Source organism: Manis pentadactyla, chromosome 7 (assembly GCF_030020395.1).
Source record: "Manis pentadactyla isolate mManPen7 chromosome 7, mManPen7.hap1, whole genome shotgun sequence".
NCBI classification, from domain to species: Eukaryota; Metazoa; Chordata; class Mammalia; order Pholidota; family Manidae; genus Manis; species Manis pentadactyla.
In genome coordinates this window covers 94308435-94452613 of record NC_080025.1, presented here as the reverse complement: position 1 = coordinate 94452613, position 144179 = coordinate 94308435, and the positions used below count along the sequence as shown (strand labels likewise).

The following is a 144179-nucleotide window of genomic DNA, read 5'->3' as shown; positions in this document are numbered from 1 at the left end:
ATGGATGGCATTTGTCTAGTTCTTTATTCCCATAATGAGCACAGTGCTAGCGGATGGTGACTGCCCAGTAAGTATTTCTACCATAATTGAATTCATGAATGAGTAACGAAATATAGCTTCAGCATACCATCTGTCTTGGAAAAGGAAGGGCCAGCCAAAGGGTGCCTGTCTCTCCATAGATAGTAAATCTCATCCTACACTATTTCTTTCATGGTGACAATATTGGCTGCCACATATTTCTGTTTTTATCCAACAACTGACTTCTGGAAAAGTCTGAGGATTCTACTGTTCTATGACTTTTCAAGAGTATAAGTAGAATTGCTTGATAAAATACAGGATATCCAGTGACATTTGAGTTTCAGAAAAACAACAAATAAGTACACTAAGAAGTATAATTATGTTCCATTTAAATAAAATAATTTGCTTGTTTTTCTAATACCCAGATTTCACTGAGTGTCCTGTATTTTTATTTGATAAAGCGGGCAACACTAGTGTAAAGCCATTTCCAATATAGGACCAGGAAGTTTTCGTCTTGGAAGGTCATCTCTGAGTTCAGGGTCCTGTTTCTGCTTAGGAGTTCTGCTCCTTCCACACAGGGTCATATGCAGTGCAAAATCATGGAAGAAGATGACTCTCAAAGCCTCCACATTACTTTTCTACACGGCCCTATTCTTATAGGAACCATGCAGAGACATGTATGGCTTTTCCTTCTTGGACATGTCTTACAAATACTGGTTTCATAAAATACTACCTCATAGAGTCATTCCTACTGAGATTTTAATGACTGATATGATTAATGTGCTATTTCCATCAGGGACATTTATACTGTAAATAAGCACCATCAAAATAATAAGAACTAATTTTAAATTGTGGAATTTTAGAATTTCTCTGAGTTGTTATTGGAGGTGATTTTAGAGACAAAAATTGTTTTATTTTCTTGAAATTAAGCATTTGGTGTTTGACTACTACAACCTCAGTTATTTCATGTAAATCTGGGGTTCAGGCTCTAGAATCCTGGGGATTTTTAGGGGAGAGGAATTACTCTAAGTGATTCAAGGTTCTTTATCCCATGACCAGAGAGGAAAAACAGACTGGGTCTAACTTAAAAATAAATGCATTTATGGAAAGCCTTCCCTTTGTTAGTGTTCCTTCTGCTAAGTATTCTCACATGTCATTATTAGAAAAAATCCTTTGAGATGGACCATATTATGTCCAGGTTTTAGATGAAGCAATTCAAATTCAGAGAGGTTAACTGACTTGCCCCAAGTTAGAGAGATGGTAAATGGCAGAGCTGTGATTCAAACTCAGGGTTTTTTGACTTTGAGGCCAGTGATCTTTCTGTCACACCATGGTGGCCACCCACCCTCACTGTCCCCTTTGGGAAGCCCCAGGATCCCCCTGAAGCTGTTCAGAGTATGGGCCTAGGGTGTGGTTGTTGGATAGTAAATGCCCCGTGGTTAAATGACTTTTGCTTGCACAGTTTTGAGAAAAAGCAATAATGCCAGAGATGGGAAAATGATTCAGAGTCATATGCTGTTGGGCAACCAAATTTGGTTGCAAGGTTTTCAAGTAGTTGGATTGCTCTTTACCCATGAGTAAGGCAATGGTAGAGGGTAAACAGATTATGACACCAGCACTGAGATCCATTTCCAAGGCTATGGAGCAGTTAAAGGGGAAGTGAAACAAAATTGTAATATAAGGGAATTTCGTCTTTGGTGCCCTCTCACTGACCCTTTAAGGCAGTTTCTTCTTCCTTAGCTTTGCAGAACCTGGCTAACAGTTTAGAAAGAGTCTGAAAGATTGCTCTACTGCTATGTCAGTTTATGAATGCTAAAAATCGAACCTCTCCTTGGGATATAAGAACTTTAATAGAGGGCATATGGAGAAGGAATAAAGAGTTGAATTTCTAAATGGTGACATCCTAGTAGGTCAATAAGGGAAATCATTTTGGTTGGGAAACTACTGGAACCAAGTGTCCTAGGCAGTATCAGAGAAGAGTGACTGTGAATTAGAATTAGGTATCTTTTATTAAGTGTAGGTTAATATTATATAACTAATAAGTTGAAGGCAGGACCCCATTACTTAAAGGTTATTGAAGTATGGTGAAAATCAGCAAAATTTAAAACATGGACTTAAATGCTATGAAGAGTTAATAGTTATTGGGATTCACATTTAATCTATGGGAAAGAAGAGTAAGACATAATTTCCCATATAAAGTAGGAATTTGGAGATTTGGCTTGATAGCCTTCATCTTTATGAAATAAATGACTAAGAAAAGACAAAAATGAATAGGAGTTGGTGCAGAAAGAATTAATGAGGCATTTTAACATTGAGATTTTTTGATAGAAAATTGTCTGGACAATTTTCTTGCCTGCAATACCTGTGAGGCCTATGAGTCCCCTCGAGATACTGGAATTTGCTGCTGTAGACTTATTACTTAAACTAGGAGGTGATGTGATTTAACAGTACTGGAGTCATTCAGACTTGGCTCTTGTTCCAACCTTCTATCAACTACTTAATCTTTTCAGTCTCAGTTTCATCCTTTGTAAAATGAGAACAGTAATACATAACTGAGTTATTCTAAGAACTAAATGAGATGCTATTTATAAAATACTTAGTAAGTGTGTATATAGGACTTCTCTTATGTTCTTCTACATCTCCTTCCTTTTATTTTAGTAAATGATTTATAAATAATCCTGACTAAATATAATAACTGATTAAAGTTCCTAGATTAAAGTTACGCCTTCTAGCAGTGAAATACAGTTAAAAGGCTTGAAAATTAAGAACAATGTGCACATAGAATTAAAAAGACAGAATTATGCTTCCAGTTGGAAAAGAGTTTTTACATTAATTCGGTCACACTATCCTTTCACATTGAATTAGGAAATGGGCATATCAATAGGCATATTCCTCTTAAATATGTAAGAGGAATAAATTGTGTGGACCTTAAGTCAATAACCAATAGACCAAGCAGTTTATATTCCAAAATTTGAATTCCCTACATAAATTTTAATACCACAAGGTCAGTAAATAGATACAAAATATTATGTTATGTTAATGTTATATGCTAGAGATATTTAATACTTAATATTATATGTTATAATATGTTACTTTAAGCAGGGAGAGGTCAACTATGTCAAATGTTGCTGGTCAGAAGAAATGAGGACTATAGATTATTTGATTTAGCAATGTGGAAATCATTGCTGGCCTTGATGAGTTGTTTCAGTGGAGGGATAGAGACAGTCTCTGCCTTAATCTTTGCAGGCTCCACAACAGTATGATTTGAGGTCCATGCACCATGTATCTATATTTAAAAATTTTCAAATCAAGATAGCAAATAGCAGATGCCTTGTGACAATGAGACAATAAGCATGCGAAAAAGGGTAAGAAAATAGAAACACTGGCCACTCTCAACCAATGCCAAAACCCACTCACACACCCCCAAGTTTGAAAAGAGAAAGATCAGTTCCCATCTTCCCATCATGGCACTGGAAAACATGCTGGGGTCTGGCAATCTCTGAAATATGTGGTGTGGGTCTGCACTTTCCCTTTCCTTAGGGTGCAAGCATTGAGAGCAGCCTTGTCAGTGGGATAATAAAAACAGGCTGTTTACCTTCAGGGTTGCCAGGTGTCACTGGAGTCTTCTGGGAACAGAGCTGCCTTGAGGTCCAGAAGCTGGAGGAAGCCGTGAATCCTATTGGGGGCCAAGCTGGGGTGCATTTCCTCCCACTGAGAGAAAGGGGAGCCCCAGTTTCAGGTATTTTGTTGTCTAGAGTGCTCTCTGAGTCATTTTTGGGCAATCCTGATCTTGTACAATGAGATTTTCTGTTACTTGAAACTCAGTGATTTTTAACTGATTTATAGGTATTCAATAAATATGCATTATTCAATGGTTGAATGAATAAGAAAATATTAGTATGACATAATATACAGCCATTAGTAATAGTGAATCAGAAGTAAAAAATGTTTGATTTTATTTATGTATGCACATTCATATATATATGTATTATGTGTGTCTATATATTTATACATGTCTAGAATATGTGTATAGGTACAAAGAGAAATGTACATATGCACATGTGTCTTTATCCCTTTCCACTCAGGGCAGAACTTTGCTGCTAGCAAATACTTGTAAGCTTATAGAATGATTGAACACTAAAATTCTAGTTCAGAGTCTTAATCTAAAGAGTAATGTAGGTTCTGATCCTTATATCAACTACCAGGTTCACTCAAAATTTGAACTTTTCTAGTCTGTCAAAGACACCTTTCTTTTAAAGCCCCCAAATGTATATTCCAAGGCCTCTTTCCAAATTCCTGCTCAAAGCTCTCATCGTATTTTGCATTCCCCCTACCAGCATTCATTAAGTGCTTCAGGAAGTACTTACTTGTTTCCCAAATCTGCTGGGATTTGTGCTTTCCAGGGACATTTCCAGTGATGGCTCTGCACTCTTTTGCTCTCTGCATTTGGCTGCTTCTTCATAGCTCTCTCATGCTGCTGCAGCTCCCCACTCTCAGACCTTAATTCTCAGTGCCCAGCTGACATTGGGCTGTGGTGTCTTAACATAGTTTTCATTAAGGCTCATGGAGGGAATTACAATGCAGACAAGAATTTTACATTGCCTCAGTAGTCACTGCTCTTGGTGAGGCTTCTTCAGAAAATGCCCTCTACTGGCCATGTTTCTCCCGAGGCACTGCACCCAGCTTCTCTTCCCTAACCCCCTTTAGATTTTCTCTTTCCCTTCCTCTCTGGGCCACATCAGAGCTCTAAAATGTTCTGCCTTTAGTCTAATCCAAAGGAAGGAAAATATTAACACAAATGGCCAAAGAAACAAACTAGAATAAAGAACCCCATAGTTACCTTTGGGCCATTAGGCCTCAGATGAAGAATGACTTTTATATCATGGCACAGATAGGTTTTATCTGAAATATCTCCATTTAGATACTTCTTTGTACTGGGATTTCCTGGGAACAAAGTCTACCTCTGCATTTCTTCTCCTTTGTTCATTGAACAAATATTTATTGAGTGTATACTGCATGCTAGATAATCCACCAAGTAACTGGGATACAGTGGTTAATAACAGATTCATCCCCTGTACTTACAGAATTTATATTCTTACTATTAAAAGGCTCAGCACAGTAATTCCTTCTAGACAGGTTAGTCAGACCCAAGAACCAAGATTAGTTTCTACTCTAAAAGGTAGACACTACTTACCATTATCTTAATAGCAATTTCCTAGCTTCTCTGCTCAGGTCCAGACACCATCACAAGTAATAGAAAATGGTGCCTTGAAGAATTAATAATGAAGAATGCTTGTGGGGTAAATCTCTGAATTGTATCAATAATAAATAATTTAATCTTATGAAGTGTTTTTCCAACCCAAGATCCAAGGAGAGAATGCATCAGAACAACTTGAGAGCTTACAAACACACACACACACACACACACACACACACACACACACACAGAGCACATGCCCAGAACACATGTACCCCCCTACACACACACCACTCACACAAATCATCCCCTCCCACCCCACACACAGAGCCATCCTGCTGAAGTTTCAAAAGGGAGTATTAGACATGGGATGGGGGAGTGGAGGCAGGGAATCTATTATATTCAAAAAAGTGACTAGAAATCCTAATTATCTATCAGATTTGGATGCTAATCCAGTAGAAAGATCAGTTGTTTGGGAATCTTTACAACTTGGTTACAGGGATGGTGACCATGTCCTTTGTATAATCTCTAAGGCATGGAGAACCAGTGTCCCTTTGAGATCCCATCTCTTCATAATTGTACTGTTGTCCGTACCCTGGCCCATAATTCAGATATTACACCATTGCTTTCCCAAGTATAGAACCTTGCCTGAAGTCTCCAGACCATTTATGCACATAGACCATGGTGGAGGTAATGATCTTTTTTCCTTTAAGGTCCCAGAAAATCTTACATACATTGCAGCATAGGAATTCTAGAAGTTGTGATTTTACGTAAGTAGCATATTCTTATATTTACTAGAATGTGAGCTCTTACAGACTTCTCCTTCAAATCTCCAGTTACTATTACTTCCCAGTCTTTGGGAAAGGCCAACTCTGGCCACGGAAGAAAAGTTTCTACTCCCTGATACTTTCTGTCAGGAAAATTCCAGGGCCTGTGGAATTGTCTGGATTCTAATGAGGCTCCCCTTTCCCCAAGCTCTAGTCCCAAAAGCTGGGGAGAGAGTTGGATTCATACCTGTTCTGTCTCCAGAAAGAGCCTAAAAAACACATTGCCCAAACTGGGGCCTTATTTTTTTGATCCACAAACAATATATTAAGAAAGTACAGTTTTATTATATACTTGTCTTGGATCAAATTCTTAGCCTAAAAATAACCCTTGCATGACTGGGTTGTGGAGCATCTGATTCCTTTCTGGGCCTGGCTTAATTCAGGAAATACTTCATTAGCTGTGCATGGATTCATTAGCCATTCTGATGATGGCATCAGGTGTATTTAAATTATTTTTTATTTTTCTAATTAAAATATTTTAATTATAAAACATTTCAGCATATAGAAGATAATATAAAAGATGGTTGTTTTTCCATCATCCAGATTTAATGATTCTTTCATTTTGCCTTTTTGTTGATGAAAAAATTATAAACCTAACAGAACTTCCATCCCTAGCTCTTTCTACTCCATCAGTCCCAGCAAGAACCACTATCTTAAATACATAACACAGTTTATTTTCACTGTTATATATTGATAAACAATATCTAAATTTATTCTGTGTCTTAAAGTTTACATAAGTCATAATAAACAAGGCTAAATTTAATCAGCTATCCATGAATTATGATTAACATTTTTAGAGAATTATATTTAATTAAAAAAAAAATCTCCCCTTACTCAAAAAAGCAGAGGAAGAATGGTCTTTTCTATTACAGAGTGCAAATTTCAGTTAAATGGGACCAGACTATATTAATGATACATATTTTAAAAAATAAATGAAATCACACACAATAACTTAATCATGTTTTTAAAAGCAGTTGAATGTGAAGGCAAAAATTTATCCTCAAAAAACAATAAAGAGAAGAAATTCACTTATATTTTCTATCAAAGAACTGATGACATGGGTAAGACATGATGACAGCTGTAAACAGTTGAGAACGTGCTTCATCAGAAAATGCCTCATGAGTTAGAAAATACAGATTTGAATTTGGAAAATCCAAAATGCATATTTGGAAAAACCCGTCATTGTGGAGCAGTTTACAGTTGCTTCATGATCTTATTAGATTGCAAAACATGAAGCAGAATAGATTACCACATAAACTCTTTCACTTGGCCTCTGGGAAAATTTTTATTACTGTTAGACATATGAACATTTTGGTAATATAAAATGTAGATAAAATAATGCTGTAATAATTTGAAATTACTTTCATGAAAATAAGAAAGATTTGACCAATGGTTTGAGTTCACTGTTTCCTGTTCATTTTTTTATATTTCAAAATCTGTGTGTATTTCTCATACAAAGTATAGAAAACATAGATAATCATGAGGAAAAAACTGCTCAAATTCGTTTATCTTGAAATAACCACCATTAACATTTTTTCAATTGACATTAACATTCACTTATGTAATTGTTCTTCTACAACCTCATTTTCTAATCCAGTTTAAAACTTACAAAATACATGGTTATTATAAAAAATTCAAGCAATATACACACATACATTCATTAGAAAGTCTGTTTTTGACTACCACTTCCCATGCAAATTTTACTCCACTGTTTCAAATACTGTTTGGTATGTATTCTTCCAGATATATTCTATGTAGACATTTTTAAAACAATGTTTATCCTATTATACTCTCCTGCTTTTTAATTTGTTCACTTAATAATTGTAGTAGACTGTCATTACATTGGGTAATGACATGAATTATGCTTCCTGGAATTCACACCCTTGTGTGGTCCTCTTCCACAGTGTGTCTGGCTTGGCCATGTGTCTTGCTTTAGCCAATGGGACATTAGCAAGCTTGATTCAAAAGAGGCTTAATAAGAACTTGCATAGCAGGGCTTATTTTCTTGGATCTCTCCCTCTTGGAACCCAGCTACCGTACTGTAAGGAATCTGGTCTAGACTTCTAGATGAAGAGAAGCTTCATAGAAGGGAGCTGAGATGTTCTAGGTGACAGTCTGCAACAGTGACAGGTGTGAGTGAGGTCTTCTTGGTTGTTCCATCCCCACTTTAGCTGCCAGCTGAAAGTAGCACTGCGAGTGACCCCAGCTGATGCCAGAAGGAACAGAATACCCCTAGTAGATCCACAGCATCTTGCAAAGTAATAATTAATTCCTTCATTTTTGAGTGGTTTGTCATGTAGTGATCAGTAACTGAAACAATAATCTATCAGTTCATTTTCATCCACTTCATTCCTTTTAATTTCCATGTACTGTGTAATTATGTGAATATATGACCATTTTTTAGTTCCTAATTGATAGATATTTTGCTTGTTTTCGCCAGTAATATTGCAGTGGACATATTTAACACTATGGAAAATATCTTCACATACAAATTTTCATGTATGCCTCTGAATATATTTCCTTAGAGTAAATTTCTAGAAACCATTGAATCAAAGACCAGGCCATTTTTAAGGCTGTTGATAGATTTTGCCAAATTGCTCTCAAGAAAAGATGGGAGATCTTTATTTTTCAGAATTGGCACACTGACAGTAAAAAAGGCCACATTTAATCACTGGCAATCAGTTTGGACCCTGGCTTGATTGCCTTAGCTAATTACTTGGGTTGGGAGATGGAAAATAATTGTGGATGAAAGAACAAACTTATTTTAATGTCTGCTGGAATGAGGAGCCACTCAGAATCAAGCATTGTTTGAGTTCAAATTTATGTTTGATGATTTCTGTTAAAAAAGTTGAAAGGAGAAAGGGGTCATAAATTTGTCCAACTTCTTTCAAAAACTATTTTTCAATATCTAGTGTAGTTGAAGATGCACATGCCTTTGATCCATACCCTTATTTCTAAGTGTAGTCTAGAGAAACTCTCATGTGTAACACCAGGTATAAAAACATCTAGAACAGTATTATTTGTAATGGCAAACCAATCCTGTTTGTCAGAAAAGTTGTTACATACTGATACAGTGTAATCAATCATTGAAAATGTAACAGGTCCTCCTATACTAACTTGAGTGAATCTCACAAGCATAGTGATCATCAGAAAAGAGAGAAAGAAAAAGCAAGTTGCCGAAATATTCATACTGTATGAAACCATTTATGTTTAGTTTTGGAAACATGAGAAGTGTATGATATATGTTGTTTAGGAATGCATATAGATGGAGTAAAGGTATAAAAATATAGAAATAAGCATCAAATTCAGAATTGTAGTAATGCTGTGAGAGAGTGAGGGGCACGTGTCTGTCAGGTGTAAGTTCTGAGACTTCCAAAGTTTTGGTAATGTGCTTTTATTTTTAATGAATATTATATTAATATTTGTAATATAGTCTGGCAAATCTAGAGTTGAGATAAATGCAAATCTTTAAAAGGCACTTTTCAGTGTCTTTAGCCTATTTTATGCAAACAGGTATTAAAAATAAAAATTCTAATTTCAGATGAAGAAAATTTCATGACCTGTGTCTTGGGTTTCAGTTTAATCGTTGTGTACTCAGGACCCAGAACGGTATCGATAGTTGTCCCCTAAAGCTGTTAAAGTCACTGTCCAAGGTTAACTGAAATTGCAGTTTATCAGAGCAGCATTGAGGAAATAAGGGGATCTGTTCATGGCTCTTGATAAATGGTCATGTGTGATCAGCACAAGGGAGTTCATTAAGCTATACATCATGTGGGTAATTTAACATAACTGTGTTAAAAAGCTTTCTGCACAGCTCTGAGTTCCAAAGCTGTATTTTTGATGCCACTGAGTTCTATACAGAAGCATCCCTCTTACTTCTTTTGTTGTACATTTTCCATTATGCATACTTATTTTCTTAGATGTGTTAAGCATTTCATATAAATTATTTAACATGTTTTGGGGCAAACAAATTATCTTTGCTTTTTAATGGATTTTCCTCATACTATATATAATAAAACTTATTAGGAAACTCTTCTTTTGAATTTTTATTTCCCCTTATCATATATTTGTCTTAAAATCCAACATGACTAATTTGATATTTCTTAAGTTGGTAGCTGTATGTTGTATTATTTCACATAAATTTTATGTCTTAAATGTTCTATATACACATTTTTTTAAAGACTGTGTTGGGGGTTGTGGTTAATGGGGGAGGCGGTTGGTGTCTCTTCTGTGGTGTAATGTTTCTTCATGCTGAGATGGGGAAAATGAAGGTGATGGCTGGGGAATCCCCCGTCGTATGTACAATCAATTCTTTGGTGTCTGGTCCCTGCTGACTGGTAGAGGAATCCCCAGTATTTTGGAAATATTTAGAATATCAAGAAAGTTTTCCAGTGGATAGGGCCTTTTCTCACATCCTTTAAAGTACTTCCTAATGTCTCTGTATTGTGACAATGCATTTTTGGCTCAGTTGGGAAAACCATCTAAGTTTCATGTCTTTAACTGTTGAAGTATCAATTCTTTACCTTTCTATATAAGGAAATGATAGAAGATGGTGTCTTAAAATCAAATCCTGTCTTCTCCCCCTGCAAGCTGTATCAACTTGGACAAGGGATGCGTTACACAACTTTCCTGATTTGTTGTGAGATAGATACCCTTTGTAAAGTGCCTGACACACAGGGACTCAATCATTTCCTGTTTTTTTTCTTAAGGCATCTATAGTTGCTGCATCATTTTAGTAGTATCAGTAATAATAGAACTGAAGGAGTGTACTAAAAAACCAGATTGAAAGTCATACATTGAAACCAAACCAGACATTCTCAGGGTATTTGTTTTTTCCTGGCTAAATGTTAAAATAGTACGCTGAAACTGTTGATTAGGCTACTCTTTGATCTTACTGTTGAGTGAACTGTTTTCAAAACTAAGGACTTTTCCCTCATATATATAACTGAACAGGAGAGGGTTCTTTATAATAGAACAGATAAGAATGCATGTTTTGATATTTATACCTTCTATTTGCAAATAGGCCTTTATGATGAAGATTTTAATTGGAAAAATTACAGCACTTAAATCCATCAGAGTTTTAGATTTTAAGCAGTCTTTAGAGGCCATCTAAGCCTGTCATTGCTGCTGTTCCTTGGCCCCTCTTCATAGTTTGTCAAGACACCTCATGGGGAGAGGGATCCCTGAGGGGATCGCAAAAAGACTTGATTGATTCATCGCCAACATCCTTTCCCTGACTTCCCTTTCCAGCTGTGGAACCCAGAGAGACTTGATTCTCTAGTCATCACACAGACTGTATGTCCTCTTCCTCATCTTGGTTAAAGCCATCTGAGATGGTTTTAAGGCTTTAGGAAAGAAAAGTTACTCTTCTTTGGGAGGAATTTAGACTCTTCTTATTTAAGCTGCCTCAGCTTATGCATCACAGTTTGGTCACTGTCTCACACTTCACAGCTGCTGTTCTTCTTTGATCCTCATTACAACTTGTTTGATTTTAATTAATTGCCTCTTATAGGAAGACTAGCTAAATAGAATTTTAATAGAATCCAAAGAAGGTTAAGCTACTTTTGTCTTGACAAATTTGAATGGCAGTAAAGTTGAATTAACTTGCTTTTTACATGTGCAGGGAACATATGCCCATAGAACTATTGCAGTACTAAAGCAGACTGAGATAAGGCAAAAGAGAAAGCATGAGAAAAACAAGTCACCAATCAGATAAACCAGCTTTCATTATTGTGATTTTCTTTCCAAAAATTCTGGAAAGTTAGCTCAACCCTATTTAGCTTATAAATAGAGGGGATATATGTTAACATCTCACAGCACACACTTCCTCCATTTCTGTATCCTCTGGTTAGAATATTATTTGTGATCTGTGTTTTCATTCTTCCTTGTTATTCTTTACATTTTATTTGATTAGCTAATGCTATGTGTTCCATTGTGGTACAAGTTCCAGAGAAGGAAACTAATCATCAGATGAAATGAAAGCTAAATGGAAAGAAAGAATAACATAGGTGGCCCATTCAGCAACGTAATGACTGGAAGTTTCACATGTCTAATGCCATCAACAATTGTTTCATTAATATATTTTTCATAAAATTTAAGGAAAGTTCCTTAACCACATTAGTGGAAATATTTGTTAAATTTATCTTGAATAAATGCATCTTTTTCATGGTGTATTCTCCCTACCTCTGATTTTCAGATTAAAAATTTTCGTATAGTACAAGCTGTTCATATTGAAGTATTATAGGCAGATCCTGATTCTTCAGGTCTAGGGATCTAAACTTCAATGAAATATTTTCCTAATAACTTGAGAGAATATTTATGAGTCTGAGTTTCTCTGAAGCTGTTCCTATAGAGTATCCATTACATTAAATGGGAAAAGATGGTTACGGTTTTAGAACTCACGTCAGCTTTTCATAGATATACACTTTCTCCTTAGCTTTCTCTCCAGTAAATAAACATTTCCTAACTTGCAGAGACCAAAATGAGACATGTAACATGTATGAGCAATATGCCTGGTGCATTAAGGAATTCAATAAATGTTAATTTCTGAGAAGTTTACAATTAGATATAGGTTAAAAGTAGGTTGATCTTGAGGGCTTTTATAGGGTTAAAATAACAAGTTTTATGCATGGATTTTTTTTGATACCTGTTTCGTTTCTTTTTTTTAATTGCTTATTTTTTTTCAGTTAGTAAAATGTGTGAAGGACAGGGGATATATTTCTATAGGGAATCATAGCAAAATTTTCAGAGTAGATTTTCCTGAATTATGTAAGCCTTCATGACAATGCTAGATTAGTACTCTGCCCTAGACAAACTCACTGCCATAGTGACTGCCTACTAATGTAAAAAGTGTGTAGTTCAGATGAAGGACCTTGGGATAAAGTAGATATTGTTTCATGTGGTCCAAGGAAAAGGACTAACTCATTGCCAATTAAGGAATGAGTAGAGTTGAAAGTCTAGGAATTAGATTTATGTAATTTTATCTATTGTTTGGAGTCATCACTATCATTTATCTTGGTTATCAAAATTGAAGGTGGGTCTCCTTATCACTGCAAAGCAGTCTCCTGGTTCAGTTTTCAGAGCCTGACTAAATAAATCGCTAGTTGAGCTTGGATCCAGGGCAGCTGCTTTCTCAGTTCCCGGGGGTGCCATTCACACAAACACACCATGAATGTTCCTTTCTAGAGCTGTGTGATATAGGGCTATTATTTAGCCTTTGACACAGTTCACAAAGAAGGACATCATTGGCAATGGGCTTAAAAAAGACCAAAATAGTACAGGTAATATCTGATTTTTAATTAATGTCATCTTGACTTTGCAATCAAACAATTTTATAGGAAAGCACTTCTGAGTGAGCACTCCCTCAGATTTCTTTCTCCCTACCTCTGATTTTCAGATTAAAAATTTTTGTATAGTACAAGCTGTTCATATTAAAGTATTATAGGCAGATCCTGATTCTTCAGGTCTAGGGATCACGTTGAGATGCTACATTTTTAGCGTGTTCCCAGGTAATGTCACTGCCGCTGTCCCAAGGAACCCATGTTAGGTCAACATTTCTCCAGCTTCTCTGACGGTAAGGATCACCGAGGCAGCTAAGGTTTAAAAATGCTCTCAGATCCCCGACCCTTAAAGGTTTTAATTAAGTGGCTCTGGGGGATGACCTAAGCTTTTTTCAGTGAGCAAGGTGAGTTATCATTTGGAAAGTTTGTACATGCTGTTGTAGATCCTATGGTTACCAAGTCTGGCTGTGCCTTACGATTGCAATAGTAAACAACAAAAACAGAGATGCCTAGAACCAGGGATCAGGCTCAGGTATCTGTTAGGGGCCCAAAAAAGTGCTGCCTCCGTGAGGGCAGGGACCAAAGTTGTTTTGTTCGTTGGGATATCTGAAAGGCAGCACAGTGTCTGGCAAAGTGAATGCTCATAAGTGTTTTCCAACTTCCTTCTTCTGGGCTCCCCACATGCTAGCTCTGGATTAGCCAATGCTCTTGTGATTTCAAGTGACAAAAACTCATCTTAAGCAAAACAAGGGAATTTTGGGGTTAACAAAATAGAGCAGTCTAGAGTTGTTCTGATTCCAGGCATAGGGGGCTTCGAATGTTCAGACATTATTATCAGTTATCAAGTTTTCCTCCCTCCTTTTCTCCCTCCCTCTGTCTTCCTTCCTTCCTCCCTCTCATTTTCTTCTTTCTTCCTTCCTTCCTCCTTTGTCGCCCACCATTTCTTTTCCTTATCTATTTCTTCTTTTTTTTCCATTTCAATTCTGTTTCCCTTTGTTTTTTTTTCAGTAAGATTCTCTACATGGGAGATGTCCAGGGGTATATCCAAGTCTATATGGCCCTTAAATCATAAATGTCCATGGAAGAAAGAGTCCCTTTCTCTGATAGTGCCAACAAAATTCTAGAGGGATATCTAACTGGTATATTCCTGTATGTTTATATATGTTTGGGGGTAGGTATATTCTGTTGAAACCTGGGATTAATTCTATCAAAACTATATGGATTGAGGAAGATTAAATAGAAAAGTGTAGAGGGAGCAAGTCATTCAAAGCTGGAAGGTGATGTTGTGCAGACGAATATATGTCTACCATTGACTTAATTCTACATTTCCAGCCTCATTGTTTGGCCTGTTACTCAAGGGAATATGACCCAACCTGAACTAGTTGCAGATCTGTGACCGTCCTGCCTCTTCTCAATTCTGTTCCTCTTTCCAAGGTATTCTCTTAGTTTAAGATTACCTAGAATTGTTGCCCACTCACACAAACTTATTGTAATCATTCATGTTATTGTTCAGTTAAAATGATCTTTTCTTTGAAGACTTCTTTTTTTGAAGTTGTGGTTAAAAGCAATAACATGAAATTTACCATCTTAATCATTTCTAAGTGAACAGTTCAGTAGTGTAAGTATGTTCACATGGCTGTGAAACACCAATCTCCAGAACTTTTTAATTTTGCAAAATTGAAACTCTATACTCATTAAACAAAAACTCCCCTTTTCCCCCTCTTGCCAGCCCCCAGCAACTACCTACTTTCTGTTTCTTTTCATTTGACTACTCTAGATACCTCATGTAAGGTATGGAATCACACGGTGTTTATGTGTTGTGACTGGCTTCTTTGCATAGTGTAATGTCTTCAAGGTTCATCCATGTTGTAGAGTGTGGCAGAATTTCCTTCCTTTTTAAGTAATATTCTGTTGTATTTATAGACCACATTTTCTTTATTCATTCTTCTGTCAATGGACATTTGGATTGTTTCCAACTCTTGACCATTGTGAGTAGTGCTACTCCACTATGGGAACATGTGAAACCTTTAATCCTTTGTTCTCTGTCTTCCAGAGAATTAATTTATCCCATTCTTACAAAAATATTGGTTTCCCATGCCATGATCCCATCCCACATATGCCTCTTTGCATTCCAGAATTCACTGATAGCTTTTCAGATGGGGCATGTATGAGATTTGAATACCATCTGTATTGCTCTTGCCATATTCATTGACAGCTGTTCTCATAGAGGGCTAACTAGGTATAAGATTCCAGAAAAGAACACTGTTGCAACTTTGTAAAAGCCAATCTCTATTTTTTCCAGTTCATTGCAAATTTGGACACCAGAAGATTTCTTTTGAAAATTAGAAATGAACAGTTGAGAACACTGAGGTGAATCATAAAGCCAGATGGTGTTCTAAGGAAGACAAATGTTTAGGACCATCTGCCACAATTACTTCTTCAAGTTATATGTCAAAGAAGAATGTCTGGTGTATGGGACTGTGTGTGCATGTGTGTGTGTATATATAAAGTGTTTGATTAACAAATTTCATATTTTTGTTCAGGTTAACTGCCATAAATGATTTTCTGGAGAAAATCATAGTTTACCCATATCAGTTATAGTTAACAAACTAATTCCTAGAAATATATTGCTAGAGAATTATGAACCCTCTGTAGGGAAAGGCACAGGAGTTAATGGTTTTGTATAATTTTAGTCCTGATTCTGTTTGACAGTTTTGGCAGCTATCTGAAATTGCACATGGTATAAATCCTTAAGATGTAGGAATTGCCTCTCTAGTTGTTCTTGCTTTCAGAAGCTGATTTCAATTTTGATATTTTTCCATAAGTATATATTTTTAAAAATGCAGAAGTAAAAATGCTTCTTGGATTAGAGGTTAGGTTAGGCATTTTTTTTTCATTTATAAAATCTGAATAAATGTAGGAATGCAACCTTCTGTAATAAGTATATACTTATCCATAAGTATGGACTGCAGTAAGTCCTACAAGGTGCAAAATACTTCCTCTAAGATAAAAAAATCTTGAGAAGAGCCCCTTAGTCTGAATATCAGAAGGCATCTCTTTTTTCCTAAAACCTTCATATACCATATGACAATCGAGTTAAGAGGCAAGTTTGTGGAGAATTTTCATATCTCTTGGGAAGATGAAGAATTAAACTACATCAAGTCAAGGAAAATATTTACTTAAACCATATAATTTTCTGTTTTAACATAAAGGTATAAGCTTACATCAAAACTATCATTAAAATTCAGGTAGCCTGTGTTAGCAGCTGACAAGAGAGCATAGGATAAGGCCTTAGTCCTGTCCTTATAAAAAAGGAGTGTCTCTCCACCTAGTGTCTGTCTAGTGTCTGCCTGATAAAAAGATGTTTATAGTTCTTGGTATAAGCAGCTTATCTTGAAGGTGAGCTCCTTGAGGGAAGGGGCTTTTATGAATTCCTCAGTGCTCTATCCCCAGAAACAAGAACAGTATCTGTTTACAAAGTACCTGAACACAAAGAAATACTAAATAAATGAATATATTCATGTATCCTATGTTCTCCATGGATAGATCTTGCTCCCAGGACAACCATGATCTTGTCTTCTGAGCTTTAGTTTCAAAGTGACTCTCAAATCTGTTCACAGCTCCTTATATTGACCACTGCCAACTCCAGCAGCCTCTCTACTTGTTCTCCTTGCCTCCACTCTGTTCCCAGTGTGGTAGAAAGACCCTAAAGATAGTATGTCCTAATCTTTGGAACCTGTGACTATGCTAGGTTATAAGGCAAAGGGGAATTAAGGCTGCAGAATGAATTATTCTAATTAGCAGACTTTGAGATGGGGGAGATTTCTTGGATGATTTGTTTGTTCCAAAGTAATCATAAGGGTCCTTAAATGTGGAAGAAGGCTACAAATGAGTCAGTACCTAAGGGAAAAACTCAACCAGCCATTCCTAACTTTGAAGATGGAAAGCAGTCATGAGCCAAGGAATGTGGGCAGCCTTTTTGGAGGCTTCTGTGCAGGGAAACATTCTATCCAAGGCCTCCAGAAAGGAATGCACTCTGTTGTCAACTTGATTTTAGCTTAGTGTGAGACCCTTTACAAACTTTGGAACGATATAACTTAAAGATAATAAATTTGCATGATTTAAATCACTGAGTTTTTGGTAATTTGTTGTAGCATCCAGAGATAACTAATGTGTCCTCCAAATGAACCTCATCAGCAGTACTTCCTCACTTGGCACTTTCATGTAAACCACTTGAATGATTTTCCTACTCCGTTTAAGATGAAGTTTACATTCCTTAATGTAACCTACAAGGCACTGCTGGGGCTGCCTTTCCCTAAGTGTGTAGTCTCATCTTTTTCCAAACCCAGTCAACACTCCAGTCAGCACCAGCCTTCTTGACTTCTATGGTCCTTCCTAACACCAGGTCTGTTGCCCCTTTCTGCTTCAATTGGCTGGCTCCTACTCTCCTCTCAAACCCTCATAAAAATAATTACTTCTTCAAGTAAGCATCTCTGGCCTCTGTAACCAGGTCAGTTTCCACCATTAAACACTTTAATAAAATTGGAGTCTTTTGTGTGCAGTTATCAAATGTGTGAGTTCACATTTGTTCCTGTGATGCTTTGATAAAAATCTCCAATCTCTGTGGGGTCTTTCCCCATCTCATGTTATTTTTTATGCCTAACATAATGCCTGACAAACAGTAGGTGTTAAATAAGTATTTGTTGAATAAAGGAACAAATGAATGAAGCTGGACTACCAGAAAACTGAGTCCCAGGTTTGTTTGTGGTTAGCCCCTTACAGAATCATTGTCATGGAGAGGCATGTTAGTTTTATTCTCTTACCAAGGGTACTGTAGAAAACAGTCCCATGAAATCTGTTAACTGTTCCCTGTAGGGCTGTTGGTGAGACTTTTTTCCATCATATTACTCTATGTACCAAGTTAAGAAAAATAATTTATTTCTTATCCTGTTTTGGAATAATGTTACTTTCCCAGAGAGAGTAATCTATTTTCTTTCTTTTGTAAGTGAACAGTACAGGTACAGCCCAATTCTGCACCTTCAGGATTTTAGCACACATAATAAAGCTCCTGGGAGAAATGACAGCTGATGAATTGCAGCTAAGACCCTTCCACCCACACTCAACTGCCTGCTGCTGAAGAGAGCCACCAGGCCTGACATCACTCCACTTCCAAGGAACAGCCTACATCCATGACAACCCGATCTCGGGGTAGGGCTGGGGTGAGAAGGGTCAAGGTTTATGCCATCCAGTTGGAACAATTCCGTAGAGCCACCCAGCTTCACTGCTCCCCACAGAGGAGCCTTGTTTGTTTGCTTCACAGCTCAACTCCACTCCCTGCCCACGGACTTCCCTCATGCCCCAACAGGTGCTCATCTCAAGAGCCCTCCCCATTCAACTTTCTGAATACTAATCTTTGCCTACAAGTTTCCTTCCTAGAGAACCTAACCTATTACCTTCTCTTTCTCAAGTGAGAATTGAGTGATTATATGCCCGTTTTACTTCACCTGGAAACTCAGAAACTCAACTAATGAAGCTAAGGTGGCTTATATGATCTACACATTGATAGATTTGGTTTGTCTATTTGCAAGCCTGTCTGTTCTCTTTTTATTCATAGTATGTAATTATATAATAATTTTTTTATTGGGCATACCCTGATTTTAATGTGTCATGACTCCTTTGGTGAACAAGGAAGAATATTAATGAACAAACCAAATAAATAGGAATATAGTCAGTTTGGGAGGCAAACTCTAAGCAGAGAATTTCAAGTTCATCTAGGGCATGTTGAACTTTCTTGCCCTGAGGGGAGATAGATATGCTCAAATACTGGGCATCTGGATTGTTTTCCCTTCAGTGTTCTGCCACTAGTATGGTTATGACTGTTTGAAGTAAAAGTTAGCTGGGAAGAAAAAGAATGTGTGAGTACACTTGTCTTTTCCTTAAAATATACCTCCTGACTAAGAAGCAAGCTGTGGGAAAAGAAAAGCTAGCCATGAAATGGGAAAATCAGGAGACAGATGGTCCATGGTTCAGTCAACCTTGTACATTTTCCTCCCCTTGGGAAGTTGTTCTTAAATAACCATCGTGATGTCTTGATTCCCCACTACTTCAAGCCGTTCATCTCCTGAGAAATGAAGTAGCCTGCCATGGCAAACTGCTCCCATGAAGTGGTCATGGCCTTGCTTCTCAGTTCCTCATTTTTCAAACTTTTAACCAAAGCTACCAGACACTAACATAGCATGGGAATTAAATAACAGAAACACTTATTAATGTAGTCATTCAGTTCACTTACATGGATCTCCTAGGTTCATAACTTTTAGCAAGCAGTAAGCAAAGCTTTTGATACTGTGTTTTGGCTTGGGTAAGTGAGCTAACAGTTCTGATCGACTATTCCTTGTCAAAGACATTTACATTCTCTGATCCTACTTCCCCATGGTAAATTTTTCTAATCCTGTTTCCTCATTTGAAATTTCATCTAAAAAAAATAAATCAGAAACATGAAATTCCTTGCTAATGGTGGAGGGAAATGCTGGGATCTCTTTTTTTCTTCAAATTAAGGTCTTATTTGAGAACACTATATCCCTTGATAAGGGAACCCTTTAATATAAGGAACATTGAATCTAGTACATTTCCCATTAATGGCAAATTACTTCATGTCCCCAGAAGTCCATATATGGTGTTTAATGTAGACCTTGGAGATCATTATAATTTGATTACTTACCTTAGTAATATTTGAGTGTCCCAGCAGAGTAAAGAGATGGGGTGATTCCAAAGGTTCATTAGAATATTTGCTATCTTGTCTGTTTACTACTCTGTATTATGAACACCAAACCACATTTATTTATAAAAATAATAGAAAATGTAGTTGAAAATTTCCTTTAGTTGTCAGGCAGGAGAATTTCTTCTTCAAAATAGAACTGATTTAAAACATTAGCGAAAGAGTGATAAATCATAAGAAAAATCTGCTTATTAAATCTGTTTATTATGATAATCTTAAGGAATGTGGCCTCATCTAGAAGTAAAGCATTAAATAAAAAAAAAACTTAGGGAAATTAAGATGGTTACTTACCAAAGTTAAAATGGCATTCAGGAGCCTGGCTTGGAGAAGTGAATCCTGATATAAGAACTTCACCCTAACCTCTAGGAAGATAAAAGGAAAAAGTGACAGCAAAAGTTGTGACCTCCTTCATCCAATTATACTTCAAAAAACACTATTTCAGTCTTACAGTTCAGCTATGAAATCACTGGGTGAACTCACTATAAAATATGGAAAGCAAAAAAAGAAAAGACTTATAATAACTTAGAAGAATATCATTAGAATGTGATAAAACTTCATTTAAAAAAGGACTGAGTAGATTCTGACAGTAACTAGGCTTGACTTCACAGATTAGGGGTCTAGTCCTCCACATGACTTCTCAGACTCCAGCTGCATGGGGATCTCCAGGGCACCCTAACTTCTGACCAGGCAACTAGAAATTTAGGGTTTCCCACTACCTACTCAGGTGTGATAATTTGCAAGAATGACTCACAGAGCTCAAGAAAGTGTTATACTTAAATGATTATAGTTTTATTATATTAAAGAATACAAATCATATCTGGCTAACTGGGATGCAGAGAGTATGGTCTGGAAGGGTTCCATGCACAGAGCTTCCGTTGTCCTTTACCATGGAGTCTGACATGTTACCCAGGGAAGTTTGCCCCAGCTTTGGTGTCCAGAGTTTTCATTGGGGTTTTATTACATAGGCATGACTGATTGAATTATTGGCCACATGACTGAACTCAATATCCAGTGTCTTTCTCTTCAGAGTTTGAGCTGATATCACCTGACTCAAAGCCCCAACTCTCTAATCACGTGGTTGCTCTTTCTGGCATGGTCAGCACCATGCTGAGTCATCTCATTAGCATAAATGATCAAAAGGCCTACCATGCATCACCTAGTTAGCACAGACTGAAGAGTGGTTCCGAAGACCCACTGTGAATAGCCAAGACACTCCTATCACTATGGAAATTTGAAAGGTTTAGAGTACATCTCCCAGTAACCAAGACAAAGGACAGCCACATTCATTATTAAACAAAAGGGAACAAGACTGTTATAAGAGAGTGGTCTTATAAAGAAGATAAAAATGTATTTGAATTTTTAGATTATTTATGTAATTACAATAAATTATTCTGGGGCACAAATGGTGTTTTTGCTTTATAAGTCCAACTACCAAGTGAAGGTATTGCTAGACATTTATTGCATTGACTGGTAATGAAAATGCATTTTTAAAAGCTCTTTAATTTTTGAGAATTTCAGGTATCCAATGTCCATTTTCATTATACAAACAGTGACTTGAAGAATGAGTACAGAACAAAATACTGAACATGTTAGATGACTTTATGTGATAGAGAATATATGCAATTTTTTTGGTAAAAATTTAAAAAAAATCTTTAATTAAGATTCAAAATCCACATTGTATAAGTTAATCTAATTTTTTGAAAGCAAGTCAAGATTAAAATTTCAGCTTATGTTAGTCAACATATTGCACATGAACTGTGGTCCACTGAAACTTAGACAAAAACTAATATATTCCAAACTATAATTAAGACTTAATGATATTTATTTACTGAGTTTGTACTTAAATGTTTAAAGTTTATGTAACATTAACTAATTTATTTTCTTTCTTCCTAATAACCCATTCTACAATATTTAAGATTTTAAGTGTTTGACTTCATTGGATAAGAAAACAGATGGTATTCACTTGGTTCCAATTAAGAAATATATGCTGCTAGCTTTGCATTTTAGAATTTTTAATTTTCTACCTAATGATTTCTAAAACATTAGATTGTGTTAATCTTATTTCATTTATTGAAAAGATAATGAAAGCTATTCTTGAATAATTTTGTAAAGTCTTAGTTCATTGAGTCTGAAAACAAACTTTGAACTTCAGTCATTTCACACCCAAAAGCTTTATGTTTTCTAAAGGTAATACTTTTCTCAGGCTTTTCTAGTTTTCAGAAAGGTAATTCTATTTGGAGCTCTCACCACCCACCAAATAATTTTTCCTGAAAGAAATTAAGGAAGATGGCTTGTAGAAAGGCATACTGATTAAAGGAAAATAAAGTAAAATAGAGAAATGAGAATTAAATCTGATTCTTTCATTGGAAAAATCAGTTCAATTACTAGCTGTATAAAAATTTCTTCTACTTTTTTCTTCTCTCCCTCTTTCCCTCATTTTTCTTCTTCCTTATTTTCCATCATATGGTGCTTAGTGAGAGAGAAGTTTTGAATTGGCAGATACAGACTTCTTTCTTTATAGTTATTTACAGTTATTTAAAATGCTGTTAATATTCTACCTGAAGTAATCTTCTTGTACTGTTAAATGTTGATACTTTTTGAAAAAGTACTCAATGTCTTAGGATCCTCAAGTAAAAAGTAATGAAACTCTCTTTTGTGTATGTACCATACTTTCAGAAATTTAGTGAAAAGTTTCATAATCCAGCTGTGTAATAATCAAATCCAGAATTTTCTATTATTCATAGCCCAAGCATGCAGCCCTAGGCAATTTAGAAAATGTGTGGGTATTGAGCCAAGCTCCTTGTGAAAGCAATTCTCTCTCTTTTCTTTCCTGTCATCCAGTAGAGTGGAAGCAGTAGCTAGATGGAGACTGGAAAAGGTCCAGGTTGATAAGTGGGAAGGCCACTGGGGATCAGGGCCTTCCCTAATCATCATTACAGAAGAGGGGACAGTCTTTTTTGGTATTTCCCCGGCCAGGATTAATAGCTTTATTCTTGCCCTACCTCTATAGGACTAGAAAAAACCCAGACTTTTCTTTCTCCCGGAATAGTCTCTCCTTTCGTGTTAATGCATTATCTCAATTAAATACCCTTCTCTAAAGAATCTGATTAGTGAATTCATACTAATAAGTTAATAATTGACTAATTAGAACCAAATATATTCTTAATCTCCCAGAAGGATATTGCACCTGAGAGACAATGCTTCAATTCAAAGGAACAAACATTTAGTAATAGAATTTAATAAAGGCAGAAAAAATGATGATAATTTTTGCAGATGATTTGGTTATAACCTAGTCAGCACACAAAAATAATAAAAATAGGTTAGATATAATAAAAGGAACTTAGAAACACAACTTTCTTACATGCAGTTAGCTGAAGGGTAGAATGAGAGGGAGTGGGATATTCTTTATTGAATAGTGAAAAAGAAAGCCTTGTGACCTATCCAGGAATAATCCTCCAAAACATTTTGTGTGGCTTATGAATAAAGCTCCAATAATGGTTTAAGAGGTATAAGAGTTGAATTTGCATTTTAAACTAAAATTATCAAAGGGTCCTGGTGTTCACTAAATCAACATATAACAAAGAGTGAGAAGCAAGAGAAAAGATACAGGGTAGGTTAACATACTTTAGAGGGTTAGAGGGACCACACTTTGAGAATTCTGTATTACACAATATTTCTGTGTCTTAGCTTTCTCTCTGTCTTGTCAGCTATCTCCACTGTCAGTGTGATTATGAAGGACCAGAGTTGGGAGTGAGCAAGGAACACAGTTGATGGAAGGTGTCTAGAGTCAATAAACATGCCTGTAGGAGAGACACAGGAACACGAATGCCTGGCTACAGCTGTAGCTTGCCCGTTAGCTTACTGAGCAGTTGTAGATGCTATGTATATGACCCAGGCAGAGGACATGTGAGCCAGAATGGGTGTCACCAGTGGATGGGGGGAGGCAATTGAAAATATCATGAATATTGAGTATCTCTTAAATATTTGCTAACTTTGCCTCATAAATACTTAGGCCATTAAGTTTTGGTTCTCATGTGCCATGCAAATTTGGTGTCTTTGATTTTTCCATCTCCAACTGTTTATCGCTTATGTTCTTTTGTTATGTTTATGTCTAACATATGTCACAGGTTATTAACTTACTATCTGTTCTGAGCACATTAAGAGTTTCTCCTGTGTCTCACAAGCTACTGTTATACTTACTATCAGTATTTAATATTTTTTACGAGTTTCACTGATTCCATTAATTTTTCTTGTCTTCTATAAAATAATTGAATATTCTCAAATAATACAACAAGTACATCTTAGAAAGGGAAGGTTGTGGAGAGGGACAGAGAAGGAGAGGGTGTTATATGGAGGGAAGATTTACATGTTTGTGGAGATTAGTTCCTTGGTGTTATATGGCTCTACAGGAGCTGGCAAAGGATGAACAAGGTACTCCTCTTCCCTCAGGCTGCTTTCCACGTTTCCTCTCAGCTCAAGTATTCTAGACTGCCTGTACAGGAGTGCCCCCTTATCTGTGGTTTCCCTTTCTGTAGTTTCAGTAACCAATGGCCAACCATAGTCAAGAGCAAGATGATCCTCCTCCTGATGTACTGTCAGAAGGCAGTAGTAACCTAGTGCTGTGTCACAACACCTATGTCATTTACATCATTTTATCTCATCAGGTAGGCATTTTATCATCTCTCATCATCACAAGAAGAAGGATGAATTCAGTACAACAATATACTTTGTGAGAGAGATCACATTCACATAACTTTTATTGTATATTTTTTAAATTGTTCTATTTGTTATTACTGTTAATATATTACCATGTCTAATTTATAAGTTATACTTTATCATAGGTATTTATGTATACAGAAAACATAGTATATTGCAGGGTTTGGTACCATCTGTGGTTTCAGGCATCCATTGGGGTCTTGGCTTCCTGTGGATAAGGGGAGACTATTATACTGGTTTTCATAGATGATTTATAGACAGGCACTGAAGAAGACTCTTCACATAGCTGTAGACTTTAAAAACATTCCTCTTAATAACTGTTTTATGCTGTTTATTCTTCTACCATCACATCTTTATAGGACTAATAACTTACTTAATTCAGGTTGACAAGCCTTAACTAGAAAAACATACCAAAAATCAGTATCAGGGGATAGAAACAAAGGGAATACACAGACTTTCTCAGGCAGATGGCTTCTAAATTATTCAAGGTAGTATTTAAGATTTGCAAACAGAATTTGATTTTGGGTAACACGTAGAACTGGGACTCATCATTATCATAGTGTGTAATTCCTACTGTAGCTGACTTGTTTGTAGTTCAAGTTATTCATTTGATTCTGACCATTGAGTGCTGTAAATTCCAGCTGAACTTTAATTAGTTGAATTCTAATATAAGGGAGAAAAATCCCCACTATCATTTACAGTATAAGACTTTCTTCTTTGTTTTTCATCTTAGATCATGGAAATCACCAAAGTTTTACTGTTGTGTCTTAAGATTCTGATCTGAGCTGGGTAACACTAATCCAATATTTGGCAATTTCTGTTTTCCCAAGGCAGTTAATCTGTACTATGTCTGCCACACTGAGGCAAATAAATTTCAAAAAGGAATATTTAATACTTTGCAGTTCCTTACCCAGGTAATTTAGTAATCATCTAGAGACTGTCGGTAAGGCTAAAACTGAGAATGTCCAAAAGTATAGGTGGCAAAATACTACTGTGAAAACAGGTGCCAGTTTTCATCACAGGAAATCCTGACAGCACCAAAGATTGCACTGTTCAGAGCTCCCATACGGTTTTAATTCTAAAAGCTGGCTTTAAACAAGTTGCTTTTCATTTGTAATTTGAAATGAAAACCAGCTTGCTGTATGTTCAATGAGCTTTCAAATAAAAAATGATGAGAAAATATTCAAAATGATTTTTACCAATTAAGGATTACATTTCACAATTGTTTGATAATGAGATTGGTTGTGTAAAACTGTGCAAAATAGTGCTCAATTGATGCTAATAATGCATTATGTATGACCATACATTATAATATTTGTGTATTGAATAGCACTTTTCCATGAGTGTGTGTGTCTGGTGTAGGGAACTACAAAGGAGTAGAGATTTCAACATAAGCAAGCCTAAGTATACACAGGGTGCTATGTGTAATTTAAATTCATGGATGTCAAATAGGTTTTATTTTTGTATCTCCTATAAAATATAACACAGTGTTTCATGCAAGATACTGCTGAGCATTTATTGAATAAATAAATTAACATTTTATCTTATTTTGTTATCCATGTTTTTGCAAAGGATTTTCAGAAAACCAGGAGGTTGTTTTTGCTGTTCTGCCACACACACACACACACACACACACACAGGCACAAAGGCACAGTCTTCCAGAATTGTAAGGGTGGGAAGAAGATTATCTGTGAGCAAACATTACTGGAATCTCCCCAGAACTAGGACCAGAAATTCCCTGTATTATTGTACTAGGAGAAAATAGCAATTGTGATACTCAAATGTATGCTATCCTGCCTCCCCAGTACTTTTCCCCAGTGACAGTTATCTCTACCCCCAACCCAAGAAATTTATCCCTTTTCTTGACATGGCTTCTTGCTAATAAAAAACATGGATTGGAAGAGCACTTATGTCCAAATTATTGGCCTATGGAGAGAGAACTTAGATAATTGGAGAAAGTTGATGGAGGAGGTGTAATTAAACTAGACCTCAAAGGGAGACAGGGATCCAGATAGGTGAAAGGAAAAGCACATTGCAGGTCAAAAGATGAGCATCAGTCAGGCAGGATGGTGAGGTATCATGGTTCAGGGCTTGTGATTGCACTTCTTGCAAAACATGGTTGAAAAAGTAGAGTGTAGTTATACTATCTTAAAAAGCAGCTGGGTTTGTTCAACATTCAAAAAAAATTAAAAAATGTAAACCACCATATCAACAAGCTAGAAAAAAATAATGATGCACTAAAGACATTTGAGAAAATTCAACGTCTATAATGAAAGAACTCTTGGCAGAAGGGAGTATCCTCAACTTGATAAAAGGCATAAATCTTAGAGTTTATAGCTAATAATTTAATTAATGGTAAAGACTGAATGTCTTCATGCAAGAATTAGAAACAATGCAAAGTGTCTGCTCTCATCATTCCTATTCAACGTTGTACTGGAAGTCCTAGCCAGTGTAATAGGGTAGATAAAGAAATAAAAGTCATACAGTTTGGAAAGGAAGAAATAATATTATATTCATTTACAGGTGACATGAATGTCTAAATAGAAAATCCCCTTAAATCTACAAAAAGCTACTAAGACAAGTGAGTTTAGCAAGATCATAGGATAAAAGGTCACCACATGAAAATCAATTGCACTTCGCTATATTGACAATAGAAAATTAAAAATTGAAATCAATAAAACAGTACCATTAAAGTTGCATTAAAATATAAAATACATAGAGGTAAATCTAACAAAATGTGGATAAATTTTATAGGTTGAAAGCTATAAATCATTAATGAGAGAAATCGAAGAACATCTAAATAAATGGAGAGATATATCTTCAGTTCTCCCCAAATTGATCTGTTTCAATAGAGTCCTAATCAAAACCTCAGCAGGCTTTTTTTATAGAAACTGAAGAAAGTATTGAAAAATGTATATAGAAAAGCCAAGTACCTTGAATAGCCAAAGAAATTCTGAAAAGGAAAAAGAAAGTTGAGAATTTGTACCACATGGTTTCAAGATTTATACTATAAAGCTAGAGTAATAAAGCCAATGCAATATTGGTATAAGAATAGCAAATCAATGGGATAGAACAGAGAATAAAAATAGAACAGTATGCATATAGTCAATTTTTTTAAAGGTGCCAAGTTTATTTAAAGGAGACAGAAAAGTCTTTAAGAGATGATGCTGAAATAATTAACTTTCAAAAAAATGAACTCACAGTATATTTTAAGAAACTCAAAAATGAATTATGTATCTTAAAGTAAAATCTAAATTTATAAAACTTCTAGAAGAAATATAGGAAAAAAATCTTTTGACCTGCTATTAGGCCAAGACTTCTTAGATATGACACTGAAAGCATTAAACACAAAAGCAGAAAGAGACACTGGACTTTATCAAAATGTAAAATTTCTTCTCTTGAAAGATAATGTTAAGATAATGAAAAAAAAATCTGAGGGAAACACTTGAAGCACCTATGTTATAAAGGACATAAACCCAAAATATATAAAGAACTCTTTTAATGCAATAAGAAGACAGATAACCCATTTTCAAAAATAGACTGAAGGTTTGAACAAACATTTTACTGAAGAAAATATATGAATAGTGTGTTATCTATTATTGCATAATGGTTTACTAGATAACTTGGTGGCTTAAAATAATGATAAGCATTTATCTCAGAGTTTTTGTAGGTTAGGAGATTAGGAGCAGTGTAGCTGGGGTTTGGTTTTCATTGAAGTTGTAGCCAAGATGTTGGCCGAGGCTGCAGTCATCTGAAACCTTAACTGGGGCTGGAGTATCTGCTTTTTAAAAGGCTTACTAATGCATGGCTGGCAAGTTGGTGCTGCCTGTTCTCAGAAGGTCTGAGTTCTTTGCTGTGTCGATCTTTCCATGAGGTTTTCGATGTCTTCATTGCAGTTGGCTTACCTCAAAGTAAGTAGGCCAAGAGAGAGATCAAAGAGGATATAGCAATTGGCTTTTATGTCTTAACTTCAGAAGTCACACACCATCATTTCCACAATATCCTGTTTGTTTCACAGCCCTGTTAAATTTAGGAGGAAGCTACATACACATACAGTGTGAATACCAAGATCTAGTAATCACTTGAGGGACCATCTTGGATGCTGGCTACTACAGGAGCACATGAAAAGAAGTTCCACATCATTAGGGAAATACAAATTAAAATCACAAAGATAAAGCAGTATACACCTACTACAATGGCTTTTAAAACTCTGACATTACAAAGTCCTAACAAGGATGCAGAACAACTAAAACACTCATATATTGCAGCTGGGAATGTGAAGTGCAAAGCCATTTTGCCAAACAGTTTAGTAGTTTGTGATAAAGATAACCATACACTTATCATTTGGCCTGACAATTCTACTCCTTGGTATTTCAACAAGAGAAATAACAACACATGTCTTCATGAAAATGCTTACAGAAGTTTTACTCATTATCACCAAAAACTGAAAATAGTCCAGATGTCTGTCAGCTAATGAATGGATCATCAAATTGTGGTACATCTATACAGTGGTATCCTACAATTTAGCAATATGAAGGAATTACTTATACATGACAACATGGTTAAATCTCAAAAGCATTATGCTGGGTGAAAGAAGCCATATGCAAAAGGCTATAGACGGCATAATTCCCTTTGTATGACATTCTGAAAAAAAAGAGACTGTAGGGAGAGAAATTAGATTAGTGATTACCACAGGCTGGATTTTGGGGAAGAGAAATGGCTATAAAGAGCATTGGGAACTTCTGGCATGATAGAAATACTGTTTCTTTTCCAAAATTTTATTTTATTATTATTTTTTTATTAAAGTATTGTTAATATACAATCTTATGTTGCTTTCTAATGTACATCACAGTGGTTCATCAGTCCCCTTGATCAATTTATATTGTGAATGTGAATTGTGCCCTTTTATTCCCCTCCCGCTTCCCTGCTCCTGCACCCTCCCCTCACCGTTTGTGACCACTAGGCATTTCTCAGTGTCTTATGAGTCTAATGCTGTCTTGTTCCTTTTGTTTTGCTTTGTTTATAATTTCCACAAATAAGTGAAATTATATGATATTTGTCTTTCTCCACCTGGCTTATTTCACTGAGTATAATACCCTCTAGGTCCATCCATGTTGTTGCAAATGGCAGAATTTCTTTTCTTTATATGGCTGAATAATATTCCATTGTGTATATTTACCACATCTTTGTCCATTCATCTATGGATGAACACTTAGGTTCCTTCCATATCTTGGCTATTGCAAATAGTGTAGTGCTAAACATAGAGGTGCATACATCTTTTTGAATAACAGATTTTGTTTTCTTTGGGTAAATTCCTAAAGAGTGGAATTACTGGGTCAAATAGTATTTCTATTTGTAGTTTTTTGTGGAACCTCCATACTGCTTTCCATGGCAGTTGCACCAATTTGTATTCCCACCAACAGTGTAGAAGAGTTCCTATTTCTCCACATTCTTGCCAGCATTTGTTGTTTCTTGTCTTTTGGATAGTGGCCATTCTAACAGGCGTGAGGTGATATCGCATTGTGGTTTTAATTTGCATTTGCCTGATGATTAGTGATGTGGAACATTTTTTTATGTGTCTCTTGACTATCTGTATATATTCTTTGGAGAAGTGTCTGTTCAGATCCACCACTCATTTTCTAATTTGGTTATTGTTTTTTCGGTGTTGAGGCATATGAGTTCTTTATATGTTTTGGATGTTAACCCCTTATCATATGAGTAGTTTATGAATATATTCTCCCATACTGTAGGATGTCTTTTTGTTCTGCTGATGGTGTCCTTTGCTGTATGCAAGCTTTTTGGTTTCATGTAGTCCCACTTGCCCATTTTTTATTTTGTTTTCCTTGCCCAAGGAGATGCTTGGATTCCAGGAAAAAATTGCTCATGCTTATATTCAAGAGACTTTTGCCTATGTGTTCTTCTAATAGTTTTATGGTTTTATGACTTACATTCAGGTGTTTGATCCATTTCAAGTTTACTTTTGTATACAGAGTTAGACAGTAATCCAATTTCATTCTCTTACATGTAGCTCTCCAGTTTTGCCAACACCAGTTGTTGAAGAGGCTGTCTTTCTCCATTGTATATTCTTGACTCCTTTATCATATATTAATTGACCATATATGTGTGTGGGTTTATATGTGGGTCTCTATTCTGTTCCGCTGATCTATGGGTCTATTCTTGTGCCAGTACAAATTGTTTTGAATAATGTAACTTTGTAGTAGTGTTTGAAGTCAGGGAGCATAAAGCCATCAGCTCTGTTCTTCTTTCTCAGGATTGCTTTGGTTATTCAGGTTCTTTGTGGTTCTGTATGAATTTTGAAACTATTTGTTCTAAAATTGTTCTAGCTCATTGAAAAATGCTGTTGGTATTTTGATAAGGATTGCACTGGATCTATAAATTGCTTTGGGTAGGATGGCCATTTTGACAATATCAGTTCTTCCTATCCATGAGCATGGGATGTGTTTCCATTTATTGGTGTCTTCTTTAATTTTTCTCATTAGTGTCTTATGGTTTTCAGAGTACAAGTCTTTTACCTCCTTGGTTAGGTTTATTCCTAGGTACTTTGTTCTTTTAGATTTGATTGTAAATGGAGTTGTTTTCCTGATTTTCCTTTCTGCTAGGTCATTGTTAGTATATAGGAATGCAACAGATTTATGTGTATTAATTTTGTATCCTACAACCTTGCTGAATATAGTAATTAGTTATAGTAGCTTTTTGGTGGATTATTTAGGGTTTTCTATGTATAATATCATGTCATCTTCAAATACAGTTTAGCTTCTTCCTTACCAATTTTGATGCCTTTTATCTCTTTGAGTTGTCTAATCACTGTGGCTAAGGGCCTCCAGTACTATGTTGAATAAAAGTGGTGAGAGTGGGCATCCTTGTCTTGTTCCTGATCTTCATGGATAAGCTTTTAGCTTTTTGCTATTAAGTACAATGTTGCCTGTACGTTTGTTGTATATAGCCTTTATTATGTTGAGGTATGTACCCTCTATACTGATTTTGTTGAGAATTTCTATCATGAGTGGATATTGAATTTTGTCAAAGCTTTTTCAGCATCAATTGAGATGATCATGTCATTTTTATCCTTTTTGTTAATGTGGTACATGATACTGATTGGTTTATGCATATTGTACCATCCTTGCATCCTGGAATAAATCCCACTTTGTCATGATGTATAATCTTTTTGAGGTATTTTTGGATTCAGTTTGCTAATATTTTGTTGAGGATTTTTGCATCTATGTTCATCAGGGACATTGGTCTATAATTTTCTTTTTTGTGATGTCTCTGGTTTTGGTATTAAAATGATGCTGGCCTCATAGGATGACTTTGGAAGTATTCCTTCCTCTTCTACTATTTTTAATACCTTAAAAAGGATGGATATTAGCTCTTCTTTAAATGTTTGGTAGAATTCAGCTGTGAAGCCATCTGGATCACAATTGTTTTTGTGGGAGTTTTTAAATTACCAGTTCTATTTCATTGCTGGTAATAGGTCTGCTCAGATTTTCTGTTTTTTCCTGGGTCAGTCTTGGAAGGCTGTATTTTTCTAGGAAGTTTTCCATTTTTTTCTAGTTTGTCCTGTATATTGGCATATAATTTTTCATAGCATTCTTTAATAATGCTTTGTATTTCTGTGTTTTCCATTGTGATTATCCCTTCTTCAATTCTGAGTCTGTGTATGTGTGTACATTCTCTTTTTTTCTTGATAAGTCTGGCTAAGGGTTTATCTATTTTGTTTATTTTCTCAAAGAACAACTCCTGGTTTCATTGCTTTTTTCTATTGTTATTCTTCTCTTTTATTTATTTTTGCTGTGATTTTTATTGTGTCCCTCATTCTTCTGACTTTGGGTTTCATTTGTTCTTTTTCTCATTTCTTTAATTGTGAGTTTAGACTCTTTATTTGGGATTGTTTTTGTTTCTTGAGGTAAGCTTGTATTGCTGTGTACCTTCCACTTAGAACTGCCTTTGCTGCCTTCCACAGATTTTGTGCTGCTGTGATTTGTTTTCACTTATCTCCATGTACTGCTTGATCTCTGTTTTAATTTGTTCATTTATCTATTGATTATTCAGGTGCATGTTGTTTAGCCTCCATGTATTTGTAGGTCTTTTTATTTTCTTTGTGTAATTTATATCTAGTTTCATACCATGTGGTCTGAGAAGCTGCTTGATAAAATTTCAATCTTTTTTAATTTATTGAGGTTCTTCTTGTGGCCTAGTATGTGATTTATTCTGGAGAATATTCCATGTATGCTTGAGAAAAATGTGTATCCTGCTGCTTTTGATTGAGTGTTCTGTAGATCTCTGCTAAGTTCATTGATGTAATGTATTATTCAGTACCTCTGTTCCTTATATTCTGTCTGGTTGATCTGTCTATTGATCTGAGTGGTGTGTTAAAGTCTCTTAAGATGAATGTGTTGCAATCTATTTCCCCCTTTAATTCTGTTAGTATTTGTTTTACATATTAAGGTGCTCCTGTGTCAGGTGCATAGATATTTATAATGGTTATGTCCTCTTGTTGGACTCAGCCCTTTATCATTATGTAGTGTCCTTCTTTGTCCCTTGTTTCTTTCCTTGTTTTGAAATCTATTTTGTCTGATATAAGTGTTAATCCTTCTTTTTTCTCCCTATTTGCATGTAATATCTTTTTCCATTCCTTCACTTTTAGTCTGTGTATGTCTTTGGGTCTGAAATGAGTCTCTTGTAGGCCGCATATAGATGGGCTTGTTTCCCTATCCATTCTGCCACTCTGTGTCTTTTGATTGGTGCATTCAGTCCATTTATGTTTAGGTGATTATTGATAAGTATGTACTTATTGCCATTTTATTAATTATTTTCTGGCTCTTTTTTTTATATCTCCTCTCTGTTCCTTTCTTCCTCTCTTGTTCTCTTCTCTTGTTACTGATAGTTTTCTTTAGTGTTGTAATTGGATTTCTCTTTTTTTTAAAGTATTTATTTATTTATTTTTGTGTATATATTGTAGGCTTTAGTTTTGCAGTAACCACAGGTGCAAGGATAGCTTTCTTACTACATAATAGTTTATCTTAAATTGCTGATTACTCTATTTCATACACAATCTAGAGGTACTTTTTTCCTTTTTCTTCCTCTTCTTCCACATTTTTTGTATTTGATGTCATAAACTGACTTTTTGTGTATCCCTTGAAATGATTTTTTGTAGAGTTGAATTTTCATCTTTTGTTTTGTCTTGATTTAGTCATTGCTTGATAATTAGCTCATTTACTACCTTTCTTGTGGATTTATTCTTACTGGTGAAAGCTATGTAGCCTTATGGTTATTTTCATCTACAGTAGTTCCTTTAACGTATCCTGTAGGGCTGACTTAGTGGTGGCAAATTCCTTCAACTTTTGTTTATCTTGAACTTGTTTAATGCCTGCTTCAAATTTAAGTGACAGTCTTATCTGGTAGAGGATTCTTGGTTTGAGGTCCTTCTGTTTTAGTACCTTAAATATATCATGCCATTCCCTTCCGGCCCGTAAAGTTTCTGCTGAGAAATCTGTTTATAGCCTGATGGGATTTTCTTTATAAGTAATCTTTTATCTCTATCTGGCTGCTTTCAACACTCTCCTTAGCCTTGATTTTTGCCAATTTAAATATTGTATGTCTTGGTGTTGTGTTCCTGGGGTTCCTTTTACTGGGAGCTCTCTGTGATTGCATGATCTGGGTATCAGTTTCTTTCCCCAAATTGAGAAGGTTTCCAACAGTTATTTCCTTTAAGAGACTTTTTATCCCTTTGCCTTTCTCTTCTCCTTCTGGTACCCCTATTATTCAAATATTATTTTGTTTGGATTGGTCACATAGTTCTTTCATTCCTAGAGATCCTTTTTTTCTCTGAGTTCCTCAGCTTCTTTGTTTTCCTGTTCTCTAATTTCCATTTCATTTACTGTCTCTTCTACATGTCCTAATCTACTCTTAAATCATTCCATTGTATGTTTCATTTGAGTACTGTGTTCTTCAGCTCTGAGTGGCTCTTTTTAAGGTTTTTCTCTCTCTTTGTTGAAGTCCTCCATGAGATCTTGAATACTTTAGTGTAAATCCATGAGTATGTTTATAACTTTCATTTTGAAATCTTTATTAAGAAGATTAATGATCTCTGTTTCATTTAGCCCTCTTTCTGAGGTTCAATCCTATAGTTTTGATTGGATCAAATTCCTCTGCCTGCTCATTTTGCTCATGTTTGGTTGGTTGTCTTGTAGCAGCAGGTGCCAGGAGAAGCCTTATGGCTCTGTTGCCAGCAAGGGGTCTGGGGCTTCTGGGGCTCCCTAAAGTTACCAATCTTTTGGGTTAAGGGACGGTTGGGGACGTATGGTCCATTTGCCCTTTATCCTGAGAAGAGTTCTGTCCAATCCTTGTCCCTTTGGTACCCCTCCCTCTGCTGGGAAGTCTTTCAAACTGCCACCTCTACATTGGGTTTCAGGACTGGTGGACTGTGCCTGCCCTCCACTCTAGCTGGAGTCTCACCCTCCCAGAGTGTTCTGCCTGTCCCTGGTATCCAGCCCCCCTACTCAGCAAAACTCAGTGTAATGTGCGCCTGTGATCCTGGGGCAGAAATCCAGGACCTGGTGTGCAGTACTTCTGGGCTCCTCCTCCCTCCCTGTTCCATTCCTCTTTCTCCTTCCAGTATGCTGGGGGAGATAGTGCTTTGGATCCACTCAGTTTCAGCTCTGCCACTTTACCCTTTTTTGTGTGGTCTTCTCTTCCCCAGGTGGAGGTAGTATGTTCTTCAGTCTTCAGTTCTTTTTTGGATTTAGTTATATTTTCTGTATTTTCTTCTTTTATATGTTTTTTGGGGGAGGTTTCTGCCTTGTCTTCCTATTCCTCCATCTTTAATCTCCAGCCCTGTTTCTTGATTATGGTGGTGGTTGTATGCACATGTTTGTGAAGATCCATCAGAAAAGAGTAAACTTTCCTATAGGATAAATTATACTACAGTAAACCTAACTTTAAAGAAAGGAAATGTAATTCATTAAAATATTACGCTAGCTTGCATACTTTATAATATTGATATAAGAAGATTAGGTTTGGGTGAATGTTAGATGAGGTATTAATTCTGAGGGAAATTACAAGTAAGAAAACTGGTTGTGGTAAGACAAATCAGTGATTTCATGGAAGGGAGGTGTATTAGGTTCTCCAGAGGAACCAATAGGGCAAACATATATAAGTTTCAAGTGAACAACAGTGATTCAACATTTGCATACATTGTGAAATGGTCACCACAATAAGTCTAGTTACCAGCTATCACCCTACAAAGTTAATAAATGTTATATAGTCCCCATATCATACATTGCATACCCATGACTTATGTCTGTCTTTATATTTATGTACATATTATATATATATATATTTTGAGAACAGAGCACAAGTTCTTTTAATTATACTCTTAAAAAATGTCATAAGTCAAAATGGAATACAGGGAAGATTCTGTCTCCCTCTGCCCAGTGAGGAGTCTTTGTTTCAGTCTTGTAGAAAGGCACTGGCAGACTTGTATTTCTATGTATTTTGTGTTTCATGGTATTTGGTCAGAGCTTTAAAACAGGCCTACACATGACTCTGAAATTTCAAGAGAGACACTTATTTTAAGGAATTGGCTCAGGTGATACTGGAGGCTTTGGAGGAGGCCAACAGTCTAGAGATTCAGGAAGAAGTTGCAGTTTGAGTCCAAGGACAGTCTGCTGGAGAATTGCTGAAGGGAGGTAAGCCTTTTATTCTCTTCAGTGATATAACAAACTGAGTCAACTTCAGCTAATTGAGTGAGACCCACCCACATTATGGAGGACAATCTGCTTTCCTCAAAGTCTACTGGTTTAACTGTGTCATCCCAAAGCACCCTCATAAAAAATATACAGAATTATACATAGCTTAATATATAGCACCGTGTCCTAGTAAAATTGACACATAATATTAACCATTATAGGAGGGGATTGATTGATTGGAAAGGGGCATAAAGAACCTTCATAGTGACAGAAGCTTTCTATACCTTAATTGTGATGGTGGTTACATAGGTATATATGTTTATCAAAACTCATTAAGTTGTAAACTTAAGATCTGTGTTTTTACTTAAATTATACTTAAGAAAAAACCCAAAGGGGCTCTGGGCAGATATGTTGACTGATATAATCTCTCATACAGAATATATGTATGTGAGGGTGTGTGCGTATGTATGTGGGCTTGTAGGCAGGTAAAGATTTTTCCTGCTGTGACATTTTCTTTCTCATTTGTCTCTCCTTTATTCTTGAACCACCCACACCCATCATAAAGACTCTCTGATGCCTTCTCACCATCATTTTTAAGAATGCATTTACTTTCTCCTTGTAAAATTACTAATTCCTTGGAAGTGTGTGGGTTTTTTCTGTTCTGCTCTTGTTTTCAAATGATTACTGACTAATTAGGCCATTATCTACCCATTACCAGAATAGAAAGTTAAGATATTCTTACAAATGACTAAGGAGTTAGGAAGAAAATTAAATTGCATATTTATCTTTTATTATTAGAGGAAATTTAAAAGGTGACATTTATAGTCACCACTCTAGTCATCCAATTTTGCCTCAAAGAGTTCTATATATTTTTTTTTTACTCAGATTCAGTGTCATCAGAGGACAAGGTAATGAAATCTTAATGCTTAGTAATTGGTCTTTCCACAGCTTATCCAAGGCCAAAGGAAAGCTCCATAGTCATTTAACATGTCGAAAAATATTCTTCATTTCTATTTTTTAATTTTAATTCTAATTAAAGCCTCTGTCACACAAAAGGAAGTTAGAAATTGCCAAGTGAAAAGTAACCAATATTTGCAAAATTAACCTAGATTAAAGTGAATATTTTAATGCAAAATAATCTCATAAATTTTAAATGCACTAAAATGTAAACTTTAAATAACTGAAAAATCTATTGAGGTATAAATACATACAATATTATTTTAGCTTCAAGTGTACAACAGTGCTTTGACACTTGTACAAGATGTGAAATAATAAGTCTAATTACCATCTGTCACCTTACAAAGTTAATAAAATCTTATTGACTGTATTCCCCATATTGTATATTATATTCCCATGACCTATTTATTTATAACTGGAAGTTTGTACTTTTTAATTCCCTTCACCTGTTTTTGCCTTCCCTTACTTAACCCCCTCACCTCTGACAACTACCAGTCTGTTTTTGTGTTTGAATCTGGACTTTATTTTGTTTGTTTGTTTTGTTTTTTAGGTTCCACCAATAAGTGAAATTCTGTGGTATTTGTCTTTCTCGGTCTGACTTATTTCAATTAGTATAATGACCTCAAGATCCATCCATGTGGTCGTAAATGGCAAGACTTCCTTCTTTTTTATGTCTGAGTAGTATTCTGTTCTGTATCTGTGTGTGTGTGTGTGTGTGTGTGTGTATCTCACATCTTTATCCATTCATCCACTGATTGACTCTTAGGTTATTTCCAAATTTTGGCTATTTTAAATAATGCTGCAGTGAAAATAAGGGTGCATGTATCTTTTGAATTAGTGTTTTTGTTATCTTTGGATCAATATCAAGTAGTAGAATTGCTGAATCATATGGTAGCTTTATTTTTAATTTTTTGGAAACTCTCCATACAGTTTTCCATAGTGGCTGCACCAATTTACATTTCTAGTAACAGTTCATGAGAGTTCTCTTTTCAGAACATCCTTGTTAACACTTGTTATTTCTTGTGTTTTTGATAATAGCCATTATGACAGAGGTAAGGTTGTATCTCATTTGTGGTTTTGATTTGCATTTTCCTGATGATTAGTGATGTTAAGTGTCTTTTATTGTGCCAATTAGCCATCTTTTTGTCTTCTTTGGAAAAATTCAGATACTCTGCCCATTTTTTAATTGGATTGTTTCTTTTTTTTTGTTATTGAGTTATATATGTTCTTTGTATATTTGGAATATTAACTCTTATTGGAAATATCCTTTACAAATCTTCTCCCATTCAATATGTTGCCTTTTCATTCTGTTGATGATTTCTTTCTCTGTGCAGAAGCTTTTTAGTTCCATGTAGTCCCACTTGTTTATTTTTGCCTTTTGCTTGCCTAGGGAGACTTATCCAAAAATTGCTAATCCTGTGTTCAAGAGTTTACTACCTATGTATTTTTCTAGGAGTTTTGTATTCTTCAGCTCTGACTTCTATTTGGTATGTTTTCTATCTCTGCTGAAGTTCTCACTGTGTTCATCCATTTTGCTTCTGAGTTTGGTAAGCATCATTCTGCCCATTGATTTACCAGGTAGATTACTTAATCATCACATCATTAAGGTTCTTTTCTGAGGTTTTGTCTTATTCCTTTATTTGGAATATACTTCTCTTGTTTCCTCATTTTTCTTGACTCTTTGTGTCTATTTCTGTGTATTAGGGAAATAGCTACCTCTCTCAGTCTTGAAGGAGTGCCTCCAAGTTGGTGATGATCTTTCTTGTTCAACTTTACCCTAGTTCTTGGTTGTCTCTGGAACCTTTGTGATTGTCTAAACCACTTGATTTTATTCTTGTTATGCCTCCTTGTTGAGGATTTGCAAAAACCTTTTGTTACCCAAGGGGAGGAATCTCATCTAATACCTAGTTTCAGTCTGATCAGAAGCCAGACATTCAGGCAGAAGTTTTTAAAATATTCACATATATACAGTCCTCTGGGGCTACAATCATAATCCCTGCTGGTTTCCAGACCAGATCTGGCATTGTCTCCTGGGTGACAGTTGCAAAAACTGAGGCTCCATATGAGCACATAGCTCCTTTCTGGGAAATCTTCTTGAACTGTAGTGAGGCCAAGGGGGTGTGCAAATTATATCCAAACTATTATTGAGAGGAGTCAGATATTATTGTTTTGATATTTGGAAGGAAGGAAAATTGCACTTACTCATTCTGCTTCAAATTATACTCTAACCTACAGAGTGATAATATACAGTTTCAATTTAGGGTAGACATATCTAATACTTGCCATTCATTCCCTTTTGCTGGGAGGAAATAGGACTTAGGCCATAGCCTTATGTTTTATCAACACTGAGCTTTGACAATGCCTCTTTTTCTGGCATGAGCCAGGCATCAGATTTCTCTGTCTCCCAGATGTATGGAATACATTTCAAATCTAGTGGTTCCCTTGAAGCTCCTCTAGACTGGAGGTTAGAGGGAATATCCCCTACCCTATCCTCAAAGAGAGGTGGAGTGGAGAGTCAAAGCAGGGATCCCTCAAAAATTTTTTTTAACAATCTTGTTCCTCTCTCATCTCTGACCTGTCTTTATATACTCCATGACCCAAGGGATCCACAGTTCCAGAACAGGTTCTCAGTACCAGTTCTTATTCTTTGGATCTGTCTGATGTATATGTTTCCTTTCCCTTTTGCTATTCATTGGCATTATAAGTGTTATTTTCCCTTTCCCAAGCTCACACTAAAGCAGAAATAGTACCAAAAAGCACAAAATTTAGTGGACTAAATTTGAATGCATGCATAAAGAGATGCTTTTTTTTTTTAAAGACAAAATAGAACTGAATCTGGACCAAGGGAGAAATGGGTGACATAGACTTCAGAGAAGAGTAAACAAATGTGATTCCTCAAAGTAAGAGCAGATGGGTTTTCCACCACTGACCAGGGAGAGCAATGGAAGAGATGCTGTGCCCAGCTGTCCTTGGTGTGGCTGCCTTGTATTCCTTGAAGACAACCAACAGATCTGGACACTTGTGTCTCTGAACAGAAGGGCAGAGAGGTTGTATACTTGTGGAGATGAGAGTGTGAATGTGAAGAGATTTAGTCTTCCACAGAGGGAACTCCACGGACCATGTTAGGAATTTCCCTGTTAATTAGGGCAGTGCTAGAGATCCTCCACTGTTTCATTTACACAATGCATTTAGCTTTGGGGAAGAATAGAGAAGGTTTCAGTGACAGAAAAAAATGAGAACTGGTTGTAGATAATAAAAATATTTAATATAGGCCTCTCATACACTGGAGATGTTAATTTTATTATAAAACATAATTGAACTCAACCTTATCTTTTTAAACAACTTGCCATTTTATTACTTTGACTTAACTGTAACAAATGACAAGTTTTGAGCACAGTTTTTGTTCAGTGACATGTCTGAGGGGTCAGAGAAAGAACACCATTGATTGTCTCAACAATTATTTATTGAGTACCTGTACTGAGTATTGAGTATTAGGTACTAGCCAGTATGCATAACCTATAACTAGCTTATGGTCTTCTGATGCTAGTTTTTAGTCTTTATGGAAATACTCCTCAAACTTTGGCAGGCATCAGAATTACTTGGGGAGCTTGTTAAACACTGGTCTCTCGGCCCTTTTCCTAGAGTTTCTGACTCATTTTCATAGGACACTGATGTGCTGCTAGTTTAGGGACTACTCCTTTGAGAACTGTGGATGTATAGATTTCCTGAATTTAATAGGGAAAATATTTAAAAATTGTTGTTAATAGCAAATTAAGATTTTCTTAAGTGTATACAATCACCTCTCATTCCTTTAATGATGGCTGGAATGTATTGTAGTCATTAACAATGGAAAACAGCAGAATATGACAAAGCCCATTAAAGAAAGTGTTTTCTTCTCTCCACTATAGTCAGAGAATTTTTTTAGACCTTGCAGCAATTCACTGGAAGAAGTCTAAACAGCACCAGGCTCTAAGTGCTGAATATTGCACCAGTCCAAATAAGTGCTGAAGTATTGCCCAGTTGAAAGCCCAGATGCCATTTGTTTTTCTCGTGCAGCCTTCTACTGCTTCTGATTATTATCAAAATATGCATATGTAAGTAACTAGATTAAAAGGAGATACTGCCTATCTTGCAGTTAGGCTTATTTTGATAATATTGAAAGCATGATCATTTTATGGTTTACAGCTTTCGTTTTCCCTTCCTAAATATTTTGATGAAGTTAGAATTTAATCTAGAAGTTATGGATTGGCAAGAACCATGTTGTTTAGTAGACCAAGTGGGAGTTTCATCCAATTTGGATAGCAGTACCTACTGACTTTCAGAGTTGCCATTATAATTCCTATAATTACCTTATCACCTGTACCTAGCCAGTCCCCAACTTCCCTCAAGTCATGCATGCAATAGCTCATTTCCTCCTTTTTGTCTAGATCTTTACTTCCTTATAAAAATCATCTAAGCTCATTTCACTGACTCCTCTTTGTCACATTTGAAATGCTCCCTTATCATACCTTACTCCAATCCAAGCCTTCCTAACATAAATATTTCTCTCTACATTGGCATCTTCTCCCCTGCGTTTATTAATACGTATATCTCTCCCATGCAAATATAATTTATTTAACCAATCTCCTCTAGTTGAATTCTGCAGTTGTTACCAATGTTTTATATATTGTGTCATATCCTGCTCATTTTTGCTCAGTGAATCTAGGAGTTATGATTATGGCACATTCAAAGATGGGATAATATCCATCTATTAAAACATTTATTTAAAGATTGACATGGAGAAATGTGTGAAGTGTTTTTAAAGAAAAAAGTGGACTGTTTCTAACATATTTCTTTCTTGGTTATAAGCAAGTATAGGTTTTATATATATATATTTATATATATATGTATATATGTATAGCAACTGTTGGTGGTTTGAGTGGAGTAATATTTTTTAAATGTTAATGTATACATATTTTTGGGTGTTTTACAATAAATATGCATTAACTGCCCAATAAAAGTTATAAAGTATATAGAAAAATAAGTTGAAAATATGCCTACATGTGAAAGTGATTTCTATTAGGAAGTTGGATTTTGAATTTTTTTCCTGCTTTTGTATAGTTCCAGCTATTTTACACTAGTACTAAATGGTATTTAAACTTAGTATAAATAGCATTTAACAGCATAAATTTTTAATAGTATTAAATAACATTTACATTTTATTTAAATTTGGGTATAAATATTATTTTAAGAGGGCATAAAATTAATGTTTAATTAAAATATTATATTTAGCTTATGCAACTATATGCCAAAATATGTATAATTCCAACAATACCACATTTTTGTACAAAAACTTCAGGGCTTGCTTTTTCCTAGTAACTTAAGTTCAAACTTCTTAGCCTGGAAATCCAGTTGTCCATAACATAGGACCTTTACTTTATTGCCTTTCATTATCCAATGCTGCATTTCAACAAGATTTCAATGTCCTTGGGTGGATCCCCACTCTTTCTGCTTTAACATTCCCCTAGCTGTTTCCCTGAGCTTGCCTTTCTGCATGTCCACACTCACCTTTCCTCCAAGGCCTAGGCCAAATGCTATCATTCATGGACTCTTATCTAACGACAGCATCTGAATACACTTAGCATTTTGTTTTTTAAATCCTGTTCTCTTCTTCCTGGGTAGTATTTGTGTACATATATTAGCTTCCCAACTTTATTTTATTGTACATGTTTTCTGAAGCATGGGTAAAATCTATCCTCAGAAAACATGTGATCAGTCATTTATGAGGAGAAAGAGATCCACCTTGGCCACTTAACTGGCTGCATGAGTTTATACAAGGTCCTTAACCTCTCTGTGCCTTTTTTTTCCCTATTTCAAAAACTTAGGCCAATTGTAGTTAGTATTGTTGAGAATTCAGTGAGACAACTACATAAAGAATGTATCATTAGTTCTAGAGTATAGAATGCAGTGATTTAGCTAAAATAATTGTTTTGCTACCAGCGATCAGTTTTGAGGTGAACAGTTGATGGCTGAAGAGGAAACACTGTCAATTTCAGAACAGGGCTTATTTCGCCAAGCTACTCCACTTGTCCCAAACGAGAGACAGAGGACATGAGATCTGGGAGTTGTATGTATTATTTCCTCTCCCATCCCACTGGCCAACATTCAGTCCTATAACCATATTTAGCTGCAAAATAATCTGAATAGTAAAGTCTCAGCTGTACACTCCAGCAAAACTCAGGGGGTGGATCCTATCGCTAGAGTGGGAAGAGAGGACTAGGGTCAAACAACACAGAACAAGATCCTAAGCCTAAAAGACTGCAGCCCAAATCCAACTTGGATGAATTTTCAAAAATAAAGGCCTTGTGAGAACTCCTGATAGCTTCTATCTGATTTTTGCTGTGCAAAACTTCTACTTATAGGTGTACTACACATATTTTTTCCTTCAAAATATTAAAATGCCTTAAGGACAGGGAATTGGTCTACTTGTTAATATGTCCCCTCATCTTCTTTACTCTCTTCCCAAGGTTAAAGAAAGAAAAATCACAACTCAAGTGCATTCCATAAATTTCAGTTGTTTAAATATGTGCAGAGAAATTTGAGAATGTGTTACATTTGTATCTAATAAGTGTTGGTAGAAATTTTTGGCTGGTAGCAAAAGCCTAATTTATCTTTTAGATAGTTTTTCAGCTCTTAATAATTAGGATCTTTCTTATGCTTCCACTGTTGGGCAGCTATGAAAAGAGAAATAGAGCAGTTATCATGACTCCACATCTTTATCATTGACTGTACAATTTTCTAGAATTAGTAGTGTTTTGGAATCCTGTAATGTCCTCTACCAATAACAATGTATGGATGTTATTACATTTCCTCCTGTGACCATGTGCTATCATCTGGCAGCTCTTGGGTCATATGTTATGTAGCACATAATGGCAAATAAAGAAGCATTCTGTGCATTCTTAGATCTTTACATTTTTATTTAAAACATAAAATTTCATACTGATTAACAACTACTTTTAAACAGAATGATGCATTAATTAAATGCCTTGTCATAACTGTTATAAGCTCTGTTAGAAAAATAAACATCTCACAACAAACTACAGTGTCAGATCTTTAATAAATACATAAAACAGAAGTTAGTAGTCAATCAGAATTATATGAACAGGTTCAAAGTATATTATGTGAAATTACCACATTCCCCAATCTCCTGTCACTTAGGGAAATTTAACTTCATGTATAATTCAAAGCCAGAAATAATAAGAAACTTGTTTAATAAAAATTATTTCTTAGAGCTATTTTATATTCAAATATTTTAATTTAAAAATACACTCTGTATTAAATTTTTTTAAATGAAGTCAGAACTTGTTAAATGATACAAATAAGGTTATGTTACTTATAATTTAAAAACACTTCTAAAATTTTTTTTGCAGTGGTTTAAAAAACTTTAATGAGTAACTGGTAAATGGAAAATAGTTTTAAAGTTATGTTAAATATACACAAAATGAACTTCTATATTAATATGTGCAAATTTGTATTTTCTTATAATTTAGAATTAAAATATTTTATACTTCAATATTCTAAATAAAATCTATGTACCATACTTGTCATTGTGGGGATTTCTTATCAAAATCACATTTATCTATGGTACAGTGTAAAGTTAGTAAAGTTTCTTTATACAAATCACACATTTTCCATCTTTTATGACTGCAGTGTTTTTGTTTTTTAATATTGTCAGGTTAGAAAATTTCAACTAAAGTAGGTTGTAGAGGTTAGAAACCTGACTAATAGAGTTAGCTTACAAAGAGAAATTTTATGCAGGAAAGTATTCCAGGTAGATAAAAGAGTAGTGTTATTACTCTCAAGTATTTCATTAACAGCTGCCCAGATAGCTGAACAATTGTTTCATATATTTCAAATAATTTAAATATGCAGTTTTATGACAGTCATTACATAGGGCAAGTTTATCAGAGCCAAAGAAAAAAAATCAAATAAATGAACAGATATGTAAAGACAAACAAAGAAGTAGAAGGACTTGAAAGTTTTTTTCCAAAGCACTGATAGGATGTATCATAGTTTTCTACTGTCATTGACATAAGACATACAAGATGCTGCAAAATCTAATTATAATGGTTTCATGTAATATTTTTCCAGTTAATTTTGTGTAAAAGTGAGATGATCATATGAAGTATTTTTTTAGAAGGGAATAGAAATAATAAAAATTTGTTAGCAAAACTGAGAGAAACCCATCCATTCCTGTCAGTTAAGTTAGATTTGCTGAAACATAGCCACTAGTATAATGTATAAGCAGGAGGTTCAAAGAGGTTTTGTAATCGAAAGGTCTACAGGATCTGAGCTCAGGCTCTATGTTGAGTTGTATGTGATTCAATTATACTGAAAATTAGCCTCGCATGTTGTCATAAATGGGTTTTCAAATACTTCCAAGAAAAGTAATGTCCCTATACCCATAAACATTTAAAGATGAATTAGTGTAATATTTATTCAAGTACAATTTTAAACCCTGTAATCTATGATGCCAACAATTACAAGATACATCACAGTTTCAAAGATTTTAAATTGAAAAAGCAGATATCTTAAAATCAGTGAAATATGAACATATGTAATCAGTTACCCATAATAAATTTGCCATAGAGGAATTAGAAAAGGGCAATGATCTGAAAAAATGCTGGTCTATTTTTCTTTGAAAATATACCTCATTTTGCTTAGCATAAAATGGAGTTCTTAAAGTCTATATAAATAGGCTAGTTATGAATGTCAAAAGTAAATAAAACAGAAAACAGTATATACATGACTGAACCCCCACATAGCTATATTTCACTTGGTACTTTTATTAAAATATATAGATCTAAAATCCTTTCGAACTGAATGAACAGTTGTGAAAATTTTAAATTCTTAGGTTTTAATGGGTCTGTCTTGGTTCAGGTACATAGATCCAAATAAGTTTTAAAAACCATTAAGGACTACATTATGCCATTATATGCAGTTATTTCTCACAATTACTTATTGAGCTTGAGGTTTTATGGCAATATTTAAGGAAAAGTTAGTGGGAAAAATGAGTAAGGAAAGTAAAGAAAAGCTACTGAGTCTAATTTACTATACCAGGCACCTGGAGAAATATAATTCTATGAAGAAATATTTTCATAGTCAATTATAATCATATTTCAGTGTCTCATGGATGCCTGTTGTCATGCATAACAATATTTTCTATGAAGATTAGGTATATATTTAAAAAATTTGTAATTTATTCTTTAGTTAAGTGTTGCATTTAATGCATCCACTGATATGAATTTTGAGTGTTGAAAAATTTGCCTTCAGAGAAATCTATTCTGTTTAGAAAATATTAATCTTTATAAACCAAAGCAAAATTAAACATTTAAGACAGATTTTTAATGAGTCTTGTAGAGAATGTCTGTAACTTCATAAATATTAATAAATTTCCAAAAAAGATAACAAATGCTTAAATCCACGTACACTGCAGTGTAAAGATGTCCCCAGGGAAATAAAATGCGTACAGTTGTAGTGTATGTATGACACACTTCTAAATCATTACATACTGTAGCACACAGAAATGTGGTCGTACCAAAAGTGTTCAAGTTCTTAACTTTGTTAACCATTTAAAATTTCATTACTTGCTTACTACCATTGAATCTCAAAAGGCTCTTGTAGTCATATTAGTTGAAAATAGACTCTATTTACATAAATTAATCTAAGAATACCCTGTTTTCCCTTACCTTTTAATTCTATCTAGTCAAATATTCTTTTCTCATAAGCCATTTTACAGGAAAATTTCAATTATTCAAGTAAAATATAAGCTTTAAAATCTTAAAGAATTAGATCTTTAGTTTAAAAAAATGAAAGCATAAGCCATCACAAGCATAACTACAGTCATCATTTAGTATTGAATTGCCTCTCAGGAAGGTTGTTCCTTCCTGTGTTAACAGCCTTGGTCCAATATAAATCAGTGCAAAACAGTGACAGTTTGAAAATATAAAACCTTGATTTTGAAGGATTTCATTATATTATGTTGTTTTGGATAATTCATTCTGCATGAAATTAGTTTATGAACATCATAATGTTCAGTTTTTAAATTGTCAGCATTTTAATGAATGGATTTTTTGTGTTTTTTTCTCCTTTTGGAGGGCTGTCAGGTTTCCACTTGCTTTTAAAAAAGGCTGTTGTGTGTGACAGGCAGCTGCAAAATACAATGTTTACATTATTCTTAGTAATCAAAGGTATCTTATACAAGTAAGTCACAGTACTGAATTAGGTCAATGTCCCCAGTCTCTCATTTGAGAAAGGAAATACAGTTCAACTTAGCGTCATAATTGCTTGGCTGTAAAGGACGGCTAATGGAGCTGCTGTGTTTGTTGTCTCCAAAACAACTTACTACAGTTGACCCTTGAACGACATGGGTTTGAACTGCAGGGGCCCACTTATACATAGGTTTTTTTCAATAAATATATTGGAAAATTTTTTGAGATTTGCAACAATTTGATAAAACATTTTCTGTAGCTTATTTTATTGGAGAATACAATATATAACACATATAACATATAAAAGATGTGTTAATCAACTGTGTTATCAGTAAGGTCAATAGCAGGCCATTTGTAGTTTTGGGAGGGTCAAAAGTTATAATTTTGACTGCATAGGGGTTAGTGCCTCTAGACTCTGTGTTGTTCAAAGATCAACTGTATATGTTCTTAAATACTCTGTAGAGTAGAATATGGGGTAGTGGCTAGTATTCATTGAAATGCAGATACCTGGCATTTTTATTAAATCAAGTGCTGGAAGACAAAATCTGGGAAGTTAATTTATAAGACATTTTAAATTAATTCCTCTGTTGTCATAGGCAAAACTATGTACTGTATATAGGACCAGTGGTCTTGCAGCCAATAAAATCAGACTGAATAAGTCTGTAGGAATATGGTAATTGTGAAGAAGTTTCCACTGGAGGTGATGAAAGCTCATGGCCTCTGTATCAAGCTCTTGTGCCAAGCCCTGAACAACTCCAGGGGGTGCTATTCACAAAGGCTACATGTGAATGGATTTTCCTGCAGTTAGGCAGTGCTGTAGTTTCTTAGAAGCCAATCATGAACAGTGAGTTCAAATTACTGTTTTCTGCTTTGCTTTGAAATTCTCTTATGCCCAAATACTTAAGAGTTCAGTAAATCACATTTAAAAAAATACTTCCTAATTGAATATTTTAAAGATTTAAGAGGTAGCATGATATTGTGTGATGAACACTGGCCTGACAAGAAGATACAAGTTCTTTTCAAATGCTGCCACATAATCACTTGGGTGATTTTAAAGAAAGCATTTAAACTTTCTGAGCCTTGGTTCCCTGACTAACTGAAAATGTGAATTAGCTTATTTCCAAAATATTGTCGTCCTCTTCTAATTGTATACTTTTAGAATTTTAATGAGTGGGGTAGAGGTGATTCAGAGAAAGAATGTCCTTAGGCTGCATTGAAGGGCAAAAATAATATAGCTTAACATAGCTTTTAATTTGAACAGTGCTAACATCTACTTAGAGTAAATATCTGAGAAAACTCAAAAGTGTGACATTTTACTTAAGGCAGAGTTTCTAAATATCTTGTGAACTTCAACCTGATGGTTAGATGAAATAATGAAACAATCCATCCAGTTTACCAGGCAAGAAGATATAAAACTCCAATGAAGCCATTCAGGTTTTGATTTTACTCTACAGTGTCCCTTATTAAGCATTCAGCTTTTGGACTAATTCTAATAAAGTGACATTGTATTATTAGGTTTTTATGGCAGTAGTAACTTAGTACTTATTTAATCCAGTCATCTGTGACATACATAAACTTATCCTGTAAGAAAGAAAACCAAAATATAAGGAAGGGCAAAGAGGAGAGAATGTTGGAATTAGTATCCATCTTGTAAAAAGAAGAAAACATAAAACACATGCATAAAAGTACAGTTTCAGAAGCAATATCCCTCAGTATTAAGATTTTGTCTGTTCACCTCTTGAATGAGTGAAACACCAACCATTTATTTGTCTAGCTGTTCTTCTCTATTCATTGCCAGTTGTTGAAGTGTTTGGCAACATTAAACTGTCTTATTTTTTCATCTGCATGTTCATAGGTGCAGGGCTTACTGTACCCTTGTAGTGACACAATGCCAAAACGATGTCACAGCATTGTTTCTCTCTGGGAAATATAGGAATGGCAGGTACCTGTAAAGTGTAATCAGTGCTCTTCAGATGATCTACATTCTATGCTGATCTAAATAAGTTATATATTACAGTAAAGTGCTACAATGACACTAGTCTCAAACAGTAGTAAGACACATTTTTCTCTGAAAATTTCAGCAGCAATATGAGTCACATTATGATGAGGATGCTTGTCAGTCTTTGAGGACAACCAGCAACTGGTGTGATTTAGAATAATTTGTCTCCTCCTGTGACTTCTAAAATTACAATTTTTAGGAGCAATTATTAAAAATCCAGTTTCCCATTAAGTACTTTTTATCTTTTTAGAAGTTGCACCTGAAAGTTTCATGAGCATTTAATTTGCTGATATCCATTTTTATTTCTTCAGGTTTCTCACGTCGATACGTTACTGCTCTTGTGCAAACACTTTGCAGAATCAACTTGTCCTTTATTGAGAAGAAATATTATCATGAGTTAAGGGCCTAAATGTTGGAAGTAGACAATGAAGTACTGATAGTAATTCTTTTTTTAGAATTCACTAACCTTTTTTGAGGCTGACACCCTGTAATCTGCAGAGGACTTAATTTTATTACTATTCCATTGTAGTATCACCTGTCTGATGATAAGGACTTTAAGCAACCCAATCAAGAATGTAACTATGAAGATGATGAAAAATATTCTCAAGTAGCTTGGGCTAGAGAGACATTCTGTAATGAAGCAAACAAATAAATGGATTTAAAAACTGGAATGAGTAAGTCAAAGGATTCTAACAAGTAAACATCTCAATTAATAGAACTAGAAATGCCATTACTGTTGATTCAAAAAGTAAACTAATTTTTATTACACATTTATTATTAAAATATTTTTAGCAGAAAGCTCTCTATTGGAGAATAGCCACAATTAAAGTAGTCAATAAGATCATTTCTTGGCAGCTTTAATTGTAGTAACTGGAGTATGTCCAAATCCCTTAACCAAATAGAATTTTATCTGTGACAGAGTAAGGGACAATTGTTGTGGTGTGTACTGTTGATCACTAAGTGGAAAATGGGTTTAAAACATTATTTAAGAGCTCTGTGCATTAGCATATGTTTTTCTTTTTATGCTTGCTGTTCATTTGTTGCACACCAGTAATGGGAAATAAAGTAAACATCTGCAGAAGCTAAAATCAGTACTACTCTCATGGATGAATAAATATATTCTTTTTTGAAATTGTTTCATTATATTTGAATAAGTTTCATTATTATTACATGGCTTCTCCAGGGAATAGGAATGTCTAATTTGGGACAATATGCAAATATATTTCATTTTTATTAATTTACTGTTTACTTGCTTGTTAAGCAAATCTCTCCTATTTTGCTTCTAAAAATTCCATTGTGTATTTTTTCAAGAAGAAATAATTACTAGCTGGTAAAGGAAATGCATTAAGAGTATGGGCATACTAGGTCTCTGCTTTAGGATCAGACCTTTGGCAGAGATATTACCCTAATCAAAGAGGAACATGGTTGCATAACATGGAAGTATTCCATAGAATTCACCAGCTTTCCAAGATTCACAAAATTACCTCCTGGCCTAAAGACGCATGTGCTTTCCTCCCCTTTTCCAGACTTTGGGGACTTCACCTAAATTGCTAAAGGTATCCCCGAGAAGCCTTTTAAGGAGGTGACCCACCACGCTTAGAAGAGCTAGTAGTCCTGAGTTAGTTGTGTCTGAATTCCCAGGAATGACCAAGCATGCTCTTGTATAAGCGAAGAACTCAGTAACAAGGCAAAGGTTCCAAGTTGGAAGACTTACAGCCCAGTTTTCTTTTGGAAAACGATGAGGTTCCTTGAAAGAAAGGCCAAAGGGAGGCTAGAGGACTACTAATTGGAATAGAAACACCAAATGCAAGTGCAAATTTCTCTTTGTTACAGGTCTCCCACACAGAATCCAAGACGCCGTATTCAAAGGCAATGCCCTTGGAGTCTTCCACAGTGCCCTTAAGGTTGGTGACATGCATGCCTTTCATCCTGACAGACTGTTGTTTCCCTCAGCTAACTCAGAACTACTCAGTCAGCTAAGACAGATCCTGTAAGGGGGCATGTGGCTTGATGCCACTCAGTGGCTTCTGGCCTCATAGGAGCTTAGCCAGAAAGACCAGGACACCACCCTTTAGGTGCGATTGAAGGGATAGATAATAGATGTGGTGAGCAAATGCCCTTTTCCTTTCCTTGCACAATAATTGTGAAGGAAAGGGGAGCCCCCTAGCTACATTTTACAGATATTTCATTGTGTAATGGATTAGGGTTGAGGACGTTTCCAAGGCTCAAATCTCCTGCATTTAAAAATGCCGTTTTGGATAGACAAACATTTAGCCCTGGCAATGACTCCTTTCTTAGTTTAGGTCAAGTAAGGGCTTTTCCTAAGTAGCTTTAAGGGAATACTTCCTTGTAATCACATTTAGGTCAGAGTGGGTTTGTTTACTTAACATAATAAATGACATGTTGACAGTAAGGGCTCTATTTATTAGAAAAGGGACTTGGCTTTCTGGAGTGACTGCTGCAGACCCAGCTGGCAGCACATGCACTCTTTCCAAAGCCAAATTCATTATGGGCTAAGATCAGTGTGGATATGAGGGAAGAAAGAAACAAAACAGTGGAGAAAGTTTATTCTCCTGTACAGTTTTGTTCTCTAAGAGCTGGAATTGTTTTTACAATCTGGAGGAGAGACTGGAAATAATAGTAGCAGTAGGATTGTTTTGAATGAAGACATAATTCCAAGCATAATTTCTAATTCATGCATACTTTAACACTTGTACCTGAACAAAGTGGGGTCCTGGCTTTTGGTTTCTAATGATCTTTTTTCTAAAAGTTATCTTTAAACACAGCTTTCACATGTTTCTCCCATGTATGTGTCATCTTTTAATTTATGTAATTTCTTTCATGTTGACTGGTTTATTTAATCTCACACAGCTCTTTGAGGTAAATATTATTTCCATTTACAGATGAGGAAACTGAGGCTTAGGGAAATTTTGTAAAAGGGCTGACACTTCTTAGTTACTACTGTCAAGGTACATGCCTTAAGCCACAGTCTCCAGACTAAAAATTACACAGCTTTCCATTGTGCCATCTTTGTAATCATTTATCCCTAAATTATGTTTATGTCAGAATTAAAAGTAGGAGGAAGGAATGGCCCTTTTGAAGTAATGTATTTTGCAGAAGCAGATCATTGCTACTTACGAGTTTTTTGGCTTCACCTGAAACATGAAAGTAAATATTGGTTTGACATGAGGAAGATTATAAGTGGACACAACTTTGGGTTATAAAGATCTGTTATGGCTGCATAGATCTTGTCTCTATGGGTAAAATGGACTCTATATAGGTAACTCCTATTCTTGACTCACTGAGACTTCTCTGAAATATCCATTTGGTGTAGTACTTCCATGGAGGTATACAGCATAGGGATTTAGCTGGGTAGTTGAAATGGGGATCTAGCAGTTCAGCCAAACCATGGCCAGTATACTTAGCTGGTTGTATAGAGATTGAAAGCATTTCTGTAGGATGGCTGATTGTGGGCCTTTTTGGGAAATGTGATTCTCTACAGTTACTCCTTAGTGTTTTGATCATTAAGCTTTGGTTTACCTGATGTTTGGTCCAAATAATGCTGTTCCATGATAGCACATGAGGTTTTACACTGATCCAGTATAGCTTGAGACGTGTTGTGAGGGTGAAGGCATTGTATACAATTCCTGTAAAGGGAAACAGAAGTGAAAACGTTTAATCTTTAAAAAGGCTGTAGCCCATAGTATTTTCTACAAGAAATAAAATAATAAAATAGAGTACTGTTTTAGGACAGCAGCCTTGTAAAACTTGGAAAGAAAGCTGACATTTATTTATAATCTGGGCTGAGTTTAATACCACAGCAAAGTTAAATTCTAACCATTTAAGATATTTCAATAATGTTTGAAATCAAAATGATGATTTTTTCTGTATTGAGAAGAAAATCTCCAGGAAATGAAGATATTCTCATTGTCTGCACCCCTCTTTCCCCCAACACACACACACTCCAACTAGCAAAAATGTTTTACAGGATGAATACTATATTAATAGGAAAGTCTAGCAACGAAATACACAATTCAAATTTTGGTTCGATTCATTAGAAATAAGTCAGTTATATGTTTAAGTGCTGCATTTCCAAGTAAGTTATATATATTACTATGTATAATTTCTGAAAATGTATGAGCTACCTGAGAAAGTGGATATCTTAAAAATTTTGAGTATAACAAATTAGAAGGCACAGTAATGTTTAGAGTAGCTTTGAGCAGGACTCAAATTGTTATTGGAAAATAAATTATTGGCACAAAGCAATGCCACTTTCATTTGACATAATGCCTTTCATGTATCATCACTTATTTCTAGTGTGCTTCATAACCACCATCATTCTTCATCTTTAACATATTAAAAATACAACTATAATTACAGCTAACATCTATTCTATGATTACTATTCACCAAGAATAAAGGTGTGGGTTTTTTTTTTTTAACATCAATCATCTAATTTAACTCTTTCACTGAACTATAGCAAGGTATTAGTTGTTATCCTCATTTTCAATATGAGGAAACTAAGGCACAGAGAATTTCAACAACTTGTTCTAAATCAAACTGTAGTTAATAGAAAGCTGAGAAGCAGGCAGACCTCAATCATCATGCTGTACACCTTAAACACAGGTTATATGTCAGTTAAAGCTCAATAAACTTGGGGAAGAAGACCCCGGTGAACCCTTATGAACACTGAATATTATTCTTTAAAAAAAACCTATTTAAGAAAAGCTAAGGCAGTGAATTGCCTAGGTAAATTCTGATGTTTCCAGCTGTGTAGAGGCCAAAGATTGGACTCTGAGTCTTCTAATTCCTAAATTCCCCCTTCAAGTCCTCTTTTACCATGACAGTAACACTTTATCTGAAGAAGATCCAACAACTTCTAAGATTAAGGAAGGCAAAATAAAAATGGATTAACATCGCTACAATGAAGGACTGCTTTATGTATGTTTGGAGTCAGAGAACACATACCAGTTTTCAGTGCAGGCTGTGTGACACGTGGGACAATGTTCACAGAAGCGGCCAATGCTCCTGGGATCCGTGCACTCACACCTGCCACATACACATGTGCCTCTTCCACTACACACTTGGCCCTTTGGATTGACACAGTGCTGGGCTGATGCTGATGGGCACTGGCACCGATCCCCTTCCCAGTCAGGGAAGCACTGGCACCTGCCTGCTTCACACTCTCCATGCCCTGCAACAAAGACGCTCCAGGACTTAAGTTATGGGGACACCAACTCTGTGAAGAGTTTCCAAACATAAATTCCCCTCCCATATCCATGGAAACGCATTGACAACCAAGTGAATGGAAACAGCACCATTTTCTATTTGACATAAACATGCCAGGATTTAGGAATGTCTATGTTCAAAGCTGTCCTCTTACAGATAGTCTCCCGATGCTAATCTATTTTGCCGACAATTGTAAAGTCTGCTCTGCTGCAATGGCTGTCCTGTGACTTGAAGGTCACTGCATATTCAGTTTTAAATTAAAAACACATGAACATAAAGAAGCTACAAAGGCTGAAGTAATGTTAATTGTTTGACTTGAAATCCAAAAAACAGGGGTACTTGATTAATAGCTTCCATAGTTTATTCTCTTAGTCTCTTACTATTGTTAATGGCCTGGGATAACTTTGAATGTCCATGAGGCAAACCTTTCTAGTGCTTCAGTTCTGAGAGTGCCATGTTTAAAGATAAGATCTCCGGGGAATTTGAACTAATCCTTTCAACATCTTCAGGATGTTATTTAGCGGGTTACTGGGGCATGTCCTAAAGCATGCTGTGAGCTGTGGTAAAGGAAGAAAGCAAACGGGTGTGGGTGTTGGGGTTGGATGTTTGTGCAGACAGATAAGTTGAGGAAAAGCACTGATTATGTGTAGTAAAATGGGTTTTAGACTGCAGGAAGTATCCAAAGTATAATATGTTAATGTGAATTAAAAATCTTCAAGAAGCAGTACATTTTAGAGGATGATAAAGTATTTCTCAAGCTTATTTGGCTAAGGACATTTCCTTCCCTCCCTTCATTCCTTCCCTCCTTCCCTTGCTTCCTGTTTTCTTCTCTCCCTCCTTTTATCGCTGGTGCCTCACAGGGTAGCTGTTCCATAGTCTACTGTTGGATCAGCTCAGTTTGCTAAGTGTGGAACTAATGAGGTCCAGGCCAAACAAATGCCTGCCAGACCCTGTTCCCCCTATGTAGGCTGTGTACCTGATCCTAGCCAGCTGACCTGTGAACATGTGTCTTTATTCTCAAAGGAATCCAGCGAAGAAAGTCCATGTCAGCCTACAGTTTGCACTTAAAACTTAGACACAAACAATTCAAAACAGATTCTCAATTGCCTGTGGGTCAGTGGTGTAGCAATAATATAGGAAGGCAAATACTTTTTTTTTTATATTTTACTATAAACAGAGACTGGTATTCTCAGTGTATTTCAGACTTCTTTGGGAGATTGACAACTGTGGGAAATTATCTCAGAACTCTTCTCTCACCTGTCCCGAAAAAGGATTAGCTCTAAAAATTAGAAGACAATTGCTGGTTTCTCCTAACATCATCTATAATACATTCTACCCATGACACCAGGTACAGGTGAATAAAGGTTTGGAATATAAAATATTATGTGTATATAATAGGATAAAAAAGGCAATTTTCCATCACATGTTTATATGACACAGGGCCAAGTTTTAGTTTACATGAGAATAGAAAATTTATTTTATATAGCTTTGTGATGTGAAATATTTCATTTCATCAATAGCTTAATTAATTTTTGCTTACCAAAATGCAAACATTAAAAAGGTGTTTTAACAATAAGTGTACTAGGCACACTGTCACAGAAAAATTAATATACTTAAAAACAATATTTTGTATTAATTTTCAAATGTGTAGATTTTCTGAAATCTAGCCTCTAGGTGGCAGTAAACTGAGTAAGTCAAAAAAGTATTTCTGATATTTTTGTTTTAAATTATTTCATTTTAATATTTGGTCTGTGTGTGGCCTCTAGGACTAATCTAGATTATTTAGGAAATCAGTATTTTCTTGAAGAATGCTGTCCTTTGACAATTCGTTTGCAGGCATTGTTCCAAAAATAAACTGGAGAGGCTTAAATTACTACAAATTTACAATACCACTTATAATAATGCATTAAGAATTTTCCAGGGAATGAAAAGTGTGTGTTTATAGCTCACTGTTCTCTGAGCAAGCTGAAGGGAGTGACCGCTTATGAGAATGAATCAGATCCTTTGGGAAGAGTACTCTAATTATAGAAAACTTGTCAGACATATCAGTAATTTCCTTTTCTGCTATTTATCTTTACAAGGTCAAGGCATAATTGAGAATGACAATTAATTTTTGGTTTTTATTTTTAAGTATCCTTGTACAAAATAATTTAAAATATAAATATCAGAATTATATGCTATGCTCTAATTTCACAGATTTCGAAATTTGAATATTAGATTCAGATTTAAGATTGGTAATTATAATGTGATTTAAAGATACTTTAACATATGTGCTAGTTTAACAGTGACTAGTAAAAACTGTGTGTATACGTTTATACTCACCAGCACACAGATTTCCATGGTGATATGGACAAGAAAAGTCATCCTTTTCACAGTATTTTCCGTACACTTTTCCAAGCTTAATTTTATGACATAAACATTTCCCACAAATACAGACTCCTCGACCACTGCAAACAGGCTGATCCTTATGTGACTTGCAGTTCTCAGAAGGAAACTGATCTTCATCAAAGTGACATTTATTCTCATCACACTGGAAACAATTGGCATCTAGGAAAGTTTCATCTACACACTTTCTTTTAGGTACATCACACTGACAGCTGCAGTTTTTGTATATATGAATTTTAGTGGTTTCATTGAAACCAATCGGTTTGATTATTGCATAGCTTTTTCCTGTGATATCACATTTTTTCATTGTAACTGTTATATTGAAAAGAACCTAAATTTGGGGAGAAAGGAAATATATGTCATGATTATCAATTAAAATATTTAATTTTTACTACAATATTATATCTATTAATAATATTTTGAATCAATAATGTACCATTTTATAGAAATAAATAATATTTATAAATTACACATGCACTCTTTCATATGTAGATGTAACATCCCTTTTAAATTTCATTTATTTCTTAATGAACTAGAGCATTAAAGGATTCAATGACTGCTACTTGTTTATGATGCGCCATTAAATGGATATGGATTCAAGCCTATTTGAACTCTCTACTCCACTTTTGATGATTAATTCATGTCTTCAATTGATTTCTTAGCAAACTTAAGAGAGAATAGACTATTTTCTGGATTCAGTCCTTAAAATGTGAGTTATTGAATTTTTGGCAGTAGGGATAAATCAAATAAACTAAAGTAAAGGGTTTCTGCTCTACTGGTTTGAAATCCTGAGATGGAATGTTCAAATGAACAATATTTTTTGTTCCTATTTTCCAGGGGCTCAAATTAAGGTTCAGAGTTAAATTTTAGTTTATACGTGGTGTTAATGGAAGAAAACATGAGGTTTTCCCTGATGTTACTCAAGGGAAAAAGATTTAGGACTTTCAGGCCTCAAGATCTCAATACTGTGTTAGTCGATTTAGATTTTAGTCTGCAACTAAGAATCTGGGCTGGCAGGAACTGGTGTCCTTCATGAAACTAGAGAATTTCTCTTGCCAAATTTTTCCTTTTTGCCCAACATGATTGGTTAATATTTGTTAGCTGACTTTATGATCTCAGTACTTTGGCAAATAAGAAGACTATATGTTCTTTTTCTATGTTAGTCTGAGATCCATGATAGTTTAAAAATAATTTGTGCTTAGGCTTTTAGGTGGGATGGATCTATGTGTATATGAACAGATGTATATGATATATATATGGATGTATTTATGTGTGTGTGTATATATATCCATTCCAACAAAAAGCCTAACATAAATATACACACATACACATATTCAGTGATCTAAAAAATCTAAATTTAAGTTTATGTATTATATATATTCATTGGGAATTAGAATCAGTCTCATAATATTAAAATCAATACAATTAATGTTGTAATGATTTTTGTCTTTAATAATGTTAAGGATTAACAAATGTGTAGGGTAATGTGGTCACTGCCAGTATTAATAGTAGAACATAACTTGTGGTTTATATAATTAATAGGTCATATGACTCTCCCTGAGAGTCAAACTGTTTATACTAGTTAGTTGAAAGTGAAGGGGAAATAAGAGAATGTAGACCAAGAAAAAGAAAACAAATGTAAGAAGTAAGGAAAACCATTTTTCCAAACCAATTTTGAAAGAAAGAACTATAGTTAACCCTTGAATGTGGTTTTGAACTGTGCAGGTCCACTAATACAAAGACTTTTTTTCAATAAATATATTGGAACAATTTTTTTGAGATTTCCAGCAGATAAACATTTTCTTCTCTCTAGCTTACTTTATTGTAAGAATACAGTATATAATACACATAACATACAAAATATGTGTGAATTAACTGTTGATGTTATCAGTAAGGCTCTTTTGTGGTCAACTATTGGGCTATTAGTAGCTAAGTAGTAGTTACATTTTTGAAGTCAAAAATTACATAATGATTTCCTACTGCGTGGGGGGGAGCATGCCCTAACACCTGTGTTAAGTGACAACTGTATTTCTAAGAGGGTAATCCTTTCTCAGAAGGTAATGAAGCACTTACTTTTGCTAGCACCAAGTTTTCTCTGTATTTAATGGGAATCAACTATATATTTTATAAACTGGTGTGTAATGTCTTTTGAAAAAAAAACAAGAGAAGAGGCTATAGAATTAGAAACTAGCAATAACTAATTTCAAATATAGAGCTTGTTGAAGCAACTGTTCTACTTACATATTCTAAACTTCCCAAGAGGGAAAAATGTATTATGACTAAAGAGAAAGGAATATTATTTTTTATTCAGTCTTCAAATCTTAGGACCTTTTATCTCTTTCAATAGCTCTTTTTCCTTTTCTCTTTCTCTATAGCATAGCATTAATATAATTAATAACATCATAGAAATTTAGAGATGGAAGGAAGAAGGATTAGAAATCTTCTAGTCCAAGATATTTATTTAAAAATGAGGCAACTGATGCCTTAAGAGGTAAATGACTCACTGAAAATCACTTCATCTAATAAGAATTCCCTTTAAAAGCATATTTCTAAGTGCTTACTCGCTACTGTGCCAATCCTATCTCCCCTGGTTCTACTTCCTGATGTTGCTATGATCTGGACTTCTCTTTTCCACATTTCATCCCTTTTTAGTTAAATGATAAGACTTCTTTTTTAATGTTGTCAAAAAATTTTTCTAGATCATTATGAGTGTATGAGACAATCGCAAAGTGAAAGATTTTGGAATTCTTAGTCTTTATCAACTGTTCCATCTATGGCTTATTACCTTCAATTTCATATTTCCTCTAAGAATTTTCAGATTTGAAACAAAAATGTATTGCCATCATAAGTATAGACACTACTTGTTTGAGGTGTGATTTCCTAGTATATACTGTCTGTGGCATCTAATTTTAATGTTATTATTACATTTTTAAGAATTTAATATATATTTATTTATTTTAACTTGAGAATTTGAAAGAACAGTCAATGAAGTTAAAACAAGTAGGAACTTTGAGAAGGGACAATAAAAGTTACTTTGAAGTAAGTAAAGTTTTTTCACAATGGTTTGATTTTTCTGTGAGAAAGCATACCGAACAATTTGGTTTATTTTAAATGGGAAAAAAATGCACACCCACATACTTGGTCATTGCTTGTCACATTTCTGCATCCGTCTGTGCCTGGCTTTCTGGTCCCATCTGGACAAGTGGCAGTGATGTTAAAATAGACACCATTTACATGGTTTTCCACCTGAACTTTCACTTCTGAAATGAGTTTCTGCAGAGACATCATTTTTTAATTGTATACTAGTGGTTTCATGTAAGCAACTAAACATAGTCAAGCTTATTAAATCATTCTAGACTTAATTTTTAACTAAATCAAAGAGTCTGTCGCTATTAAAGGATGAATAAAAACAGTGTTTCCACATAATGGCCCAATTATATTTGAAATACTTAAGAAATACTGAATAATTAGACTATCTGCATTTTAATGGCTCTATTTTTTCCATATATGTCCATGACTATGCATTTTGATCACTTCAAAGATACTTCTCACTCAGACTGTTGCAAAACGAATCATTTTTCAATCCAATAATGTTTATATTTTGTGATAAAATTTAAAAAATACATTGAGAAAACATGTATCACAGAGAGTAGATGTTGACAGTTTAAGATCTGGAACATGTTTCTGACATTTACAACTGTTAAAAAAACATTTCCATTTTAAACACTAGTCTATCATGAAAGCTAAAATGGCCTATTGATACAGAATTGAAAGTTACATTTTTGGGAGGCAATTTCTATACTGTAGGCATTTAAGAATTACCTGCCAGTTATGGTCCTGTACATTTTCCAAAAATGGCCTAGGATTTTTGCCAAGTCTTGGAACTTGCCCTTGTAAGTCAAATTTGTTACAATCCTTAATACTGAAATAGGGCCCTTACTTTGTAGAATATCATTCACTCATTTACTTACTCTTTTATACAATAATTTTTTGAAACATCTATGTAATTAATGCCTATCTTGCATCAAGCACACACTAATTTCTTCCATCACAATATTTGAGCTCCAGAAGTTCTAGCAACATTAAATTTATACTGTAGATCTGTGTGTATTTCATCTCATAAAATTAAGAGTCTATTACATGCAGAAATCCTTAACTTATATTTGTAAACCAAAAGAAAGAGAAGAGATGAAGTAAACACCTAAGGAACAAGAGTAGCAAGATATAAAGAAAAAAAATTCCAAAGGCATCTAATTCTTTACTTGAGTAATTTTTCTTAGACTGTATAATTGATAAAAAGGTGTGTGTTTACTGATTAATAGTTGATCATGGAATTATGGTAGTAAATCTTTAGAACAACATATTTCCTTGAATTAATAAATTTATTGGATTAGGTAAGACTATGTCAGCCACATTTTTTTATCTTGCAGAGAGCTTATGCTTTCTAATCACTTAATTGAACAATTTAATCGAACCAAAACTTCCAGTAGTATGTAAATGGTATTGATATGTTGATGGTCTGACAGATCAGAAGGAAATCCCTATGAGTGTTCTCAGTTTGCTCTTCTGAAATTCTGCTTCTCTTAAAATCTTGAGCTAGTTACTCCAAGCAGGGTGTGAAGATAAATACCTAAAATTTTGCCCTGTTTTGGGATTTAGTTCCAGACACAATCATAAGTTTCTCTTTTCATATCTCACAGGTACAGAGGCAGAATCTATTTTTTCTGATGTGTGATTCTTTTTTTTAATTCAAATTATTTTTTTGCTGATGTAAAGAATGAAAAATAAAATTAATCACACTCACATGTACTAAATTTGTATATAGTTTTATAAAATCTTAAAAAGGAAATGCAAAATGTGAAAAGTTAGAATGAATATTTTCATTCTTTTTTTTCTTCAATGAATTGTGAATTGCTTCTGCTGGACTCTGAAGATAATATCAAACTTCAGAGGAATTTAAAAATAATTACAGAATCCCAATTTAAGCAAATTAGTTAACTAGATTAAGTTCTTGTTGAATTTACTAGTACTTTCCCATTGTTTAAGGTTAACCAGAACTGCAGTTAGCTAAGGCATCACATAATAGTCCTAGACAAATAAAGAACATGAAACCAAATTCTGCCATTGCCCTTCCTGTTGGTACAATCTGACACCCAGGCAAGTTTGTCAACTTATATTCTTTGTTTGGAGTAATAAATGGTCTCATGCTATAAAAACTAGGGTGATTTCTAACACTGCAAGGTCCTTCCCTATTTTGATTATTCTTGGGAACAAACTATGGATGGGAATAAATTGTACACACATACTTGGTTTTCCTTGCTCAGAAGCTCACCCAGTCCTAATGTTCCTTTGTAACAGAAAAAACATAATTAAAGATGATCTTCCTTATTTCATCCAAGGCAGTTTTCAGACAAAGAACAATTTCTTGGCCAAAAAGAGAAAAATATCTCACAAGATTTATTTTCCTTTCAAAAGAAGAAAGTTTAAACAAGTGCTTTATTTTCTTTCTATTATATATCTACTTCCTGCCCTTCCCTTTAATACCTGTATTGAAGGCAGAAGCTGCATGGAGACCCTGAGAAGCCTGAGGTTTCTTACAATGTTTGGGCTACAGTTTATACTGTTCAACTGTTCTGTGTCTGGAAGGGAATCAGAGAGTTTTGGGAAGGGAGACTTTACCAATAACCCATAAATTCAGGGTAAAATAAAGCTTATCTTTGAACATTGTAAAAAAAAATGGAAAAGAAAAATGGATGATATCACACAGTGGGAAGCACCTGGTGCCTGAAGGAAACCTGGATTCTGATTCTGTTCCAGTTGCTTATTAGCTGTTTGACTTTTGGTTAATTTGCCTAACTTTCCCAAGGTTTGAAAAATAGACAATGGGAGTCCTAACACCTGCCTTATACATTTGTTGTGCAGATTAAATGAGGTCAGGTATGGAAAGTAACTGGTTCTTAGTGGTGTTAAAGTAACAATCACTATTATTACAAGATTTTAACAGAGATTATTCTGTTAAATGGAATGGCCTAGGTTCAGAAAGCAGACGTTTCTTTAAACCTTTGCACTTGGCACTCACTCTTCATGACCTGGGGACAGCATATAGTTGTCAACTCAACAAAATAGTATATCTCTTAAGGTGATTGTTTGAATCAAATTGGCTTGATAAAACTGCTAAAATAACTCGTGGAACAATCAAGTGATTAACCTAGGAGACCCCATCAGAGCTCTCTTAATCCCTGTATCTCAGATAGTTCATTGTCCCTGACAGGGTGCTGCTTTAAGTAACAGTATGGATTTTTTACTTTATCTTCACAACATAGGAAATGATGAAACTTCTTAGTAATAAAGTATCTCTTATAGCCATGATTCTGTGGTTCACTGAACATTTGATTTGGAAGGAAATTGAGATAGCCTTTAGCCCAACCCGAATTTACTGTCAGGGAGATACAGTGACCCACAGAAAGCTGAAGTGACTTTCCCAAGGTTCCACCCATGGCTGGTTAGTTGTAGAGCCAGGGCTAAACACAGGGTCCTAATTCCTCATTTAATTTTCTGTTCACTGCTCCTATCAAGATGACAGGGCACTAGTTTGTATGTTGCCACAAAAATTGGAATTAAAAGTTTATTTGAAAGAATTGTGTACAATATATACCTACCTGATAGGCTTCCACTACCAAATTATTGAGGTTTGCAGCCTTTGATTCTATTTCACCAGCAATGGTTCCAGGCAAGAGGGGTAGAAGGTCCTAGAAAACATATCAGTAACATTTACTTAATGATAATAGTATACAATGATTTAGCAATCAACAAATAATAGAAGTTCTTACAGTTTTCAGTGGAAGGTGAGCTATTATGTGAATCCAAAATTACAAGACACAAGTAGAGAAGCCAAATGGTGTGATGCACACACCTGTATCATGTGTCATACATACACCTGATGGTGGTTGTGTATGTGTGTGAATGTGTGTGCATGCACAAATTACATGCCAACCTATAAACCCAATCAAAGTACAGACCAGTACTTCCCAAAGTATCTTCGCTGGAACATTGTCTTGAGATATTTTAAACATGGAAAATGTTCTGAGGGCAAATAAGTTTGGGAAGTTCTGCATACGGTTCCTTCCACTTACAGATTCAAAATGCACACTTGCAAATAAAGGTTCAGAGAAGTCTTGCAATTTGGAAATAAGTTAGCATTATTTAATGCAGCATTTCTCAACATTTCTTTAATTACTGAACTCATTTTCCATGTAACATACATAAGTATTTTGCAGAAACTGTTCTATGGAATGAGCTTTAGGATATGTTGGCCTAGATTGGAGAAAAAAAAAATCTTTGTTACAAGTGGAAGCCTTACAGAGTGGGTACTTTTGATGGATGGTACTTAACAATTATGGAGAAAATGCTAAGTATTCCATGTGAAAATGGGAATTAGCGGGGCTTAAAGGTTGACCTGAATTGCAGATGAAGTAAGAACAGAAGAGAAACCAGCCTGACTGGAGTAAAGGATGCATATTTATAAGCAATCAGATTATGAAAAGGCTTGAAATCCATTCATACACACATTTTACCATTCACAAATATCACTAAGTTCCTGCTGTATGCCAGCCACTGCTTAGACACTAACAATTTAGTACCTCAGGTAATAAGGAAAGTGTATCACTTAGAGATTTTAAAAATCAATTTATCTAACCTTTATGGCACCTATTGTGTACCACTTTGGACATGGTAAATTGCTAGGCCACATAGTTACCATCCTTAAAATCTCACAGTTATATAAATGACAATTTCAAAAAACAGTGTACACATGAAATAATAGAAATACTCACAGACCCTAGTGAGAGGGCTACCCAGCAAGCATCTGAGAGCTGGGGAAGGTTGTCAGGGACTGTTTACTGGAGGAGGTGACTCATGAGCTGTGTCTTAAAGGATGAGTGAGTTAGTCAAGCCTGAAATGGGTTCAAAGATTCAAATATTTCTTGTGACTACAAGAAAGTACAGTTTCTCTGAAGTATAAAAAAGTAAGTAAAGGGCATTGGGAGTAGAAGGAGGAAACAAAGACAACAAAGAAGAGGAAGACGATTCAGTGAACTGACATGCAATGACAGGTAGGCTATTACAGCATCATGGAAATGAGGAGAAGAGAGTTTCCTGGAAGAACCTAAAAGACTGTGAAAAGAAAGCTATAGCAGGGCCACAGAAGAGGAGCTCTATTTTGGGGTGGGGGGTGCTGTTTCATGGCACTGTCAGAGTGACATGGCTGCCAGCTCTCTGTTCTGCTTGTGGGTCTCACCTCGTCCAAAAGGTCTGGACAAAGCCAAGATTATCCTTCTGCAGGAAGGCTCTGACTGGGACTGCTGTGGCTCCTCTTGTTCCTTTATTGGATGACCTAGACAAAATCTAAGCATGTTGGTGCTAAGGAAACTTAAGCTGATCTATTATAAAGGTATATTCATGGGCCAGAATATAAGCAGGACTGTGGACATGAAAGGTGTAGTTGGAATATGAACTACTTTTCACCTGATAAAAGTCTTCTCTGTTATTGTCACAGTCAATACCACACTAAGTACCAGAGCCCATACTGGGTTCTAGATGTTACAAATAGATAAAATTTATACTTACATGCTGACTTAGACACTGCATACTATATATTAGTTAATACAGTATTAAATTCAGATTGTACAAAGTACAGTAACTCCAGAATCCTTACCTGGGGTAACAATTCTAATTGCACTGCCAATGCAAACATTTTAATTTTTATATTTTGGGAATTAACATACCTTATACCAATGAAACTGCTTTCCTTGAACTGCAAAGATGACATTAATATTGTTGTTTATTAGCTTTTCTGAAAGTTGGCCTAGTGAGGGATGTTCCTGTACAGATAATGATATTAAAAAGAGAGTGAAATTTAGTATCACAGTCTCACACATATCCAAACATCTATTATGAGGAAAACCATGACTGACACAAAAATATACTGTGTTGGAAAGAATTAAGGTTTTGCTAGAGACATTTAAATTATTTTAAAAAATAAGATCAACATCAACATGTTAAGGATATTTTATAGGCAAAAGCTCCATAAAAACCCATAACTCAGAAAGAGGCCTGAGTTCATTATAGTACAAAGAATGTTCAACAGCACGTCTATAGATTAATTTAGGACTTAAACTAATATCATTGAATGATAATTTACTATTCAGAGCAGACAAACATTGGTGACAATCATTCTGAGGTAAAATTCAGTAACAAGTGTTGAAATGCAAATGTGTGCCTGTACACACACACACACACACACACACACACACACAGAGTTGATATAAAATATGATATTATAAACTGTTGAAAAGCAGAAAAGTCTGTACTCAAATCCCAGGTTGTCACTTTATGATAAAAATTCTATTTCAGATCCGTCCTCTGTAACATGTGAATGGTATCTACCTCCCATGATTGCTGGCATGATTAAAGATAACAATAGTATGTGAACTACTTAGTGCAGTTTATAGGTACTTAAAACTAATAGAAATAATCATGACTTTTATTTCCCACAGCTTATACAAGGTGTAGGTAACAGAATTTTCAACTTACTATCATTATACTAACCTTTTGTCATGAGATATATTAAAATCTGTTTACTCTGATAAACAAAATTTATGTGGAATCAAGTGTGACATTCTTTGTAGTAGTGAAAAAATGGGATGAGCAGGAGAAGGGGAATACAATTAATATGAGAAATCTTAACAACTATGGAAATCATTACATTTATATAGTTAGATATAGTACTTGATATTTTTTCTGTAAATGCGCTTCAAGAAATTAAAGCACTGATTTCAAATAAGTTTCATAACTAGACCCCTCCCAGAGAGATGACATCAACCTTCACCAGCACTGTTGCTCACCAGTTTTTGTTCTTAGTTGCATTAGCTAAGGATCTTGTGATTAAGTCTAATTAGTAGTATGTAATTCAAGTTCAAATTAGTCTGTAGTTCTTGCTCCCTCTTTTCATCTCCAATGCTAATTGCGTTTTCTTTAAGGGAACATTGTGCTAAACCATCTTGGTTAACATTTCTGTATTTTGGCAACTGTGTGAACTTAGTAAAATAGCTAATTTTACTAGTTTCACTTATAGCCTAAACTCTGACATATTAAATTTATGTACACAGACATAAGATATAACCTTGTACTTCAAAATACTAACATGAGTAAATACTATGATTCGAATATTTTTGTTCTCCTTCCCAAATTCATATGTTGAAATCCTAACACCCAAGGTGATGATATTAGGAGGTGGGCCTTTGGAAGACAATTAGGTCATGAAGGCAGAGCCCTCATGAATGGGATTAGTGCCCTTATGAAGACAGGACAGTGGTGAAAGCTCCCTTGCCCCTTCTGCCATGTGAGGTTTACTGCTAGAAGGTGTCATTTATGAAACCAGGAAGTAGGCTCTCACCAGACCACTAATTCTCCAGGGTCTTGATCTTCACAACCTCCAGAACTGTGAGGAGTAAGTTTCTGTTGTTTACAAGCCACTCAGTTACCAGTGTTTTGTTACAGCAGCCTGAGTGAACTAACATAATAATCATAGTGAATATCCTTTCATTTCTGTATAACCTGTAATTGCTGTGGTAGAAACAGATAAAATTTTCATGAACTGCATTTAAATGTGATATGAAACCAATTTATGAAGAGGTTTGAAAAGTCTTACAACATGAATTTGCATAAAAGTTCTGCCCAGAGCAGAGGAGAGAGGAAACGATGGTGGCCTGAGTAGGGTGGTGGAAATGTTCTCCCAAAACCATATGTATTTTGAAAATACACCAAATACAACTATTCCTAAAAGAGTGACCAGAAGATACAGTACACCAGCCAGGCTACATTGCGAGAACCCAACATCTCACAGAAAAGGGTAAGATACAAAGCCATGACCCGGTGGGACCAGAGCACTCCCTCTACCCCAGCTCACCGTTGGGAGGAAAAGAATCAGAGTGGGAAGGGAGTGGAACCACAGGATTGCTAAATAACCAGCCCTTGTAATCTGCCCTGGGAGCACAGACACACATTGCATGGTGCTCTGGATATTAGAAGAAAGGAAAAGCAAAACCTGAGACTAAGACTGTGAACTGAGGTTCCCACAGGCACTTTGAAAGTCTTAAAGGGACAAGGGTTTAACAGGTGCACAAAATCGTCCTGGCACACTCAGCCCAGCAGGATGGGAACTTTAAGGAACTTCAGGTGCCCTAACCCCTTGGTTGGCAACACAGCTCCGAGACCCCTAATGTCAATAAGCAGCCTGCCGTTCCTTCCTCTGCATGGGCACCTGCAAGCAAACCAGCTGTCCCCACCATTGCTACAGACCACAAACCATCTCTACATTGTACTTTAAAGGGACTGCTCTAGATAGAAGTATGCCTAAGGCTACATAGCTGTCACCAGAGGAAATAAAACCATAGCAAAGGAAGTAGACCAACTAAATACTAACTAAATGCAAAATAAAATCAGCTGTCCACAAAATCAGTCAAGGGAAACACAAAGAGTACAGAATAAAACACCTAACATATAAAGAATGGAAGAGGAAGAAAAAGAAGGGAGAAAAATAAAGAATCATCAGACTGTGTTTATAATGTTGGAGAGCAGCCCTGCCTACAGCAACCACACAGCTTAACACAGAGGTCTACTCCCTGTGTGTGGCTAAACGGCCCAGACCCAGAGGATGCTCCCTACCCTGTGTGTGGTTGACTGGCACAGACAGTGGACACAGGTGAAGAGACCAGAAGGCACAAAGCAGCTTTTTTCTTGTGGCAGAACACGTGCCATTTGCCTGCAACCCCTGCCAGTGCCCTAAACCATCTCAAGGGCTACCCCACCCATGGCAACTCAGGGGATTAACCCAGAGGCTGCTCCCTCTACTGCAGTTGACTGGCACAGACAGTGGAGATGGGCGTGGAGACTAGAAGGCACGAAGGGGCTCTGTTCTCCTGGCAGAACACATGCTGCTGGCCTGCAACCCTGACCATTGCCCTAAGTCATATCGAAGGCCACCCTGCACACAGCAGCTTAGGGGATTAACCCAGAGGCTACTCCCTGAGCATGGTTGACCATCATGGATGGAGGAGACGGGCTCAGAGACCGAGAGGCACAAAGGTGCTTCATACTTGCCCCAGAAACATGCGCTGCTGGCCTGCGACCACCGCCACTGCCCTAGGCCATTCTGAGGGCCACCCCACTCACAGCAGCCTAGGAATTAACCCAGAGGCTGCTCCCTGTGTATGGTTAACCAGCACAGACAGCGGAAACAGGTAAGGTAACCAGCAAGCAGGAAGGAACTTTGTTCTCCCAGCTGACACTTGTGCCATTCGCTGGCGACCACATCCATCGTGATGAAAAGACAGAACAACCTTGTTCAATCCAAAATCCCTCAAACACCAGAGAGAGGGCTTGGTGAGACTGAAATCACCAGTATTCCTGAAAAAGAATTCAAAATAAAAGTCATTAGCATGCTGATGGAGCTACAGAGAAATATTCAAGAGCTAAGTGATGAATTCAGGAGGGAGATAACAGAAATGAAACAAACAATGGAAGGACTTAAGAGCAGACTGGATGAGGTGGAATAAACTGTTAATGGAATAGAAATCAGAGAAAAGAAATACAGAGAAGCTGAGGCAGAGAGAGACAAAAGGATCTCTAGGAATGAAAGAATATTAAGAGAACTGTGTGACCAATCCAAAGGAATAATACTTGCATTATAGAGGTACCAGAAGAAGAAGAAATAGAAAAAGGGATAGAAAGTGTCTTTGAAGAAATAATTACTGAAAACTTCCCCAAGCTAGGGAAGGATATAGTTTCTCAGGCCATGGAAGTCTACAGATCTCCCAACACAAGGGACCCAAGAAAGACAACACCAAGACATATAATAATTAAAATGGCAAAGATCAAAGAATAGGACAGAGTATTAAAAGCAGCCAAAGAGAGAAAATAGATCACCTACAAAGGAAAATCCATCAAGCTATCATCAGACTTCTCAGCAGAAACCTTACAGGCCAGAGAGGAATGGGATGATGTGTTCAATGAAATAAAACAGAAGGGCCTTGAACCAAGAATACTGTATCCAGCAAGATTATCATTTAAATTTGAAGGAGGGATTAAACAATTCCCACAGAAGCAAAAGTTGAGGGAATTTACCTCCCACAAACCATCTCTATATTGTACTTTAAAGGGACTGCTCTAGATAGCAGTATGCCTAAGGCTACATAGCTGTCACCAGAGGAAATAAAACCATAGCAAAGGAAAGGAAGTAGACCAACTAAATATTAACTAAATGCTAAATAAAATCAGCTGTCTACAAAATCAGTCAAGGGAAACACAAAGAGTACAGAATAAAACACCTAACATATAAAGAGTGGAAGAGGAAGAAAAATAAGGGAGAAAAATAAAGAATCATCAGACTGTGTTTATAATAGCATAACAAGTGAGTTAAGTTAGATGGTTAGATAGTAAAGAAGCTGCCCTTGAACCTTTTTGTTAATCACAAATCCAAAGCCTGCAGTGGTAATAAGTACACATCTATCGATAATCACTCTTAAAGTAAATGGACTGAATGCACCAATCAAAGACACAGAGTGATAGAATGGATAAAAAAGCAAGACCCATCTATATACTGCCTACCAGAGATTCACTTCAAACCCAAAGACATACACAGACTAAAAGTGAAGGAATGGAAAAAGATATTTCATGCAAACAATAGGGAGAAAAAAGCAGGTGTTGCAGTACTCGTATCAGACAAAATAGACTTTAAAATGAAGAAAGTAACAAGAGACAAAGAAGGACATAACATAATGATAAAGGGGTCAGTCCAACAAGAGGCTATAACCATTATAAATATCTATGAACCCAACACAGAAGTACCTACATATGTGAAACAAATACGAACAGAATTAAAGGAGGAAATAGAATGCAATGCATTCATTTTAAGAGACTTCAACACACCACTCACTCCAAAGGACAGATCCACCAGACAGAAAATAAGTAAGGACACAGAGGCACTGAACAACACACTAGAACAGATGGACCTAATAGACATCTATAGAACTCTAAACCCAAAAGCAGCAGGATACACATTCTTCTCAAGTGAACATAGAACATTTTCAAGGATAGATCATATACTAGGCCACAAAAAGAGCCTCAGTAAATTCACAAAGATTGAAATTGTATCAACCAACTTTCAGATCACAAAGGCATAAAACTAGAAATAAACTGTACAAAGAAAACAAAAAGGCTCACAAATGCATGGAGGCTTAACAACATGCTCCTAAATAACCAATGGATCAATGACCAAATTAAAATAGAGATCAAGCAATATATGGAGACAAATGGAAACAGCACAATGCCCCAGCTTCTGCGAGACTCAGTGAAGGCAGCTGTAAGAGGAAAGTATATAGCAATCCAGGCCTATTTAAAGAAGGAAGGACGATTCCAAATGAATAGTCTAAATTCACAGTTATTGAAACTGGAAAAAGAAGAACAAATGAGGCCCAAATTCAGCAGAAGGAGGGACATAATAAAGATCAGAGAAGAAATAAACAAAATTGAGAAGAATAAAACAATAGAAAAAATTAATGAAACCAAGAGCTGGTTCTTTGGGAAAATAAACAAAATAGATAAACCCCTAGTCATACTTATTAAGAGAAAAAGAATCTACACACATAAACAAAATCAGAAATGAGAAAGGAAAAATCACAACAGACACCACAGAAATACAAAGAATTATTAGGAATACTATGAAAATATATGCTAACAAACTGGATAACCTAGAAGAAATGGACAACTTTCTAGAAAAATATAACCTTCCAAGACTGACCCAGGAAGAAACAGAAAATCTAAACAGACCAATTACCAGCAATGAAATTGAATTGGTAATCAAAAAACTACCCAAGAACAAAACTCCTGGACCAGATTGCTTCACTGCTGAATTTTATCAGATATTTAGAGAAGACATAATACCCATTCTCCTCAAAGTTTTCCAAAAAATAAAAGAGAAGGGAAAACTTCCAAACTCATTCTATGAAGCCAGCATCACTCTAATACCAAAAACAGGCAAAGACCCCACAAAAAGAGAAAACTACAGACCAATATCCCTGATGAACATAGATGCAAAAACACTCAGCAAAATATTAGCAAATCAAATTCAAAAATACATCATAAAGATCACCCATCATGATCAAGTAGGATTTATTCCAGTAATGCAAGGATGGTACAACATTCGAAAATCCATCAGCATCATCCACCACATCAACACAAAGAAGGACAAAAACCACATGATCATCTCTATAGATGCTGAAAATGCATTTAACAAAATTCAACATCTGTTCATGGTAAAAATTCTCAACAAAATGGGTATAGAAGGCAAGTACCTCAACATAATAAAGGCCATATATGACAAACCCATAACCATCATCATACTTAACAGCAAGAAGCTGAAACTTTTCCTCTAAGATCAGGAACAAGACAAGGATGCCCACTCTCCCCACTTTTATTCAGCATAGGTCTGGAGGTCCTAGCCATGGCAGACAACAGAAAGAATAAAAGGCATCCAGATTGGCAAGGAAGAAGTCAAACCCTAAAGATCCACTCCAAAACTACTAGAACTAATATCTGAATTCAGCAAAGTTGCAGGATACAAAATTAATACACAGAAATCTGTTGCATTCCTATACACTAATGATGAACTAGCAGAAAGAGAAATCAAGAAAACAATTCCATTCACAATTTTATCAAAAAGAATAAAATACCTAGGAATAAACCTAACCATGGAAGTGAAAGACCTATACCCTGAAAACTACAAGACACTCTTAAGAGAAATTAAAGAGGACACAAATAAATGGAAATTCATCCCATGCTCTTGGGTAGGAAGAATTAATATTGTCAAAATGGCTATTCTGCCTAAAGCAATCTACAGATTCAATGCAGTCCCTATCAAAATAGTGACAGCATTCTTCAACAAACTGGAACAAACAGTTCTAAAATTCATATGGAACCCACAAATAGCCAAAGCAATCCTAAGAAGGTAGAATAAAGCATGGGCGACCTTGTTTCCCAACTTCAAGCTCTACTCCAAAGCCACAGTAATCAAGACAATTTGATACTGGCATAAAAACAGACCCATAAACCTGTGGAAAGGAATAGAGAGTCCAGATATTAACCCAAGCATATATGGTCAATTAATATATGGTAAAGGAGCCATGGATATACAATGAGGAAATGACAACCTCTTAAACAGCTGGTGTTGGCAAAACTGGACAGCTACATGTAAGAGAATGATACTGGATTACTGTCTAACTCCATACACAAAAGTAAACTTGAAATGAATCAAAGGCCTGACTGTAAGTCATGAAACCATAAAACTCTTAGAAGAAACATAAGCAAAACTGTCTTGAATATAAACACGAGCAACTTCTTCATGAACATATCTCCCCGGACAAGGAAAACAAAAGCAGAAATGAACAAACTTTTTATATCAAACTAAAAAGCTTCTGTACAGCAAAGGACACCATCAGTATAACAAAAAGGTATCCCACAATATGGGAGAATATATTCATAATTGACATATCCAATAAGGGATTGAGATCCAAAATATACAAAGAGCTCATGCACCTCAACAAACAAAAAGCAAATAATCCAATTAAAATATGAGCAGAGGATCTGAAAAGACACTTCTCCATAGAAGAAATTCATATGGCCAACAGGCACATGAAAAGATGATCCCCATCGCTAATCATCAGAGAAATGAAAATTAAAACCACAACGAGATATCACCTCACACCAGTTAGGATGGCCAAAATCCAAAAGACAAACAACAAATGTTGGCAAGGATGTGGAGAAAGGGGAACCCTCCTACACTGCTGGTGGGAATGTAAATTAGTTCAACGATTGTGGAAAGCAGTATGGAGTTTCCTCAAAATGCTCAAAATAGAAATAAATACCATTTGACCCAGAAATTCCACTCCTAGGAATTTACCCTAAGAATGCAGTAACCCATTTTGAAAAAGACATATGCACCCCTGTGTTTTCGCAGCACTATTTACAATAGCCAAGAAATGGAAGCAACCTAAGTGTCCATCAGTAGATGAAATGGATAAAGAAGAAGTGATACATGTACACAATGGAATATTACTATTCAGCCATAAGAAGAAAACAAACCCTACCATTTGCAACAACATGGATTGAGCTAGAGGGTATTATGCTCAGTTAAATAAGCCAGGTGGAGAAAGACAAGTACAAATGATTTCACTCATATGTGGAGTATAAGAACAAAGAAAAAACTGAAATAACAAAACAGCAGCAGATTCATAGAATCCAAGAATGGACTAACAGTTACCAAAGGGAAAGGTACTGGGGAGGGTGGGTGAGGAGAGAGGGATGAGAGAAATAGGGGGCATTATGATTAGCACACATAATGTAGGAGGGGTGCACAGGGAAGGCAGTATAGCACAGAAAAGACAAGTAGTGATTCTATAACATCTTACTACGCTGATGGACAGTGAGTGTAATGTGGTATGTGGTGAGGACTTGATAATGGGGGGAATCTAGTAACCACAATGTTGCTCATGTAATTATGTATTAATGATACTAAAATTTTTTAAAAAGTAAAAGAAAAAAAGGTTCTGCCCAGGGCAATCCTTAAGGATGTAATTTTATAGTTTAAGAAAATAGTCCCCAAAGTATAAATTCTGCCAAATTCTTAGTTTCTAATACCATGTATACTTTCAAAATTGATTTATAACAGTTTGCATAATTCTAGTAAATTAAACAGAACAAGTAAAGGAAGGGTAAATCTAGCTGTACTGGGAATCTATTTTTAATGGCAAAGCTACTTTTGAAATGTTTTTGCTTTGACAAAAAATAATCACAGTTTGCCATGCATTCCCCTTTCTGAATTTTAAAAACCATTCATATTTTAAGGAAAATTTAATCCATATGTTTTTAACTAGCTTATACTTAATTCACATAAAATCAATATTTAAAGAACAGTCCAAACTGTAAGAAGCTTTTGGTGCCTTCCTAATCTCTTTCCCCCTTTCAAAAACAGGAAGTCACAGTGACCAAAAGTACACAAAATTTAAATCCAGAAAGCTCTAGTTTGGCTAGAAGCTCATTAAGAAGGTCAGTCGGATTTTAAGCTTAAAAGAACACATTTTTTTTGAAGTCCTATAAAGAAACCTATTTTAAAAGAAAATTCCAAATACCTTGAGGCAGATTTGTTAAAATTACAAATGTTTAACAGATGTTTAAATAAACCACTGTTGACAGGAGAGCTCTGGATTAATGGCCATTGCTGAAGCCCCTTCTCCTTTCCTCCATGAAGCATATTTTCTTTTAAGTATTTTATCTTTCATGTCTTGTATTTCACTAGCAGGAACACTCCCACTCAGCCAGCTGTCCTGGTGATGTTACTACTGCCCCTCATCTCTAACTCTCCCTCTGTCAAACTCATTACATATTGTTTCTTTAAACTCTGAAAATAATTAATAGAGATAACAGGCATTTCAGGGGCAAAAGGGAGAAGGGAAAGCAATGTGCCAAGACAGCTGCTCAGTAATTAAGGGCAAAAGGATACCTTTCACATTTTTCTTCTTCACCAACACCTTCAATGTGACTTGTGGGAAATAACTTATAAATGTCAGAGGAGAAGAGGAGCTAAGAAAGATTTATTGGTAGCAATTTTAGTTAGAGATGATTGTAGAAGTATAGGGAGAATTTTTAATAATGTGCATTTGTAGTGGCCAAAAAAAGAAGTGTTTAAGATTCTCTTCATAAAAGTGAGCTTCATAATAAAAATTTTTATAAGATAATATCAAATTTGTGACATTGAATATAAAAAAACCCGAATGTCTTAGTACTTAATTATCTGGATTATATTTACAGGTTAAGTTTACTTTTTAGATGAAAGAGACAAGTAAGATGAAAGCATTTTGACAACAGAGATTTACTTAGAGATGAAAACTTTAAATTATGTGTTGTCAGTCCCCATTCATTGCAATAGCCTATTTTCTGTCTATACAGTTGCATAGTAATAATTGCATGGACCAGGTTTTCTCATCAATGGTGCTTATGACATTTTGGGCCAGGTGTTCTTTGTTGTGGGTTGGGACTGTCCTATACATTATAAGGTATTTAGCAACATCCCTGGTCTCTTTCTGCTAGATGCCAGTATGTCCCGCTTCCCCCAGTTGTAACAACCAAAGTGTCTGTGGACAGTGCAATGTCCTCCTGGCAGGCAGCATTGCTGTAGTTGAGAACCATACCAATAGCAGAGGTTCTGAAAACAGACCACTGGGGCTTTGACTCAAAGCTCTTCAATTACTATGTAACAGTTACTTGAACCTCTCTGTAGTACAGTTTCCATATGTTAAAAACAGGTATAAATCCTAGTATCTACCTCTCAGAGTTATGATGGAGATTAAATGAGTTAGTCTGTGTAAAGGCTTTCACTGACTATTCTGTAATTATTAACCTCACAGTGATGGTAAGTAGGGGCTCATATCCTGATGTCACACTGCTTGGCATTTATCAGAGGCACTACAACGTAGGCTGTATGACCACAGATAATTCCTGATCCTTTTAGTGCCTCCATTTTCTCATTTATAAAATGGAGGTAATAGCAATGTGTACGCCTCACTGGGATGTTGGTGATATTATATAAATGTAAAGGGATATCACCATAGGGCTGCTCAATAAAATATAGTTTTCAATAAAAGACTGCTTAATAAATGGCATTTGGAGGCCAATACTAAAGATTAGATGTTGGGGTCTTGGAGTTGCTTTGACTTGCCTCATTTATTACCCTTTGTACCTGGCCCCAGGAGTGGTTGAGTTTGTGGTCCTACCAAACACAGTATCAACTGTAACCATGACATCCTAGTTACTGAAGGAGTTACTGAAGGTGTAAAAGTTTCTGTCAGCTTTTCGCAGAGAGTGGTAATAAAAAGTTTTCTGCTTAAATATGATTTAACTGAAACATATAATTTAATTGGAAAATTCTTTCAGGAATATTTTCATCAAATTTTCTTTTGTGGCACTTTTACAAACCATTATTTTTCCTCATTTTCAGAGCTGTTATGAAAGCAGTGCCAGGCCACTCTGAGCCCGGCCTAGGTGATTCTGTGATAAACTTCTGCTTTCAACGTAACAGAAAAAAATGAACAAAATATTGTTTGCAGAGATCATTTCCTGGTTATTTTTCTGCAAGCATGAGAAGCTTCCAAATTAGATCTAGTCTAAAGTTAAAACTGAAGTTATTATTGTTCTCATGGCATTTACAATTTAAAACATAGTTCAGAGAGCAGTAGGCTGAAATCAGGCATTTTGTTTGTTTTAAAGCTATAACAATGTTTTACAAAATCCAACTATACATGGACTTAAAACTTTCTAGACCTGGTTGAAGTTTCCTTTAATTTCCTGATTGTTCATGTTCATAAAACCCAAAGGTGCTTATTCTGAGATGATCTTATCTTAATTATTTCAAAATGTTTATACATTTTTATGCAGTGTTAAGCAGTGAAAAATTAAGATCAAGAAATAAGGTGAAAATTTTTATTGTTTGCTTTAGTTAAACCATGTTATAATTACTGTTACTATTATTATCATAATTACAAGGCCATAATTTCAATGAGACTAAATAAGCACTAATGATGTTTTGGTTTAGATGGCCTCTCCATTTGATTTTACATAGCTATTCTCTTAAGCCTCTATGACAAAAGGCAGCAGACTTGGGGGTTATTCTGGATCTTTTTTTTTCCCATTAGATATAGTTTTCAGTATTATCCAAAATTAGGAATATTGTATAAATTTAGGCTTAGGGAGGACATCTTTTTCAAGTGTTTAAAATATTTAGAATAATAATTATTTTGAGAAGACTAAACTGAATATGCATAAAGTATCTTAGAAAAGTGAGTGCTATTACAGCTCCCTTTCAGTGTCATTAGAGTCACTTGCATTCACTGGTTTTCTGAAAGGCAGACAATACTGAGTTGGTGTGAAGCTTGTGGTATGGGGGGCAAGCTCGAGAACTGGGAGTTAAGTACCCCGAGCAGGATGTTTACTCTCCCTCTCCACTTCATCCATTAGGGATGGAATGCTGATGCCTACCCTGCCGAGGTAATGTGGACATTTAATGAGCTGAGGTATGTGACCCAGCTCAGGGCGAGTGGTAATAAATGGAGGCAGCAAGCACAGCATCAGGTTGAAGCCCATCAGTGGATCCTGGCATTAAATAGTTCAGGTGTGGATCTTGACTCGGTACTTGTAGTAGCTCTTTGACCTTGTATAAATTAATTTGATTTCTAAGTTTCAGTTTCTGCATCTATAGCATGAGTTGTGGTGAAGACTGAATGAGAAATATAAACAATATGCTCAGCACAGTGCCCAGCACAAAATAAATGCTCAGTGAATTGCATTTTTATTAGTATGTGTTTGAGACAAGCTGAGAAGCAGGGAAAGGAGACATTTAACACTTTCTGAAGTTGAAGTGTCTATTTCTTAGTTACAAAGCAGCAAAAATTATTAACAAGACTTTTTACTAAAGGATTACAATTATCTCTTCACATGGAATGCTGTCTGATATCAGCATCAACTATAAATGAGTCTCTCAGATGTTGAAAATGTCAGAAATAGCCCTTTCAGAAGAAAAGGACAAATAAATGTAATGACTTTATGAAAGTTTGTTACTTCAACAAAGCTGAGGATTAAATGAGTAAACTATCTTTTCCAGCTCCCTTTCTTTACCTGCAGTTCTGAAAAAAATGAATATAATTCCAGAAGAAAACTTCCTAAATGGTTTACTATAAAAAGTAGCTTCCTAAATAGGTTACTATAAGTCAAGGACATGTAAAAACAAAGTTTCACAAGAAGTCAGAGGCAGAATATTGACTGTTTTTACCCACAAAGTAGCAAAACACTTCAGTAATGCCTAATATGCTTTCCTGCAATTCAGCTTCAGTCCTCTAAGGTGGCGATCAGTTCAGCAGCCAGTATATCCAAATGAGGCTATAGGAGAGGGCATGAACTATGAATCCAGCAGTAAGGGAATTCTGAGGAGTTTCATGATGGAGGGGTCAAGAATCACTGACCATCATACAGGAAGAGGCACAAGAAAAGGCCAAGTAGAGAAAGAAACATTAAACCTAAGCTACTAGATACAGTTAGGACTACATTAGGGTCTTGCCTGTTTGCATCTCTCCATTCAGGACTGAGGGTCATAGCAAAATTTGAAAATCACATTAATAAGGGGTCATTACATGAACTGTGTGGCTCTTCCAGAAAGTTGCTCCTTGGCCCCCTTTCATTATTCCTGGAGACCTTGGTGTTATTCTTGGCCTCCCCCAAGGGTGTGGTGAATGGTTGTGAGGAAGGCTCTGAGTGAGGTTGAGAATCACCCTGGAGGAGCTGGGTGGGGAGACAGGATGAAATTCCAGACCCTTAGTATTAATAACCTATCTTCTACACCATTAGCAATTTTTTTACTAACATCTACATTTTAGAAAGAATGCTGTGTTTAAACTTTTATTCCATTATAAATTAATTATTCCATTATTACTAGATAAATTATAAAACTACATTCCTACTCAAGTTTTCATTCTGTCACCTAGAGAAAAAGCGGTGGAAAATGTACTTTATTCAGTAGTATAAAATAACATCATTTGCCAATGGCCATACACAGTTATCTAGCAATGTGTAAACAGAAACTATTTTTAATTCTATCTTATTTGTAACTTATGTAAGCCAAATTATTTGCTTAATTCTTTCATAAGTAAGATTGCAATGGAAAATTTGGAGTAGAAATTATACCAAGAACTTTATTGCTCTATTTCTTGTACTTTTCCCTTGAGATATTGTGGCAAAATGGCTAAGAATACAGATTTTAATATAAGACTGAACTGGATTGAGCCCCAGCTCTGCTACTTTTTAGCTGTCTGTCCTCAGTCAACTTATTTAACTTCTTCTACCTTCAGTTTTTCAGTTTGTAAAAGAAGGATAATTACTACAACTAGAGTTGTAAAGATAAATTTGATGCTGTACACAGTGTTTACAGCAGTTTCAGTTAATAAACACTCATAACACGGTAGTTGTTATTATTCTGTAGTTCACATTGGCCATCATGAAATAGCTATGTATATAAGTGGTAGAATTCTGGCCCATATAATTTAGACATATAAAGGGTCTTTTATCAGTTATTTCCTTCTATAAATAAAAGAACCAGAGTCTTGGACCAAGAAGCTCAAATACCATTCAACATTACTTGTATTGTCTGCTGGAGATAAAGCCAGGATCCTAGCAGTGCATTTGTTTGTCTTAACTTAAACCTTTTTAACTCATCTGTAATGGCCAAATAGGAGAAGATTAGGTTATTTTTAAATGAGCAGGTAAATATACTTAGAATCAGGTTCAGAGTAGCTTTGGATAGGGTCTTAGAGGAGCTGCACATCTTGTATGTATAAATGTAATATTCAAAGGGTCAGTTAACTTCTTTTGTTTTAGGGCATGGTTCCTGGAGATGAAGGGGATGAGAATTCTTAGGAAGAGTATCCCTTGAAAAGCAGGGCTGGGATAAATGAGATGAAAGTGTTTTTCTAAGGTATTGACAAAGACATTGCTCCTTAGTTTACTTAGTACACGTCACTGACATGTGGAAGGTTTGTACATTTAAGTAGGTAGAACAATGTTCAAGAAGGCAAATGAAGTTCATGATAGATTGCCCAAATTCCTGATGTCATAAGAACCCAGGTACTCTGTAAAATTCCACCAGAATTATTTATTCTGTGTCTAAAATTATGAGAACATTTCTTTGTCTTAAAGAATCCTTCTTAGATGAGCAATAACACCCTCTAGAATACAATTATGGAAAGATGACTTCAGTGACTTGGCAACACCTCAAAAGAATAATACAGTGCAATTTGGGAATAATGTGATTATTATTTTTCCTTAAAAAAGAAAAAGCTTGTCTCACAATAGAATAGTTTCTCTTGTCTCCTTATCCACTCCCCAGTAAATAAATTAGAACTCTATCTCAGATTAAAAGAGGTTAAACAGAAGGAAAAAAAGATAAGAAATGACTAAAAGTGGGTGGGTCTGCCAAAGTGAAATGTGGCTGAGAAGAGGAGAATTATCAAAAGGAAAGACACTATTGGAATAATTCCAAATCGTAGATTTTTAAATTCAAACCTTTTAGAGTCCTTAAATTTTGAGGCTGCTTTCAAGAGACTAAAGCAAGAAGGGATGAACTTATTTTGTGAAGTAATACAGTTGTTTCTCTAGACTTCCCGTAAGTCTGGTATGGTGTTCTGATTAAATTTAAACTATTTAAATTTTACTCATGAGACCCACACACATTTAATCATAATTTATATGCTTCTAATACTGGAGTTCCCTAATATGCATGAGGTACCTTGGAGCACCACAGTACACTCACGTGGTTGCCTCAAAATACCTTAGATTTTCAAGGGATACACAGTAGTATTCAGCACCTGTCAGGTACCCATGAACTACTAGCTGGAGGTAGTTCACAGTTTTAAGATTTAAGATTACATTTGGATCTGTTCCTTTAAATGACATCATATCTTTGCAAAGCTCAGCAGCATAAAAACCAGTGTGGAATAAAAAATGAAGGGGGGTGGTATCCAATCTGTTTCCAAGGGCTTGGGAAGTTCCATTAGTAGGTTATGTACTAAGAATGACACAGATACACACATATAACATATTTTGTTATTCTTGTGTATTATTTTTTTAACTGACCGCTATGATTTTAGGACATAAAGAGTTAAGATATTTGGACCTAACTACTAATAAACAGAACTGTTATATATATATATATATATATATATATATATATATATATATATATATATATATATATATATATATATGTAATTATTTTTTCTTTCCCTAAGGGCACCAGGGAAAAAATTACTGAGACACTATGATAACAAGATCTGGGGAAGTTTGGAAGCTTCTGTTCTAACATTTGCATGAATGTATAAATAGGTGTCAATGTCACAAATACTTGATGTTCTATGCAGTTGATTTTCTACATGTAGTATATAGCTAATGCTGGGAAAGAGATGGTTCTAGGAGTTTGTACTTAAATACATGCTACAGAGCTGAAGCCAACCCTTAGGAAGAAATCCAAATATCCACTGATTTAAAAATATATATAATAGATATATCTAAGTATAGATATATCTAAATATAGACAAACTTCAGAAAGAAGTGAGGTACAGAATACTGAAAGCTGGCCTTTTTCCCCCCTAATTTCTGTGTAGATTCTACCTATTATACTGTGAGGATTATTCAGGCCAAATATACTTTGTTTACCAACTCTTTATGTTTTTATCTACCAACCCTGTAGAACTAGTTTATTTAAATAATGCAAAGTTATATGTATTTTCCATTTAAGGTTAAGTTGCATAAAATGTAAGCTCTTCTATCACTTTTCTGCTCATGAATTATACAGTGCTTTGTAGCACATCAGAGTCAGCTACTGGTATTGTCAGATATTTTAGCCTTATGTTTTATTGATCAGGATTTATAGAAAGCATTGCTCCATAACTTTTCTTTCATGGCTTATCCTGACTCTGATCATGCTCCCTTAGGTAATTCCTTGGTACAAGAACAGCTGCCCATTTAAACTTACACTTTGACCTAAAGAGACATAACTACTAAGAGGCTACTGCTACATTACCATGCTTGTTGATCTGATGTAGACATTGTTTTTCAGATGGCAATTTCCGTCATTTGGCACCACTATGCCTGCCAATTTGCTATCAAGAGCAAGATGCGATGTCTGATCTGTCATCACCAGCAGCAATCTTTTAGCTTCTTTTCGCCATCCAATATGACTCTTAAAATAAATATGTAATTAGACTTTGTATAATAACATATATCTGAACTGTGGTCTTTATCTCAAGTAAACGTTAAGTTCAAGTTAACGAACATTAATTCAGTCTAGAATGATGTGCATAAACAGAATGCTCTTTCATAAGCAGCATTAACTTTTATTTGTATATCCTCTATTTTACCATATATAGTTTACCACACCAGCTCCTGGCTACAGATTTCTAGTGTTCCTTGAGGAAGAATAAGCCTGAGTTATGAAGTGCAGAGCGCCCAGTGTGATGTGACTCGGACAGCAGGCTATGTTTGGTTCTTTCTTGGAAAGTGGGGAGTGAAAAGAGCAGCCCTTTTGGGAAGAATTTTTCAAGTACACAACTTATTCTTTTCCTTTTATCTTTTCTTATTTATAACCCTCTCCCAATTTAGCCCCTCTGTCCTGAACACATACCAAAATGAATAACACTGTGACATATAAGAGATAGGAGAAGTATGTATTCTTCTATGCTCTGTTTTCACCCCATAAATCAGTGTGAAAATAAAAATCCTAAATTCTTGGAGAAATTTGCATCTGAGCAAACACTTAAGAATGTGAAACTTCCTACCTCACAGACAGCTGCCTGAAGCATGGCATCAAAACCTCCTTCAGGTGTATCTATGTTGCCAGAGATCTTCTGTCTATGAACCGCTTTTTCAAACTCAGTGATGTTCTCCGTCAAAGATAGCACATGGATGTATCCATGGGGAGGCATACAGTCTAAATTATAGTCACTATATGGGAACAGAAGAAATGCAAATTCTATTTTGCTATGCTTCCTTCAAAGATCCAAAATACTTCTTTTCATAAAATTGTGTGTTTGGTGTGAGATGGGAATATATTTATTTCTGCCAAAGTAATTTTATTAGAGAAAATATGTGTTTTATAAAATCAGAGAAAATTCCAGTATCAGCGAATATCTCTTTGCAAATAGGGAATAAAATATAATAGTATGGTATTCAAAAAATAAAGATTAAACATGTTTCTTTAATCTAGGACACCTGAGGGATTTTACTATGCTAATATTCAGTTAATTTTTAAGAGGAAGTAGGAATTTACAGTGATTTCTTTTCACATTTGACCATGAAATGTTTTTAGGAATTTAGTCAAAATATTGTACTACTGGTAGATATTTTAGAATATTATACTTATTTTTTAAGTGATGCTTGGTGTGGAACCGTTGATGAACAATCAAAAATTTAAGACATCAAAAATTTTTTGAGAATTCCATGATGTCCCAAAAAGTGAGACTCATTCCTCAGGTGCATGCAAATCCAGGGAGAAGGTACATGAAGCTCCCAGAGGAGGTTTATCAGTCCTGTTCTACAACAGATAGCAGAGTTGTTTTGGTAAATTAGAGTGTGTACTGTAAAGTGATCTAGGCAATTACAGAAGTAGAAAAGATGATGTTACAATGAAATGTTTTATTAAGGAAGGATTGAACATTTTTTTTTGACAAGTCAACAGGCCAATTAGAATACTGTGTGAGAAACTTATATTTTTAAATCTAGTTCTCGTTTCATAGTGGGGCATATGCTATTTATAATCAGACTTTCAAAATGGTAAGAAAAAGGACTCTTTCTAGCAAGTAAATTCTCATCTTTTGGCTTACCCTTCACATGCTAACTTTTGAAGCAATATAATTATAAACATAGTCATAATACAGTAACGGAAAGATAGGACACAGTACTGACAACATAAATACTTTAAATTTGATAAACCTTAATTCTACAAAATTACAGCAATCAAAAAGGAGAAATACAGAATTTTTAAAGATGTTTTTATGTACATGGTAACTTGATTATTGGAGGTTTGTCCAAAATTCCTAATACTGTGTCTTTTTGTGATTAAAAACTAGGTGAATGATATCTGAAGCAATATAGTAAGTCCAAGCTACAGATAATAACAGAAGTTTTCACATAGGAACATACCTCCTCTGCAAATATTTTCATTTCTCATTTAATAAAAATATAAAATTTATCAAGTCCTTTAAAAACAAAGGGAAATTTCATAAGAAAAAATTTCATTTAGCATTATAAAATCCCCATCAAACACATCAAAACAGATACCTGCATTGATTATGAATCCTTTCTGGGTGGATGCTAATGTACGGTGACACTGTTTTATCAACGTATGAGCCAAACCCAAGGCGGAAGTCATGGGAGAAAAATGCCATTTTTCTAGATAAATCATTTCCAACGGAATTTAATTTTTCAATATTATTATGCATTGATGCAGAGACATCAACCAGATAATAAAGATCCACGGGATATTTCTTCAGAGGATGAATTTTCAGCATAAAATTAGCTTCAGCTCCTAGTTCAAAGAAAAACATCATGTATATTCATTTTAAACTTCTCAGGATAAGCTGTCAATACATCAGATATAGAAGATATATCTTCTGTATATCTTAGATATAGAACAATTTTCATAAATTTGTACACCATGAATGAATTTAGGAATATTCCAGAATAAATTAAGACAATTTGAAAGCCATATCAATTTATTAGTCTCCAACTTCTACAATGCATTTATCACAATTCTATAGGGCAGCTAGAATAATAACAAATGGATCAGCTCAATACAAATGTAATGGGAAATTTATCTGCTACAATATGAACCTGTTGCTTTCCTTAGTATCTAGAAAAGCACAGCACAATACAGCAAGCGGAGATCTATCTCAAAAAGAGTAGGTAGCTGTTGTGTTTTAAAGTGGCTTTATGGTTTGAAAAAAACCAGAAAGGCATCTTAAGGAAAAGATTATCTCGTACTGGATGCAGGTGTAAATTCCTCCTTTTGGGTTAAGGCATATTTACATGTGAGATATGAAAACTACAGTACCGAGTACTATGTTAAGCTATCCAAAATGATCAGTATACCTCATCATGTATTAGTTAATAAGATTCTTCGCAACAGTTTTGCATGGGAAAGAATGAGACAGTGGTCTAAAGAATAGTGCCCCAGTAGTGCCACAATGGGGACCTGGGCAGGGGAGGGGACAGCATTTGTCCAGTGCACAGTGGGCACTTAAATGTATGTGGAAGAGGGATCACAGAGGCAAAGGAACCACAAGGAGAAGTGTGGGAGCTTCCCAAGAACAACTATCTGCAATACAGTTTTATCTGGTTCTCTGTCCGTTATCGTTTGATACAAGGACCTGTATTTTCTGATACAAGGTAACAGTACCCTACAGAGTTGGTAGCTCTATATTTAATTTTTTAAAGCTATGGTGAAAAGTCATCAATTTAAATACAGGCAATTTGTGAATTTTACTTTTTTAAACAATAAAGCAAATGCTTTGTTAAGTCATTATTTCTCAGCAGAGAATATTTGGAGTGGAAAAATAATTTTTAGTAAGCACCAATTTGTTGTATATATAATTGGTAGCCTTATTTATTTATTAAAGGACTCCTCTAGTTTATCAAATCAAATTGTATGCTTTAATGTGCTTAAAGTAGCGGTATTTCCTTTAAAATTTTTACAGATCAGATGTTTTTCAGCCAGATTTTAGAATGTATTCAAAATAGGAAGGTTTTTCTGGTATGTAACAATAATTATGAAAAAAAGAGACTATTTACTCATTCCTACTTTGCTCTTATGTGTAGGAAACCCCCTTACTGTAACACCAATTGTTCAACTTGAGAGTTTGGGAGAAGCTGGGTGTGGGTAGGCCAGCCCAGCCCACTGTCTCGCTCCTTCCTTTAGGGGCTGGGCTGCCTCCAGGAAGCACATATTCTGGTCTGCTTCCTGAGTGTCTGGTGGAAAGGCCTATCTGTATGGAAGTGTCCTGCAATTTGGGTGGAGAAGTTCAATTTGGGAGAATGTTAGAATCTTAGAATCTGGTAGACAGGGCCAGATGGAAAAAAAATGGAAATGGAGCATAACAGGAGTATGGTGCATGTGGAAGAGCTTGAACTTTATAGAGTGTGGGTCATCTTCTTTATAATTTTTTACAAATTGTATAATTGTTTTTAAACTGTTGACTCAGGCATATGGCAAAATGAGAAGCTGGTATTTTCGACTTGGTGTATCATTGCAGTTTTTATGGTAGCTCTGTCTAAATGTGAATGGCTGTTTTCAATAGAGTTACTGCAAAATTATCGATATATTCAGCATATTGTGCAGATTGTAGTAATGTTGGGTGTATCTCAGGGAACAGAGTGCAGGTTGTATCAGGAAACAGTTAAGAGTCTGTGTGTGTATCATCAGCAAAGCACAATCCTTCGAGGCTAAAATATTCAGGGAGCTCCAACCAAACCACACAGGGGTCCTCAGCACACACCAGCTGCTTTTAGCCTAGCAAGCAAATCCTGTTCTCACTGGCCCCAGCAAAGTAGAGGGCTGTACAGAGGCCTTGCCCAATGGTCAGGGTTGGAGTGTGTAGGCTGCTGTAGTTTGATTTTGGGTTACACAGATGCTGTCCTTGGCACATGTACCTGGGTCACTTGGAGACCTAAGCATGGGCTGAAACCTCAGTGAGACAAGTTTCAATAAAGGGGAAAATAGACTCTTCACATACACAGATCTTTTAGACATCATTTAAGTCATAATTGCTACTTTTAAACTGTAGGGCACTTGAGGTTCCTGTAAGGTTTTAGCATTAGGTGTGTAGTTCAAGGTAGGCAGCTCTAAATAGGCTGTCCCCAAACCACACTCTGCTTATCAAGGAGGAAACTGAAGAGGCCAACCTTGGCTTACCATGCTTGCCCATGAGCTTGAGCTACCTCCAAAATGTTTCAAGTTGGCCTTGGATTGGCTAATTTCATATGAAGGAGAAACCTTCTCTTAGAGGGAGTAGAAATACCTTTGCAAGGGAACATGGGTACTATGTCTCCAGATAAAATCCCTACTTGGTTCATACTGGGGTGCCACCAGCACAGGGCTCAAAGGGCGGATGACATTAAAGAGGTTTTGAATATATTGGAGGAGAAAGAAACACATCAAGAAATAAGACTTAATGTCTGTGGCCCCCACTGTTGTGAGGTTATCAATGCAGGCAGCAATGTTGTAAATGCTCCACTGAGAGAGGAGCTATGCAAGGTGATTTCTTTTACTGGCTAAGAGCTACTAAGATAATCCACATTATCTTACATATCATATATGTTATATATACATTATATATGTGTTTATATGATTATATAAATATGCTAGTAATTATTACTATGATCACTATTACTAGATTCTAAAGCAATATTAGGGTAAGAATTCTTTATTAATCTCTGAAGGCTCTGTGTTTGGTCCATGCATAGTCATTTACAAATGTTCTTTAAACTATATTCAAAACACGTTTGATAGAGCATTTCAAAAGGTCCACATGTTTACCACAGGAAGAAGCTAAGATACATGATTCTTTCTGGTAAAGTAGGGCAAGCTTAAATAGTTTCTCTAAGAAGAAAAGAGTATCATCTAGCCACAAAATGTTTATGCCACTACTTATAATCTTCAGGAAAACTTCATCCTCATACTTTTTGAGATTCTAAAGGCTCGGATCCTTATTCCTTCAATTAACTTCAAAGGGAAGCAGTGAGTCTGTGACACAGAATAAGAAAGAGGACTTGGAGGAAAGTTGAGACCTACTTAGAGCTATTGCCAGTATTGGTTTTAATAGACCAAAGAATTCAAAATTGTTAGAGTGAGTTTCAAATCAGTCAAATAATGGTGTGAGCATCTCTGAAGAACTGGCTGCAATGAACATGACTAGACATTAAGAAAAGGTAACTATAAATGTTTTGCTTAAGATGAAATGGAAAAACCCTACGAATGTGGAAAACTGGAGCAGGAAGAAAGAACAGCCAATTTCTGTTCATTATAGTTGGGCAGGGGAAAGAGAAGGCCCACAAATGAGACTGGTTTGAAACAACCAGGCACAACAGACTCCAGAATTTTTCCGAATTTCTGTGGGGATTAAACAGGGATATGTAATAGGGGAACAGGGGAAAAGGATGCATGATTTCTATTTTTATATTTTTAAAACCTTTTTTCTGAATTTAGAAAACTACCTGAAAATCTTACATTTTTCAATTAAGCCACATTGAATTAAAGGACATTTTTTTTACAGTATAAAAACAAATCAAGTTTGAAAAATTTTACTGAATTAGTGAGGTATACATTATTTAATCCTTATCATATACATTTGTATCACTTGTGAAGCAGAATTAGAGAATTCCCTTCTCTCTCTTAAAGATGTCATTTCATTGTTCTTAGGGAACATCAACTAGGATCAGTAGCCTATTGTTATTATTATTTTTCTATAAGATTGATATGCAAAAACAAGAAAAAAGGTATCGTTTAAGAAGTGGTAAGTAGAAGAAAATTTACTTTTAAATTCATTTAAAATATTCAATTATATATTATGTATATTTTTATACAATCCTACTAACATTCTTTATGATAGTCATACAAAAAAATTCAAATATTCTTAACAGATACATTGAATATCACAAAATTTTATCAGATAAGAATAAAGTAATTATAAATAAATCAAGTAAATCTAAACCAATATTGGGGATAAATGCATTTTATACTTACCTGCGCATTATATCAAGCTCTTATATGTGTCATTCTGGACAGGACTTTTATATCATTAGGAGTGATGTTTCTGTATATCTGAAGTTGGTAAAATGTAGCTTTATATATTATGCCTCACAGCTGGCATGTCTTTGGTGTTACAATGGATTTTTTAGATGAACTTATCATATCTAATGTAATAATTCTTGGCTATATATGGGATTGCAAAATATAGTCTGTCATAACTATGCTGGAAAGATGACTTACACAAATTAGACAATTGTACTAATTTGCATACAGAAATTCAAATGATAGCAGGAAATGAATAAAATCAAGCCCTGTCATTACTGACTTAGACATTAGGCATTTGTCTTTCCATGCTCTTACTCCCCATGATCATCCATACTGCCTTCACTTACCATCTCATATTGACATCTCCCACATCTCTTTAACCAACCTGTATCTCTCATCTGAACTTCAGCATCAGATAGATATGATGCCATATTTGAACTCAGTACCTCAACCCAAGAGGTCACATTTGAACTAGGTTTCACCTCTTCCACAGAGGGCATCCATCCCCACCTCACCTAGTTGCTTGAGCCAGAGCCCAGGTGTACCCCTGATCATCAGTCACCAACCCTTGGGGATGCTGCCTCCCCATTATCTCTCAAGGCTGTTCATTTTTGTCCTACCTCATTATCATTACTATCATTGCTTACCTACAGCACTGAAACAATTTCCCAACTTTTAAACTTTTAATTTACAGTGTCAGGATTCAACCACTAGTACATCTACAAAAGGAAACAAGCTGAATTCATTTAAGAATATAAATTTAAATGAAACACACCAGTAGAATAAAAATGCACTTTGTAAAATTGCACATCTTCAAGTATTTAAAAAAAGTAAGATATTTTTAAAGGATATAGTCATATTTGTTAGAGGCAAATAATATATGATAGGTTTCACATGTCAGCTGCTGAACATTAACATTCAATTAGAAAAACAGACAAGGTTATATGGAGAGGTAAGTCACACACAAAAAATGAGAGAGAAAGACGGTTAATAAGCTTTGGAAGAATGTTGAAGCTTTTTAGTACTAGAAAAAAGCAAAAGAAAAGAACTGATGGACTAGTTACATTTACAAACTGATGATATTCAAAAGAATGAGAATAAGCAGGGTTGACTTATGAAAGCCTTCATTGGATATTCATTTTTCTTGTGAATAATCTGGAAATATAAATAAAAAACCAAAATACATTTACATACATTTGACCTAGTATATCATTCTAGAAATGCATCCTAAATAAATATGCTGTTACATACAAATATGTATACATGATCAGTATCATTGAATATTTTTAAAAACACTGCACTCAGATTTGATTGAGATAGTCTTACATTTACTAATTCACTTGGATTTTGTTACATTTATAGAGTATATTAATAGAATCTGTCATTATTGTAACACTGTCTTCCTATTCAGGAACATAAAATTCTTCTGCATTTATTTGTGTCTTCTTTTACATAGCACAATGGATCCTACACATTTTTTCCAAAAAGCTTATACCTAGACCATTTACAGGTTAGTTTGCTGCCAAGAATTAATCCTTTTTCACTGTATCTAATATTATATAGGCAATCATTGATTTTTGAAGATTTTACAAAAAACAGCCTGCCAAGTAATTTTTTAATTTTTAATTTTAATAGTTTGAGTTGATTTGCTTGGATTTTCCAATTAGACATATAATGATAATTTTGCTGTAATTTTTCAAAATGTTTATAACTTGTATTTGGTTTTCTTGTCTAATTGCTTTTATAAAAAACTTTCAGAAGGATTCTAATATATATTAAGGAAGTATTCTTCAATTTTGGTTTTGGTAGGAATGGACACTAAATTTTATTGTATGATGTTTCAGCATCTGTTGAGATGACTATATATTTTTTCCCTTTGGCAAACTGGGATGATAGGAGTACATTAATTTCAAAATAATCAACTACCCTTGGTTTTGTAGGTTAAATCTACTTGTATGGTGGTATTATTTTTAGTATCATATGCAGTTTAATTTGCTTTCCTAAAATGTTATTAAGGATTTGATACTGGGATTATCCTAACCTTATAAAAATTGGGTAGCTTCTAGGCTTTCTCTAATACTATGAAGAATTTATGTAGCATAGGGATAACATATTCCTTGAATGTCTGGGTTAACATGCAATCATTTCTTGCCATGACAACATTTAGGCCTACTGTCTTTAGGTGGTGTTTCTTCTTTCGTTTTCCTCACTTCTTTTATCTTTATTAGGTTTCTTAGGGTTTTCCCTCTTCTTGAGTCAATCTTAGTCCTATATATTTTCCTATAAAATTATCTGTATTAAGATTTATACATTTTACCATAGTTTTTTGTGTTTAATATTTTCTTAAAGTCTTTTTTTTAAATATTGGCTATAGTCCATATAATTAGATTATTTGTTTTTGTCCTCTTTTTCAAATTAGCTTTGCCAACAATTTACGTCTATTTTATTGGGCTTACTATAGATATAAATTGTTGGCAAAGCTAAAAAATGATAAATTCATTTTACTTTTTTATTTCTCTTTTACATTTCATTGAATTTTTTTTCCCTTAACTTATAAATTTCTTCCTTTTATTTTCCTTATGGCTATTTTGTTTCGGTTTTCCTATATCTTTATTTGTATGTCTAGTTAATTTTTCTTCATTCTTCTTTAATAATAAAAGCATTTAAAGTTTTGAATTTTCTTGAGAGCAACTTTGGGCATATCCTATATATTTTGATGTGTGTGTTGTTATTAAATAGTCTATGACTAGGGCGTTGATTAGAATTTATTTAGGGGAAGCTTTTGTTAGTTTCTCTGTTTTTGTCTCTTGTATTGATTTCAAATTTTACTGCACAATGCCCACAGATGTTGGCTATAAAAAGTTTTAATTTTTGGAAAATTCAGTTTTCTTGTCTAAACTATGATTAATTTCTAAAAATATTCCACACCCTTTAAAAATATTTTATATATCAAGTGTTATGGACTGAATTGTGTCCTCCCTACCCCAAATTTATATCATGAAGCCTTAATCTATAAGGTGATGGTGTTTGGGGATGGGGCCTTTAGGAGATAATTAGGTTTCAGAGAGATCATGAGGGTAGGTCCCTCCTGCTGGGATTATAAGAAGAGATACCAGAAAACTCTCTTCTCTCTCTCTCTCTCTCTCTCTCTCTCTCTCTCTCTCTCCCTGCCTCTATACCCCAGCTTCCCCTCTCTCTGTCACTTTCTCTTTCTCTCTAGGAACTGAATTGACCAGCACCTTAATTTCAAACTTCCTAGTCTCCAGAACTCTGAGAACATAAATTTCTGTTGTTTAAGCCACCTAGTGTGTGAGATTTAGTTGTGGCAGCAATAGAAGGTGGCAAACACCATTATGTTACCAACTTAATTATTTTTCATTTTTGAGTATCCTTTTCTAACTGTTGCTCATATATGTCCATCCTGGGCTGTATAATTGTTTTATATGGTAAAGAACACAGTTTTAATTGGAAACTGGGAATACGTGCAGGGCCAAAAAAAGAAAAATGGACTTTGTTTTCTGGTAATCCAAGAGGAGTCTGGAAGGAATAGCTTTGGAATAGGGAGGCCATGTGTCAACAGTGGTTATTTAAAACTTTAGTGACAGGACAAGACCACCCAGAATGAAATAATGAAGGCTTGAAGACAACTGCATATGGCTTAAAACTGAATGCCTCTAATTGAGTGATGCATATTTGTGCACCTGAACTTGCCATATGTCATTTGCATACTAGGGTTCTCTAGCACTGTAGGAAAATGAATAATCTCCAGTGTCTATTACATGTACCAAACTGTGGAATACAGAGTGATGGAAGGGCAAGTACAAGAAAAGCATAGAAGTGAAATTGTGTCTTAGTGAATTAGTCTTAGGGACCGCCACAAAGCAGTTTAAGTTAATTATGAGAATTACGAATTGTAGTTTGTGTTAAAAAGTTTACAAAGACTCTAGGCCTTAGCTTAATTCACATCTCTTACTAATTAATCAGCTAATAAATTTGAACAAATACTTATGGAGTGCCTACTATATGCAGCACTCTGCTAGACTTTGGAGAGATAGTGCACTAAAAAATGTTCTCTTTCTTCCAGGGCTGGCAGAAGAATAGGAACATAATTACACTACAATGTAACCAAGTCTAGAAACATGTAATTATAGTATAGAGTGGTCAGGTTTTCAGAGACTGTCCAAGGCGACACAGCTAACTGGCTATAGGCACAAAAAGAGACTAGAATTTTTGATTTATTGTTTCTGAGCCCACTGTTATTTCTACTATGCAATACTGCCTGACACAAAATATTAAATATGAGCAAATAAAACTATATGAAATTCCAAGGTAAGAATCATCATAGATTTATTTGAAAATCACCAAACCTGGGCGCAGCTGGATCAGCACTTCTCCTGGTGTCACTTGGGTATTAATTTCATTTTCACTTGGTATTACATGCACAGATGGGCATTCTATAGAATCAACTGAGCAGCCTTTGCTTATTAAATTGGAAACAGTGTCACAACGTTCACTCCTTGATCCACCTGAAATGAAATCCTGTTTAAAAGAAGGAAAATCACTGACATTTTTAGTGCATATCATCTCAATTACAACCAAAGAAAACCACATAACAAATGTTGCAAAGAAGCCATCTTCCAATATTGCACAAATTATGCAACTATTCAAAATAGCTGCATGTTTCCAATAAAAGTATAGCAAATTTGTTTAGAGTAAAGCTTTAATTTATAAATATTATTTGAAAAGAAAATAAATATTTAAGAGGAGATTTCAACCAACACTTTAAATATTGTTAACCAATCACTATAAAATATACCAACTTAATTCTTTATAAATATTTTACTTTAGAAAGATAGCTCCAAAAGAAAATTTAGCCAGAATAGACCATCCAATGGTTCCACATGTAAGCCTCAGTTCTCAAAAAACTCAACTGGTATGTTTATTATATATTACTGTGTTTGGAATATGAGAACAAATCCTCAGAAGTCACATGCCTAATTAGGTACTGACAATTCATAAAAGAATGAACTGGAAATCCCCGTTTGTTAGACTGTAAAATAGACTATAAAATCTCCTTATTATTTATACACACAATAACTTGTAAATCATTCAGTAAACCAAGGAAGGTGCTTATATGAGGCTGGGAGATACAAGATTGCAGATTAGATTCTCCTGATTTTGCAACTGAACCTAGAACTTTCCTTACCATTCAGCATTGTTTAGTTGATGGTTATCCAAAAGCCATGCAATATACTTGAATCCATAGAGCAAGCTTAAATTTTAATTTATCTTAACTGAGAAAAAAATTGATAATTATTTTTCATGTAACCATTAAGGTTTTTTCCTAAGAATAGGAACTGTACTAAAAAGTATAGAAATATGTTTTTTTATATGTAATGTTGGACTGAATTATTTGCAAGATCAGCTTACACATTAGCTGGATATTTGCTCAGTGATCTTTCTGGAAGTGACTATTTTAATCTGGCTTTCAGTCATTCCTCCTGTAGTTCAGCTGATTCAGAGAATTGGGTTTCCAATCAATCGTTCAATCAAAGAATGTTGATTGAATGCTTACTCAGGGACAGTATTGTTAGGTGTCAAGGATTAAGAATGAGGCAAGACAGAGTACCTCATATTAAAGAGTGAACAGACCATTGGTGAATTCAGCCAGAAGCAAGCAAATGTGATTATCCTGGGCATTAAATTTAGGGGAAACATGGAATGTCACAGGATTATGGAAAAAAAGAGATCATCAAGTTTAATATTAGTTGAATATGAGATAACTAATTATGAACAGGGACATCTATGGCACTGGTAGTTAGATGGGATGGTGTTAGGCAGTATAAAAACATATGAGAATTTTAGTTTAATTTATCTTTCAGTTTAGAACAAGGGTTAGAAAACTAGGAACAGTGGGACAAATACAACCCATGGCCTGTTTTTATATTGCTTAAGTGCTAAAAAAATGCTTTTTTTACATTTTTTTTAAATTCTGGAAAACAATTTAAAAAATGTGCAACAGAGGTAGTATGTGGCCCACAAAACTTAAAATTTTACTATGTGGCCCATTACAGTACTGATCTTGAATTAGAGTGTGGAGCATGCTAGCAATATAAATACAATTAAAACACAAAAGAGAATATGTTCTTTTCAGTCAAGATTTCCAGGTGTCATTTCAGTCAAGATTTCGCAAATGACTTCATGGAAACAGAAGAATTCAGTTTGCTTTGCTGTTGACCACACACCTAGATTTTAGCCTGAAGTTTAAAATATTCAAAGACTTAATTTCTTGTATCCAAATTTATCTTATCTGTTGATAAAACTTAGAGGTACTAAATGTGAGATTTAGTAAACAATCTTGAGTTCCTTGGAGAAAGATGGCATATCATACTATTACATGTGTCACTTTCCTTCAGAAACCCTCAGGTTAAATGGACTTGTCTAAACCCACCTGTCCTAGATCCTAGAGACTATTGAGGGGACAGAAGGTTCGGTACATGCATGCTTGCTCAGGCCTCATCTGATAGGCCACAGACTGAGGATCACATGTGTTTGTAGATGTAAAAACCCTAAGACTTCAAGTCAGGAAAGGAAATAAAGTACAAATAATTCTGCCTTTTCTTTCTAGCCAGGGATTTTGTTATTTGTGTACATAGAATGGAAAAGAAGGGAGTGTGGTCAGTTTGCTGCAACTATACATCAAACTATGCCATTTGGCCTTTAAGTGTCAAATCGTTTTTACTGAAATAGGCAAAATAGTCTCAATCAGTTTTCAGTGTTTGAATCAGCATGGGTGTTTTAACTCCACTGTAAAAACTAAGTTAGTAAAACACTGCCACTTAGACAATTAGGTTTGCAGAGGGAAGAAAAGACCATCGCATCAAAATAAAGAATGGAATGCTGCCCCTACCCACTGTGGCCTACTTTCCACTTTGTATGAAAGAAAAGAATTTGAAACCACACCCTTTTAATTTTTGGTGTTTTGTATCATTTTAATTTCTTCTAATTCTTGTGATCTGTTTTTTCCTACACGAAATACACAGACTTTTAAAATCATACTCTGTCTGCATCTAATACCTGTTTGAAAATGAAAATACCCAGGTTGAAGTTACCCTGGTTGGCTTTTCATCTGTTGTTACTTTCATCCCTTTAATATAATAATCTGGGGATATAAATAAGGAAAGTTTTTCCTCCTCCTCATGTCTGAGTGTTTGTGACTTCCAAACATGGAAATCTGCACAGAAATGAAAGAATTTATCATTTTTCTCTTTGACAGTGAATGCCCTTCATCTAGTATTTTGGTAAAGTTATTCTCCAAGGCTGCCTTCTAAACTTCCAGCAATGTAATCACAATCTGTATCTGACATATAAGGCAGGAGAGGGAGGGAATTCTTCAAAACTTATCAAGTCTTTCATATGTATTAAAAAGGAACACAAGGCATTAAACTAGGTAATATTGATAAGGTCCTTTCTATCCTAACTGCTTCCCATTACTTTTACATAGCATGGAGAAAAAGCAAAAGCAAAATATATAGAATGGCAGATTAACATGTCACATGAGAACATAGGCCAATTGAGTATACCCTAACTTCTCTAATGATCTTTAACTTCTGACCAGCCTTGAAAATTATACAAACCAAGCTTAATTTCTTACTGTTTGTCTGTTCTAATCATGAACAGAGAAAAACTGCCTTTTCCTTCCCCATCCCTTCACCCTTGCTGGTTGAGAAATAAAAGACATCAGTTGCATATTTGCCTAAGTGGTGGGCAGTCTTTCAACATTAACCATTACGTTCTTCCTCTTGATGATGTCAGGTCAGCCTCCAAGGAGTGGACAGCTCCTTGTGTTAATGATGTGACTACTGTCTGAGTCCTAATACCTGATGCTTCCCCCGAGGTTGTCTTAACACAGGCAATCTTCTTAGTTTCCTAAGCCTGAATGAGTTGCTTTCAGGAGTACTTTGAGAGTGGAGTCTCACTCAAGTTCTTACAGTAACAGCTCCCAATTTCTTAAGCAATGCCTGTGTGCCAAATGATTTGCATACATTGTTTCATTTGATCTTCACAACGTGTGTCAATAGGGAAAATTACTACTGACATTTTGGAGCTGGAGAAAACTGAGGTTCAGAGTAGTTATGTGTCCAAGTTTATACAGTTAGAAACAAAGGGAACTGAGATTTGAATCCAAGCTGATCTCACTTCAGAGCCCACTTTTGCAAGACATAAATTAGAAGATCCTGAACTACACAAAAGAATATTTTGGGACATAAACAGCCATGTGATTTCTGAATGTTTCCCTAGATCCCGTTCTGATGAATTTGACTAGCAGATACAGGTTTGTCTCCTCTGCTCTGGCAGCCACCCAACCTTTCCTCCTTGACTTAAGTCCTTCCATTTGACCATCCATTCCTCTGAATATTCAAAATGCCTTCCTATGGCAAAACTGACATTGCTTCTCCCATAACCGTGACTCTTCATGCCAGCAGTAGTATGAGAAGGAGGAGGGGTCTTTCTGGAACTTGACATTCTATAAGGCTGGCATGTTACAACTGGGTTTTTTAACTATCTTTGGAAAGTTCCTCTGAACTGCATTCACAGGAAGTTCTCAGCAGCTGATATCAAGTTGGCACAAATTTCACAGCTCTAATAATCTTCCTTAGTGATGCATTAAAAATCTAAAATGGAGTACCAGCTTAGGGTGAAGAATATCAAGTTATGAGACATAAAAGTAATATCCAAACTCAGGGTTAGAGAGATGAGGAAAGGAAGGCTCAGAGGACAGAGTGAAGTCTGTTTGGGCATTTGTCTGATAGGACGTGATAGGACTGGTCCCAGAAACTCTGGAATTGTCCTCTCTATGGCATTGCCTGGTTCCATGGGTTCTGATAAAGCACTGCCTAATTCTGAGTGACATCCAGCTTTCTCATTGGCAAAGCCCAAAGTATATCCAGTAAGCCTCTGGTTTGTCAGTAGGAGGGGAGCTTGCTTTCAGACATGACTACTGTTTCATGCACCCCTCTCCTGCCTCTTTCCTGACTTGTTTCATAGGAGAAAGTAATGTCTATCATTCTTTGCTACTTTTCAGCTTTTTTTTTCCCTCTGGGTTATACACAAGTGCAAGCAGAAGCAGGAAAAATTGGAAAGATGATGGTAGGTGCAGTTTTTGAGCTAAATCAGAGGAGGCAAAAGCTAGAGATTTCTCTTCATGTCAAGCAAAAGGCCATTAAAGATCTATTTGTTCCAATTTCCAGGAGCTCCATAAACAAATGTAAAAGTACCTAGGCAATCTCATTAAAAATTAGCCAAATTAGCAGATGGCTTCTTTACTGCAACTTATCACATAAGGTAGTTTTGACGAAAGATTGCCAAAAAAAGAAAAAAACTCACAAAACAACTTTAGGGCCAAGAAGGAAGGAGTGCATTATAATTGTTTTACTAAGATGTTTGTTATTAGGATATGTTTCTATTGTTACAATATAAAAACACTAATTTGAACAATAAATATTATTTGAATTATTCTCCATTCCACAGAATTTAGATGTACACAATACTACTTGAGCAGGGTCAGAAGTCAAAAGAAAAGCATCCTATTTTCCATAAGTAACCACCAAACTGATATACTATGTTATGAAAAGGAGTAAGTCACTTATCTCCAAGCAATGAAATAGACAAATGATTTAGCTTGCTTTTTAAAAAAAAAAGCAAGTGCAAGACAATGATCCAACTTGGATATACAACCTAATGCCCCAAGCTGCAGCAAAATTTTACACAAAGCCTACTGACCTATCAAAAGTTACTTCTGTGTTTGCCAATTCTCTGTAGAACAGATGGAAAACATAAATTGATTTGCACTTCATTTCAAAAATACCATGATTTTCCTAACAAAAAAGTTACACTTTATTTTATATGCAGCCAGATATGCTGTTTCCAAGCGTAAAACCAAATGAAATTTTCCTGATGCTCAGTAGTATCTTTTTTTTTCCTGATGCACCTTTAAGGCACAGAATATTAAGGCAGTGAAAGGATGCTAGAGAGGAGGTCAACTGTGAGGACAAGAGAAAAGAGCAAATAAGGAAATACAGGAAGGATGGGAGGGAGGGAAGGGAGGGGAGAGGAGGAGGAATGAGGGAAAGAGGGAAAGAAAAAGGCACACCTCTTGAGCACACCATCCGCATTCTGGACCCAGCGCAAGACACTTGGTGCAGGATGCTGCGTTTGAAGATGCACATCTATTGGCTTCTGTAATAGAAGATAAAAAGGTGTTACGGTTTCCTCTCATTTTAGGAAGTATATACAGTTCTAGACCAAAATGTATTTTGAAAACTGAAATGAACTGACCAATACTTTTAAGTACATGACATTAAAATATATATAATTTCTTTGAGAAGAGTTAACCTACTCACTGCAATTAATAGATGCATAATTTTCTGGGCTGTTGTCATTTAGTTTTATAAGGTTGGGAGAAAAGAGGGTGATGAAAATGTGAGGATTTGGCTCAAATTCTGCAATAGTAGAGGACCCTCCAAATAAGTTTCATATTATCTGTATTTCATATTATCTGAACCAATGAGACATTTTTGGATCTAGAATTTTTCCTGCAAAAACAATCTTATAGACCTAAATCTCAACATGTAAATCCATGTTGAGTCATAGTGAATAGACTTTCTGAGAAATGATTTTGATGGACATATAAAGAAATTAACTTGATAATTCTGATTGTTTTAATATTGATTATTTTGGCTTGATGGATATCAGAACCAGATGTAATGGCATGATTTGGCATTTTAGACATAAAGTGGTTAAAATGATTGAGTTGTTTTAGTTAACATAACTTAATTTCTCTGACTACATCATTTTGAGATCGTGACCAATTCATTTTTCCATAGATCCCACACTTGGCTGAGTAACATAGTTGTGCCTGTAAATGATTTGCCTTTATCCCTCTAGCCAGTAACACTACTTACATCATTAAAAATAGCCTCATCATTATAGACTTAAACACATAAAATATAGTGAAGAGTTATTCGTAAACTATTGTGAGATTTTTATCATGAACAATCACCTACTTTCTATAGTCTGTACTTTACTCTGCAATGTCCCTAGGACACTGGCAATCACAGAAGTCTATCCATCTCACTCACAGGCACACAGAAAATAATGTAGACTTTCTGGCTATAAGTCATTCACAGTTCAGGTGAAAAGAGAACTATGTAACTAAACAATAAAACACAGTGTGATAGGCACAAGAGAGACCTCCACGGCACTGTAGGAACACAGTGAAGGGCTTCTGTGCTTTAGAGGGAAGAGCAGGGGTAGGCGAAGAGGGCATGTTTAAGGATGGCTTCCCAGAGGCAGTGTTATCTGGTATGTCTCCTTGCCAACTCATTTTGTTTCTTCTAATCTGTGTTTATCTCTTTTTAAAAATGTAATACATATGAAAGAGGATTATGTGGGTTTGGTGTGCATGTTGTGTACAAAATCATACATAGTATAGTAATTTGAAAGGGGACAGAACCCACAAAATCTCTAGCTGCCCCCATCCAATTGGCTTCTTTTTCTCCTCTTGCCCCAACATTCTAGAATACAGGATTAAAACAGGTCTGACCTGGAGGTGGTATGGGTGGACTTTTGCCAGTGGGAAGAGAGAAAGAGGAACCTGAGGGGTGTAAACACAGAGAGGTGCTAACTAGGGTATTAGTGAACACCATCCTGTATTTCTCTAGACACCCAACAAGTTAAGCTGAAAGCATCCTTCCTTAACACTACTTTTCCATTGCCTCCTTTCTGGTCCCCTTGCACACTTTGTCCTTGGCTTTATGTCAACTGTTAATACACCTTATCTACAACTCCTTCACTGATCTGTCTAGATCTGGCCAGAATTTGAAAGACTAAAAATAGCTGATATTTTGGGCTGTTTTTCCTACCAGGCCACCTATGAAGACTCCAGAACCTAAAATCCTTCCATCACCTTTTCCAAACTATAAAACTTGCTTATTCCTAAAGTATTCAGAGGAAAGAGTGACCTTTTAAATTTTACTCTCAGAAAGAAATCAAGCACATTTGCAGATCTAACTTGACCTTTAACAGCTCTTAAACTTGACCCAACTGGAACACAGAATCAAGTCTATTTCAGTTCAGACTTGAACAAACCTTTCACTCGTTGGTAGGACTTTGGCACTGGCATTTAGACTGCAGTCTTCTGGAAGAAAGCTGCAGATTCTATGACTCTGGTTTTTGTTTCTAATTGTTGTCTGATTCTGTCCTAAGTTAATCCAAGATTCAAGTTCTGTCAGGCTCCTAGTTCCCAAACATGTGTAGTAAACAATGAATTTCTAAACAAAAATCTGTTGGGTTTTTTTTGTAGTCTGCATTATGACTATTTTCTGTAAAAAGTTGTAGTGCCAACCTCTGTACTCTAACTTCACACACTTAACAGTGATGATCAGGAAGGATAGGAACTTTGGCCCTGTTAACTTCTCAGGTTCCAGGGCTGACATTTCTCAGTGTCTACAAAAACTTCAGGAAAAATGATCCCATAAATGGATATGGAGGCGATAGTCCTTCCAGTTCTGCAGAACTGAAGGAAGGCCATAAATCGAACTCCATGGAAATAGTGTCAAATGTTATTACTGCAAAGTGTCATAGAAGACAAACCAGATACACTCTGGTAAGCATAATTTCAAGGATTTTTTTAAATTTAAAAATATGCAATTAAGTTATTATGTAACAACCAAAGATCACACCAATTCTAGCAATTCTTTACACTGAATGGTCATACCATGTGGTTATTAGTATGTACTAAAACTGTATTAGTCTGTGCTAAACACACACACACATACACACCACACATACCCTTGCCCTTCTGTGCAAATAGAAATTGTTACACTGCACACACATCCATTTGTGAGCACTGTGTCCAGACACTACAGTTTGTCATCAGCCTCTAGGTCTACTCAGTCCCATCCCTTATGTCCCAGGAGTCTGCCTTCCAGTGGTGGTTTCCTAGCAGCCCTCAGCATGGCTCCCTGATTAGCAGGTGTGCCCTAGCGGTTCTTCCTCCCACTCTTTAGAGCGGTAGCTGCTTGTTCCGCTATTTGTCCAGTGATGTAACATTAAGCACCTTATTCTTTATGTTCTAGCACTGTGTTTTAATTAAGGACCATTTTTTATAGTTCCTAATGGGAATTCTTAAGCCAGTGGAAATAGAATGATGGTATTTTAAACCATATATCCTCAGAACCCTTTTTTGTGCTCATTTGTTTTAGTCCCAAGTGCCTCATAAACCCCATGTCATTAAAATGTGCTGCCATGACATACATTAGTAAGGATTTAGCATCATATTATCACTAAATGTGTTCATCTTCATAATTTTATTCCTTGATCCATGAGCATGGTCTGAGGGTCTTTTTCCTATTACATTACAGCTGCTGGTGACAGATGTGATGAGTTGGTATTGCTAAATGGTTACTGGGAACCAAGTGTCAAATTTCCACAGCATTGCCTCTTAGTGGCACTATGCCCTTAGGCTAGTTACTTGAATTCCCTGAGGCTCCATTTCCTCTGCTGTAACACAGGGCTAACTATACTTGTATCAAAATACTGATATGAGATGAAATGAGCAAGCTAGGCATGCCAAACTTAGTTCTTAGGGTATAGTAGACAGTAAAAGGACTATTGTAATTTTGTTGTGATTAATATTAGAATAATGTTTTACATATAAATAGACAGCATATATGTATATATGTGTGTGTATTTAGTTCTACCTTCAAAAAAAAAGGAAGGTGTTATGTCTTTAAATTTGTTGTAAATATAATTAGTTGTCTTTAAAATGAAAGTCCTTTGGGTCATAAAAACACAGTTTTAAAAATACAGCTAATATGTAAAAATGACTAGTAAGTAAAAAGTTACTGCTTTTATTTTAATTATTTAAAAATGATTCTTAAAAGCCAATTCAGTTAGATATACACATATCAGTCTAATCTATAACAAATATAATTTTGGCATGACTATAATTGGGTTACTGCAAATCTCTTAGAACACCCTCATTTTGTTCACATTTTTCAAAATGAACATTGACTTAATTTGAATATTTTTCTACTTATTTCCCAGAATTAAATATTTCTGATGCATGTGAAATGACCTCTATGATAGTTTGTCATGAAGTATAATAAATATCCATCATCAACAGGATAGTGTACACAAAAATCATGAAACTACATATTCGTGATACTCAGGTATTCTTTATTTTTGTTAATGCAGTTATCTTATTTTGAGAATGTGTAATTTGTAGAAGTGAGAGGAGGAAGAAAATGGACAAAAAAATAAAAAATACAATAGAAAGTTCAGTGTTTAGATTGAGGTCTTTCCATAAGTCAAGTGATCAGATCAAGGTAAAGTTTTAGGAAGCATTTCTAATGTTTTTTTTTTACTCTAAACTTCACACCACAAAATTTCAACAAAATTGAAAGGATGCCCATATTTTATTTGGAAGAGGGAACAACCAAACTACTAAAGACTGCCATCCTTGATATTCAGAATCAATCATTCTAGGTTCTCCTGTTACTCCTATACAGAATGATTTGTGAAAAACGAAGAAATGCATTTTTTTCCAGGACATATCCTTTTCACAATTGCCTTGACTATACAAATGAAATTAAACTTGGATAATTATATAAACCTACTTCCTTTAAAAAAATAACAAAGTAAACATTGTTATAATGAGTGCATATTCCACTTTGATAACAGTCAAAGCAGGCAAACTGAGCACACAGTGAACAAAGTTTGGAGTATAACTTTGGGATTTCCTTGTTCTAGACGTATGTCATGGTCACGTAAATGGTACAGACATCTTCAAAATACATTACCTGATTATTGAAAGCTCTCCTTAACCCAGAAATTTAATATGTAATATAATTTCATATAAAAATCAGAACAAAGAAATAAATTAATGTTCTAATCATTTGCCATTACCTATTATTCCAAATTTCGATGGAGGAACAAAAATAAAGGACAGGAAGAGATGGTTAGGGATATTCTTTGAAAATCAGGCATAGGAAACAAAACCAAAGGCAGTTAAATTTTAACAGGGATTAAAGAAAGAGGCCTGGGAGAAAAGGTGGAAGCATGGGAAGCTCTTGAGAAAAGTAGATCTGAACAGGGAAGCTCTGAAGAGCCAGAGGTGTAAGCTAATGCCTCACAATGGTACCCGAAAGCAGGGAGCAAGGAAATACAGAACTGCTAGTAGTTCTCTTTTCTCCTAGTTTTTTTTCTTGGACTTCCTATAAACAAAATACAAAACCACATTCTTTATTAGCATTTTCATTTGTTCTTTTACTTAATACTTAGAGTATATGAAACAATTTTGTTGTTGAAACAGATAGGAAGAAGATACAAGTAAAAGAATTAGTACATCTGTAGCAAAACTTCAGCTTACAAAAATAATTTTTATGCAAGAAATGCATACTTCAACTGTGCTCATATAGAATTAGTTGAAAAATTCACTTTACTGTTCGTAGTCTGCTACTAAATTATACATTCAGAAAATACCACTCTCTAGCAGCAACATTCCGCTTCTCTGCCTTTACCATATTGTTTCCAACTTGTAGCAAATAAGTGTTTAGCCCCTAAATGAACATGAGTAAATGAATCAATAATTTTGCCTCTACTTGCACTTGAAAAAAGTATACACCTATATTTATGTTTTGTGAAAAACAGATTCGATTCCCTATATTTTTATCTTTTGTTAGCTGCTTCAGTGATTAGGTTTGATAGTCTAAAGGTGCATTGGGAAAAAAAAGCGGTTGTGTGATAATGTTCAATTCTTATATAGTGGTTCAGGAGAAAGGGTGAGGGAATGAACACATTATAAGAAAAAGTAATTGTTTTAGCTCTCCAGAGGAAGAAACTGAGATAAAGATTCTTGGCAAGTGGTTTATTGAGAAGGGTAGTGAGGTAAGGAGGTCAGGACAGAGCAAGGCGCTAAGCAAAGATGTCACGTTAGAGTCTGATCACAGCCTGATCCCACCCAGAAGTCAGGGCACAAATGACACAACAGAGTTGTCCACTTAGAGGTAAGAGGGGTCTGGCTTTTATACCCTCCAGTCAGTCATCGACTGAGGGCAGCCTGGAGAGGGTTAGAGGGTGAGGGTGGGTTAACTTCCAGACATCTCTGAGCCATGTGGCTCTCTTTGGTGGAGGACAATTCTTCTGAAGTGGCAGCTGTGAGCCATTAACAGCCAGAACTCAGAGCATCTGGGGATGGTACACCAGCCCTATAAATGGATGTTTGGCCAGCAGCAGCCATCTTCTGGACTGAGGGAACCTTTCTCATGGAAGTCAGTGCTAAAGATCGAAAGGTAAAGAGGGTCCAGGTCACAGTACCACAGAGTTGCTCTCCCGTTATGGGTTGCCTCTCAGAACCTTTCAGATGTAAGAGGAAAATTTACCTGAGTTTCGAAAGATAAATTAATAAAGGAAAGACTTGAGTGGGATGAATGTAAATGCTTTTTTAGAAATGTTAAGCATAACATTACTTTGTGTTTAACTATCCACTCTGAAGAGATGTGTTTTTTCATGTTGTGTTTTTCCTTAGAAAAGTAGGATTACTAGCCTGTTAATTCCTGGAGGACCAGTGCTTACCATATTTTTCTCTCTATCCCCAGTATCTGAGCCTAGCATCTGGTATACAATAAATGTGTGATGAATAAATGATGTCCTAAATTGAGGTTGATTTGTCAGTTTAATTTCTTAGGTTTTTGTAGCTCTTGATTACTTACATTGAAAAAAAAATCTTCATTTCCAAAAGCCTATTTATTGTAAAAGGCAGTATAACATGTTTATTAATGATCCATATCTGGATGAATTCATCTTGGTGTTTCCAAGTGTGGTAACATACCTATAGTAACAAATCTTCACATTTGGTCCTCTGATATTGTACAGTTATGCTGATATAGTTCAAAGGAAGACTAGTTTCCTTCTGAAGAAATCTGAATATAAGATGAAATAATACTGAATTGAAATAGCTCTCTTTAATACTAGCATTATCAGATGCAAAAGTGACCAAATTCACTTTTTTTTCCCCCTTGTTGCTCTGATCTAAATCAAATTTCAATTCAGTAAAATTCTTTGCCCCCATCAGGTTGAGTAATTTCTTACTGATCATAACTTACTTATGGTATCAATGATAGAAATAGCATTGTTTCTTTTCTTCTCATTAACCAGGTTTATTAGGCTTTTATTAGCTGTAATATTTATGCTTCAGGGACAAGTTTCAACCTCCCTTGTTAAAGAGCAAAAAATTCATGTCAGTTCAATAGGATTTTATGCTAGCATAAAGATTTTTGGAGAACAAAAGGGGAAATAAAGGCCACTTTCAATGTTGGGCAGGTTAAGAAATGTTAGGGCAATACTACACATTCCATTTGTCTGCCCTGCCCTGTTTGGGGCAATCCCAGCATGAGTCAGAACTTAAAGTGGGCTGGGATGGCATAAATCAAAACTCTAGTTCTTGATGGAATTTATAAGGACTATTTTGAAGCCACTGACCACACTCATTTGTGTTGAAACAGGTCATCACAGGAAGGCTAGCCTGGTAGGTTCATATCACAACCTTTAGTTGTGATTCCTTTACATACATACATTTTAATTAACTTTGCTTTGAAAAAGTTCTGGTTGCAGCATACATTGGACGATCATATAATGTAAATTCTGTACCAGAACACATTTAAACTTGAAAGGGAACACTATTAATTACATTGGTGCAACAGGTGTAAATTGGAATGTCTCAGGCAAGCTGAGGTCACCCTAAATGCCCAGTAGTTCCATAGTATAGAACAAAAAAATAAAAACAATGAACAAAGGAGTCCACACTGAGGTGATGGGAAATGTGGAAGGAGAAAGAGAATGCCATGAGTTAGTATGAAGGAATCTCTTCATGTAAGGAGGCCCTGACAGGTTTTGAAGGATAGCACCAAGGCAGAGCTCTGGTGGAAATGTGTGTCAGATTGTTTTTAGATTATATGCTGCTAAATCCTGACATACATCCTTTGGTGTGGGAAAGAGATTAAGAAGTATAAAGAATATTTTCCATTTGCATTTGAAAATGGCTTTGCAGTTCTTACGGTTTCCTAGACAATGAAGTTTCTCCTGGTGGGCAAAGCAGGTTTTCAACATAAGAGGATCAAATTTGGTTTTGCAGTTGTACCTTTACCTGAGCACATCTGTTTGTCTTTTCACACTCACTCACCTGGGGGAGAATTTGTGAGAAAGTGAGAGAAACTCAGGAAGAAAGATGGGGGTCAAAACACGGCATCTCTCAGTAGAGCTTTCAGACTTGGAACTTCAAAAAGGACCAGAATCTCAAGATTCAGGGAGGGCTCCAAAGGTCCCTCTGAGGCAAATTCTGCTTAAAGCTGCATTTGTCTAACTTGGAAAAGCAGTATTAGTCATGTGCTTTGTGTCTTGTTTTAACTGGAACTTTTCCATACATTCCAACTGTCCTGTTTATGAGGCACACTCCCTTTTTAAAAGCCAAAGTATTCACCGGTTTCCCACTCTATTCCTCTAAATAATGTTTTAATCTAACACACTAGAGTTCCAGGGCCTCTTCCTATTTTCCTCTCCAGCTCTTGGCAGGTATGAATTTCCTTTCTCCCACTTAAAAAAAAAAATCACACTGCTATTCATGTCAAAACATCAAATGTCATAGTTAAGGAGGTAGAAGAAATACCTTCCAGGATAGTAGGAATGCATTTTCTGCATAGTTTTAAACTGGGCCACATTGCAGGTGTGCACCTGATTAGAGCAGCAAAGAAACACTCTATGCTAAAAGAATTTTGTTCTAAGTGAAAAAATAAAACCCAAAATGAATTTTAGTTTAGTATTTGGTTTTCCTGTGATTACATTTTCAAAGACCAAGGAGATATTTATGTTTGACTCTGCCACTTGAAAAATTAAATCCGTACATAAATTGGATAAAAGTAAGGAAAATAAAAAATATTAGATATTTGTTAAAACTCTGTTTTGGGTCCTGTACCAAGCACTTTATATGTATTATTTCATTGAAACTTTATAAAAATCCTATGAGGAAAGCATTACTATGCCCATTTTACAGATGGGGAACTAAAGTTTTGTCAAAGCCTCATTCCAAAGTCACACAGCTAATAAACAGAGGCCAAGATTGAACACAGTTCTGACAACAGGTCCTTTTCTCTTGAACATTATCCTATGTGGTATACAGAATAATGTAAAGGCAGACAGTTTTATCAAAGTATGATTTAAAACCCTTACTAATTATACTATTATTAGTTCTTAAGTGTTGATGATTTAATCATAATTCCTGTTAGCTCAACATAATTCTTTCATACAAGTAGTATGTCATTACTTTTACTATCATTAGTCCCAATCTAGGGAGGAGGATGTTAGATTCTCCTCAGTAGGACTGTTGTCTAGTTTTGGTACCAAAGACCTCCCTAAATGCTTCAGTGCCCTTTTCAAAATTCATTTTATTTCCATGCACAAGGGAACTTTGAATTTTAACCCAAAGCCCCAACCTGACCATCCCACCAAGTGCTTGAATCAGACTGGTTGGCACTTTTCCAGTACAGGGGAGAGCTTCGCCTTTTACAACCATGTTCCCCCCAACCTTTTACCAGAAGATGGTTCTGGGATGCATACTAATTAGGCAGAAGCATTTGAAATGGTGTTTGCAGTTGCTCTTTCCATTTGTGAATTTCCAGTTCTGCTCTGGAAGCCAAGTCTGGAACAGGGAAGTAAGTAGGCAACTTGCTCTTGTCCTAACTCTGCCTATTTATTCTCTGACCTTGGCTTCATAAACTAACTTTGCTGAGGTTTTGCTTCCTTGGTGATGAGGTAAGGAAAATTGTCCTCTATGTTTTGTATTCATCCACTGAGCTGTAAAAACACCTTAAAAAGTAGAGTATGAGTTAAAATCACATGACTGGTGGAGAACATTTGCTTTACATTTGTAGCATGTACAATTCTGTTAATTTTTCAGAATATTTGGAGATGCAATTTATGATAATGAAAGATTTATTTTAAAGGTCACACCAAGCCCTGTATATCAGTTGCCCATCAGTTGTCCAGTAATGCAGAATCGTTCACTGTTTTATGTTTTAACACAAAGAAGTACAAGCAAACTTTTTGGGGGGTGGAAATGTTCTGTTTGCTGATTGTAGTGGTAGTTTCACAGGCCTACACATCTGTCAAAACTCATTGATTGATACTTTAGATAGATGCAGTTTATTGATATAAATCATATAATGAATTTTATTTAAAATTAACATTGTAAGTTAACTTAGATGGTGAATTATTTGTTGGCTGAAGGACAATCATTGCCCAGTGAGGAAACATATTCCTTTCTTGATAGTATATACAAAAATATTAAATTACTTTATAAGGTTTTTAAAAAGTAAGCCAGTGGAGACCCCACCCACAGTAGCTTGGGGATTAACCCGGAGGCTGCTCCAGGAGTGCGGGTAACTGACACAGAAAATGGGCAAGGCGACCAGCAAGCAGGAAAGGACTTTGTTCTCTGAGATGACACATGTGCTACCTACCTACAGCAACCTCTATCACCATGAAAAGGCAGAAGAATTTAGTCCAGTCCAAAATAGTCCAGACAACGCCTGAGAGAGGGCTGGGGTAGACAGATCTAACCAATCTCCCTGAAAAAGAATTCAAAATAAAGGTCATAACCAAGCTGATGGATCTTCAGAGAAATATGCAAGAGCTAAAGGAGCAAATACAGAGGGAGAATACAGAAATAAAACAATCTATGGAAGGACTTAAGAGCAGACTGGACAAGGTGCAAGAGGCCTTTAATGGAATAGAAATCAGAGAACAGGAACACAGAGAAGCTGATGCAGAGAGAGATAAAAGGATCTCCAGGAATGAAAGAATATTAAGAGAACTGTGTGAACAATCCAAACGGAACAATATTCGCATTATAGGGGTACCAGAAAAAGAAGAGAGAGAAAAAGGGATAGAAAGTGTCTTTGAATAAATAATTGCTGTAAACTTCCCCAAACTGGGGGGGGAAATAGTCGCTCAGACCATGGAAGTACACAGAACTCCCAATAGAAGGGACCCAAAGAGGAAACCACCAAGATACATAATAATTAAAATGGCAAAGATCAAGGACAAGAACAGAGTATTAAAGGCAGCCAGAGAGAGAAAAAAGATTATCTACAAAGGAAAACCCATCAGGCTATCATCAGACTTCTCAACAGAAACCTTACAGGCCAGAAGAGAATGGCATGATACATTTAATGCAATGAAACAGAAGGGACTTGAACCAAGAATACTGCATCCAGCATGATTATCATTTAAATATGAAGGAGGGATTAAACAATTCCCAGACAAACAAAAGTTGAGGGAATTTGCCTCCCACAAACCACCTTGACAGGGTATTTTAAAGGGACTGCTGTAGATGGGAGCACTCCTAAGGCTAAATAGATGTCACCAGAGAAAATAAAATAACAGCAAATAAAGCAGACCAACCAAATACTAACTAAAGGCAACAAATAAAATCAACTACCCACAAAAACAGTCAAAGGAAACACAAAAGAGCACAGAACAGAACATGCAACATATGAAGAATGGAGGAGGAGGAATAAGAAGGGAGAGAAATAAAAAATCACAAGACAGTGTTTATAATAGCTCATTAAGTGAGATAAGTTAGACAGTAAGATAGTAAAGAAGCTAACCTTGAACCTTTGGTAACCACGAACCTAAAGCCTGCAATGGCAAAAAGTATATATCTATAGATAATCACCCTAAATGTAAATGGACTGAATGCACCAATCAAAAGACACAGAGTAATAGAATGGACAAAAAAGCAAGACCCATCTATATGCTGCTTACAAGAGACTCACCTCAAACCCAAAGACATGCACAGACTAAAAGTCAAGGGATGGAAAAAGATATTTCATGCAAACAATAGGGAGAAAAAAGCAGGTGTTGCAGTACAAGTATCAGACAAAATAGACTTCAAAACAAAGAAAGTAACAAGAGATAAAGAAGGACATTACATAATAATAAAGGGGTCAGTCCAACAAGAGGATATATATAAATATATATATGCACCCAATACAGGAGCACCAGCATATGTGAAACAAATACTAACAGAATTAAAGGAGGAAATAGAATGCAATGCATTCATTTTAGGAGACTTCAACACACCAGTCACTCCAATGGATAGATCCACCAAACAGAAAATAAGTAAGGACACAGAGGCACTGAACAACACACTAGAACAGATGGACCTAATAGACATCTACAGAACTCTACATCCAAAAGCAACAGGATACAGTTTCTTCTCAAGTGCTCATGGAACATTCTCCAGAGTAGACCACATACTAGGCCACAAAAAGAGCCTCAGTAAATTCCAAAAGATTGAAATTCTACCAACCAACTTTTCAGACCACAAAGGCATAAAACTAGAAATAAACTGTACAAAGAAAGCAAAAAGCCTTGCAAGCACATGGAGGCTTAACAACATGCTCCTAAATAATCAATGGATCAACGAACAAATTAAAATAGAGATCAAGCAATATACGGAAAAAAATGACAGCAACAACACAAAGCCCCAACTTCTGTGGGATGCAGCAAAAGCAGTCTTAAGAGGAAAGTATATAGCAATCCAAGCCTATTTAAAGAAGGAAGAACAATCCTAAATGAAGTCTAACATCTCAATTATTGAAATTGGAAAAACAAGAACAAATGAGGCCTAAAGTCAGCAGAAGGAGGGAGATAATAAAGATCAGAGAAGAAATAAATAAAATTGAGAAGAATAAAACAATAGAAAAAATCAATGAAACCAAGAGCTGGTTCTTTGAGAAAATAAACAAAATAGATAAGCCTCTAGCCAGACCTATTAAGAGAAAAAGAGAATCAACACACATCAACAGAATCAGAAATGAGAAAGGAAACATCACGATGGACCCAACAGAAATAAATACAAAGAATTATTAGAGACTACTATGAAAACATATATGCTAAGAAGCTGGAAAACCTAGAAGAAATGGACAACTTCCTAGAAAAATACAACCTTCCAAGACTGACCAACGAAGAATCAGGAAATCTAAACAGACCAATTACCAGCAACGAAATTGAAGCGACAATCAAAAAACTACCCAAGAACAAAACCCCTGGGCCAGATGGGTTTAGCTTGGAATTTTATTAGACATACAGAGAAGACATAATACATATTCTCCTTAAAGTTTTCCAAAAAATAGAAGAGAAGGAATACTCCCAAACTCATTCTATGAAGCCAACATCACCCTAATACCAAAACCAGGCAAAGACACCACAAAAAAAGAAAACTACAGACCAATATCCCTGAACATAGAAGCAAAAATACTCAACAAAATATTAGCAAACCGAATCCAAAAATATATCAAAAGGATCATACACCATGACCAAGTGGCATTCATCCCAGGGATGCAAGGATGGTACAACATTCGAAAGTCCATCAACATCATCCACCACATAAACAAAAAGAAGGACAAAAACCACAGGATCATCTCCATAGATGCTGAAAAAGCATTTGACAAAATTCAATATCCATTCATGATAAAAACTCTCAACAAAATGGGCATAGAGGGCAAGAACCTCAACATAATAAAAGCCATATATGATAAACCCACAGTCAACATCATACTGAACAGTGAGAAGCTGAAAGCTTTTCCTGAGATCAGGAACAAGACAGGGATGCCCACTCTCCCCAGTGTTATTCAACATAGTCCTAGCCATGGCAATTAGACAAAACAAAGAAATACAAGGAATCCAGATTGGTAAAGAAGTTAAACTGTCACTATTTGCAGATGACATGATATTGTACATAAAAAACCCTAAAGAATCCACTCCAGAACTACTAGAACTAATATCGGAATTCAGCAAAGTTGCAGGATACAAAATTAGCACACAGAAATCTCTGGCTTTCCTATATACTAACAATGAACTAATAGAAAGAGAAATCAGGAAAACAATTCCATTCACAACAGCATCAAAAAGAATAAAATACTTAGGAATAAACCTAACCAAGGAAGTGAAAGACCTATAGCCTGAAAACTACAAGACACTCTTAAGAGAAATTAAAGAAGACACTAACAAATGGAAACTCATCCCAAGCTCTTGTCTAGGAAGAATTAATATCGTCAAAGTGGCCATCCTCCCCAAAGCAATATACAGATTTGATGCAATCCCTATCAAATTACCAACAGCATTCTTCAATGAACTGGAACAAATAGTTAAAAAATTCATATAGAACCACCAAAAACCCCGAATAGCCAAAGCAGTCCTGAGAAGGAAGAATAAAGTAGGGGGGATCTCGCTCCCCAACTTCAAGCTCTACTACAAAGCCACAGTAATCAAGATAATTTGGTACTGGCACAGGAACAGAGCCACAGACCAATGGAACAGAATAGAGACTCCAGACATTAACCCAAACATATATGGTCAATTAATATTTGATAAAGGAGCCATGGACATACAATGGGGAAATGAGAGTCTCTTCAACAGTTGTTGCTGGCAAAACTGGACAGCTACATGTAAGAGAATGAAACTGGATTACTGTCTAACCCCATATATATATTTGAAATGGATCAAAGACCTGAATGTAAGTCATGAAACCATAAAACTCTTAGAAAAAAGCATAGGCAAAGATGTTTTAGACATAAATATGAGCGACTTCTTCATAAACATATCTCCTTGAGCAAGGGAAACAAAAGCAAAAATGAACAAGTGGGACTATATCAAGCTAAAAAGCTTCTGTACAGCAAAGAACACCATCAATAGAACAAAAAGGTATCCTACAGTATGGGAGAATATATTCATAAATGACAGAGCCGATAAAGGGGTGACATCCAAAATATATAAAGAGCTCACGCACCTCAACAAACAAAAAGCAAATAATCCAATTAAAAAATGGGCAGAGGAGCTGAATAGACAGTTCTCTAAAGAAGAAATTCAGATGGCCAACAGACACATGAAAAGATGCTCCACATCGCTAGTCATCAGAGAAATGCAAATTAAAACCACAGTGAGATATCACCTCATACCAGTAAAGATCCCCACCATCCAAAAGACAAACAACAACAAATGTTGGCGAGGTTGTGGAGAAAGGGGAACCCTCCTATGCTGCTGGTGGGAATGTAAATTAGTTCAACCATTGTGGAAAGCAGTATGGAGGTTCCTCAAAAAGCTCAAAATAGAAATACCATTTGACCCAGGAATTCCACTTTTAGGAATTTCCCCTAAGAATGCAGCAGCCCAGTTTGAAAAAGACAGATGTACCCCTATGTTTATTGCAGCACTATTTACAATAGCCAAGAAATGGAAGCAACCTAAGTGTCCATCAGTAGATGAATGAATAAAGAAGATGTGGTACATATACACAATGGTATATTATTCAGCTATAAGAAGAAAACAAATCCTACCATTTGCAGCAACATGGATGGAGCTAGAGGGTATTATGCTCAGTGAAATAAGCCAGGTGGAGAAAGACAAGTACCAAATGATTTCACTCATATGTGGAGTATAAGAACAAAGAAAAACTGAAGGAACAAAACAGCAGCAGAATCACAGAACCCAAGAATGGACTAACAGTTACGAAAGGGAAAGGGACTGGGGAGGATGGGTGGGAAGGGAAGGATAAGGGTGGGGAAAAAGAAAGGGGGCATTAGGATTAGCATGTATAGTGTGTGTGTGGGGGCACGGGGAGGGCTGTGCAACACATAGAAGACAAGTAGTCATTTTACAGCATCTTACTATGCTGATGAACAGTGACTGTAATGGAGTTTTGGGGGGGGACTTGGTGAAGGGGGAAGCCTAGTAAACATAATGTTCTTCATGTAATTGTAGATTAATGATACCAAAAAAAAAATTACTCTGGAATCTGTGTGGAAAGATCATGGATCAACATGGAACAATAGCCAGTGAAATAATGCACCATTACAATTTGAAAAAAAAAAAAAAGCCAGCAACACATTATATAAATCTTTTGACGTATAGATACATACAGATCAGTTTGTGGTTAGCTATTTATCCCTACCTTATATTTGTGTTCTGATCAAGGGGTCAGTTATTTTAATGTTCCTTCAAATAGATCGAACTGAGTTGTAGGATAATAAATTTTTTTCAAATTAAAAATTATTTTTTATTAGAATTCTACTGCAAACTTCTTCAAAGCCCTCAGCAGCACGAAGAACTGAAAGGAATAGGTAGTAATACCAAGTAAGATTAAGTATCTAAGTAAATAGTAAGTGATTATTAGATTATTATCACTAATACTAATATATACTAGTATAATTTGATGTACACATTAATAATATATTTTACATTCTATTCTCTGCAGCAAAATCTCTTCTATTTTCAGTGCCAAAGATTATCCTAAATACTTCATCTTTTATAAAATCTAACTTACCTTTGGGCTGAGGGAGAGGAAATTCTGAATTATAATCAGAAGTTTTTCACCTATCTTACAGGATAGAAATTTAATCTTCTATAATACTTTAATTATATTAAACTATTTTATAATTTTCCAGTTTAATTACATTGGCTGGAATCTGCCTAGGTACTTCTATATACATAAAAGTATATATATATATATGTATATATATATTAGTTATCAGTGCTTTACCTCATGGTCTTCAGTGTGTACTTCCTAAGAATATGGATATTCTCTTACAAAATCACCACAGAGTTGGTGATTTGGTACATTTAATGTTAATACTGTATAATGAACTAATTTATAGCCTGTATTGTCCTATGAAATTCTTGTTCCATATTCTCTATAATTCTCAAGATGGTGCAATTACTACTTACCCTTCATCAAAATTCAGCTTTACCAGAATTCATCATTTTTTGAGTAAATCTTCAACCAATGTTTTAATCTCCCTGTACTCACTGGCTGCTTCTAGGGTTGTCCCCTTTCCCTACCTCCCTACCTCCCTACCTCCCAACAGTATCAACCTTTATTCTTTCAAAGTTCACAGCTCTTATTTAATATGCCCTGCTCTACCTCTGTGACCATCACCAGACTCTCTTCTAAATTTTACAGTGTATTCATCGCCTTGCTTACGGGATTTGGCCTCACCCAGTTACATGTAACCATCCAAACAACCCTTACATCTCACTCCTCCACCTTGGGCCGAGTCATGGGGAATGCCTGGGGCCAGGGACTATGGCAGGAAATTCTCATGAGCTATATGGGTCCCTGGATTATGTAACCATGGAAGAGTTCTTATGATCAAAGAGCAAAGAGAAGGAGGACGAGGGACAAATTCAGGAGGAGCCAGGGGGTGGGACAGAAGTTGGGCTCCTGAACCAAGAGTTCTAAACTAGGAGTTGAAAATAAACAGAAGTAGTTGAGACACAGGCAGAGCAATACTCCTCAGCAATAGCTTCAATATTAGCATCAGAAACTGACTTTGTGGGTGCTGTCATGGGCCTACTAAGGACTGGGTATCTTGTAAATTCCTTTCACCTCAACTAGCTCCCAGGACTTGCTTTTTCATTTCTTGATGTTCCATCATAGTTTCTAACATTCATTATTCCAATTCTTTCTCCTCAATTCCCCAAGTACTTTTGCCACATCCTCATACTTAACCTCATATGACCTTAACCTTACTTTTATATTACCTAGAAAATCTTAGTAACTTTACTTTTTGAAAACACTCAAAATTGTCTTTGTTCTCTTTTTGGAGGAAGAAGAGTTTTCCTCCTTGCCAATATAATTTCCTCTATCCATCTAGTAAATTGCTCACTCAAAGGCAACCAATAATTTCCTAATTATATTTAACAACTAGCATTTAATAATGTTTAAATGCCCTCTGTCTTTTAACAATGAGTGGGCACGCTTCCACTTCTCCCATTCTCACAACTGGTTATCTTTTTATCTTTTTGTCTATTTTTACATTTCTAAACTCTATCTATACCTTGATGGTTTCATAAACTAACAAGACTTTATGTCTCACCCCCTTGCACATGACCACCAGATCAGTATCTGCAGTTCCAAATGCTCACCAAAGTTTGTCTTGAATTTTTAACAATCTTCTGGATATCATACTTAGATTCCTGCTGGAACTTCAAAATCTACAAGTGTCAAATGAAAAAAACTTCCTGCCCACCAATAGCTCTTCCTGACTTGACTGACCTATTTCTGTTAAATATATTATTTTCCTAGTAATTTTGCTTTAAATCTTTGTGGTCAACCTTGCCTCCTCCTTCTACCATGATCCCAACAACCTGTCAATTACCAAGGCTTCTTGCTTCTACCTCTGTATCCTTAACAGTCATTTCTCCCTTAGTGGACTTCACCCTAGGTTAGATGCTCTTTATTTATCATTTGCTTTATTGTAACAAATTTATCAGTCTTTTTACCTTGGGTATCTACCACTAAAATTCATTAAAAAGTCACTCCCAGATCTACTTTCTGATACAGTGTCTTTTATGTATTGTATTACTACCCTTCTAAACAATCAAATAAAAAGCCTTCAGTGATTTTTTGCCACTTGAGTAGTAAAGTTCAAACAAATCTACCTATAATCTAATTCTACAACTCTCTTTTTTCACTTCTCTCCTGAAGCCTTATCTTACAGTCAATATTGTATGCTTCTTTTCCACCAGTGGAGTCATTCTGGGCATTTCCCTTAGTTACAAACAATCCTGCCAGTTCTTTAACATCCAGTTTAGACACTTATCTCACTTACACTATATCTCCACCCTTAATTTCTGCCTACTCTCTTCAGGTGTAGCTGACTTTTCACTTTTGAATCTTTATAAAATTTGCATTGTGTTCCTTACATTCTGCATTGAATTAGTTATTTCTATGTATGTTATTTAGTTACTTGTATTTTGTTTTAGTTAGTTGCATATTATGCAGGTGTGTGTATAATTTACACATTACACGTATATAAATATATTTAGTCAGAAGCAAATTCCTCCAGGGAGGAGAGGCTATTAGGCAGTTTGGAAAGTCTTTGTGTAACCTTTTCACTTCCAAAGCATTGTTGGTTCGCATTTCTCTTTCCAGCATTCCTTACTCCTTATCTGAGCTTTTTTAACTCTATAAAGGTGCTAGACGTATAGCACCTACTAGCATGCTATATACCTTCTATTTATTTTGTCTGTGGTCTGCCTTGTCCCATTAGAATGTAAACTCCATGAGTGCAGAAACTTCTGTTTGATTTGTTCACTGCTGTATCCCTGAGCACTCTGGCACATTATAGAGACTTGGTACATTTTTGTTGAATGAGAGGATGAATGCATGTCTCCTTGGCATTGGCCTATGTGTTCTCTCTCTCTCTCTCTCTCTCTCTCTTTGACTTGATATGCTTACTTCTGTGTTATTTAGGCAACTTTCTCCCAATTGTGCTCCCTTCTGTCAATCAGCTCCAGAACTCAGCTCAGAATGCCTCCTGTTGATAAAGAATTTGTCCATTACTGGGCCATTCTGTACTTCTTTCCAGTGCTCACACATAACACTTTTTATTTTCTGAACTGTTTCTGAATTTTGCCATTTTGATATTTCTATCATTTGATAAATTAGTCCCACTTCTTCCTGTCTTTACATACTTCATTTTAACAGTTTCTGCTAATATCTAAGAACAATGCAAACAGTCATGTGTACCATTATGGTGAAGGATATATAACCTGAATTTTGTTTATGCTGATGCATTTTATGACAGTCTCTAGGAGTATTCTGTGCCAAAAAAGGTGAACCATATTTATAGTAAAATTTAAATAGTTAATCAAAGCTGTACACTTTAATTATCTGCTAAAGTATATGGAAACATGCTGAAGTGTAGGAAAAATTAAAGCTGAGTATTAGTATTTAGAAGAGACTTTCAGGTTCTGTTTTGGCATCAGGACACATCTGACCTATATCCTGTCTGACTTTGAAAGTCTAAAGAGCTGCAGCACTAATGAACCAGACTACTCACTTCAGCCCACATCACTGTCTTGCTTTCTGGACACACAGATCCCAAGTTCAGCTGTCATGTGTGCATGATATCTTATTTCTCCTCTGTCCCCACGGCAACTAAGACACTGTCAAATGCCCAAGTAGCACTTAAACAATACTTTTGGATTTATTGATTGAATGATAACTGTGAGGCTCCCCTCAAAATCTGTATAATGTATTTACTAAGACAGGAAATTTTATAAACACATATTTGAAATATTTGCAAAAGAAGGAGTCAAAACATGAATGACCATGAATTTAATTACTTAAAACACCACCTTTCACATATACTCTATGTAACCAGGGTTTTACTATAGCTATAATGAGTGTTCACGTTCTTTCACATTCCTGGCAACACTGCTAGTATTATTAAAAGATTCCTTGATTAGAAGGAAGAGAATGGGCAAAGATTTGTTCAAAAAGGAAAGGATATAATCATCTGGGAATAGAAAGCAGAAAATTCCACCTAAGGAGTTTTGAAGTTGTAATGATTCAGGTGGTATTCATCCATCCATTAACTATTTGGCAATTATTAAATACTGCTCTATACCATGGAATTTCACAGAATCTTAAGATTAGGGTACCTGCCTGGATGATAACTCCCCAGCCCTCCATTGGCCCCACAGTCGGGAACTCTTGGGACACCCAGACATTCTATCCCCCTCACTGGTAGCCCCGAGCTGCCACCCTGCATGCACTGCCAGTAAGCCAACCCACTCGACCCAGCATCATTATCAGACTTTGCTGCCTGGTAGACAGAGGCAACTCTCCCAGCTTTCTAGGCTCCATTTCAGCCCAATCAGGGAGGTGCCTGCAGGAGCCAGCCCCAAGAGGGCCTTCCTCCATGTTTGTATCCAAGCCCAGTGCTGTGTATCCTGCACTGTCCCAGAGCCACACAACAACCCTACCCATCCCATTAACCCTGCAGCCCACATTGCTGCAGGGCAGGCAGAGGGAAGCTCCACACATAGTGATCCAAGTAGATGCTTCTTCTCACATCAGAAAGGCTACTGAGGCAAACTGCCAGTGCTGAACACTCAGACCACTACCAATAGACAGACAGACAAAGGTGGCTTTACCCACTGCACACCAACAACAGCTGGGGCTTCTGCAAAGTAGAACCAGACACTGGAGAGTCTTGAGCTTATGGGCACCATAGGATGCCTCCTTCATAAAGCTATTACTCTATAGACCAGGAAGCATAGCAGCACCGTCTAATACAAAGTAAGAAATACAAAACCCTGACAAAATGAGGCAGAGCAATATACTCCAAACACAACTACAGGACAAGACACCAGAAATGAAATGGAGATCACCAATATTTTTCATAAAGACTTCAAGGTAAAAGTCATAAATATTCTCACAGATTTACAGAAAAATGTTTAAGATCTCAGGGAAGACTTCAACAAAGAGATAGAAGACCTGACAAAGAGCTACCCAGGGCTGAAGAATACAGTACTGAAATGAAACATACAATGGAGGGATTAGATAATGTAGAGGAGATGGTAAATGAAATGGGAGTTAGAGAATGGGAAAACAAAGAAGCTGAGGAACACAGAGAAAAAAGATTCTCTAGGAATGAAAGAATGATAAGGAAGCTGTGTGACCAATCCCAACAAAACACTATTCACAGAATAGGGTATAAGAAGGAGAAGAAATGGGTAGAAAGGCTCTTTGATGAAATAATTGTTGAAAATTTCCCCAATCTGGAAAGACACTCAGGTCATGGAAGCACATAAAGCCCCTAAAAAAAGGAACCCCAAGAAGATAACACCAAGCCACATAATAAGTAAAATGTCAAAGATCAAGGGTAGGGAGAGAGTATTGAAAGCAGCCAGTGAGAGAAAAAAGATTAATTATAGGGGAAACCCATCAGGCTATCATCAGACTTCTCAGCAGAAACTAAAGGCCAGAAGGGAGTGCCATGATATATTTAGTGTAATAAAACAAAAGGCCTCCAACTAAGAATCCTCTACCCAGAAATATTATCAATTAAATTTGAATCAGTGATTAAACAATATCCAGACAAACAGAAGTTGAAGGAATTCACCATCACTAAGCCAGCCTTACAGGATATGTCAAAGGAACTGCTGTAGATGGAAATGTTCCTAAGTTAAATAGCTTTCACCAGTGAAAATAAACCCACAATATAGGTAGTAGACCAACTAGTTATCAAGCAAGTATGAAATTAAAACAAAATAAAAGAAGCAAAATCAACTATACAGAAAATCAGTCAAGGGATACACAAAAAGCACAGAGTATGATATTTAGTATATAAAATGTGGAGGAGGAAGAAGAAAAAAAATTAGTACCTTTAGACTGTGTTTGAAATAGAGTAATCAGCAACTTAAGATATAATGTTATATAGTAAAGAAGGTATCCATGAACCTTTGGTAACCACAAAACTAAAGCCCACAATAAAAAAAATTTAAAAAGAAAATCCAATCACAACACTAAAGAAAACTATCAGATAACAAGAGAAGAGTGTAAGAAAGGAAGAAAGGAACAGAGAGGAGCTATAAAAACAACAGAAAATCAATAAAATGGCAATTAGTATATATCTATCAATAATTTCATGTAATTAAATGTAAATGGACTGAATGAACCAGTAAAAAGATGTAGAATGGCAGAAAACATAAAGAAACAAGACCCATCTATATGTTGCCTACAGGAGACCCATTTCAGATTCAAAGACATACACAGACTAAAAGTGAAAGGATGGAAAAAGGTATTTGATGCAAATAATAGGGAGAAAAAATCAGGAGTATCAGACAAAATCGACTTCAAAACAAAGAGGATAACAAGAGACAAAGAGAACATTACACAATTAGAAAGAGGTCAGTCCAACAAGAGGATATAACCATATATAAATATTTATGCACCCAACATAGGCACACCTAAATATGTAAAACAAATACTAACAGAATTAAAGGAGGAAATAGATTGCTACACATTCATTTTAGGTGAATTTTACACACCACTCACATCAGTAGACAGATCAAACAGACAGAATATAAATAAGGAAATTGAGGTACTGAACAATACATTAGATCAAATGGGCTTAACAGATATCTACAGAATATTCCACCCAAAAACAACAGGATACACATTTTTCTCAAGTGTACATGGAATAGTCTCCAGAATAGATCACATACAAAGATGCAAAAAGAGCCTCAGTAAATTCAAAAAGATTGAAATTGTATCAAGCAGCTTCTCAGACTACAATGATATGAAACTAGAAATAAATCACACAGGGAAAGCAAAAACCTACAAACACATGGAGGCTTAACAATATGCTTCTAAATAGTCACTGGATCAATGAACAAATTAAAACAATGAAATAATAAACAAAGCAGTACATAGAGATAAATGAAAACAAAAACTCAACAGTTCAAAGTTTGTGGGACACCACAAAAGCAGTTCTAAGAGGGAAGTACATAGCACTACAGTCCTACCTCAAGAAACAAGAACAATCCCAAATAAAAAGTCTAAACTCACAATTAAAGAAACTAGAAAAAGTAGAACAAGTGAAATCCAAAGTTAGTAGAAGGAAAGGCATAATAAGGATCAGAGCAGAAATAAATAAAATAGAGGAGAGTAAAACAACAGAAAAAAATCAGTGAAATCAGGAGCTGGTTCTTTTTGAAAATAAATGAAATAGATAAACCCTTAGCCAGACTTATCAAGAAAAAAAGACTACAGAAATAAATGAAATCAGAAACAGAAGGAATAGTCACAATGGATACCACAGAAATACACAGATATATTACAGAATACTGTGAAAAAGTATATGCTATTAAATTGGACAACCTAGAAAAAATGGACATCCTAGAAGATATGGAATAAATACAACCTTCCAAGATTGACTCAGGAAGAAACAGAAAATCTGAACAGACCAATTAACAGCAATGGAATTGAACTGGTAATCAAAAGACTCCGAAGAAAACCAAAGTCCAGATCCAGATGGCTTCACAGCTGAATTCTACCAACATTTAAGGAAGAGTTAATACCCATCCCTTTTAAAGTGTTGCAAAAAGCAGAAGAGGAGAGAATACTTCCAAATTCATCCTGTGAGGCCAGCAATACTCTAGTACCAAAACCAGACAAAGACACCACACACAAAAAAAAATTACAGACCACTATCCCTGATGAACATAAATGCAGAAATCCTCAACAAAACATTAGTAAACTAAATCCAAAAATAAATAAAAAAGATCATCCATCATGACCAAGTGAGGTTTATTCCAGGGATCCAAGAATGGTATAATATTTGTAAATCAGTATCATAAACCACATTAACAAAAAGAAGGATAAAAAACCACATGACCATTTCAAGAGATGCTGAAAAGCACTGACAGAATTCAACATCCATTTGTGATAAAAACTCTCAACAATATCAGTATAGAGGATACATACCTCAACATAATAAAGGCCATATACAACAAACCCATAGCCAACACCATTCTTAACAGTGAAAAGCTGAAAGCTTTTCTACTAAGATCAGGAACAAGACAAGGATGCCCACTTTCATGACTTATTCAACATAGAACCAGAGTCCTAGCCATGGTAATTAGAAAATGCAAAGAGTTAAAAGGCATCCAGATTGGTAAGGAAGAAGTTAAACTGTCACTATTTACAGATGACATGATATTATACATAGAAAACCCTAAAGACTCCACCGAAAAACTGTTAGAACTAATAACCGAACTTAGCAAAGTTGCAGGACACAAAACAAATACACAAAAATCTGTTGCATTCCTATATACTAAAAATGAATTAGCAGAAAGAGAAATCAGGAAATCAATGCCATTTACAATTATATCAAAAATAGTAAGATACCTAGGAATAAACCTAATCAAGGAGGTGAAAGACCTATACTCTGAGAACTATCAGACACTCAGGTGAGAAATTAAAGAAGACACCAATAAATGGAAATCTATCCTGTGCTCATGGATAGGAAGAATTAATATTGCCAAAATGGCCATCCTGCCCAAAGAAATTTACAGATTTAATACAATGTTATCAAAATCTTATCAAAACCAACAGCATTTTTCAGTGAACTAGAACAAATAGTTCTAAAATTCATATGGAACTAAAAAAGACCCTAAATGGCCAAAGCAATCCTAAGAAAAAAGAACAAAGCTGGAGCGATTAAGCTCCCTAACTTCAAGCTCTACTACAAAGCCCCAGTAATCAAAACAATTTGGTACTGGCACAAGAATAGACCCATAGATCAATGGAACAGAATAAAGAACCCAGAAATAAACCCACACATATATGGTCAATTACTATATGGTAAAGGAACCAAGAATATACAATAGGGAAAACACAGCCTTTTCAACAACTGGTGTTGGCAAAACTGGACATCTACCTATAAGTGAAAGAAACTAGATTACTGTCTAACTCCAAACAAAAAAACAAACTTGAAATGGATCAAAGACCTGAATATAGGTCATGAAAACATAAAACTCTTAGAAGAAAACAAGGGCAAAAATCTCTTGAACGTAAGTATGAATATTTTTTTCCAGGACACATCACCTCAAGCAAGGAAAACAAAATAAAAATCAACAAGTGGGATTGCATCAAACTGAAAAGCTTTTGTACAGCAAAGAACACCATCTTCAGAGCAAACAGACATCCTACAGTATCAGAGAATATATTCATCATCTGATAATGAGTTGACATTCAAAATAAATAAAGAACTCACAGACCCCAACACCCAAAAAACCAAATAACCCAATTAAAAAATGGGTAGAGGACCTGAACAGACATTTCACCAAAGAAGAAATACAGTTGGCCAACAGGCACATGAAAAGATGCTCCATATCACTAATCATCAGGGAAATGCAAATTAAAAACACAATGAGATATCACCTCACACCAGTTTGAATGGCCACTATCCAAAAGACAAGAAATAGCAAATGTTGGCAAGTATGTGGAGAAATGATAACCCTCCTACACTGTTGGGAATGTAAATTTTTGTAACTGCTATGGAAAGCAGTATGTAGATTCCTCAAAATACTAAAAAGGGAAATACCATTCAATCCATTAATTCTACTTCTATGAGTTTACCCAAAGAAAATAAAATCCCTGACTCAAAAAGATGCATGTGTCTCTATGTTTACCACCACACTATTTGCAATAACCAAGATATGGAAGCAACCTAAGTGTCCATCAGTAGATGAATGGATAAAGAAGATGTGGTACATATACACAATGGAATATTATTCAGCCATTAAAAGAAAAGAAATCTGCCATTTCCAACAATGTTGATGGATCTGGAAGGTATTGTGCTCAGTGAAATAAGTGAGGTGGAGAAAGACAAATACCAAATGTCACTTATTTGTGGAATATGAAACAAAGCACAACAGAAGGAACAAAACAGCAATAGACTTACAGACACTGAGAAATGACTAGTAGTTACCAAGGGCTACATGTTGGGTCAGGTGGTGGGGAAAGGTGAGGGGGGTAAAGGGGCACAATAATTTGCCATCACATTATCAGTTGTTCACGGGAATGGTAATACAACATGGAAAATATAGTCTATGATTCTGTAACATGTTTCTACATTGATAGGTAGTAACCACAAGAGGAGGTGAGAATTTAATAAATCTGGATAATTGTTGAAGCACTGTGTTGTACATCTGAAACCAATGTAAGATTGTATATCGATATTTTTTAAAATGCCTTTTGAAGTTTACGGAGTAACAGCAAAAACTCACTAATGACAGAACCTTAAGTGTGCTTTGGAAAGGAATAGGCAGGGTGCTGTGGCAGCAGATGACAGGATGATGTCACCTAAAGGGGAAACAGGGAAGGTCAGAGAAAACTTCCCTGAGGAATTTGCCAGGTCCTTTTATTACATGATTGCATCTCTGCTCTGTCTGGCTCCCAAATATATGTTGTCTGTTAAAAATCACACAGTATTGTTAGGTTGCTGTTGAGAGTCAGACCATTCAGCTGGCTCAGCAAAAGCTGGTGAAACAGCACCAATCTATTCAAAGAATTTGAGAATTGAAATAATCACATAACATCCAACATCCATGTCTAATACTTTGACACGCCAACCCCTCTTTTTTCTACTTAGCTTCCTCTTGGACTTGAGATCTCTTTTGTTTTCAAACACTTAATCCCTTTCAGGTTCAACCCCTACACTGTTCTAAAGACCTCACAAGCTGCCTTTCTAAATACATGATCAAGTATGATTATATTTGAATAGATAAATAGGAGCTACTTCTTCACCATGTCTGAGGCTATAGAGTTTCTTCCTCCTGTCAGACCCATATTGCAGATCCACTGAGTGTGCAGAAATAGCTCAGTTTGCCTACCCCTTCTGGCCTGGAAGACTCTGCTCTATTCCCAAACAAATGACAGCCAGACTCCAAATTCTGTTTCTGAGCTTCTGTGCTCTCACATGCAGCACGAACACTTGTGGGCATTGCTTCCTTGCTCCCGGACAACCCCGAAACACCCAGATTTCTACCACACTTCACCTTTGCATGCCAATGGTTGGGAAAAGGGATGAAAGAAAGGCCCTTTTCCAAATATGCCATGGATATATATATGTTATTGATAATGCTTCTCAGATTCTCGAAATCCCTGACTGTCTCCCAATGTTCATGTAGTATCCCTGTGATCTTTTGGATGGAAGGGTTCAACAGCCTGTCTTGTATAACCAACTCATTTGGACCATCTTGGGCAACTTACTGCATAGCATCCTCAAAACCCTAGAAAGATGAGTTTGTGCTATTAAGGGTAAAGTTCCTGGGAACCCAAATCCTTCATAGGAAATCATAATAGGAATGCCAATATTCTAGAGAGGTGTGCTTCCAAAAGTTTAGGTAATTCCATATTTCTTGAGATTTTCTGAGTGTTTAGTTCCATGCTTGCCAATACAGACCCCTAACAAAGATCCTAAAGTGGGTTGACCAGTTAATAGGTCCTATGACTCCACGGCAGACCTATAGAACCTGAAGGCCCAATTCTGGTGTACTCTGGAGCTTCAAGTTTGTAACATAGTGTTAGAAACATCTTATTTCTTGGCCAGAGGGTCAAGAAAACCTTGGTTCTATACATGGGCTTTTTATTTAAAGAAATTAAACCTAAAGTTAATGAGAAGTGCCCTGTGTAGGTTAAAAAAAAACATGCTATCTGGGTGGCTTATGAGAAGTCTATCCTATGAGGAAGAAGGATATAACTTCCAGTGATAGTTCTAACTGACCAAAAATTTCTACACTGACAAATAATTCAGTCAGAAGCAGCACTTACCTTTTTTTAAACCTCAACATCAAATGCATCTCTGGGAGGACAAAAAGTCCTGATAATCTGACTCTTCATAACGCTCATAAGTCAATTTCTGCCCCAACAAGTGCACCACAAGAAAATCTGGTCTGCGGCCCTGGCCTCACAGAGCAGAGAACTGTGTCATCAAGACTGTGCTGACTCCCAGGTAGCCAAGGATCAGTCTGGACATGTATATCAACAGCATAGGCACCCTAACAGGAAGCACTGGCCCTTATTTCTCCACTGTGCTATGCTGCCTTTGGCAAGGCACAGGTAACATGCTTGGGAACCTCCTCCTCTTCTCCCACTCTGTCATCATCACATTAGATGCCACTGGGCATCATGTGGCCTTGGATTTTTAAGGGGCATCAAACATGCTACGTCCTCTAGTAATAATATTTAGTCCTCTTGTTTCCATTACCCACCTCAGAGGTCAGGCACTGTGATTATATACATTGGCCCTTACCTTAGGGCCCTGCACCTGATGGTTGTGATTGAAACACTCATCAAAAGGGATCTTCCTAACCAAAATTCAGTATGTCTGGAATTGACATTCTGGAATAGGTCTCTTCTTAAATGTCTTTTTTCACTGTTACTGTCTTCCAGATGAATTCCCTTAGAACCTGAGCCCCATCTATCATTTCTAGAGGACTTTCTTTTGCAAACTGTGGTCCACTCGTCTTCAATTCATCATAAAAATCCAAACCAAATGTACAAAAAGGACAATTGAGGCACACCTTGGGAGATACGCCTTGCATTAAGAAAGAGACCAGCTAGGTCTGTTTTCTGCCAATAATACAATGCTGCTACAATGCATTCTTTGTTTCAAACTAGAATAACCAGTTCTATAGCAATTCCTTCTTACCCCAAAACTTTCTTGTATTCTTTGTTCTACTGCAGTTAATTAATACCTTATACCACTAAGCATAGTCCACCTGGCCTCCTAGCCCTACTTGAGCTGGCAATCAGGAAATACATTGCCTATTTTGGCACTCCTTAAGGTACTTCCTGTAATGTAATCTTGTAGAATTTTGAATTTTTCTTTTAATTATCTTCTTCAATCTCATAATATTCTACAGCTTCTTTGGAGCATAGTGACAATTCTTCATTCCATAAGGGTGAAGCTTTCTATCCAGCTCCTTTCTCTATACAGTATCTGTAACAATTACTAGGGAATTACACTAAATATATGGCCCCCACTGAAATAAGGAAAAAATGCTTGTACCTGGGGAAATATCTGTGGTTGAATTCCAAGAATAGGACCCTGATGTCCTATGTGTATGTAGAACACAGAGTACCTCAACTGAGTCTGCATTTTACCATTGGCCTATCTTGAAATACCAATTCTTTATATCTGAAGCCATGCAAAACATCCCTGGCCAAAAGCCACTGCACATTTCACATCATCTGGTAATATCATACCTAGTGTACCACCTAGTGATACATATTTGACACAGTTCTTCAGAGATGACATATTTCTTGTCTTCTGTCCACCTGTCCTCATTACCAGCCTTTCCTTCCAATTCCAAACTTGGTCTTTCTCATGGACTCTGGCTTGAACTAGCTGTTGGCACCTGCATTCCTTACCCTCTACTACCTAGGGACTGTGATTTTTTTCTGCAATTCTCAAGAAATCAGACTGCAGCAATACTAATCTGGAATGGCAATAGACTTTTTGAGAAATTGTAACAGTATATATTGATTAAAACAAAATAAGGCAAAACAACAAAAACACTTGGGAAAGAGATCTGACACATCTCCAAAACCACTAAAGCTATTATGGTTGGCTCAATGATAACTTAGCATGAGAGGCCACTTTTTAAGACATTATATGTTGTTTTAAAATGTGAACTTTTAGTACTTTGATAACAGCACTCAAAATAAAAGGATCTTTTGAAGTCATCTTAAGAGTATATATATCCATTAAGACCACTACATTTTAACATTGCAGTTTAATTTAATGAGCTTATTTCCTAATGTAATTTTAGTTGGGAACTTTAAAAAAATAACTTAGGGGAGATAATTTTAATATATGTTTTTCCCTACAAAGAATCAATCCCAGCACTTTGCTTGAAAGGTAGTAGTTTTAGTTAAATTGTAAAATCCCAATGGACATTACTTTGACTTTCATTACATTTTTCCTTAATATGTAAATCATACTAATATACTTACTGTGAAATAGAAAGGAGGTCACATTAAAATTGATTTTTAAATTGAAAAGTAATCCTTTTAGTCCATGAAGGCAGTATGGAAATACTTTTTCTACATATTCATTCACTAATAGATGTTAAATATATGCTAGCTGAATAATTCAACCAAATTTGGCTAATTTGTGTCAATAAAATGTTCTGTGACATGTTTTAAATTAATAGGGGGAAATAAGAAGTAAACCAAATTAAAAATATGCATATGCTAGACCCTTACTATAGCATTATTTGCAAGAAAGGATTCAGGGTAGTATGTATACATCTTTGAGTTTACCAAAAGGCATTTAGTTACTAATATGTAAAAGCACCTTGACATGAGTTAGTTCTTGTTATGCAGTGATCTCGGTTGCTTTCATTGCCACCCTTCCCTCAATAATATTTAAATTACTTGATAAGTCTGCCCCTAACATTTTTAGGGTTAAATACAAGAGTACAAATGGTGGAAGGCATACATAACAAGACTAAATATTTAACAGTTATAACCCAGACTAAGAAACCATCAAGTGAAATAAGTTCTATTTTCCCACCTTGATAAATATACATCTATAATACACTAGAAGGCTAGGTCTGAATTTAGAATTTCAGACTCTTTAGATTTCTGGTTGGGATCTTGGCAGTGTGTAAAGTGTTACCCCTCCAGCCCTTGATTTGCCCCTCTCCTCTTGTAGCTTTATTCTGCTTTGCAAGCGGCCTATCGCTTACCTGGATGGACACCCTAGCCTGCATGTCCAAGCTCTGTTTACTTCCCCCCTCCTAGGATTTGGCATATGGGTGGCACAGTCTACCCACAGTGCAGCCCTGAAAGTAGTTTGGGGCTGTTGGGCAGAAAATTCTGGAGATGATCTAGAAGGAGATTGAAGACTCTGGATAGGCATGTCTGATGGCTTCCTTGCCCATGGAGAGAATCACAGCAGGTTCCTGCGAGGCCCAGGGTAGGGCCTCTTCTCACCCTTGGGAGATAATCTGTAGTGGTGATTGAGAGTGCAGAGCCACACTCACCCAAGTCTGAACTCTGGTCCCATTGATTATTACCTAGGAGATCTTGAAGAAGTTACTCAAGGTCTCTTTAATTAGTTTGCTTACCTATAAAATAGGAATTATCAAGTTACCTACGTCAGAAAGTTGTGGGCAATGAAAGATACAATATATTTTCATACCACATGTACAGGAAGGTGCCTGGAATAAAGGAAATACTTCAGAAACGTTCACTCTTGTTAGTCTTTTAACTCTAGCACCCAGAGCAGTGCCTGACACAAAGCTTTAGGTGCTTTAAGAAAGTCGACATGAACAATGATTAAGTGGATTGAGTTTGTCTTTTCATTGTGTGTTTTTAGTATTTGATTAAAATGACTATAAATTCCAGTTTATATAATTTAAATAGAAATCAATTTTAAAATACTAATTGAGGGTAAAGGATCAGGGTTACTTTTCATAGAATTATCAATAATGAAAAGAATAAGCACAGAAGTTTGAAAGCAAAACTAATTTGTAAAAAATGGTAAGTTTCTGTTTTTATCTTTGCTGAAGATTTGCCGGTAAAGTCAAAAGCGACTTTTTTTTTAAGTGGACTGGGAAAGCAGAAATAAGTCTCTTTTATGCGGTTCAATCTTTTCTATTAGAACTCATTTTTAAAAGGAAACTATATCAAAGTCAAATTCTAGTGAGGATTAGCATGAATAGGGCTTATTTGCTTAGCTGTCCAATTTTAAACTGATCACTATTGTCCTCACCTTATTTTTGAGCCATTTATTTCATATATTTTATTAGGCCTACTATGAGCTAGGCTTTGGCGACACAGAAACAACAGATAGTTTCTTCCCTTAAGGAGTCATGCATGGGTATGAAACAGACATAAAGAGCTGGAGAGTTCTGTATGGAATGTCCTGGAAGGGATTTGTCTGCCATGTGGAGGAGCCTGAAGACAATGGGAACCATGGAAGTTCCTGAGTAGGGAGGTAAAATATGGACAAAGGCATGAAATGATTAGGTTAGACTGGTTAGGAAGATGATTAGGTTAGACTGGTTAGGAAACTCACAGGATGAAGGATATTTCAGGTTTTCTCTATCCTAGTGGCATTATATTAAAAGGAGGGGACAGATCTGAGAAACCTCAAAGAGTTCATGGACAAAGAGTTGATGTTAAGAAACAAAAGTATCCATTTTCCATTAATCATCTTACCTAGTACTAGGCAAAGGAGCTTTTTGGAGTCAGGAATTTTTCTGGCATTTTTCAAATCATATCAAGCTAATCTGCTTTCATATACAGCACAAACTTTTTCTTACCAGAAAGTGTCTCAGTTGCTTTAAGACAGAATTAGTTTTGGATGCTTATTGTGCACATTATTTGAAAGACTGGAGTTTTAAACTGAAGGCTTGGTTCTCATAAATATCCTCGCACTTTACATAAGCATAAAGAAACCTGAGAACATTTTTGCTATGAAGTATGTTCTGAGGTAAAATAACACTAGAGTTACAAAACAGTGTAATCCAGTTGATTATTATTTAAAAGAATAAATAGCTGATAATGCACAAAAGGTAAAATTTCATTGCAATAATAGTTACCACTTTTTTTTAAAGAAATGGTCAACTTCAAAAATTTGTCACTCTGTATTGCACTCTATATATTACATGAAAATGTAGGTAAAAAATATTTTTAATTAGCAAATGAAGAAACAACAGTGTTGTTACATTAACTCTTCAAATGTTAACCACTAGGTATTCTTTAGTGTTTTCCAGCTACTCATTAACCATTTTATAGTGTTATTGTTTCTCTCATTGTCGGTAATTTCCACCAGGGAAAGTTGAAAAACAAACTCCAGTAACTTTTTTCTGGATCAGGAAAATGTTCAGAATTTATTAATAACATCCTCCTTGCTCACTATTTATTCATTAGTAAAGTCCACTATGTACTGGGATGTTTCTATTTCAAAAATTAAACCCAAAGTTATATTGTTGTGCATTTTATGGTTTCTTCTTGTATGGCTTTATTGCCCTCAACATTTCCTTGGTGTAAACTACTGAGCAAGGAAACCAGATTTCTTTTGTAACTGATACCTAAATTTCTATTCTGCTTTAACCATCTAATTTTCACTGTGAAGACACACAATTTGAGACTTGTAGCTATATCTTGAAAGTACAAGTTTATGCTGATCTCTAATTTTCTGAGTTGTACTGGCTATAATTTAAATTTTTTGCATGCTTTTAACTGCAGTGTAAACCAGTATACATCAGAAACCCTTGTGTATTGACAGAGACTGGGGAAAAGGATGCCTTGTTCTGATTTCAGATAAGCATTCCCTTTTCACAACTGCAGGTACATGGGAGCCCATTCATAATATTTGCTTCAAATCAGTTATAGTCACTGGATTGAAATACAATGCTATTACATGATTTTATAAACATAATGGATATTTTAAAATTATTAAATTTTTAGAAAATTCTAGAGACAAGTAGGAGTTTTTCTTTTGCCTATGTATTGGTGACAGTATATACTCTGTTGACACAAGTTTTGGTCATTTTATGCATGTGTGTATGTATGTGTTTACTAAATCTAGAAAAATGCTTTTATTATTAACACAGGATGAAATTATGCTTGGTGGAAAATCTGCAACAAATGCATGTTCTACTTAAAAGAGAATGGATAGTGAATGCTACTTTGTCCTTTCCTTAAGTTTTACTTATTTTGAAATCAACATATAAGCCAAAAAAATAACTACACGATAAAAATTTACACTAACTGCTCTCAATTCACATAACTGAGTAAATCTCCTTTTGAAACAAATACTAGACACCTATATATGCAACAGATAAGTGAAGCTAGCTGGAAGTTTCCATTATAAATACTTATTAAGGTTAAGACTTGACTATTTTAATTAGGTTCAGACAGCAACCTGGCACATCAATTTAAAGAATAGGAGACAATTTTAATGTACAAAACAATTACAACTCCCCTTCAACAGGACAGGTCAGGGAAAATCTCTGAAATAATTTAAGGGCTCAATAACCAAACAGAGATAAAGTAAAAAAAAAAAATTAAGTATGCAATAATCACTGTATTTGTGAAAATAAATGGCCTGTGTTTAAAAATAGTAAGAACCCATTTTAAATTGATGATTATTAGTATTACTGACTATATGTTTTACTGTTTGCTAACAGTATAGTACTGCCACCTTACATTTGCATGTACTTCAAAAGTGCCAAAATACCTTTTCCTGTACCATTTGACTAGAGTTCTTCTTTGTGAATTAGGGAGTTCAGGTATTACTATCTCACTGGTAAAATGAGGATGATACACTTTATAAAAAAGTGTTCTCTCAAAAAAAATCAAGGTAATTCTGACAGAAGTGGCTTGCCATGATTGAAAACTGTCAGTCTTTGTCCAGGGTTCTGTCTTGGTGTCTCAGTCTCTGCCTTCGAGCTCACTGAGGGATCAGTTTGCTAAGAATTCTTTTAAAGCAGAAAAAATGGTGACTTAAAGAATATTTCTTAAGTGTGACTAATTCATTCATTCTTCTACCAACTGTGATATAAGAAACTTGTATGCTGCCATCTTTTTCTTTCATGGATTCAAAAACAGAAGACTCACTCCCATTATACCAATTTATCCCCAGCCTTGAATCAAATGCAAGCTAGTAGTTAATGGACACACATGTTGGAAAGATGGGGGAGCATCTTCAAGGATGCCTTCAAGGAGGGTGCCTTCAAGGATGGAGCAGAACCCCTAAATTGGTTTCTGTAAATATGACCCTCACTTTCCCAAACTTCCATTCTATTATTGCTTCCCCAACACCAGGGAGCAACACAGTGTTTCCTCTTATAGTTATTGCTGTCACTGGGGGAGGAAATGCTTGACACCTGGCCTCCCTCAGACAGCCTGCAATAGAGGATGCTGCCACACACCAGCCCTTCAGAAGTTCTCAGGGCAGATGTAGGCTGACACTGGGCCACTTACCTGGCCAGAGTGCTCTTTGTGACTGCCCAAGACCTTTGGGGAAGAGAAGAAAACAACAGAAAGCAAAACAACTTACCACTTTGGACCAGTCCAACAACAACTGAAAACATCCAGGCCGCCCGGAGGAATGGGACAGGACCTGGCCGGCAGTTTTGCAGACAGAAAAATGCGGCAGTAAAAAAAGCCAGGACCGAGCAGCTCATAATGCAAAGCAGCCCACAGCGCGCCCGCCGAGTGGCTGCTATCCGGATGCGCCCTCGCGCCTCCCGGGGGCACCTCTGGGGCCCGCGGGCCAAGTGTCGCTAGGACGTTTCCGCAGGCACGGCAGGCGAGCACTGTGGCTCGGAGCAAGCGGTGCAGGTACGCTGGCCCAGGCACCGCTTGGCATCTCAGGGCCCTCACGGCCCTCCCAGCGCAGCACGGCCGTTCCTGCAATCTCCGCGAGAAGCACCTCCTTCGACGGCCAATGGCCCAAGGCGGCGACGCCAGCAAAGGCTTCGCAACTAGCTCTGGGACAAAGAAAAGAGCTTTTGTTTCTCTCTAGCTGATGGGGCTTCTGCTGCATAAATCAGCTTAGCAAGGAGCCAAACACAATCAAACCCAAACAAAGCCTGAAGCCAGGGGGAAAAACCAGCCTAATGTTACATTCACTGGGTGATGCTGCATCTGTGGGAGGGGACGCCGGCGAGGCCGAAAGGGGGAAAAGTCGATGGCGCACCAGCCAGCGCGAGGTTCTTCCACAGGTGGGCAGGGAGGCCAACTCCACTTGTTTGCAGCTTTGCAGCCTCTTCAGCTGAGCAGCGGGCAAAGTCGAAGCGGCAGCGTCTTGGCTGGCGAAGGAGGAAGCTCGGGGTGCCAGCAGCGAGGGGAGGCGGCTCTGGGAGCGCCCTAGAAGCCCCCGCCGACGCCCGCGGACTCGGAGCGAGGCATCGCAGCTCCCTGCCTGGCCGGGAGTGGAACGCACCGCTGCGAGCGCAGAAGGGGAGGTTCCTCGGGGTGCAGGAGCCCGGCCTTGCGGGGCGGGAGCTTCGTGCCCTCGTCCTTTTGGCCCCAGTATTCGGCTCAGGCTTCCCACCGTCCAGAGCCCAGGCAGCCGGGGCTGTCTGGGGTGCACCCGGCGAGGATGCGAGAGAGGCGAGGCTGGCGAGAGGCGGGGAGCAGTGTTCCTGCCCTGGCTCCCGGGGTTGGGCGGGGGGGACTCCTAGTGTGTGGATAACTGGGCGCTCTCGGGGCCGCGAGTTGCTAGGAAACCGCCCCACGCTACCCCGCGCGTAGCCCCGGCCGCCTGCAGGCTCTGCAGCGGCTCCGGCGGCCGCAGCAACAGCTCGGAGTAGCGTGGGCGGGACATTGGTGAGGCATGAAGTCACCGCGGCCCACACTCGCTCTTTGTTTTGCTCACTCCAGCTCTTTCTCTCCCCCTCGGCTCTGATCGTTGCCATTCCCGTCGTTCACAGGAGCTCCTGAAGCGTGGCCGCGCCACAGGAATCGCACGCCCTGTTCCCTTTCCCTCTCCTCCCGGGTCCCTGCTCCCCAGGGCTCTCCTAGGGGATGTGGAAGAAGGAATGGCAGTCGCGCGCAACCAGCCTCTCACCCCGGCGCTGTGCGCTCCTTTGTTCGGAGACACTCACTGGCCGGCAGCTGCAGCATAGAAAGTGGAGTCCACGGGCCTCTCCCCGCCCCCAACACCCTCAGTTCCGCCGGTGCGCACTGCCCACTCTGCCTGCAAAACTGATCGCGGCTCCTCCACTCGGAGCCTCAGCCCTGCTCCTTCCCAGTGGCTCTGGGCTTTTCCTAATTTACAGTGGGTCTTTTGACCTTAAGAGTCGCCTTCCTAATAACGGAACAAAGAAGTTACAAAGGGCAGCAAAACAGGAGAGAGAAGTTAAAGAAAAGAGGTAGGAGGGCATTTTTGCCTGCTTGCAAGTTAGAAATTTGGGTGTAAGCAGGGAGCTGAGCAACTCTCGGAAAGCCGCGCGCCTCCGTGTGTCCTGTCACTAGCGCGCTAGGCCGAGGGAGGCAACCCCGTCCTCCAGATCGAAAACAAGGCACTGTTTCCAATCGGAGAGACAGGGTGATGGCTTTCTTTTTCCTCTAGGGGCAGGAGTGGTTCCCCGTAGTAAAGTCTGACCTCTCATTTTTCCACTCGCAGCCTGGCCAAACTCTTTGACAGAGCTCCTGCCTCTTAGAGGCATCAGACCAGTCCAGCCAGGTCAAGGTGAAATATGCGGGAGTTTCCCTCCTTATTTAATAGTTTCCATCTCCATATCTGAAGTAAAAAAAAAAAAAATAAGTAGGAGGTGCTCTCTCTCTTATTTCTGTTTTCTAATTGTTAATTGAGTGAATGGAAAGTACCTGGTTAATAAACCACAACGTTGAAAACTCCCCCTTTTCAGGTGTGGACTGCACACTGGGGCCCACGGAGTTAGGTAAGCCAACTAGGAACTCAATTGGAAAATTACAAGTGCCTCAGAGACACTAAGCATGTCCTTTTTTCAGAGACCAAATGAATGATCCAAACCTGAAAAATTCATCCTGGTAAACACAACTCCACTGTAGACCATGTACTCTAAATAGAATGAAATCCAGTTCAGCTTCATTATTTTTATTTCCTTAGTTCCACTTTTGAACAGCTATGGTTTTTGCTTTTGGTAGTCTTATAGGAAGGGCCTGAAAAGTGATTGGAATGGGGATGAGGACTTGAAATTAAAAAAAAAAAGGAACATATTCATGCTTTATTTAGTGACTCTTAAGTGGGTCAGCATGTGTATTTTCCAGAAATTATATAACAGTCCTAAGGCTTTTTGCCACCCTTGAGGCAGTGCAGTGCTATGGTAAAGAAAAAAAGACAATTGCTGATTCCTGTAAGAATGTGTGTGTAAGTGCACTCTGCATTGTAAAGTGACTGTCATATCAGTTTTATGACATTTTAAAATCTAACTCTTGATATTGGAAACATACATGAAAGTTATAGTATTAAAATTTCAATTTATGTAAATAGTATTAGATATGGTTTTGTGAAATTGATGAGGTAGGCACTAACTTTTTAACTCTATACAGATCTTCCTCAATTTACAATGGGGTTACATTGTAAGGTAAAATAAATCTTAAGCTGAAAATGGATTTAGTATACCTAACCTGAGGTACACCATAGTTTTAACCTAGCTTACCTTATAAGTCTTGCTCAGTATACTTAGCCTACAGTTGGGAAAAATCATCTAACACAAAGCCTGTTTTATAATAAAGTACCAGATAGCCCATGTAATTTATTGACTGTTGTACTGAAGGTGAAAAATAGAATGGTTGCATGAGTATAGAATGACAGTGGGTATATCAGTTGTTCACCCTCATGATGCCCAGCATCACATTGTATCTCATACTGCTAGACAGAAAAGTTCAAAATTTGAAGTACAGTTTATATTGAATGAGTATCACTTTTGCACCACCTATATACTAAGTCAAAACAATTGTGTAGCAAGAGGAATAAAGCAAAGGTGGTAAATCTGTTACAGAAAATTTTGAAGTGTTTCAAAAAGAAAGACTTCCTTGTTTTGTTATATGAAGCCCATACAAATACATGTCAAGATGCCAGTTTTGTGGAGTTGAGGAATAAGCACAGTGCTGTTTATCACCACTTCCCTGTTGTAAAGAGGTTATAATTCTGGTTATCAAAATAAAATAAAACAATATGCTAGCCTGAGACTGTGATCCTTGCAAATGAAACAAGTTATCGGTACATTTTGAGCTATAAAGAGAGAAGTGAATTCTCCTGAGCCTTGCAAGCCATTTGTAGGATTTTCTTATAGTAAATATAACTAGTAACCCAGGAACAGAAGATTTGCTTATTCTTAATAAATGCCATTGGTCATCACAACTCACCTTTTTCCTGTTAAAAATGTACAGGATGTTGTGAGGAAATGCAATATTGTTATCTTCATCTTATTACCTGAAGAATTCAAACAGAGAAAAAGATGTTCCAGAAGATGATGACTTTATTAATTTCTGTTTCTGTCATGTTCTGTTGTCCTGCTTTGAAAATTCTGACAGTTAATTTTTCATCATTTGTGATTATAAGAGCAAATGATATTCACAGATAGGCTAAAAATAACTTTAGCTATTCATTCCAACCTTCCTAGCATCAGATTCTTTTAGTTGTTAATAAGTCATAAAATTAGATTAATTAAATTAAGTTTTTTTCCTACTCCTGTAACCTTGATTTCCACTAACTCAGTTTATGGTGAGGAATGAATAAGCTATACATGGCTATCAGGAATGAGAGAGACATCTGAGAGATTGCCCCTTTTAGTATGTATTCAGCCTTAACTAAATTTTGTCCAAACTATTGACCTCCTACTTACAGCTGAAGACATATTCACATTCTATTATTTTCTTTTTGAAGTTGGGATCAGAGATATTCAGTAGGTTTTAAGTAGGCGCTCACAAGTTGTCTATGAGCTTGCTTCATTTGCAACTCTTTGGAGATAATGAATGGTCCAGCCAGTGGTATGTAGCATTGTGACTGACTTCCAGCTTCTTCCAATGATAAAGAACATAAACCACTGGAAGGTATTTTTCACTGAAATATAAGGTAGTATTCCTCATACTGTGGACTGAAGACTGCCTACAACATAATCACCTGGAGAGTGATTTCTTAGTTCTATCTCGGAAGATTCTGAATTCATAGATCTTGTGTTGTGTGCAGCAATATGCACTATCACAAACACCCCAAATCATTCTTTATGCCCTGAGGTTTAAGAGCCCCTACCATAATCGATTAACACAGAAACTCCTCAAAGGCCTCATGTATGTGCTTATTGACAAACTCCAGGTGCAAAGTCAAAGAAAAATGAACTCTTGGAGCCACTGTCTCTTCCCAAGGTATTCTGTGGATGATTAATACTTTCAGAAACACTTTGGATAATTAAGTTTGGGAAATGCTGGGTTAAAATTAAATTAAATCCTTTATTGGAGGATTTTCCAGAAATTTAAATAGGCCAAGATGCGATTGGATTCTCCATACGAAGAATCCTTTATTCAGGGAACATCTCATAGACTAATTTTCCACAGCATACTGCTGAACTAACCCTATGTTACAAATGTGGAAACTAAGAACCAGATTGGTGAGGAGTCTGCCCTCACTTCTTCAAGAGAATGAATTACTGAGTAGGCATGAATCAGAACTCTGATTCTTCTCTAACACCGTATCAGTGATGACTTTTGATTTCAAGTAACTGAGTCAGACAGTGGCTTCCATAAGTATAAAGGGAAATTATTGGAAGGAAATTGAGAGCTCACAAAATCAGCAGGAGTCTGGGGGGAACTAGGATTGAGTAAGGTCAGAAGCCAGAGGAGGTACAAGCATTATCAGTAAGTATCCGGCAAACAACAGTGCTTTCCAATCAGCCCTTGTCTTTGGGCACCTTGCTCAAGATTCACTCCTGGTTGGGAAGCTCAGATTTTCAGAATTTTAGTCACATGCCAGTCCCCCTGGCTTTCTGGGGGTGGAGGGAGGGAAAGATAAGCTCTTGCCTCTGGCTTCCTTAGTGGAAGATAGAATACCGTTTCCCAACAAGATGATACAAAATTGTCCTAAATTGATGAAGGGAGCTCTGTAAAGTGACAAATGCTCATTACTCACGTATCCTGACTTCCACAGTCTACCGCTTTGCACTACGGTTGGATGTGGGGTAATGATGCACCTTTATCTGAGACACCCTGCCTACTAACTGATGCTTTGGTTGGCAGTATTAGTTATCTTCATGGTACTTTTGAATGAAAAATTTTATCTTCACATTGTCTAATCCTAGCTTTCTGTTATCCTACAGAACACAGCAAATGAATGCTTAACCTTTAACTCAGAATTATTATAGAGATGTGATGATATTTGAATTAATTTTTTAACTGTGTAAAATTTAACTTCATTGGCCAAGCCCTTAGCAGACAGTATGTTGACCTTCCTGTGTCCCTACAGGCACACCACTTCATTCCACATGGTAAAGAGTGCTGGGGAATGACAATCCTGAACGATGTCCTGCCTAAGGACTGAGCTGATGGAAAGTGAGGTACCCATGCCCCAGCTCCCTTGATCCTTATATGGAATTGCTTTTGGCCTTGTGTTCTACACTAGTGCTTCTCAATCTGTTTTTAGGCCAGTTTTTTTTAAATTTCAATCCATCATGGATTGGTACTGTAAAAAAAAAAAAGAATTATTAGAAAAATGGATATTCACAGGAATGTCAAATCACTAAGAAAACTTCTAAATACTAACCTTTACTTTTTATCCATTCTTTATCCTGGACCAGTCTGAAACAGTTCAAGGACTAGTACTATCACATAACACATTTTGAGTAATATTGAGCACCATTTCCCGATTCCCCTGTAGGAGTAAGCTGCAGTTGCCCACAGTGATAACTGTATCCAAACACATTCTTCGCTGGCTGCCTTTCCCTCCCTTATTTCTCCACTGTACCCAGTATTTCCTTGTCTTAGAGTCCTCTTCTGAAAGACTATAAACTGAAACAAGTAATAAATGAACCAGAAACTACTCTCTGGTGTCCTCCATGGGTAGATTTCAATTTTTTATTTCTTGTGTAGCTATAAAGCAACCCACAGACTAAAAAGCACAAGGGCTTTGGAGTCTGAAAACACTAAATTTGATTCTGCAACTTAGTAGCTGTTGATACGCAGGGAAGTTATTTAACTTCCCTGAGCCTCAGTGTATACATTTATGCAATGATGATATTAAAACAGCTGCCCAAATTGTAAATTAAAACAAGATACTATTACACTTTCATTAAAATGGCCAAAATCCAAAATACTGACAACACCAAATGCTGGTGAGGATGTGGAACAGGAACCCTTGTGTACTGCTGGTGAGAATGCAAAATGGCACAAAAACTTTGAAAGAGTTTGCTGGTTTCTTACAAAATGAAATACTCTTACCATATAATCCAGCAATTGTGTTGCTTGGTAGTTACTCAAAGTAGTTGAAAACCTAGTCTACACATAAATGGGCACATGGATGTTTCTAGCAGCTTTATTCGTAATTGCCAGAACTTGGAAGCAACCAAGATGTCTTTCCATAGGTGAATGGATAAATAAATTGATAATGGAATATTACTCAGTGCTAAAAAGAAGTGAGCCACCAAGTCATGGGGGGACATGAAGGAACCTTAAATGCATATTGCTAATTTAAGCCAATGTCAAAAGATTATCTATTGTGTGATGTTGAATATAAGACATTGTGGAAAGGTAAAAATATGGAGATAGTAAAAAGGTGGTTGCCAGGGTAATGGGGGAGGGAAGGATAAATTGGTGGAGTATAGGAGATTTTTTAGGGCAGTGCAAATACTTCATATAATACTACAATGGTAGACAACATGTCATTGTACACGTCAAAACCCATAGAATATTACATCACCAAGAGTTAACTCTAATGTGAACTATGGACTTTGGGTGGTAATCATATGTTAATGTGGGTTCATTCGCTGTTACATGTGTGCACTGTGATATGGGATGTTGGCAGGGAGAGAGACTGTGTATACATGGGGAGGCTGTTCAGGACGCATTGGGAACTCTCTGTACTTCACACTTAATTTTGCTGTGAGCCTAGAACTACTCTAAAAAATAAGGTCTATATAACACACATACACAAAACTACCAAATAAGATTATTATGAGAATCGAAGAATAAATCGTGAGTGAAACATGCTAGAAGTCACCATATATTATCACAAGGATTTTTGCAATGGTAATTTAGATTATTTTAATTTCACAATATAAACAACATTGAAAATGGATAAATTCTTGCAACTGTCAAAGAAATAACATCAAATATCTTTGATTTTGCTGAATACATAACTTTCCTTTTCTGGTAGCTATACAATTCTTTATTCACATTAATAGATGTGTAGTGATCATGTCTTTATACAGAAGCCTGTAATCCTACCATTCTTAATGACAGTCTAGTTTAATGTCTCCTCAATCAAACAAAATTGTTCCACAGTCTTTTTAGCCTGAAGTCATCCTTGTACAGTTTGACATAAAACTACATGAAAGCTTCACATATTTGTATATGAGAAGGACACATACTTAATACGGCCTTTCATATAAAACCTAATGTGTTTAAATTTATATGTAGTCAGGAGGACGGTAAATGAATTTGCAGTAACTTTTAAATGCTATTGCTTTATTGCTCTGTACTCTAAATGTATAGCCATGTTAAGGGCTCACAGCTGGCTTTCCCAAATAAAGGTATCAGCAGACATTATAAAGACAACATTTCACCATTGACATAGTTCATCTGTTGAGCCACATTGGTATGTGGACTGATTTGCACATCATTGCACAGTTAAAGGCCTTTCTAAACTTCAATAACTCAGAGTGAGCACACAACTAAAATTCTCCCTCTCAGCATTTTCTCATGATCACATCGCCTCTGGAGAATGAAGTCACTACGAAATTTAAATTATTCTAATTAAATTCACATGGCATTTTATCCTTGGAATGTTTCCATTCTCAGCACCCTTCTCCAATTTCAAAATTACTTCATGTTTCACCTTGAAGAATGTGACCTTTTAACATAGTGAGGAAATCTTTGTATTTTAGGCACAGGATATTCAATTTAAACATTCATTTAATAAATATGTTAAGTATTTATTGAACATTTACTATGTGTAAAGTGATAGGTCCTATGGAAAATACAAGCATCAGTAAAACCCAATCCTTTTCTCAAAGATATAATCTGGTTTGGAAATAATATGCAATAATTAAAAAATATGACTGAATTGATAAATAGAGTAGCTCAGAAGTAGACTCCAATATCAGTAATAATATAACAAAATATGCTTTGAAAATCAATGTAGATGGAATACATGATTTGATAAATGGTGCTGGGACAATTGTTAGCTATTTGGAGAAAAA

The 144179-nt window shown here is 36.0% G+C and overlaps 1 protein-coding gene across 2 annotated transcripts; it reads right to left on the bottom strand.

Moving 5' to 3' along the window:
* Positions 1-43275: 43275 nt before the first annotated feature.
* Positions 43276-136408, bottom strand: ITGB8 (integrin subunit beta 8). 2 transcript variants are annotated; one of them, XM_036877300.2, is made up of 14 exons: positions 135338-135355; positions 99991-100076; positions 94205-94363; positions 85328-85574; positions 83827-83992; positions 83073-83231; positions 66124-66219; positions 64000-64089; positions 60479-60613; positions 57278-57671; positions 54695-54920; positions 53268-53374; positions 50194-50357; positions 43276-50096 (listed from the first exon to the last, which is right to left on the bottom strand). In XM_036877300.2, the coding sequence occupies exons 2-14, from the start codon at positions 100064-100066 to the stop codon at positions 49974-49976; spliced, it is 2142 nt and encodes a 713-aa protein (XP_036733195.2). In that variant the 5' UTR covers positions 100067-100076; positions 135338-135355; the 3' UTR covers positions 43276-49973. The 2 variants fall into 2 exon arrangements, with proteins under 2 accessions (XP_036733195.2, XP_036733186.2); XM_036877291.2 differs by having other exon boundaries at positions 43277-50096; positions 94205-94376; positions 135338-136408.
* Between the last annotated feature and the right edge of the window lie 7771 nt (positions 136409-144179).

Bases quoted from the DNA above. Each gene is read 5' to 3' on its own strand.
- ITGB8 (XM_036877291.2), bottom strand. From the start codon at position 135,464: ATGAGCTGCTCGGTCCTGGCTTTTTTTACTGCCGCATTTTTCTGTCTG. The intron at 66,220-83,072 runs GTAATGTAGCAG...TTATCTGTACAG, and splicing joins ACATCAGATCAACAAGCATG to GAACATCCCTCACTAGGCCA. The intron at 64,090-66,123 runs GTATGTTAATTC...TATGTTTTCTAG, and splicing joins AGCAGTTTCATTGGTATAAG to GACCTTCTACCCCTCTTGCC.